The following is a 136,731-nucleotide window of genomic DNA, read 5'->3' as shown; positions in this document are numbered from 1 at the left end:
CACCAAGGGTTCACCGCTAGAAGGGGAGGAGGGTCGCTTTCTCAGGCGCTCGCGCATGCCGCAAACTTTTGCTGTTAACTGTACGTATATGTGTATGTATATTCAAATAAATTGCTGACTAGCCGCATTCGAACACAGTACATCTAACCCAGATGCCTGGTACTGCAACAATAACGCCACAGACACTTCTCCCGCACTACGGTGGGCTGCATAATTAGATCGTAGTTTCGGCGTGTAAAACTACACAAGTTAATTCGTTAGATTAACGCGTCATCATAAGTCAAAATGTAGGCCGATCTCGAGGATAGTGAAGTCTAAAACTGTGGGCCAATCCCGCAGATTGTGCAGTAAAAGAAGCGGAGCAGTCCGAGATTTCTCCTAGTCCCGTCGTACGAGAAATGGCAGGAATAGTCCGCCATACGCAGCGAGGCCCACTCCATTCTCACCCTCAACTCCCTCAGGAAGACTTTGCCCTTTATCTACGACAACTGCAGGTTGAATAGCCTTCCAACTTCGAAAAGTTATCATAACGATGTCTGAAAAAGTGACCTCCCATATATTTATGGTATGGTATGAAGAACTTTATTGGGTCCAAAAGGCCAACCATAGGTTGACGCGGGCTGCTCCCACGTTGGGACTGTCACGCCGAGCCCTTCAGCCACATCGCGGGCCTTCTGGACTGCCCGTAATTGGTCAGAGAGTGATTCGCTGTGTAGTATTTGCCGCCACCATTCTTCTTCCTTGTCACAGTCTGTGAAGAGCGAGGGGCACTGCCAAAGCATGTGGTCAAGAGTAATGATGCCATTGCACTTATTACAGTTGGTTTGAGTTTCCCTCTCCGGATAGATCCTGTTAATAAAATCTGGACTTGGGTATGTTCTTGTCTGTAGCAAACGTAATGTGACCGCTTGGGCTCTGCAAATCTTACCGTGTGGCAATGGGTATTCCCTTCTGCTTAAATTATAATGCTTCGCGATTTCGCTATATGTTAATAATCGATCCCTGTGTTCCCCGGGTGAAATGTAAGTTGCTCGGTCTTGAAGAGCACGGCTAGAAAGTCCTCGTGCTGCTTCATTTGCCACCTCATTGAGGTTTCTCCGAGCTCTGTCCACCACCCCCAGATGTGCAGGAAACCAGCGGATTTCTATCCTCTTACTGCTGACCTTCTCTAGTAATTTTGTTGCTATCCGTGTCACATATCCGTTGGTAAAGTTGCGTATGGCTGTTCTAGAGTCGCTGCAAATATGTGTCCACCGATTAGCGCAGATGGCTAAGGCGACTGCTACTTGTTCTGCTACTCTTGGGTCCTTGGTATAGACGGTGATGGCATCCCGTATGTTACCTTGAGTGTCTACAACAACGGAGGTATACGCATCCTCATTTTTAACCCGGGCAGCGTCAACGAGCACCGCCTGCTGCTTATGTTGATCTATGTCTTGAAGGAGTACCTTCGCCCTTGCCTTCCGTCTCTTGAGGTTATGTGTCGGGTGCATGTTCCTAGGGAATGGGGTCGTCTTTCTTGTTTCTCGTAGCCCCGCTTGCAATTGTGTTAATAATTCTCCTTCGTCGGTGTGGTTGTTAATTTCTACGCCAATTTCTTCAAGTAGCGCCCTCCCAGGTCGTGTCCCCATTAGTCTCTCCTGGTAGGCCACCTGTTGAGCCTCAGCTATCTCTTCTAGTGTGTTATGCAGCCCTAGGCGCAATAAGCTATCATTGGCCGTGCTGATGTGAAGTCCTAGTGCAGTCTTTATAAGTCGTCTCATTAAAGCGTTTAGCTTGCTCTTATCAGCCTGTGTCCATTGTAGCATGCCAGCCACGTACGAGAAGTGGCAAAAGGCGAATGCATGTACCAATCTTATAGCACTGTCTTCTCCTAACCCCTTATGCTTGTTGGTAACTCTACGCAGAAGCCTAATGACTTCTTCTGACTTGTTAGAGATGTGTTGTGTCATCCTGCAATTAGATCCATTCGCTTGCAGGAGAAGTCCTAGCACTCTAATAGTCTCCACCTGCCTGATTGGTTCTCCATTCTTGGCGTATATGTAAATGCGGAGTTCTACGTCTGGGATATATCCGTTCGGCTTGCGCCCACGCTTACTGCTCCGTAGTACCAATAGTTCTGATTTTTTAGCAGAGCAGGGGCCCTATAACGTAAAACTATTCCAATATGTTTCTATTCCAATCTCCTGACGTCAGATTTGCTTAACCACCGACGCATGCACCGGGCGGTCACCCGCGGGGTTGTCTGAACAGACCAATCACATGCTCTCTTCATTCATAGGAGGTCGCTTTTGTTTGCTTGAAAAACGAATAACATTGCCTACACTGAGCGGCTTGTCGTATCTAACTGGCTGACAATAGGCGAGGAGAATGCTCAATTGGAGAGGGATTGGATGGGGCAGAGCCAGTGCACTGAAAATCGATAACCGTATGAAGAGGGTGGTGCCGGCGTCTGCGATTGGTCCGCTTTCCTTACTTAACTTGCGGTGGCTGGTCGAAAATCGCGGCGGCATGCAACGGAAGCTTAAGAATGATGCTAAAACATATCCTCAGCGAAGAATAGTTGGCCGGATGAGATCGTAAAGGTGCCGGAAGTGCTCGAAAACGCTACGCGACCACGCATGAAGTTTTATTATACGCAAATAAACCCATGCTCTCCGGCAGGCGCGAGTAGCCAGCGCCTGAGCGACCGGCGGCAGCCATCTTTTATTCCTTTCGGAACGGGGCAGCCTGCAGTTATTCAGCAGAAAACTCAGTTTAGTTCGGCATATTAATGCGTCTTTAATGCGTACACGTCACTTTGACGCGGGGAAAGTTCTCGCGGTTTTGTGACGTTGCGTGACAGGCAGGTGGAGTGCGTGCAGCCCGCAAGCTTTTGACCAATAGCCGGGGGCTAATGGCGAAAAGGCGTCGAATCATAAATACCTGTTTTTCTTTTTTTTCGGTCAAATCATGCATAATCAGTGTGTACACACCATATCAGATGGGAAGGTATCGCGGTTTTCGTGACGTCGCGTGACAGGCAGGTGAAATGGAGGTGGTCCAAAAAAGTTTTTGACCAATCGCGGAGGGCTGATAGCAGAAATGGAATAGAAAAGTTTGGAATAGTTTTACGTTATAGCGCCCCAGTTCAGTCCCATACCCTCAAGTGTTGTTTCCACCACATAAATGCTTTCCTGTAGTTTGGTCTCTGTTTGTCCCATATAACCTTCGGCACTCCAGATTGTTACTTCATCTGCATATATAGCAAAGTGGATACCCTCAATCTGCGCGAGACCTCGAGCCACTTTTGACATAGCCAAATTAAATAACATGGGAGATAGGACAGACCCTTGTGGTCTCCCACGATTCCCAAGTTCCAGAGTTGTCGATTGTAGTTGGACTAACCTGAGACAAGCAAAACGGCCACCGAGAGTGGCTTTGACTATATTGTACAATCGTTTACCCAATCCCATCTCTGAGAGGATATCCAATAGGGCCCTGTGCTTGATGCGATCAAAGGCCTTTTCTACATCTAGGCCTAGAAGAGCTCTGGTATGTAGCAGGCTAGCAAGAATAAGGTGATGTTTGATTAAAAGCATTGCATATTGAGTCGAAAGTCCAGGACGGGAACCGATCAGGATATTCGGAAGAACATTTGTGTTTTCTACATACATAGTCAGTCTGTTGAGTTTGACATGCTCCATGGTTTTGCCCAGGCATGATGTTAACGATATGGGTCTTAGGTTATCTAGATTTAGTTGCTTGCCTGGTTTGGGAATGAGAATTGTGTTAGCAATTCTCCATTCCTTCGGATAATCACCATTTTTCCAGAGTTCGTTGAAACACTCTGTTAAATATTTTATAGAATCATCGTCCAATTTTTTCAACAGCCTATTGGAAATGCCATCTGGACCGGCAGCAGATCTACTGTTGCGGTCGTACAGCGCTGCGCGAACTTCGCTTTCTGTGAAGTCTTGACCCATAGGCTCACAGTGTTCCCCTGTATATTCAGACGGGTCTGTACTCTCATTGCTATCCTTAAGCGGTAAATATTTAGCTGCAAGCCGATCCAGAATGGCCTCCTCCGTTGTGTCCTGACTCTCACGAGTGGTATCGCTGTGGTACTCACTTTGCTCAAGTTGCGACCTCCTCGTGGGCGGATGATGATCTTGCTGTGCTCCTCGGGCAATTGGGACATCCTTGATGCCTTGACAATCCGATTTCTTATAATCCGATATATTTATAAATACGTTTTCAATTGTCTCGTGTTTCCTACATAAATGAAACAGTGATTGCTCCAACGTGCAAACGTTCCTTTTAATTCTTTTATGGCTACATATACAGTATTAGTACGCCGTTTGAAGAAGACGCTTCCTTCCAGCTGCATTACCGGCTGTTTCTTTTTAACATATTCAGTACTTCTTCCCATGCGCCAACATTCTCTTGGTTTCTACAAATATTGCGGGAAGAACCATATCACCGCAGAACTTTTACACTTGTAGTTGTAGTTATACACTACATTCTCACCCCCAACTCAATCAGGAAGACATTGTCTTCGATCTACCACAACTGGAGGTTCAATAGCCTTGTACCGTTGAAAACATATTATAACGATATCCGAAAAAGGGACCTCCCATCAATTTATAAAAATGTTTTGAATTGTTTCGTGTTTCCTAGGCAAATAAAACAGTGATTGCTTCAACGTGCAAACGTATCTTTTATTTCTTAATGGCTACATATAGCGTATTAGTATTCCGCTATAAGAAGACACTTTCTTACACTTCCACTAACAGCTATTTTTTTCTAACATATTCAGTACGTTTTCGCATGCGCCAGCATTGTGTTGGTTTCTACAAATAGTACGGGAAGAACCACATCACCGGAGAACATATACAGTTGCTTTCTCTTTCCGACGCGCCACAGAGGCATTCCAGGGAGAAAAGCGCCTGTAAAATAAAACACGAATTGTGCATTTCGGAGATATAACGAAAAATAAATTGGTGGATACACCTTTCCAAAAGAAATTCTCGTAATGCCAAAGCGAAACCCGTATTCTCTACAAAGCAATGGCAGCTTTGTTGCAGACTCGCAAATACAAGGCCACAAATGTTCGCAGTCCTCTGTAATTTACAGTGCCGCTCGAAAGGCGAACTGGTGACCGCGATAGAAACCACGTGAGGCCAGTGCGGCTGCGCAGCGTAAACAGCCCCCCGGAGTCTAGCAGGCGTCGTTCAGTGCATGTGTGGTGAAATGGCGTCGCTAGAGCCGCGGCGACGTCACGTGAGCGCCCATACGCTTGTTAAAAGGCGAGCGGATGAGCGAAAACTGCGTTTATTGACGTCGCCTTTGAAACGGGACCGCGAACAAGTTATGCCCTAGTCGATTTGATTTCACGAGGTTTTATTCTAAATCCATGTAAATTGAAATGTTAATTCCTCCTGGATACTTTAAAAACACACAACGTTTCCGACCACTCGTTGTCCCACTAACGGTTTCGCCATAAAACAGGGGTATTAGTTTTAATGAAGCTCCTTTTCTTTGCGAAAACTGCGACGACGAAGAGTGACTCAGATTGAGAATCGCCGCATTTACAAAACTCTGTCGACTGCTTTGTCAGCGGTGTACGGACGTCATCTGATGTCGCCTTTTTCGGGATGAGTAATAATATCTTCCCAACAGAGACCGTGAAAGTTGGGTCTCTAAATTTCATTGTTAAATGTCAATGTGACTCAGCATAGACGAGCGAGGAGCTGCGACGATTTGCCCTTCTGCAACCGTTTGTTGGATAGCAAATGTATTAGCGCCGGGATAACGTAAATCTGTTTTATTCCGAATACGCCATTAGACCTGCATGATAGGTCAAAATGTCAATGTGATAGGTCAAATTACCGAGCTCGGCCGCGCCTGACGTAGGCTTCCGTTTATTGAAACATAATTCTGTATACTCAGAAGGTACTTGTGCTGGTGTTTCATTCTTGCAAATATGTTATTGCGTCCGCGTAGCATTGAAGGTTGCAAGTCCGACGCAGAGTTTCATTTACATAGAAGCAATATTGTATTATGTCAGTGTTATGTTTTATTTCCTTTCTGCAAATATGTTGTTCTACACGCACAAGGCGTTCATGTTTTTGTAAGGTACAACAACATGGTCTTCACAGCGATGCAAGTTTTTTAAATAAATAAAAAACGAATTCATGTCGCTTGTTGCCATAATGCCATTATTAGCAACAAAATCCGCGCGAACTTGTTGGCCTAGTTCGTGCTTGCTGCAAGACGTCATGTCAACTAAGATGACTTACTTTAACACTTTTTTCGCAGCCAATTATGTCTCCGAGAGAATCTGTTAAGCCTTCGGAACATCTACAGACGACGTGTGCACCTGTGGACGAGCAAATGCGTACCACCGGCAGTCAGAAAAGGCTTATGGGCTTACAAAAGACACGGCAAGCGAACACGGTGGGCCAACATGAAGTGGCGTGTGATACCTCTCTTTAAAAGTTGGTAATTATCTTGCTCTTGCCCAGCAGCAGCAAGATATTTTATGTGTTCACCGAATTTGATATGTTAGCCGTATTTTCTCAATTTCATACCCTGGTGAAGCGGCAGGTAGTGGTTCCGCCTAACCTAAGTACACAATAAAGTGGGCTCCGTTTAACCCAAGTTCACAAACTTTGAGCCCAGGGGCGTCCAACGAATGTTGATACCATTGTTCCGTTTATTCAGTATTGCCGTTTAAGTCCACCTTTAAAAGCAAATAGTGGTGAGTACGTTTACAGCTGTCAGTGTTTGCACACACACAAGATGTTTGCTGTTGAGTTTACATTCATATGCAAGGAAAAGTGTGTTGGTGGTGCATTGAACTTTAGTTTCCTGATTACCTACGAGACAAGCGCAAAGAGGAAAGCTTAGATCGAGGCTAAGTACGAGATGCGCAACGAATATGCGCAAAAGTCGTGTTGTATTTCTTGCACTCTTGCTTTTGTATTGCTGCTACCCTTCTTTTTATGACCTCATTTAGGAAGTGTCAAATTGATGTTAATGAATATTGGTACATCAAAGAGATGATGTTATTTGCATTGACCGCCAGAAACGAAGTCCTCGAGTATGCTTGCAGTGTTCTTGCAAGTACTTTGTCAAAGGGGTCAACTTTAGAGAGAAATTTGCAGCACGAAATTTACAATACCACGAAGGATGTACAAGAATATGTTATTCGCCTCAAGACAGGTAAAATAATCCCAGTATTTAAAAAAGGTGACCATAAGTGCACGAATAATTATCGTCCTATCTGCATTTTGTCTTTCTTTAGTAAGGTCATCGAAAAACTTATACATAATCGCTTAACTAAATACTTATCCAAATTTAATCTTTTAACTCCTGATCAATTTGGTTTCGTGACAATTTTTCAAATGAATTAGCGCTTATTACATTTACTGAGAGGGTCAAATTAGCCATCGATCAAGGCCTCTTAGTTGGTGCTCTCTTTATTGATTTCACCAAGGCGTTTGGTACAATTAACCATCGTATTCTTTTAAGTAAACTTTAATCATATGGAATTTCTGGACCGCCTTTACAAGTAATTCGCAACTACCTAATTGACCCACAATATATAGTCGAATTTAATGGTGTCTTGTCCTCATCAAAAACTGTAAATACAGGTGTCCCTCAGGGATCAATACTTGGGCCACTTTTATTTCTCATATTCATTAATGACTTGCCAGAAATACTAACACATGCGCACTGCCTTCTTTACGCTGATGACACCACCATTTTCGCATCTGATAAAAATTTATTTGCATTGCAGGATAAACTTAACGCTGACCTAACGAATGTTCATTCATGGTGTGTAAAAAAGAAGCTAACCATCAACCCATCTAAGACAACATTTATGGTATTCCATCCTTCAAAATCTATGCACATTGACTCTATTGTAGTGTCTCTAAATAATAATGTATTTGCAAGATCCACGTCTACTAAATTTCTTGGTGTAGTACTAGATGAAAACCTAAAGTTCCAGTGCCATATTCAATCACTTATTCAAAAAATCTCATTTGGTATTCACATCATAATAAAAACTCGCTCTTTTTTGCAGCAAACCATTCTCATGTCTTTATATTACGCGTATATACACAGTCATCTCTCATACTGCCTGTCATCTTGGGGTAATACATATACCACACATCTTCATCAGTTAGAAGTTTTGCAAAAGCAGGCATTACGATTAATTGCATTCCAATCGCATACATCTCCCTCTGCTCCAATATTCCGTTCCCTAAATGTTTTACCTTTACGCATGTTATTCAATCATAAGCTGTCGCTACTTATGTTTCGTCTTATAAATACCGAGTTTAATATTCCAGGTTTTAATCGCTCTAGCCTCATCAATTATAACAACACAAGATTTTCAGCTCAACTCAATCTTCTTCTTTCAAAAGCAAGAACTAACTATGGAAAATTTACTGTCGCGTTTTCATGCATTTCTGTTTGGAATTCTATACCATCTGACATGAAGACATCTACATTATTATCATTCAAGCGTAGAACGAAGGAGCATTTCATGAACACTTTATCTGACGCGTAGCATAATTTAACAAACCTAGAATTAATTAGTATGTTGTTCACTTTAACATTACGCAATGTACTTTTCAATTACCGAGTTACTAAATTTTGCCTTAATTGATACTTCTCCTCGTTGTTAGCTTTACGTGCCATTTATCCTCGTTTGAATTGTTGCATGTTATTTTTAAGATTTCTTCAATTATTTTTCTTCTTTTTAACTCTGTGAATATACCTCTGATATTGTTAACAGATTTTTTTTCTATCTTATCATTTATTTCCGATGTAGAAACTGTATAATATATGACATTGACTCACTGTTTGCCACGACCTTACTATCCCCTTTTCATGTTTTGTTAGGAGGTCCCCCCGACAGTTGTTACTTCGGGACCTCCGAATGTGTACTTACACCCATCTTGTATTTGTTTTGTCAAAAATAAATATTGATTGATTGAAAAAAGAAATAGAGTATACAGAAGCGTATAAATGTGACGAATCTGATGTATTATTCTAGAGATATGAAAGGGAAACATAAGATTTATTCTGACTTGTTGACGTAAGCGTCGTGCGATATACGGTATATGAAATCAGCCTCTTCTTGAAATCGACATGATACGGAACCTGGAAGCATTGACCACCGTCATCTTTGTAGCACCATAGTTGCGAGGCGTCTCTATGTTGTGAGGCTGGGCGATCGTAGCCATGTGGCTATTGTTGACATCGAAGTGCTACAACCGCGTTCACAGTCAAACGTATTGATCATAAACTTTCACCACAATTTCAGGGATGCGCGGTTTGGTGGCCGTAAAACCTGCTCCCTGTAAAATGACCTCGGAGGTGCTGGTAAAGAATTGCCTATAGATAACTACTTTCTCTCCCACTTTTCATCTGCTGGCCAAAGAATAGCAAATAATTTTAATGATTTCTTTTCATGCAAGCCTCTTCATGCTTCATGAGGGCACATGTAAGCGGCAAACGAAGGCCTCAGGAGAGCACCTGAACTTGTAATAAAGCAGGTGGTGCAGGATGTCCAGGGTACCCAAGGGGTAGCGGGAGCATCAAAGGTGGAAGAAGGGCGGCCCGTCCCACGAAACACAGAACCTCTTAAGAACGTCTTGAAACGTCTACAAACGGCTATAGACGTACTGGTCTATGATAAGACTGAATATAGAATTTCTTCTAAACATAACCTCAGCACTTGGAATACGCTAGTATATATTCTATCTGCGGCAAAACCCACTACTGGTGTCACTAGAGCCTTTTTGGTAAACACATTCAGAACGTGTAACTCGAGAACTTTTCTAGGTCATTTTGTCTAAAAGTGCATAAAATGCCAAACGACGTGTTAAAAGTGCGGTTTCCGTCGGCCGTCGGCGTTAGCGAATAAAGGACGCCACAGACAAATCGAACTCGTTGGAAGAAACATAATAAGTTGGCTTTAATGTTAAATAATTTCACCCCAGAACTTCAACAATCAAGGGCGTGTTATTGTTTTCCATACGGGGCGCGCACATGACTCCTGGAAACCATTCTTCTATGCTCGCGCAAGCAGTTACTGCCAGCAGCAGGAGCGAAACACCGGTGTTGCGCAGCCGTGTCATAGAGCCACCGCGCTGCGATCATTTCGGCGGCACGCTCCAAATTGGAGGCACTCTCCAAGTTTGTCGGACATCTCATTCCGTGCTGGAAACACTGGGTGGCAGGAAGTTTGAAAAAATGGCCACTGCCGCCAGTAATGTCTCGGTGGTGGGTTCGTTATGCCAGTTGTGCGTCTTTCTAAGCCGTTCCGCACATTTATACTGGATATTAACTGGAGTCATTTAGCTGTGCTGATGCTGTTTGTCGTGTGTTTTGCATCAGTGCTTCGTGACATCGGCTGTATTGCGTGTTTTCGCCGACGACTTGCTACCACAATGGCGGGATCTGCGTTCGCCGCCTTCGTGTCTCGGTGCGTCTTTGTACGTCGCACGTTCCGATAACACTTTTTCCGGAAAGTGAAAGACATTGCACTTCGTTTTTCGTCAACAATGCGAATATTTTTAGGAGTTACCCGCGACAATTCTTGATGGATGGGCTCTACTGCCCTGCGAGTTTTCGTCATCCTTACTTTTATACGAGTGTTCTGCTTGTGTTCAGCCGTTCAGAACTACCGCGCTCCACGACTTCCGCAACACCAGTCAGAACTTTGCCCTGCTTGTTAGTCTTTGTGGTTAACGTAGCACGAACCAACCGAAGAGAGCGCATTCGAAGACGACGCGCTGGCTGTAATCTTGAACCAGACAGAACTCGCCCTATTTTGTGTCCTTTTGTTCTTGCATGGATTACAGAATTGCGTATGCGTGCGTGTCAGTGACAACACTCTAAGAATAGTTTACACCCTTTGGCTTGCCCCTTCTGCCACACAAGAATAATCGTCATCTGCCTTGATGCGTTTCCTTTCTTTATCGCTGCAAGCCCGGAACTTTCCAGTGACGAACGGCACGCGCGTTATCACAAGGGGCACTCCAAAGGGTGTAAACTGTTCTATACTGATAACGCGCGTGCCATTCGTTACTGGAAAGTTCTGGGCTCGCAGCGATAAAGAAAGGAAACGCATCAAGGCAGATGACGATTATTTTTGTGCGGCAGAAGGGGCAAGCCAAAGGGTGTAAACTGTTCTTAGAGTGTATGCAGTTTGTAGCGTTCCCACTTTATAGTAAAACAAAATTATAACTGCAATGTTTACTTCATCTATACAATTCCAAATGCAATCGTATGCTGATGTACAAATTTCACTTGTGTTTTGTTCTAAATAAGCAGCAAAACTTTTAGCCTAGTAGGTGCTTCATCTGGGAGTGCAATCACGACAGCTTGGCATTTATTATTGAATGACTGTGACTGGGTCACCTTATTTGTAATTGCAAATCTGTCTTTCAACTGACTTGATGCTCTTTTATTTTGTTCTTTTCACTCTATAGACGGCTGGACATCCGTCTTGTACCTTGTCGCTAGCTGGATGACGGGACCTCATCATGATCAGTGTAAGTCAATGTACTGTAGCCTCTCTGGTCCTCCCAGTGCTTCTTATATGGGTTAAAGCTAGGGAGCGCTTCGTGGTAAAATAGCTAGTTGGTGTCTCACCAACTAGCTAATTTTTTTTGCCATGGTCTCTCACAAGCTGCCACTATTATAACCAATTTCTCAGTGCCAGTGTACATACACAGTTCTACTAAAGTTTAGTTTCCCTAACGCTTACAAAATTTACCTGTAGGTAGTCACTGCTATGTAAGAACTCAAAAATTAGCTCTGTTGTGTCATATGAGTATTCTATACATGAGTAAAAATTTGCTACAACAGTGTACATTACACATTGCACCCCTAATGCACAAATGTATTCAAGCCAGTATTTGATTAGTTCTGTATTCTAATGTTTTGTGTGTGATTTATTTTCTTTACAGGAATTTACTGTACAGCATCAGCAAGCAGTCTAATTTAAGATTTATGTGTGCTGTAAAAAGTGTGCTTTGCCGCTAGAATTGATAAAACATGGGCCGTGGCTTCCATACAAGGACGATCTTCAATTTCGCTCTACCACGATCAGCACTTGGCCGGCGCTTGCAAAAGGAATCACATTAGGTAGCTTGTGCCAGACTGTTCTTTAACCTTATTGTGAGGAGATCACACAGTCATGTGTGGAGGCGCCTGCGTCTGAGATATATATTGCGCGGCAACATATGTGCCTGTAGAACAGGCATGATGCTGAGGGTTCCAGCAGTTTGCAGAGGTGCTTTTAAAATTTTGTCATAACTATAATTTTACCTGTGCTGTTTTTGTCACCTATTTCAATAACATCATAGGAGGTGTTATCAAAATATAACAATCTATTTGCCCTAGTCCATTAGCCTGCCACCTTTGCCTTTTCACTAGGTGGGCAATTATTCAGCATGGACCATTACTTGAATACACCTTTTTGTGTGCAGTGGTTTCTGAATTGCGAGTCAACATAGATGCTCAGAATTACCTGAAGCTATAGATGCACGGATGAATTTGCTACCTATACGAATCACTTAGCACTTTTTCGCGCAAACAACATGTTAACACTTTCAAGACAATGGGCAATGTTATCATTTGATCACATCATAAGATACTTTCAGTTTTGTATGAAGTGTTTGTGTGTGGTATGGCCCTAAGCCAATTAGGGTCACATGAAAATATATCAACAAAAGTGATTGATCCAGCTAGGAATGTTGCTTTGGAACACTACTTTATCACCAGTCCTCCTTTGCATGCTACCTGCTTACTCTGTACTGTGTCATGTTTAAGTTTGAAAGAAAGGCAACAGCTAGGCAGTGCAAAATTCCAAACTTGCTTTTAGTTCAACAATATAAAACGCTATGTAACTTTTTAATTTAGTACTTCATTTACCTGCAGAGTGGATTACTGTTTCAAACTGATTATATTTTGCAGGAAGCTTCTCAGACTTGTTTGACAGTCTGATAAGTGGCTTTTTAGCCACAAAACACCATATGTTAATTTAAAGGCTGTCTTTGACTCTGCTATGCAATTTAATAACTATATGCCAGGAAGTATACTAGTCATCATAAACATCATCACATAAATACCTTAAGATAACCGTAATTTAAGAGAGAGGAGTGGCTTAAATTTATTTTTAGTGAGCCAAACTTTTAATTTAGTACATATTGCTAATTGAAGTTCGAATTTCAACAGTTCCATTTCTTTCCTTGCCTTTTTTTCCTCTTCTGTGCAGGTATTGCTTGCCTATGTCTACAAGAACCGTCATGCATGGCCTGTAACAGCAAGCTTTTGTGGGCAGCAAGTGCTCTCCTACGAAGGCTGGCCTGCTCTGGCAGCGGCGGCAATCATCTTCAAGATTTAGCCATGATCACCTTTGCTGCTAATTGTCACTCTTGTTAATTACACTTTCTGCATCTTTTCTTATTTATTAGGTTATAAAGTATCACTATGTGACATGGTATGAAGTTGATCTCTTGCTGCATTTTCGCTTGCAATCATTTTTATGCATGAGGATCTCATCGTACAGTGTATAAAAAATAACAGCGTATTATGATTTATCTTTCAGTTCTGGTAACATGCAACGTGCAAGGAATTCACTAATGGATGGTATGCCGAAGAACTGACCATTATTTCTGCATGATGATGTGCAAGCTTGTGTGGTTACCTTACAAGGGGCACCCAAAAAGTGAGTTATAATTTACTTTTAAATGAAGCATCGACATCAGAAAAAATATATTTATATTGCTAGTTAGAGTGGTTCCCAAAGTGTTTTTCCAGCTGTGTAGTATCCTTTGTTTCTTAACAATTAATTGCAGCACAGCGTTGTTTCGTATACTGTTGTAAAGCTATTGTGCCCCCTGTAGCTGAAACCAGGATGTAATTTTTGCCTGAACTGCAGCATCACTGAAAAAATTTTTCCTTGCTATAAACTATTACAATTTGTTGGGCACTTAGTAGGACGAATTTTTTTCAATAATGACGTGTTTCAAGCAGAGATGTTCTTGTTTAGGTTAATGGGCGAACAATGGCATGGTACCGTATACAATACAGATCTTGTTTTATTTGCAAAACAATTCTGACAGGCGGGCGGCATTCAATTGATTGGTCTAATTAAGAAGCACTAATTCACCAATGAGGCTGTACTGCACTATTCCCATGGTTCACATCTGGAAAAACTACCTGTGCATAACTCTATCCGACAATACAACTTTTTTTTCTGATGTCCATGCCTCGTTTAAAATAAATTGTAACTGCGGGCAAACGTCGTGTTACTGTAACAGCTGCCGCAAAATTCTGAAGCAATGTCCAATAAAAGTCTTCAGTTGTTCTTGTCAAGCTGTCCATTAGCCAACTTTTAGCGTAACGTTAGCAGGGCTTACCGAAGTCTTCAGTTGTTCTTGTCAAGCTGTCCATTAGCCCACTTTAGTGTAACGTTAGCAGGGCTTACTGAAGTACTTCTAGACGTCCATGGCTGCAAAATGTATTGATCATGACAGCTACTAGACTACTGAATTAACTGTTCAAGACATCTTTTAGACATCAAATAGCTGATTGCGTGTTTCGTGGGGTGGATTGGGGCCGCGGTGGCCGAAGCGTGCCAGGGGGTGTTCGCATAAGAAATTGGCTGTCCACTATCGCGGACAGCCGAACTTATGCCGCCCTAGCACGCGCAGGGCTCCGCGAGCGCGAACCCACGGACCAGTACGGATTCTAGCTTTCGTGCCCTGGAGGCGCCACCAATAATGCGAAATAATGACACTTTGTTAAAATTAGTAAAAAACACGATTGAATAAATATAATTACGTCCATGCGTCAACTTGTGACGACAAGTTTAGCACTACCACGCCCCGCTACTTCTGCAACACCAGTCAAAACTCTGCCTCTGAAAGTACGTTGGACAGACGTTCTCGCGCCTGCGGCGATGGTGCTGAGGCAGTCATCGTCACCGGCGGCCTTTGACCCACTTGCGTTCAACCGCGGTTGCTAAGATGCTCTGCCTTCTAGATTTTCAATATACGCGGCCCGGACACTACTATAGTCGCAGGCTATGATCCGCCACGACTGACTTAGCACGAGCGCCGCAGGTTCCAGACGGTCTGTCCGTCACAGCGGGGCGCGAAATCGTGCGTCAATGCCCGCTGCTTCACCTAACCTACTGCGCCGGCAGCCAGCGTCCGAACGTAAAAACCTCCTCCGCAGTGCCTAGGCAGATTCATATGTTCAAGGAGCAAATGCCCCCAGATTTTCTCTCTCGTGCCCGCTCTTCCTCGCGCCTGCGCAGAAACGGCTGGCGTTCCCTCAAATGAACACCTCGTCTCCTATCACGGCATGCGCTGAGTGCCTCTAGTTCTCAAATCGTCGTCATGCCGCCGTGAACAAGCCAGAAAATGAAAAAATAACACACAGATGTGGAAAGACTTGTTGTGTACCATTATGCGTGTCATTGCGGTGGAAAAAAAGCAATGAATGATTTCATCTTTTTGCGAAAGAAGCAAACGACACGCAACGGAGAGCCACCTATATAAGCAACTGCGCATGGAAAACGTGACCGCTGATACAGCATCTCTTCGTAACGTTTAACTGGGTACTTGTTTCTCCCAGGCGCGCCGAACATTGCTTTCAGTATCTTGCTGTTGTTTCAAATCATGCTGTGTGGATCGTTTAGGCAGGCACTTTAATAAATTATAGTGATGTACGCTTCAGTTTCATTTCGTTTTGTCCGTTTAGAGATTTCTGACCCAACATTAGTGTTACTAATAATTTAAAAAGCAGGAATATTCTCGCTATTTTACTTTTGTCTGCAAGCATGGTATCAGAAATGATAACTACATCGGAAGCTTTGAAGTTTATCATGATATATGTCATACCGCGAGTTGACATACTGTTTTCATATTATGCTTTAGTTTAAAGTTTTAAGCTGAAGATGCTGTTTTATCATTTAACGCGTTGTGTTGGCAGTTTATTTGCTCGAAAGAAATTTAGAAGCAGCAGGAAACATCGCTCGTTCCTGGTTTGGAGCGTTTGACCTGCGCACAGCACCACTATCTTGCTTTCCAACAATGTGAACAGACCTAAATTCCATTATGGCAGGTTCAGTTCGTTTCTAAGTCATGCGTTTCCACTAATACAAGTGGTTTTGACCAAAACAAAAGCCTCACCAGGCTTTGGAAACCTGTAAGTTCTTTCGATTGGTTGTTCACTTCTCGCATTTAGCTAGGGTTTGAGAGTTTCTCCGGGTGGCGGGTGACCGCTGTGTTAACAAGCCCGGGCCCTACCTAGAACATTGCTTACTGCAAGCATGAACAGGCACCAGTCGCTGGACATAGTTGACCTTATCACACGTATCAGCTAACTATATAAAGAAAGGTGCGGCCCCGACCCATTTGTTCTCCCAAAACAACTCCCATTTGTTTTTATCCCAAAACACTGACCAGGTATTTTTACAGTTTTTATTCCCGTTATATCATTGCAGAATATCCTTATTTAGCTTCTGAAAGCAACAGAGACATTACTACCTATGTATTGTGATATGTTATGTGTTATATACAACACGATTCGCAGTACGGAGTTGCCTATGAAAGTCGCAAACAGTCGAGTATCGCAACTATACCAGTGGAGCAGCGCCACGAACAAGTGCTTGCACCTTTCAAGCAGGCCCGCTATGCGCAAAGACCTCCCTTTTTTTAACCTTCGCCTAGCTTCAAAAGCTCTTCGTCTCTGAAAAAATCCTATGTGGCTCGTGGGGGAGGCCGTACGTTGGCACGCACAGCGCAACATTTTCAGCGGATTCCTGTATGAAATCCTTGAGACCGATCAAAATAAGGTAATCGGCAGGAAGGGCCACTTCGGCTTCGACGATACACCACAATACGACGCCACTAACGAGAAACGCGTGAGCACAGCACCAAGCGAAAGAGCCACCACGAACCTAGATGCCGTAGCCATCTTTGTTTATTTGGACAGTGTTGCCTGCACAAGTAACGGACTCTGCTCTGGAGCGGGCAACAAAATTCGTGAGCTGCTGCTGACCGCGGTACTGTGACGCGCGTACTTGTTTTATCAGAGGTTGATGCGTGTAAGAGACACACACTTCTGCAGCCCTTGTGGGTGGACGACTCAGTGTTTCCTGGGAGAGAGAAGTGCAGCAAGAGAGGATAGAAGAGTAATTGAAGGGTTATAGGGGAAAGGTGGCTTCCCATGGCGTACTCGTAGTGGACGACAGCAGAAACCTCCTGGACAGCGGGGTGACCTCCAGGAAATCGAGAAATGTAGTGAACACATGGCTTTGGTGGTGGGTAGGGAAGACCAGGCCTGCGATGGGAGAGGCAGGGAGGCCCTACTGGCGGAGCGTAGCAGCGAGTTTTGATTGTTGCCTTGCGCGTGCTGGGCAGTGCTATCTATTTGTGCAAATATCTTCTTACAGCTCCGAGAGATCGTGGTCAGCCCGAAACTACTGGTGCGTAAAGAAAATAACGTGATTCCGCAGAGCTTCCAAAGCTGGCCGAGGAAATCTACTGCAGGACCGTTGTACGAAAAGCAGTATGTGGTTGCGAGGGACGGATCATCTAAAAGGCCCAGTGATGGGCTGCGACCAGTGCGGGTGACCGAAGGTGCGCCCAGCGGCCTTGTAGGATTTCGCAGCTGGCTATTTTTCTGACTGACATTTGATACCGACTATGCGGTCAGCCTTTCCCCTCTACAGCCATACAAACTCCCAGCGGACCTTGAATCTGTAGCAAGTAAAACGTGGTGGACTAAACAAAATATCGGATTAATATTTCAAATCAACCTCACAAGGAAGTTTTATACTCGAGCGAAGTATACGCAATGTAGCTTTTTATTTTACAATCACTAATAATTACATTGCGTAGCAAAATAGGGACTCCAACGCCAGCCGCTTTCATTTGCATTTGATAACACCCATGCGGTCGGACGCTGCCTTCACCGCCGCATAAAAACCGATGACCGATGCCAGCTCCTCTTTACGCGTAGCTATGAAAGTGATCTAAATTAATTCGGGAATTTTGCATGCAAGAAGCCCGATATGATTATCGGGCGAGCCGTAGTGCGGCACTCTTACTTAATTTTGACCCCTTAGATTTCTTTAGCGTGCATCTAAATCTAAGCAAGCGAGCGCTTTGTTTATTATAGCCACCAGCGAAATGCTGCTTCCGCTACTTGGAAGGAAAGCCGCGATGTCCTGCTCAGCAACGCAACACCATAGTCGCTAAGACACCAAGGTGGGTGTCGCTGTGAAACATACCTACCGAAGTGGTCTTCGCAGGAGGCAAAAAATGTTTGGCATTAAAGAATTGCTAAAGAACTTCAATGTGGTGGATATACATGATTTTCCTGCGCCTTCTCTCTATGCCTGAGTTGACCACCGCATTTATGCATAAACTGTTGGCACCATGACCGCGCTCTCCAGGTGCGGTATTCTTCTCTGCTGCAGAATCTGTAACGCGCTAAGTTTCCAATAATTACTATCTGTAATATTCCATTAGCTATGCTATCGCGGCAGCACATTCTTGGCGACATGGCAATTATTTTGCTCTTTACTACTTAATAAACTTCTCGCAACGCACTTCAGAATTCTTGCGAGGGTCACCGCGTGACACCGGCGGACATCAAAACGATTATAGCAATGACTTCATTAAAAGCGTCACTCTAACAAATTTGGTTGAAGCATTTCTATTTTCTCACCGCTGATAATGAGATTATCTCACTTCAATGAGATCTTGAAGCCTCATGCGATTATGCGACGAGGTGACTGGGCTCCATGCACAGCGAGCACGACTATAAGAATAAACTGATAAACACCTATGCAGCACATTTCTGTAAAGCTTACCTCAGAGTTTTGCGGCCACAGTTCACGTACACTGTCTCCCGAAAGGCGTTTGGGAACTATCACAGAGTTTTTAAATATCTGCTTTTATTTATCTAAGGTTTCCTTGGCTTCACTCTTCGCATTCACAAAGACCAAGTCGCACTAGCCGAGCCTAATTAGCGATATTATTTATATCTTGTCCGTAATAAAGGCGAAATCTAAAGGTATACTTAATAATTAATCAGAAAAGCGAATTAGCATTGCGGATCATGCACGTTATTATTTCAAGAAGTCACCGTCCAATTCGTAAATTTCCGACCCATGAAAGCACGGCATTCACTCGCTAAATTTCCTCGAGTTCCCAACCTTGGCATGTTCGAATTGTCTCGGTCACGTCAAAGAAGCTATCCTTCAAATCATATCCAAAGCATCATGTGAGCCTCCGTTCCACAATCATTAAAGAATAATTGAAGAAAATTAATGTGACATTGCACCGAGCCCACAAAGGTCGACATGGTAGACATCTGATCAGAGTGTTCTTATAGTTTATTTATGCTATGGATATTCGGGTGACATTGAAGGACGAGCACAGGTTCAACAGAACATTCCTAATGTGAAGAAAGCTTGGCAGGCGCTCCTCTATGTTCGAGTTTGGTGCTTCTCTACTCTCCGGACCTACCGACACCGTCGTCAGGCTGCGCGTTCCCACCGAAGCCTTAGTAACACCGCGGAGGTTGGATAACACGGCACATTCGAGGCTCTGACGCAGGCAGGGGCGAGGCCCCTTCGCTAGCTAATAACACAGCTATGCAATGCCAACAAATGCCTTCAAATGTTGTAATGAAGCCCTTGTCCCTCAGAGAAAAAGCGTCGGTCAGTGCGAGTGGCGATGACATATCGCCGATACCATCTCGCGCCTCGAGCGTCACCGCAGACACGTCACGTGACGCCTGCGGCAAAGCAATTTTGAACCAAAGCTTTCTCAGCGATTGTTCCTGCACTTTTGTAACCGTAGCTTCTCCTACTGCTCTACCGCACAGCTCACGGACAGGAGACAACGAAATTATATGTCCGATGTTGGTATCTAAGCTCGCTCTCAGAGCATGACAGCCCGAACCGTTAACCATTGGCCAACAGCTTTCATTTTATTTATCGTCTTTCTTCGGAGAGTGATCAAATGTGCAGCCACACCAGGCCAGCACGGGCTGAAAATAAAAAAGCCATCGGAACTCTCGCCTTTACATCGACTCCCCTAACCTAGAAAACTAGTCTGGTTCCAGGTCTCGGAGTTTTTACTCTTGAACCATTCTGATCAGAGATTCGCGGAAGTGATTCCGTAATTGCCTCGCGGTCAGGTCTGCATAACAAACTACCGTTCTCGCCAACCAAATACTGTTTAGGCCCGTCAGCATGCCATATCAGAGGGCACGCATAAGGTCCTGATTGATTCGTAAAAGTCTAAGACCGTAGCTGTCTTTGCGTAAGTCTATTGAAAAGACGATGTATTTCTTAGCGAGTTACCACCACTTCTCCATATTGGGTATGTTTGTATCCATTTTGGGGGGGGCCGATTCTGAAAGTAGCACAGTTTAGAAATGTGGGCCCGATTTGTGCGGCTGGGTATGTGTGTATGTGTCCCTCGGCCCATTGGACACCGTGATAGTGAGGATATATATATATATATATATATATATATATATATATATATATATATATATATATATATATAGAGAGAGAGAGAGAGAGAGAGAGAGAGAGAGAGAGATTGTTTACTGGTCGCATTCGAACCCAGTACCTCAAATCCAGATGCCTGGTACTGTAAACACATGGCCACAGACGCTTTCCCTGTACTACGGTGGGCCTCATAATCAGATCGTAGTTTCGGCGTGTGAAACTAGACAAATTGTTGTATCAGATTAACCCGTCATCATAAGTCAAAATATAGGCCCATGTCAAGAATAGTGAAGTCGAAAAGAGTGGACCGATCCCGAAGATAATGCAGTGAAACAAAATTGAGCAGTCCGACGTTCCTCCTCCACCCCTCGCACGAGGGGTGGTGCGAATGGACCTCCATACGGCGTGAGGGTACTCTATTCTCACCCCCAACTCACTCAGGAAGACATTGCCTTTGATCGACGACAACTGGAGATTGAATAGCCTTCCAACTTTGAAAAGTTATATTAAGGATGTCTGAAAAAGTGACGTCCCATTTGTTTATAAGAACGGTTTCAACTGTTTCGTGTTTCCTAGGTAAATAAAACAGTGATTGCTCCAATGTGCAAGAGTAAGTTTCAATTCTTTTATGGCTACATACACAGTATTATTATCCCGCTTGAAGATGACGCTTTCTTACACCTTCACTAACAGCTATTTCTTTTTAACATATTCAGTGCGTCTTCGCATGCGACAGCATTCTGTTGCTCTTTACAAATGGCACGAGAAGAACCATATCACCGGAGGACATATACAGTTTTTTTTCGACGCGCCACAGACCCATTCCAGGGAGTAAGCGCCTGTAAATTAAAACACGAATTGTGCATCTCGGTGACATAGCGGAAAAAAAATTGGTTGGTGCACCTTTCCAAAAGAATTGCTCGTAACGCCAAAGAGAAACGCGTATTCTACGAAGCAATGGCAGCTTCGTTGCACATTCGCAAATACAAGGCCATAGATGTGCGCAGTCCTTTGTAATTTACAGTGCCGCTCGAAAGGCGAAACGATCACCACGCAAGAAAGCACGTCAGGCCAGTGCTGCTGTGCAACGTAAACAGTACCCCTGAGTCTAGCAGGCGTCGGTGAGTGCGTGTGTAGTGAAAGGACGTCGCTAAAACACCGGTGACGTCACGCATACGCCCACACCTATGTTCCAAGTTGAGCGGGTGCGCGAGAACGGTGTTTATTGACATCCCCTTTGAAACGGGACCGCAAACAAATTATCCCCTAGCCGATTTGATTTAATCGGGTTTTATTGTAAATCCAAATTCCTTGAAATATTAATTTCTCCTTGATAATTTAAAAGCACGCCATGTTTTCGACCGCTCCTAGTCTCACTAACAACTTCGCCATAAAACAGGGGTATTAGTATTAATGAAGCTCTTTGTCTATACGAAAACACCGACGACGAGGAGTGACTCAAATTTGGAATCCCAGAGCTTACAAAACTATGCTGTCAGCGTTGCTGGCGGTGTACTGGCGTCATCTGATGTCACCTTTTCATGGATTAGTAATCATATCTTCCTAACAGAGACCGTTGAACTTGGGTCTCAAGATGTCAAGGTAAACCAGCAAAAACGAGCGAGGAGCTGCGACGACCTGCCGTTCTGCAACCGTTTGTTTCGGAGCGAATGCATTAGCGCTGAGATGACGTCCAACTATTCCAATCTGTTTTCATTCCAAATCAGCGTCTAGCCCTGCGTGAAAGGTGAAAATGGCTCGAGCTCAGCCATGCCCGACGTAGGGTTCCGTTTATTGAAAAATAACGCCGTTTAATAAGATTGTTCTTGTGGTGTTGTTTTATTCTTGTAAATATGTTTTTCTGTCCGCGTAGCATTGAAGATTGCAAGTCCAACGCACAGTTTCATTTATATAGAAGTAATATTTTGTTATGAGAGTGGTATGACTTGTTTCCTTGTTGTAAATCTGTTCTGCATGGACATTCTGTTTGTTTTTGTAACTTACTCGGTCCCCCCCCCCCCTGCAATATTGTCTTCACAGCGATGCAAGTATCCTGAAACAAATGAATAACATACGTTCATGTGGCTTGGTGCACTCGAACACTTTGTTTCTCGTTAATACCATTATTAGCAACAGAACCTGCGGGAACTTGTTGGCCTAGTTGGTATTTGCTCGAAGACGTAAGTTCCGCTAAAATGACTCACATTGCCACATTTTCGTGGCCAACTATGTCTTGGAGAAAATCCGTCAGGCCTTCGGAACATCTACAGACGACGTTTGCACCCGTGGACAAGAAACTGCGTACCATTGGCGCTCAGAAGAGGCTTATCGGCTTACAAAGGACATGGCAAGCAAACACGATGCACCTGCATGAAATGGAACGTCATACTTCCATTTAATAGTCGGTAATTATGTTGCTCCTGCCCAGCAGGAACAAGATATATTTCATATGTTCGCCGGATTCGATATGTTTGCCGGAGTTTCGCTGTTCCATACGCCGATGGAGTAGGTGGTAGTTCTGTTCAACCCAAGTACACAATAAGGTGGGCTCGTTTTAACCCATGTTCGCAAACATTGAGCCTAAAGGCGGCCAACGAAAGCTGAGACCATTCTCACGTTAATCCAGTATTTCCGTTCAAGCGAGTTTCGTTTATGAGGAGTCCACTGTATAAGAGCAAATAGCATTGAGTGCGTTTACAGCAATCAATGCTTGAACACAGAAAAGTTGTTTGGTAACGAGCGTAAGTCTGCGTCAATGAGGGTCATTGAATAGTGGCATCATCATCAGCCTGGTTACGCCCACTGCAGGGCAAAGGCCTCTCCTATACTTCTCCAACTACCCCGGTCATGTATTAATTGTGGCCATGTTGTTCCTGCAAACTTCTTAATCTAATCCGCCCACCTAACTTTCTGCCGCCCCCTGCTACGCTTCCCTTCCCTTGAAATCTAGTCCGCAACCCTTAATGACCAACGGTTGTCTTTCTTCCTCGTTACATGTCCTGCCAATACCCATTTCTTTTTCTTGATTTCAACTGAGATGTCATTATCTCGCGTTTGTTCCCTCACCCAATCTGCTCTTTTCTTATCCCTTAGCGTTACACCTATCATTCTTTTTCCATAGCTCGTTGCGTCGTCCTCAATTTAAGTAGAACCCTTTTCATAAGCCTCCAGGTTACTGCGCCGTACGTGAGTACTGGTAAGATACAGCTGTTATACACTTTTCTCTTGAGGGACAATGGCAACCTGCTCTTCATAATCTGAGAATGCCCGCCAAACGCACCCCAGCCCATTCTTATTATTCTGATTATTTCAGTCTCATGATCCGGATCCGCGGTCACTACCTCCCCTAAGTAGATGTATTCCCTCACCACTTCCAGTGCCTCGCTAACTATTGTAAACTGCTGTTCTCTTCCGAGGCGGTTAAACATTACTTTAATTTTATGCAGATTAACTTTTAGATCCACCTTTCTGCTTTGCCTCGCCAGGTCAGTGAGCTTGCAGTGCGATTGGTCCCCTGAGTTACTAAGCAAGGCAATATCATCAGCGAAACGCAAGTTACTAAGGTATTCTCCATTAACTTTTATCCCCAATTCTTGCCGATCCAGGTCTCTGAATGCCTCCTGTAAACACACTGTGAATTGCATTGGAGAGATCGTATCTCCCTGCCTGACGCCGTTCTTTATTGGGATTTTGTTGCTTTTTTTATGGAGGACTACGGTGGCTGTGGAGCCGCTATAGATATCTTTCAGTATTTTTACAAACTGCTCGTCTACCCCCTGATTGCGTAATGCTTCCATGACTGTTGAGGTTTCTACTGAATCAAACGCTTTCCCGTAATCAATGAAAGCTATATATAAGCGTTGATTATGTTCTGATTGATAGTGTGAATATGTTCTATTGTTGAGTAGCCTTTACGGAATCCTGCCTGGTCCTTTGGTTGACAGAAGTCCAAGGTGTTCCTGATTCTATTCGCGATTACCTTATTAAGCACTTTGTACGCAACGGACAGTAAGCTGATCAGTCTATAAATTTTCAAGTCTCTCGCGTCCCCTTTCTGATGAATTAGGATTATGTTAGCGTTCTTCCAAGATTCCGATACGCTCGAAGTCATGAGGCATTGCGCATAGTGGATGGCCAGATTTTCTAGAACAATCTGCCCACCGTCCTTCAATAAATATGCTGTTACCTGAACCTCCCCAGCTGCCTCCCTTCTTTGCATACCTCGCAAGGCTGAATAGTGGCACATACCAAGTAATTCAAGTTCGGAACAAGGAAGCTTTAATGCGAAAGCATTAAATAGCTGATGAGGTAGTCCAATAGACCGGGGACTACTGAGTAAGCGAAGTTGGCGGGAAAACGGTTAACGACATAAACACACAGAGACAGATGGACGTACGGACAAACCTACCGACCGACCGACAGGCAGGCAGGCAGGGCGAGACAAGGCAAGGCAAGTTGGCTTAGGTGGGTAGGTAGGTTAGGTGGGTAGGTAGGTTAGGTGGGTAGGTAGGTTAGGTGGGTAGGTAGGTTTGGTAGGTAGTGTTAGGTGGGTAGATTAGGTGAGTAGGTAGGTTAGGTGGGTCAGGTTGGGTGGGTTAGGTTGGGTAGTTTGGGTGGGTAGGTAGGTTAGGTGGGTTAGGTTGGGTAGGGGGGTTAGGTTAGGTGGGTGGGTAGGGAAATCGAGAACTGCAGTGAACACATGGCTTTGGCGGTGAGTAGGGAAGATCAGGCCCGCGAGGGGGGAGGCACCGAGGCCCTACTGGCGGAGCGTAGCAGCGAGTTTTGATTGTTGCCTTGCGTGCGCTGGGCAGCGCTATCTATTTGCGCAAAGATCTCCTTACAGCTCCGAGGGATCGTGGTCAGCCCGAAACTACTGGTGCGTAAAGAAAATAACGTGATTCCGCAGAGCTTCCCAAGCTGGCCGAGGAAATCGACTGCAGGACAGTTGTACGAAAAGCAGTATGTGGTTGCGAGGGACGGATCATATAAAAGGCCCAGTGATGGGCTGTGACCAGTGCGGGTGACCGGAGGTACGCCCAGCGGCCTTGTGGGATTTCGCAGTGGGCTATTTTTCTGTCTGACAATTGATATCGACTATGCCCTTAGCCTTTCCCCGCTATAGCCATATAAACTCCCAGCGGACCTTGAATCTGTAGCAAGTAAAACGTGGTGGACTAAACAAAATATCGGATTAATATTTCAAATCAACCTCACAAGGAAGTTTTATACTCGAGCGAAGTATAAGCAATGTAGCTTTTTATTTTACAATCACTAATAATTACATTGCGTAGCAAAAAGGGACTCCAACGCCAGCCGCTTTCATTTGCATTTGATAACACCCACGCGGTCGGACGCTGCCTTCACCGCCGCATAAAAACCGATGCCCGCTCCTCTTTACGCATAGCTATGAAAGTGATCTAAATTAATTCTGGAATTTTGCATGCAAGAAGCCCGATATGATTATCGGGCGAGCCGTAGTGCGGCCCTCTAACTTAATTTTGACCCCCTTAGATTTCTTTAGCGTGCCTCTAAATCTAAGCAAGCGAGTGCTTTGTTTATTATAGCCACCAGCGAAATGCTGCTTCCGCAACTTGGAAGGGAAGCCGTGATGTCCTGCTCAGCAACGCAACACCATAGTCGCTAAGACACCAAGGCGGGTGTCCCTGTGAAACATACCTACCGAAGTGGTCTTCGCAGGAGGCAAAGAATGTTTGGCATTAAAAAATTGCTAAAGAACTTCAATGTGGTGTATATACATGATTTTCCTGCGCCTTCTCTCTATGCCTGAGTTGACCACCGCATTTATGCATAAACTGTTGGCACCATGACCGCGCTCTCCAGGTGCGGTATTCTTCTCTGCTGCAGAATCTGTAACGCGCTAAGTTTCCAATAATTACTATCTGTAATATTCCATTAGCTATGCTATCGCGGCAGCACATTCTTGGCGACATGGCAATTATTTTGCTCTTTACTACTTAATAAACTTCTCGCAACGCACTTCAGAATTCTTGCGAGGGTCACCGCGTGACACCGGCGGACATCAAAACGATTATAGCAATGACTTCATTAAAAGCGTCACTCTAACAAATTTGGTTGAAGCATTTCTATTTTCTCACCGCTGATAATGAGATTATCTCACTTCAATGAGATCTTGAAGCCTCATGCGATTATGCGACGAGGTGACTGGGCTCCATGCACAGCGAGCACGACTATAAGAATAAACTGATAAACACCTATGCAGCACATTTCTGTAAAGCTTACCTCAGAGTTTTGCGGCCACAGTTCACGTACACTGTCTCCCGAAAGGCGTTTGGGAACTATCACAGAGTTTTTAAATATCTGCTTTTATTTATCTAAGGTTTCCTTGGCTTCACTCTTCGCATTCACAAAGACCAAGTCGCACTAGCCGAGCCTAATTAGCGATATTATTTATATCTTGTCCGTAATAAAGGCGAAATCTAAAGGTATACTTAATAATTAATCAGAAAAGCGAATTAGCATTGCGGATCATGCACGTTATTATTTCAAGAAGTCACCGTCCAATTCGTAAATTTCCGACCCATGAAAGCACGGCATTCACTCGCTAAATTTCCTCGAGTTCCCAACCTTGGCATGTTCGAATTGTCTCGGTCACGTCAAAGAAGCTATCCTTCAAATCATATCCAAAGCATCATGTGAGCCTCCGTTCCACAATCATTAAAGAATAATTGAAGAAAATTAATGTGACATTGCACCGAGCCCACAAAGGTCGACATGGTAGACATCTGATCAGAGTGTTCTTATAGTTTATTTATGCTATGGATATTCGGGTGACATTGAAGGACGAGCACAGGTTCAACAGAACATTCCTAATGTGAAGAAAGCTTGGCAGGCGCTCCTCTATGTTCGAGTTTGGTGCTTCTCTACTCTCCGGACCTACCGACACCGTCGTCAGGCTGCGCGTTCCCACCGAAGCCTTAGTAACACCGCGGAGGTTGGATAACACGGCACATTCGAGGCTCTGACGCAGGCAGGGGCGAGGCCCCTTCGCTAGCTAATAACACAGCTATGCAATGCCAACAAATGCCTTCAAATGTTGTAATGAAGCCCTTGTCCCTCAGAGAAAAAGCGTCGGTCAGTGCGAGTGGCGATGACATATCGCCGATACCATCTCGCGCCTCGAGCGTCACCGCAGACACGTCACGTGACGCCTGCGGCAAAGCAATTTTGAACCAAAGCTTTCTCAGCGATTGTTCCTGCACTTTTGTAACCGTAGCTTCTCCTACTGCTCTACCGCACAGCTCACGGACAGGAGACAACGAAATTATATGTCCGATGTTGGTATCTAAGCTCGCTCTCAGAGCATGACAGCCCGAACCGTTAACCATTGGCCAACAGCTTTCATTTTATTTATCGTCTTTCTTCGGAGAGTGATCAAATGTGCAGCCACACCAGGCCAGCACGGGCTGAAAATAAAAAAGCCATCGGAACTCTCGCCTTTACATCGACTCCCCTAACCTAGAAAACTAGTCTGGTTCCAGGTCTCGGAGTTTTTACTCTTGAACCATTCTGATCAGAGATTCGCGGAAGTGATTCCGTAATTGCCTCGCGGTCAGGTCTGCATAACAAACTACCGTTCTCGCCAACCAAATACTGTTTAGGCCCGTCAGCATGCCATATCAGAGGGCACGCATAAGGTCCTGATTGATTCGTAAAAGTCTAAGACCGTAGCTGTCTTTGCGTAAGTCTATTGAAAAGACGATGTATTTCTTAGCGAGTTACCACCACTTCTCCATATTGGGTATGTTTGTATCCATTTTGGGGGGGGCCGATTCTGAAAGTAGCACAGTTTAGAAATGTGGGCCCGATTTGTGCGGCTGGGTATGTGTGTATGTGTCCCTCGGCCCATTGGACACCGTGATAGTGAGGATATATATATATATATATATATATATATATATATATATATATATATATATATATATAGAGAGAGAGAGAGAGAGAGAGAGAGAGAGAGAGAGATTGTTTACTGGTCGCATTCGAACCCAGTACCTCAAATCCAGATGCCTGGTACTGTAAACACATGGCCACAGACGCTTTCCCTGTACTACGGTGGGCCTCATAATCAGATCGTAGTTTCGGCGTGTGAAACTAGACAAATTGTTGTATCAGATTAACCCGTCATCATAAGTCAAAATATAGGCCCATGTCAAGAATAGTGAAGTCGAAAAGAGTGGACCGATCCCGAAGATAATGCAGTGAAACAAAATTGAGCAGTCCGACGTTCCTCCTCCACCCCTCGCACGAGGGGTGGTGCGAATGGACCTCCATACGGCGTGAGGGTACTCTATTCTCACCCCCAACTCACTCAGGAAGACATTGCCTTTGATCGACGACAACTGGAGATTGAATAGCCTTCCAACTTTGAAAAGTTATATTAAGGATGTCTGAAAAAGTGACGTCCCATTTGTTTATAAGAACGGTTTCAACTGTTTCGTGTTTCCTAGGTAAATAAAACAGTGATTGCTCCAATGTGCAAGAGTAAGTTTCAATTCTTTTATGGCTACATACACAGTATTATTATCCCGCTTGAAGATGACGCTTTCTTACACCTTCACTAACAGCTATTTCTTTTTAACATATTCAGTGCGTCTTCGCATGCGACAGCATTCTGTTGCTCTTTACAAATGGCACGAGAAGAACCATATCACCGGAGGACATATACAGTTTTTTTTCGACGCGCCACAGACCCATTCCAGGGAGTAAGCGCCTGTAAATTAAAACACGAATTGTGCATCTCGGTGACATAGCGGAAAAAAAATTGGTTGGTGCACCTTTCCAAAAGAATTGCTCGTAACGCCAAAGAGAAACGCGTATTCTACGAAGCAATGGCAGCTTCGTTGCACATTCGCAAATACAAGGCCATAGATGTGCGCAGTCCTTTGTAATTTACAGTGCCGCTCGAAAGGCGAAACGATCACCACGCAAGAAAGCACGTCAGGCCAGTGCTGCTGTGCAACGTAAACAGTACCCCTGAGTCTAGCAGGCGTCGGTGAGTGCGTGTGTAGTGAAAGGACGTCGCTAAAACACCGGTGACGTCACGCATACGCCCACACCTATGTTCCAAGTTGAGCGGGTGCGCGAGAACGGTGTTTATTGACATCCCCTTTGAAACGGGACCGCAAACAAATTATCCCCTAGCCGATTTGATTTAATCGGGTTTTATTGTAAATCCAAATTCCTTGAAATATTAATTTCTCCTTGATAATTTAAAAGCACGCCATGTTTTCGACCGCTCCTAGTCTCACTAACAACTTCGCCATAAAACAGGGGTATTAGTATTAATGAAGCTCTTTGTCTATACGAAAACACCGACGACGAGGAGTGACTCAAATTTGGAATCCCAGAGCTTACAAAACTATGCTGTCAGCGTTGCTGGCGGTGTACTGGCGTCATCTGATGTCACCTTTTCATGGATTAGTAATCATATCTTCCTAACAGAGACCGTTGAACTTGGGTCTCAAGATGTCAAGGTAAACCAGCAAAAACGAGCGAGGAGCTGCGACGACCTGCCGTTCTGCAACCGTTTGTTTCGGAGCGAATGCATTAGCGCTGAGATGACGTCCAACTATTCCAATCTGTTTTCATTCCAAATCAGCGTCTAGCCCTGCGTGAAAGGTGAAAATGGCTCGAGCTCAGCCATGCCCGACGTAGGGTTCCGTTTATTGAAAAATAACGCCGTTTAATAAGATTGTTCTTGTGGTGTTGTTTTATTCTTGTAAATATGTTTTTCTGTCCGCGTAGCATTGAAGATTGCAAGTCCAACGCACAGTTTCATTTATATAGAAGTAATATTTTGTTATGAGAGTGGTATGACTTGTTTCCTTGTTGTAAATCTGTTCTGCATGGACATTCTGTTTGTTTTTGTAACTTACTCGGTCCCCCCCCCCCCTGCAATATTGTCTTCACAGCGATGCAAGTATCCTGAAACAAATGAATAACATACGTTCATGTGGCTTGGTGCACTCGAACACTTTGTTTCTCGTTAATACCATTATTAGCAACAGAACCTGCGGGAACTTGTTGGCCTAGTTGGTATTTGCTCGAAGACGTAAGTTCCGCTAAAATGACTCACATTGCCACATTTTCGTGGCCAACTATGTCTTGGAGAAAATCCGTCAGGCCTTCGGAACATCTACAGACGACGTTTGCACCCGTGGACAAGAAACTGCGTACCATTGGCGCTCAGAAGAGGCTTATCGGCTTACAAAGGACATGGCAAGCAAACACGATGCACCTGCATGAAATGGAACGTCATACTTCCATTTAATAGTCGGTAATTATGTTGCTCCTGCCCAGCAGGAACAAGATATATTTCATATGTTCGCCGGATTCGATATGTTTGCCGGAGTTTCGCTGTTCCATACGCCGATGGAGTAGGTGGTAGTTCTGTTCAACCCAAGTACACAATAAGGTGGGCTCGTTTTAACCCATGTTCGCAAACATTGAGCCTAAAGGCGGCCAACGAAAGCTGAGACCATTCTCACGTTAATCCAGTATTTCCGTTCAAGCGAGTTTCGTTTATGAGGAGTCCACTGTATAAGAGCAAATAGCATTGAGTGCGTTTACAGCAATCAATGCTTGAACACAGAAAAGTTGTTTGGTAACGAGCGTAAGTCTGCGTCAATGAGGGTCATTGAATAGTGGCATCATCATCAGCCTGGTTACGCCCACTGCAGGGCAAAGGCCTCTCCTATACTTCTCCAACTACCCCGGTCATGTATTAATTGTGGCCATGTTGTTCCTGCAAACTTCTTAATCTAATCCGCCCACCTAACTTTCTGCCGCCCCCTGCTACGCTTCCCTTCCCTTGAAATCTAGTCCGCAACCCTTAATGACCAACGGTTGTCTTTCTTCCTCGTTACATGTCCTGCCAATACCCATTTCTTTTTCTTGATTTCAACTGAGATGTCATTATCTCGCGTTTGTTCCCTCACCCAATCTGCTCTTTTCTTATCCCTTAGCGTTACACCTATCATTCTTTTTCCATAGCTCGTTGCGTCGTCCTCAATTTAAGTAGAACCCTTTTCATAAGCCTCCAGGTTACTGCGCCGTACGTGAGTACTGGTAAGATACAGCTGTTATACACTTTTCTCTTGAGGGACAATGGCAACCTGCTCTTCATAATCTGAGAATGCCCGCCAAACGCACCCCAGCCCATTCTTATTATTCTGATTATTTCAGTCTCATGATCCGGATCCGCGGTCACTACCTCCCCTAAGTAGATGTATTCCCTCACCACTTCCAGTGCCTCGCTAACTATTGTAAACTGCTGTTCTCTTCCGAGGCGGTTAAACATTACTTTAATTTTATGCAGATTAACTTTTAGATCCACCTTTCTGCTTTGCCTCGCCAGGTCAGTGAGCTTGCAGTGCGATTGGTCCCCTGAGTTACTAAGCAAGGCAATATCATCAGCGAAACGCAAGTTACTAAGGTATTCTCCATTAACTTTTATCCCCAATTCTTGCCGATCCAGGTCTCTGAATGCCTCCTGTAAACACACTGTGAATTGCATTGGAGAGATCGTATCTCCCTGCCTGACGCCGTTCTTTATTGGGATTTTGTTGCTTTTTTTATGGAGGACTACGGTGGCTGTGGAGCCGCTATAGATATCTTTCAGTATTTTTACAAACTGCTCGTCTACCCCCTGATTGCGTAATGCTTCCATGACTGTTGAGGTTTCTACTGAATCAAACGCTTTCCCGTAATCAATGAAAGCTATATATAAGCGTTGATTATGTTCTGATTGATAGTGTGAATATGTTCTATTGTTGAGTAGCCTTTACGGAATCCTGCCTGGTCCTTTGGTTGACAGAAGTCCAAGGTGTTCCTGATTCTATTCGCGATTACCTTATTAAGCACTTTGTACGCAACGGACAGTAAGCTGATCAGTCTATAAATTTTCAAGTCTCTCGCGTCCCCTTTCTGATGAATTAGGATTATGTTAGCGTTCTTCCAAGATTCCGATACGCTCGAAGTCATGAGGCATTGCGCATAGTGGATGGCCAGATTTTCTAGAACAATCTGCCCACCGTCCTTCAATAAATATGCTGTTACCTGAACCTCCCCAGCTGCCTCCCTTCTTTGCATACCTCGCAAGGCTGAATAGTGGCACATACCAAGTAATTCAAGTTCGGAACAAGGAAGCTTTAATGCGAAAGCATTAAATAGCTGATGAGGTAGTCCAATAGACCGGGGACTACTGAGTAAGCGAAGTTGGCGGGAAAACGGTTAACGACATAAACACACAGAGACAGATGGACGTACGGACAAACCTACCGACCGACCGACAGGCAGGCAGGCAGGGCGAGACAAGGCAAGGCAAGTTGGCTTAGGTGGGTAGGTAGGTTAGGTGGGTAGGTAGGTTAGGTGGGTAGGTAGGTTAGGTGGGTAGGTAGGTTTGGTAGGTAGTGTTAGGTGGGTAGATTAGGTGAGTAGGTAGGTTAGGTGGGTCAGGTTGGGTGGGTTAGGTTGGGTAGTTTGGGTGGGTAGGTAGGTTAGGTGGGTTAGGTTGGGTAGGGGGGTTAGGTTAGGTGGGTGGGTAGGGAAATCGAGAACTGCAGTGAACACATGGCTTTGGCGGTGAGTAGGGAAGATCAGGCCCGCGAGGGGGGAGGCACCGAGGCCCTACTGGCGGAGCGTAGCAGCGAGTTTTGATTGTTGCCTTGCGTGCGCTGGGCAGCGCTATCTATTTGCGCAAAGATCTCCTTACAGCTCCGAGGGATCGTGGTCAGCCCGAAACTACTGGTGCGTAAAGAAAATAACGTGATTCCGCAGAGCTTCCCAAGCTGGCCGAGGAAATCGACTGCAGGACAGTTGTACGAAAAGCAGTATGTGGTTGCGAGGGACGGATCATATAAAAGGCCCAGTGATGGGCTGTGACCAGTGCGGGTGACCGGAGGTACGCCCAGCGGCCTTGTGGGATTTCGCAGTGGGCTATTTTTCTGTCTGACAATTGATATCGACTATGCCCTTAGCCTTTCCCCGCTATAGCCATATAAACTCCCAGCGGACCTTGAATCTGTAGCAAGTAAAACGTGGTGGACTAAACAAAATATCGGATTAATATTTCAAATCAACCTCACAAGGAAGTTTTATACTCGAGCGAAGTATAAGCAATGTAGCTTTTTATTTTACAATCACTAATAATTACATTGCGTAGCAAAAAGGGACTCCAACGCCAGCCGCTTTCATTTGCATTTGATAACACCCACGCGGTCGGACGCTGCCTTCACCGCCGCATAAAAACCGATGCCCGCTCCTCTTTACGCATAGCTATGAAAGTGATCTAAATTAATTCTGGAATTTTGCATGCAAGAAGCCCGATATGATTATCGGGCGAGCCGTAGTGCGGCCCTCTAACTTAATTTTGACCCCCTTAGATTTCTTTAGCGTGCCTCTAAATCTAAGCAAGCGAGTGCTTTGTTTATTATAGCCACCAGCGAAATGCTGCTTCCGCAACTTGGAAGGGAAGCCGTGATGTCCTGCTCAGCAACGCAACACCATAGTCGCTAAGACACCAAGGCGGGTGTCCCTGTGAAACATACCTACCGAAGTGGTCTTCGCAGGAGGCAAAGAATGTTTGGCATTAAAAAATTGCTAAAGAACTTCAATGTGGTGTATATACATGATTTTCCTGCGCCTTCTCTCTATGCCTGAGTTGACCACCGCATTTATGCATAAACTGTTGGCACCATGACCGTGCTCTCCAGGTGCGGTATTCTTCTCTGCTGCAGAATCTGTAACGCGCTAAGTTTCCAATAATTACTATCTGTAATATTCCATTAGCTATGCTATCGCGGCAGCACATTCTTGGCGACATGGCAATTATTTTGCTCTTTACTACTTAATAAACTTCTCGCAACGCACTTCAGAATTCTTGCGAGGGTCACCGCGTGACACCGGCGGACATCAAAACGATTATAGCAATGACTTCATTAAAAGCGTCACTCTAACAAATTTCGTTGAAGCATTTCTATTTTCTCACCGCTGATAATGAGATTATCTCACTTCAATGAGATCTTGAAGCCTCATGCGATCATGCGACGAGGTGACTGGGCTCCATGCACAGCGAGCACGACTATAAGAATAAACTGATAAACACCTATGCAGCACATTTCTGTAAAGCTTACCTCAGAGTTTTGCGGCCACAGTTCACGTACACTGTCTCTCGAAAGGCGTTTGGGAATTATCACAGAGTTTTTAAATATCTGCTTATATTTATCTAAGGTTTCCTTGGCTTCACTCTTCGCATTCACAAAGACCAAGTCGCACTAGCCGAGCCTAATTAGCGATATTATTTATATCTTGTCCGTAATAAAGGCGAAATCTAAAGGTATACTTAATAATTAATCAGAAATGCGAATTAGCATTGCGGATCATGCACGTTATTATTTCAAGAAGTCACCGTCCAATTCGTAAATTTCAGACCCATGAAAGCACGGCATTCACTCGCTAAATTTCCTCGAGTTCCCAACCTTGGCATGTTCGAATTGTCTCGGTCACGTCAAAGAAGCTATCCTTCAAATCATATCCAAAGCATCATGTGAGCCTCCGTTCCACAATCATTAAAGAATAATTGAAGAAAATTAATGTGACATTGCATCGAGCACACAAAGGTCGACATGGTAGACATCTGATCAGAGTGTTCTTATAGTTTACTTATGCTATGGATATTCGGGTGACATTGAAGGATGAACACAGGTTCAACAGAACATTCCTAATGTGAAGAAAGCTTGGCAGGCGCTCCTCTATGTTCGAGTTTGGTGCTTCTCTACTCTCCGGACCTACCGACACCGTCGTCAGGCTGCGCGTTCCCACCGAAGCCTTAGTAACACCGCGGAGGTTGGATAACACGGCACATTCGAGGCTCTGACGCAGGCAGGGGCGAGGCCCCTTCGCTAGCTAATAACACAGCTATGCAATGCCAACAAATGCCTTCAAATGTTGTAATGAAGCCCTTGTCCCTCAGAGAAAAAGCGTCGGTCAGTGCGAGTGGCGATGACATATCGCCGATACCATCTCGCGCCTCGAGCGTCACCGCAGACACGTCACGTGACGCCTGCGGCAAAGCAATTTTGAACCAAAGCTTTCTCAGCGATTGTTCCTGCACTTTTGTAACCGTAGCTTCTCCTACTGCTCTACCGCACAGCTCACGGACAGGAGACAACGAAATTATATGACCGATGTTGGGATCTAAGCTCGCTCTCAGAGCATGACAGCCCGAACCGTTAACCATTGGCCAACAGCATTCATTTTATTTATCGTCTTTCTTTAGATAGTGATCAAATGTGCAGCCACACCAGGCCAGCACGGGCTGAAAATAAAAAAAGCCATCGAAACTATCGCCTTTACATCGACTCCCCTAACCTAGAAAGCTAGTCTGGTTCCAGGTCTCGGAGTTTTTACTCTTGAACCATTCTTCGGAAGTGATTCCGTAATTGTCTCGCGGTCAGGTCTGCATAACAAACTACCCTTCTCGCCAACCAAATACTGTTTAGGCCCGTCAGCATGCCATATCAAAGGGCACGCATTAGGTCCTTATTGATTCGTAAAAGTCTAAGACCGTAGCTGCCTTTGCGTAAGTCTATTTAAAAGACGATGTATTTCTTAGCGAGTTACCACCACTTCTCCATATTGGGTATGTTTGTATCCATTTTTTGGGGGCCGATTCTGAAAGTAGCACAGTTTAAAAATGTGGGCCCGATTTGTGCGGCTGGGTATGTGTGTATGTGTCCCTCGGCCCACTGGACACCGTGATAGTGAGGATGCTCTACCAATTGAGCTACCGCGGCGGCGTTTCCCCATCCACTTTCTTGGGTATTTATGTGTACTAGTAGAACCCTGGGAGTGTTAGCCAGCGCCACCACAAAATGCGAAGGTTGTGGGTTCGGCTCCCACCTGCGGCAAGTTGTTTTTTCATCCACTTTAATTTCCACTAATTTATCGTTTCTTTATTTCATTTATACAGCACAAGTAATTTCCCCTATGTTGTCCTTGGTGTCAGTGTTTGTTGGCTTGTTATAATATGACTAATAAATATCGGGCCCCTCGGTTAACCCCCTTTCTTCTCGTTTATTACATAACGAGGGTCTCGAATCCGGCAACATTGATGCCTTCAGGTAGCATATGTGGGTTTATTGACCAGTTGCCTTCACCCAAAAAGATCACGTTCTCGTGACGCCTGCGGAGAAAACGACGTTCCACGTTCGCCGCCAAGGTCTATGGGTGGTGGCGCTGGCTAACACTCCCAGGGTTCTACTAGTACACATGTGTACCCATGTGTACACATGTGTACCGAAGAAAGTGGATGGGGAAACGCCGCCGCGGTAGCTCAATTGGTAGAGCATCGCACGCGAAATGCGAAGCTTGTGGGTTCGGCTCCCACCTGCGGCAAGTTGTTTTTTCATCCACTTTAATTTCCACTAATTTATCGTTTCTTTATTTCATTTATACAGCACAAGTAATTTCCCCTATGTTGTCCTTGGTGTCAGTGTTTGTTGGCTTGTTATAATATGACTAATAAATATCGGGCCCCTCGGTTAACCCCCTTTCTTCTCGTTTGACGTAAGCAAGGCATTTGATAGTGTCTGTCATGGCTTATTGTTAGCATAGCTTTTGATGATGGGATTCCGTTGTTTGTTTCTGTGAATTCTCGATAACTGTTTCAGTATGTCTCATTTCAAAACTTTCACAGCAGCGTTTCGCCAGTCAAAACCGGTGTTCCACAAGGTTAAGTATTAGGTACTCACCTATCTCCATGGTGCAGCGTATAAGCGCGACTGAACGCGGACGTAGAAAGAAATAGATACACAGACACAGCGCTTGTGTCTGTGTATCTATTTCTTTCTACGTCCTCGTTCAGTCGCGCTTATACACTCTACCATGGATTCTAACCAACTAGCCCGCCAACGTGTTTTAACCTGGCCTATTTGACATTTGCATTAACGATTTATCTTATTCAGTCCCCATTCAAATACTTCAGTATGCACACGATACAGTGTTAGTTTCTCGTGCAAATCAATGTTTTGTAGCAGCTTCTCACTTACAAGAAACAGCCACAAAAGCAATGGACTGGCTTGCAATATTTTAATCGACATTAACGCATTAAAAACGCAACTCACCTGCTTTCGAAGCCCTTTAAGGAAAGTACATCTCATGAAGTAAATAATATTACATAAGTCGCATTGTAATCCATGTTCCTGCGATCCTACCAACTACACATCATCCGTAAAATACGTCGGCTTGCGCTTTGACAGCGACCTTTCATGGAATTCGCATATTTCTTATGTTTGTCACATGCATTGCTCAGGGCTGTGCTTACTTTTCAAAATTCATGAATTCATGCCATTGTCAATAAGGAAGACCACAGCGCGTGCATTGTGCTACAATGTAGTCCGATACGGAATTATACTGCCTAAGCTCCCCCTCCCCCCATTGCGCTCTTCGTTGGTAAAAAAAAAAAGAATTCTCTAATGCGCTCCCTTCTAAAGGTCATAGATTATGACTCAATTGTGTCTCGAACGCAACACCGATATTTTTAATGTATTCTCAATGCCACATTTTCCTCCTGTTTTTCTGCATACAATAGCCCTGAGACATTTTTGGGGCAATCGTTTTACAATGCCTTATGTAACACCCCGCTGCCTTACACCAAATTGGCGTTATAAAATACCCCGTTGTGCCACCAAATACCGTAAAAAAATGCGCGAATACTATGCTCTGGCGTTGTTTAATTATTTAGGCTGTAATTTACTGCAGTCCATGAAAAAAATAAAAGCTCAAGAAAGCAGCACTAAAACATGCAGGTGTGAGCGGCTATAACACATCAGGAAATAGACCTCACTTACCTCCTTCTGTATTACGCCTACAGAGTGGCTTTTGTTAAAAATGTGGTCACAAAGTTTGTTTCTGTAAAGGTTTCACTGGAGAATTTTCATTTCTTAACTCATTTCGTTGTTTGTAATCATGTACTCCTGCTAATGGTACCCTGCAAACAAATCGTGTGGCACGGGGATAATTGTGCGCGCCAAATGTGTTTCTCAAGACATATACATTTATATATATATATATATATATATATATATATATATATATATATATATATATATATATATATATATATATATGCGTATCGGTGTAATATACGATCTTAACCGCTTTTTGCATTGCCTTATTTAAGGGTTTTTTTCTTGTAACAGTAGGTGTGCTGCCTGTCACCTTCTGCCAGTCAAGCCCAATGTGATCTTGGTTGGTCTGATGAATGCTCTGTTTTCTAGTAATAATAAAAATAATTATTATTATTATTATTATTATTGTGAAAGAACAGCGCGCGAGGAGGAAAATGGGGAAGGAAAGGAGGAGGAGCGGCCTACGCATGCGCCGAGTTGCCGCCGCGGCATCTGCAGCTGCGTGGGCGATGCCATCTGCGCTTCCGGAAAGCGTAGAGCGGCGCAAGACGGGCTGTGCGGCGACGGCGTCTACAATATGGCGTCAGAGCAGCGCGCGTCGTCTGTATGGAAACAAAGCGCTGCATGAGCTGCGTGGCGGCTGCTGTGAATCGTGCCCACGCGTCACCCGCGCGCTGCCTTTCGGGATCTCCCGATTAGCGAGGCAGTCGCGTCACACTTCACTCCGTTTGCAATGTGCCGCATTAGATAGATTGTCCGCGCCACCTACGATACTCACAGCGTTCTCTTTCAAATATAAACTGTGTACCTATATAATCATAATACAAAACGCTGACACGCCGATTGAAAACACCTATAGAACTGCGCTCAAATTTCGTATTTGGGAGTATCGTAATCGTCGGTTATATTTTTTTCCTTCAGCTGTAGTGCGCATTTTCTTTTAATGCATAAGCTTTCTTTGGCGAATACCACAGGAAATTTCGTCTGTCACGCGAGAAGTGTAATGCCTTTAGGCTGCACAAGAATGCGTAATCTGCGAGGTTAACACATTTAATAATTATAATAGCGTAAATGTAGACTATTTGTAGCTTTATAAGCGATAAGGAACAATTGAAACAAATATTTTAAATGATCAGACAGAATACCCATAGGATACATAAGGCTCGATCGAAAGTGCCGGGACAATTTGAAATCTGAGGGTAGGTCAACTTGAAATTTGCAGTTGCGCTTACTTGCAATTTATGGTTGGGCCAACCTAAATTTGGGGGTCGGACAACTGAAATTAGGGAGTACGTTTACGCATGCTCAGGCACTCCGCCCATCGCGCTTATCGAAGGTGACGTCGAGTTTGTCAGGCTGAACGGGGGCAAGTGAACGATGTATTTCCGGCACAAAGTATCATCACATGTCGTCACCTTGTCATCTTTTTCATATCTCCCCCCTCTCCCCGCGCCACTTCTCCTTGTATATAAACGTGTTCATTAACCGTATTAAACAGTGGGTTAGCTTCTACGCACGTCCGCGTCTGGTACCTTATGCTCGTCAATGTAACACTAATCGCAATACAATTATGAATGTGTGTTTAGCCGTGGAAAAAAAATACAGCGTCAATTAAACTGGTAGAACACACAAGAAACAAATCGGACTTGCACGCGAAGATACTTTAGCAAAAACAGGGTGTTTCAGCTTTGAGAACTGTGGGAAACGCTGCTCATTCGAACAAAATTTTCAATATCCTTACAGAGTTCTTTATTAATGTTTGTCCGCCGCGAATCGTTTTCGGGGCATATGAAGTGTTTGTTCCGTATACATGTAGGACTTTTGTCTTTTGTGTATTATTTAGGATCATTTTTCGGATGAATAATTTAAGTCTTTGATTATGCGCGATTTCGGCAAAAATAAGCTGAAGCAGGACGCTGTACCCAGCATGCTCTAAGGATATCAGCCCGAGCGCAGTCAGTGGCAACGTAATAAATGTTAATGTTTATTGTACGGCTCTAGGCGAGCCATCATGCCCGTATGAGTGATGTGGCTTCAGTCGCCGCTTCCGTTCGCCTCAACGAAGTAGCTGTATAATTGAGGAGTTACAGTCCATGGTACTCAAAACAAATTTGTAGCTTCTACTTCTGATGAACATTTTTAGGCAGCAGTGCTTCATAGCTACTCGAGGCGATTGACAAACCGCACTCAGCGAACACCCGTACAGAGACGCGAACGTGTGCGCCCACGCTATCCCTATCACGACCCGAAAGCACACGTTTCTTACATGTCTTTCCCCATAATATTTCGTTCGTGCCGCTTTTTCTTGTTCCCAGGGTTGAACTAAGGCTCTCGGAGGCAATTTCAGTGCGACAGGAAATAAAAAAAATTGGCTGGAGGCTTAGCTTGGTTAAGCCTGGAAGATTGCGAAAGCAATACCCTTGGCTGCGCCTTGGTTCGGCTGATGGTGTGTACGTGGTTGCCCTTTGTTAAACTTATGGCTATACATCAACCGACATAGCGCAAGGCAGCGCGCCGACCACTGCGAGGAGCCGAGCTGTAGCCCCATTTATCCTCCTAGCGTGACGTCACACCAGCGAGCGCCCTCTCTCGGTAGCGCCGCAGCAGCGGCGCGCAAGGCTTGGCCTCCACCATCGATGCCGCGAGCTGGGGCCCCGTCTCTCGGTCTGGCGTGACGTCACACGGTCACGTGACGCGCAGCTGTGTAAGGAGGCGCCACGACCACCGATGGGCCGGAAGTGCGAACAGTATTGCTTTCGCAATAAAAGGAGCTAAAAGGTTGTCATCCCGCTCGCATTAATGCTTGACGTCGTCTGTTACCCTCCACCGGACAAGGGGGCGCCACAATGGGAGGCGAGAGCGTTACTTCAAATCAAGGTGGGCCTTCTCTGCTGTGGAAGCTGCGCCAAAGCGGCGGGCGTGTGCTACAAGTTGATATTTTGGTCGCTATCAGCCGGCATAGCAATAATTTAGGTCCTATAAGATACCACGTCACTGACTTACCGCACAGAGACCGCGTTTGTGTGCTGTAAACAGGGAGGGAGGAGCAAGGAAAGGGAAAAGCAGAAGGCAGGGAGGTTAACCAGTATAACGTCCAGTTGGCTACCCTACACCAGGGGAAAACAAAGATGACAGGGAGAGAGGGAAGGAAATTAGCGGTGAGTTCACTGACGCGTGTGGTCCAATAGTAATTGCATTAATAGTCACAGACGTTCACACAGGCCTGTCGTCCTCAAGGAGCACAAAAGTGCCTTCACCGCTTCACGGGCCGACGAGCGATGGGGCGGTGTTCCAGCAGCACCTGCACGGAGAGCGGCTGATTGTCCAGTTTTTGGAGAGCGTTAGCAAGTTCTTGTCTTTCTGGGGCATATCGTGGACAGTGGGCACAACAGGTGGTCGATATTTTCTTCGGTGCTGTAGACCTTGCATGCTGCACTGTCAGTCACCCCAATTAAGGTAGAGTATGCCTTTGTGAAGGCAACTCCTAAACAAAGGCGACAGAGAAGCATAGCTTCAAGTCGAGGAAGTCCAAATAGAGGTCGGAGTTGCATTGAGGGGTTTAATCGATGCAGTTTGCAAGTCTCAAGTTTCGCGAGTTCCACTCGGTCAGTGCGAGACTGCATGCCAGGTGTCGAAGCTGCTCTGTGGCTTTGAAAGTGGAATTGGAATGCTGTGCTCTTCTTGATGTGATGTGCGAGCATCACTAGAGGCGGAATCATTGCCACTGATTCCACAGTGGCTAGGTACCCATTGAAGGAGAACCTCGCGACCTTTTTGTTGGAAGTGATGGTGAAGTTGCACGATTTCGTATGTCAGCTGTTCATAAAATCCACATCAAAGAATTGTAATGACATCCGCGTGCACTGTAATGCCGGTTTCGAGTCGGAGAACACAGGCCATTTTATGCATTTCTTTTTATGCTTGCATGTGTCTCCCCAATGCTCCGCAATTATGCGGCTGTTTCAGGCACAGATTCAGCGCGCACTTCATTGCGAGCGGAGGTATATTAATTTAGTTAAGTGTGGCATGGCAAACGTAAACGTGCTGCGAAATAGATTTGAAGATTTGAGAGGGCATTCAAGGATTATATATGACTGTTCTAACCGTAAAACTTTTACCTTAACAAATGAGTAAGCGGCTGGGTCATTAATAGCTATCTATTCATTTCAATATAGAAAAATCTGTTTAAATGGAAAATTTCCTAAGAGGAGGAGGAGCTGGGCAAATGCAGATTACACAGATGTAAAAGTCAAATCCTTCTGGCGTGATGACCGAATGTGACCGCATCACATTGCCTCCAGACTCCGTCCCTTTTTCTCTTTTATTAACATATACGTAAAGTTATGCACCTACAGCTTTTCAGTCATACGGTGTAATCTTAGTAATGTCTCCGCATTACATCACTTTGAGTCTCCTCTCCTTTCGCCCTTCTCATATTGAGCTACCATACGGCGTAATGTCGTCCCCACATTTCATCACCGCTCCAGATGTTCCTTTACTTTCTCTTCTCTTCGCTCATTCCGTAGTTACGTGCCTACGCCGCATTGCTAGACATCGCATCATCACCTCCCATCTCGCTCTCCTTTCCCTCTCTCACGAACTGAACTTGCTTAAGCTGGCTGCACCGGTAGCTTTTCAGTTGATTGTTTTTGTTTGAAGTCACACTTGAGCTTGCTCGAACTGCATGTAATCTACAATGATTTTATCGGTGTCCGGCTCCAGCTGTTCCGTATCCATGAAGAAGAGCAAGATTGACATGCACTGCTACTTACTTGCCATGCTGTAAGACTGGCTACCCTGGCCATAGGGAGTATGAAAAATGCACATTGTCATTCTTTGGAGCTGCAAAGAACGACAATCTCGGAAATCAACGGGAAAAGAACTTGCACCGTAAGAACGTCGGCGGTCTGCAAGCACTTCGAGCCAAATATTGTTCTATGTGATTACGGGCACATAGCTAAGGGACAGGAGGTACCAATTCCACAAGTCAAACTAGCACTGGTCCCGGGCACTGTTACGACCTTGCTACCCAATTTACCATCCTACCTTTCAAAGAAAGCTGGCCCTAAAAGATATAGAAGCACGCTTTTTAAACCTCTACAGGCTCATAAAAAAAAACTAACCTTTCTCGTCGGGACTCCAACAAGTCGTCTTCGTCAGAGGAGGCCCTACTTGCTATACGCGAGTGCCAACTAAAACAAGGCAGAGGACATTGAAACTCTTGACCTCGAAGCCATGACACCGACGAATAAGACATAATCATTATCAATAGCTCGTTTCACTGGTGGAACCAATACTGCTGTAAGCATAGATGATCTTTTCACTTAGAGCTGCTGCGTTTTGTCGCAGACACACCTTTTTGGAAAGCTAATTTATCAGTTTCATTATATTAAATGTTTTGCTTTAGTGTCCTTAATCTGGTTCATTTTTTTACCACCTGAACTTGAAGCATGACCTGTATTTTTAGATGCTCTTGGCTTCAACTCATTTGCTGCCCTACTTGTGTCCCCTCTGAAATGGCATCTTGCACTGAAGTTTCTCCTGAACTGAAATCTTGAACTATGCCGTGCAAGCATACCCAAACACTGCACATTTTGATGCATCGCACAAACAACTCTTCAAGTCACAATTAATGTTTTTCTGTACATTGCAGCGTTCTGCTGCTTTAGTGCACAACCCGATGCACTTTCTCCAGATTTTAGGAGTCAAACAAAGTTCTCGGCACATTAAAGAAGTCGTTTTATTTATAAAGCCTCATTCAAACACTTCTATTTCAGCAAGCTGTCGACTCAGAAGGCAGTGATCACATGCAAGACGAAAGTGTTTCTCCATAGACACTAGGAGCACAGTTCCCAGCACTTCATTCAATTACAATTACAAAAAGGATGACACTTGCAGATCTGCAATATCCAATTGTGCTTCATTCCATTGCACAGGGTGCACTGGAAAACAAACATTTCATAAGAGAAAATCCACTATCTTGCATTGACTGACATAAAAAAGAACATGCTGAGTCACTGAGAGGCCATCACATGCTAGCACCATCTGGTGAAAAGGCAAATGTACCTTCACCAAGGTTACCATAACAACCAAACAGCTTGGCACATTCTGTTCCATGCCTCCTGGTGTTGCATCATGCTTACCCCTTCTAGGCCTTGGTCCTTCGTGTTTTTCAAGGGGCCTTATCTGTTTCCCTGCTCAGAATCAAAATTGAGTATCTGCACTTCATGGAAAACAAAAAAAAGACTGCATTTCGACATAATCCACAGACTTCTAACAAAAATGTGATTATGCGCTCAATGGCATTTAATATGCTTCAATTTTTCATAATCTCCAAGAGAATATCATGAAAAGTTCGAAGAGGTTTTAACTGGTAGCGAGCTAAGATGGGACTCAAAAGGAACTTCCTCTGCAAAATCCTCCTTACTTTGTGGCAAAAAAAAAAAAAGATTGTACTTTGGTATAAACCAAAAATTCTTACACAAACGGCCTCCTTACAATGTGTCAGATGTCACTACATCGTGCTTCCTATTTCCGGGTCTGACTTTATGATTTTCAATGATTCTATCTTGTTGCCAGCTCACACTGAAGTCAAAAGGGAGCTTAACCATAAAATCTCCCTTTCTTCTGTGACAAACAAAATAAGAGACAGCTTTGGCATAAACCCAGAATTCTTACATAAATATTCCATTGCAACACACATTGACAAGTGCTTTATCACACTTCCCTATTCTGGGTCTTAATTTTCATTATTTCTAAGTGACCTTATTTGGTCCCCTGTTCTCACTGGAGCAAAAAAAGTAAGTTTTTCCACCAAGCACCTTTTTATTCCACAGCAAATGAAAAGGTGGATGTTCTTTTTGCATAACCTGAAAATTCTTACAAAAATGTTACTACAGTATATACTAGACGTCACATAATCATCTTTCCATTTCCGTGCCTTAATTCTTAATGCTTTCAAAGTTATCCAATATGGTCACATGCTCACACTGGAATCAAAATAGAGTCGCTCCGCCAAGGCATTCCACAAGGCAGCAAATGAAAACAAGGGCGGTTGCGCATTGCCATAATCTAATAATTATTACACAAAAAGTTCTCATTACAGTACGCCACTGCAACCCACACAAACTTCCCGCATACGGAAGTTAATAACCGGAAGTTGGAGAATGCACACTGTACAGCAAAGCATCTAACATTGCCGCTTGACTTCTAGTGGCCTCGGAGTAGTAAACTTGGCTATGACATCATCGGTGACAGCCTTCCTGGCCGTTTGGTGGTCAGCGATGATCTTCTGCAGAATGCCGATCAATTCCTTCTTCAGGTAGCCCGTCAACAGCTCTCCACTGGTGTAATCCTAAAAAAAAAAAAAAAAACACACACACAAAGATTGCAACTTTAAAACCTGGCCAACACAGACAGCGCTATCAGTAAAAAGAGTTTCAACACAAAATTCTGAAAGCCAAACCTCCATCATGGTTCAATACCCTTTATGTGAAGATACCACTCGCAATATAATGACGCACAGTGAAACATTGTTAGGATAAAAAGACATCTGACAGAAAAATACTTTAGTAAATAAGATACCTACTTTCATAAGTGACTATCGCTCATAAGCAATAGATTCCTTTTATCAGGTGCACAACAAACTGGTCGGAAACTCTATTTGACATTTTTCCTATGGATATTAATGCATATTTTGGGCCACATGCAAAGAAAAATTCGCTTCTCTATAACCAAGTGTTGGACTCTGCATGTCTCTGCTTCATTAGAGCAGGGGAATATTGATGGATACAAAGCATGAATGATCAAACTTTATCATTACTTCATCACATCCAATAATTCATTATACTTTTGTTCGACGGTATCATTTCTTGCCTTAGGATTCACTCTAAAGTAAAGCATTTTTATGACTATTCTCCTTATTGTGAATAATTTTGCTATCATGCACTCATTATGGATTCTGAATTCCAAAAGGACATCATCTTGGGCAAGTTGGTGCTTAGATTTCCTGGGTACACTAGGCGCTTCCCCGTCTTCCTTTGTTCTGTCCCTTTTCAAGAAATGTATTTTGCGCCACAAAGTATACCTAGGATTCTGAATGTGCTGAATTCAAACATTGTGAGCAGAAGTTGCACAGTTTTTCACTTCTAGCCATCATCATTGTTTGCTATCTCATTTCTTTTTTTATTGCCATAGCAATTGATACGGACACTATAGATAAATTTTCGCCACTTTCGTGATGTTGCATATAAAGGGCAAGTGCGATATGATAGCACCTGGCGTGCCATGTGATGTGAATCCGAGGAGCCAAGCCGAGAAGGATAGTAGCTTGATGCACATCATGTTCCCAACAAATCCAATGCTAGAGGTAATATGATAAAGTGTGCTCTAGGAGAGGAGAGCATGTGTCTCCTTTTCTAGCCCATTCCTGACTGCACAGGATGTCTACATGACCGAGCGCGCATGCGACCTGCATGCTGTATCTTGGAGGTAATTTGCAGCAATTGCAAGGTGCAAAGTCTAATTGAGCTAGTACACAAAACTGGGGACCCAAAGAATTTGGCTACTGAACACATTGTCCCTTAAATAGCAGTGTCAGGAAGAGTAACCAACCAATAATTCGGACTCCTCGGCAACCGTCTAAAAGCCTCACTTATTGGGAGTATTAGATATCAGATTCACCAGAATAAAGCGACCTTATGCTCTACAAGTGACCAAAAAAGGTGTGGCATTCTGGAGCTATTACTTTCGGGGATATGTTGATCAGATTTCCCATGACTAGTTGAGCATAGGCATCTACGAGCAACGGCATTCTCGGCACAGCCCCAGGAACGCTCTTCACCCATTGATTTGTCTGGTGCTAGTCGCAAAATGTCACAACGTGATCATCCAAGTATACTGCCGTAGTTTGTTAACACATTGCTATGTGCACATATGCTTGCCAGCGGCCTGGTCAGTTCATATCTTGATCATTGTCATGGTGTAGATGGAAGCACAATCAATGCATTGATCGGATCGCCGTCCCTTGGCAACATAACAAAAATCGACTGCACTGAGAGTGAAGACATTCAAGGTAACGTTGGTGCCATTTAAAACAAAACTGCTTGAAGAGGTTGCCCAGGATCGTGTCGCTACTTAAAGGGATAGTGAATAAAAAATTTGTCGCCGAGATTTCTGTCTCCATTGATAGCTGTCGCACCGAGAGCGACCAAAACAACACTCTTTCTGAGGAGAAGTGAGCGAAAAGTAATTATTTTAGTGAATATTTCTCAAATCACAGCACCTACCGGCCTCCTCCGAAAGCTCTGGCAAAACCGGATATCACGTCACGCTTACCCACCTCGAGGCCCATTGCGAGCGATCGTCCACACTGAGCGCGCGAAGGGGCGAGTTGACGTTTGCAGCAACGCGCTTTCTTTGTTCGACCGTCCTATTCGTACCGCTTCCTCGTGTGAGCTGTTCGAAAACCTCGTCTTTGATCACGTGGATTTGTGGTTTGATGTGTGGAGCAGCCGTGTCAACGCCGCAAAATGCCGAGGGTCTGCTGTGCGCATGTGAAAACGGCAGGCAGCGGTAGTCTTTTTCTCGCGTACTTGTTCACGCTGTAGTTTTGCGCACAGGTGCCGTTTGACCGTAATTTGTCGTTTGTACGACGTTCTGAGCCAGATGTTTGGCCAATTCTGCCAGAATGAATCGAAATCCGCATCGTCTGAAGCGACGGCTGACGAAAAAAAATTCGCCGATATGAGACTGGTGGCGCCATCTCGTGTGCACCAAGGGAAGGAGTGCTCGGCTGCGATGAAACAACGGGACGCTGAAACCGCTGCGCATGTACTCGTTCACTTCGTGAATAACACGACGTTCCCTGCTTACAGAGGCGCATTTTAGTCACTGCACATGCCTGGCTCCAATCCTCACCCGTTGCTTCATCGCATTTATTCTCAAAACAGCTACTTGCGCGCAACAAGCACCTGCCGCGCGAGAGTCGGCTCACGCCGCCGGCCACACCTGCTCCGATGGCATAGGTACAGGGAGGTCTACACGCGTCAATATCTTCAACGATTTCTACGTTTTTTTTTCAACAGTGTGTACTCACGGCACCTGTATTGTGCATTGATGGCTTTCATGTTTTACGCGCTAGCAGCTACCCATCCAAGCGGGCGGAGCAAGCCGCTTTGCGCAGAACGCAGAGTAAATTCCTTACGTCGCCTGACATTACATAGCCTGAGGCATAAGCGTCCTCGCTCTGTTGAAACCAAACATGGCAAAGCGTTTGCGTGAGTGAGTCACGCTGGGCGCACCGCCTCGGATGCAACACTGTCAATGAGGCGTGCACCTCTCGTCTCGCTAACTCATTCGTGACAGGTGCGAGCTTGCGATCCGAGCCGCAGGAACCGCGTTTAAATCTGGTTTCCCCCTATGATGCCGCCCCTGATCTCTCGAGGCGAACGCGTGTACATGGAATGCACAGTGTAAACACCACTTTGCTGGTCCAGACTCTCTCGGCACCACGGAGGGGGACAGCTGCGGCGGGTCGTCGCGAATTTCGCTTGACGACGCGGACTGATCGTAGGCATACGCCTTTATCGTTCGTGGTCGTTCAGTAGGCCGCTCATCCAAGTCGGAGTCATAAGTTCCGCTCATGCTATCGCTCTCACTAGAACTTTGCATTTTGCACTGCGCAGCGCGAGGAAAACAAAACTGCGCAGCCGGCCAGCTCGCTCCGCGGCTGCTGAGGGTAGGTGTGACGTCAGATCCGCCGGCTTGTTGTCGGGAGCGCTTTGCGAGTTAAGCAGTGGCCGCTCATAGAGAGTCAAAAATAAAGCCATCCGCTCAAAAGTAACCCGAGTAATGACTATATACTATAGCAATCGTGTCTTAGGAATGCAATTGTGGGGTTTTCTCTATATTCTCCGATTTTTATTCTGTATCCCTTTAACACATAAATCAACAAGCAGTAGGCACAAGAAACTTGCACAACAAACAGCAAATGCAGCCTTCACAACTTAGCAGCTTTGCTTGACTTGCCCTGAGGTTCTGGCATGGGCGGTGAAATGCTGATTGACTAGATTTTGCTAGCCTCGACTTTGGAGAGGTGGCAGCAACATTCCAACCACCTTGCCAGCAACATATCAAAACCGAAGCATCGTTGTGTCTATTAACTTTCACAATGTGCTGACTTGAAAGCACGACAAAATAACAGATGTAGACACGCAGGTTTACAGGACAAAGTGAGACTACAAACTCTCTATTTTTCCATACGCTGTCATGCTTATAGTTCTAAAAACAAGCATGGAACAAGAGCGACAAAACACCAACCATGGCTGGCTGACATTGCCTTTTTTTTTCTAACACCATATCATTCATTTTCGCACTCGCACTTTTCTGCACTTGGGCAACATTCAGCATCCCATACTTGCCAACCCACAAACTAAAAATTCCTAAAAATCACCTGTGGGCGTACAGGGGGAGGTGGAGTGACTAGTGTGTATTATTTAAAAGTTTGCCTTGAGCACACTCCTGTAGCGAGATAGTACGCACTTCGCTACGATGATTTACCGTTAGATGGAACACACAAGCAGCAGCGAACTTGGAACAGCCGAGAGTGACAAGAACATATAATTCCTAAATCACAGCGACCTTACTGTTGTTGATTTTGCCTACTTCAGGAACTTGCCTGAATGGACTTCCTCGAGGCAACTACCTAAATGGTGTCCTTTCACCATGAGAAGACATCCACAGGTATGGTCAGAGACCAGCAAGCAATATTCCGTTTGGGACTTGTTCGTAGCATTAAATACCTGTTTGCATTCAACATTACTGTGAGCAATTGAAAGGACCCCCAAGCAATCCCGTGGAACTTCGGCAATCCATCTACACCTTGAATATTTCCTACTTGGGTGCAGTGCATCTTGGTTTGTTCTATATGTTCAACAAAAGGCTGTGAGCTAGCAAGTTGACAAGTAATTGTACAAGCCATAAACTCTACGGCTTTTCGTAAACTTTACGAAAAATCCGGGAGAGTTGGCAGCTATGGCATTACAATGGGCTCTTCAAAAGAATGCATCACATACCTTGCGAATCTGCTCCAGCTTCTCGTCATCATCGAGGAAGAAGCGGAGATACTGGTACGATATGTCAACATCGCAGTTTCCCCCTTTCTCCTTGTGTTCCTCAATGGTCGCACCACCTCCAGAAAAGGCATACTTGTTGATCTGCATCGAGCGGTGAAAAGAAAGGAAAATGTATGCATTCATCCTGACACACTTTTAAAATGCTAACGATACAAAGCACATGAACTATTTCCAGCAAGGTCTTCACATCTTTTTAAAAGCACAAACGCAATGAAGACTTAGTTTAAAGCATAAAACCTCTGTACTTTGCCCTGCATTCTAGCATCAGCACTGTCGTGGTACAAGTCATTGCTTAGCACCAGCGGTGAACGAGTATTCGAAATTTCGAGTATAAATCAAGTAGTCTGCACAATTAGATTCCTGTTAAACCGACAATTTGCTATTCAAAGTTGTTGAATACTAGTTTCGTTTGAAAACTATAAGAGAAGACACTTCTTGGAAGAAAGAAGTCGCAGTAAGAAATAATGATCCAAGTGGAAACTCTTCTGAATGACTCTAGTTAAGCAGAGCCATAGTAATTGTTCAGACAACTCAGTTCCTGAACAAACACCTGGAGGAGATAGATCACTTCTGGCAATAGTTACCAGTTGTTGAGTAAGCATCTTCCGCCTTAAGAAGCCTAGGAATTTACTGTCACGATTTACCCAAAGCAATTTATTATGTTGTCAATCTCATCACGTTTCAATTCCTTTTTCTGGCAATAGTTACGTCATTGAGTAAGCATCTTTTGCCTTAATAAGCCTAGGAATTCACTGTCACGATTTATTATTTGGTCAATCTCATCATGTTTCAATTCCTTCAAAAGAATGTGTGGTGCTGTAGTATTGCCCTAAGCACCTTCAACAAGCACTACTAATTCAACTCCAGTTAATTTGATATTTCACTTAACTCGATCTTGACCAAAGGTCCAAACAGTGCTCACACATTTCTATTGGCCCAAACTTTTGTTATTCCGATCTTGAAATTGGCCTTCGCCAGATAATTTGAAGTTGACCATTCAGCACGCTGCACCCTTATGGTGACACCAACATCAGCCCCTATAGTGGCAGCATCCGTCTCGGCAAAGCTTAGCGAACAATGAATGAATTGAAAACATGTCGGCGCCTGTCATAAGCACCTATTTTAGGCTTGCCCTAGGAAGATGTTAATGCAATAACAGTAGCTAACAATGTATGATTACTGTATTTACCTTATTCTAATGCAAATTTCTTTTTTTTTTAGGAAATTGAGCTGGAAATTGCCTTTGTCATGTAACTGAATATGAAACCAAAACCTACCTTCGAGATGTTTGTATGCTTTACCACATAACAAAGGTGTATTGCACAGCTATGGTATAAAACATTTACAACTCCTACCTATTTTTTAATTTTTTTGCCAAAAATATCGAGTGCGTGTTAGATTTACATTTTAGGAGCTTTGATGTAATTTTTTAGTTTTCTACTTCACACTTCGAAGAAAGTGGACGCGCATTTGACTTGGGTTCTATTAGAATTGGGCAAATACTGCCAAATGAATCGCCTGTGTTGGCATTTTTTCTGCACCTTGCTTAATTCGAAATGCCGGATAATGTGATCAATTCTGCCGGTACTGTCAGAGTCGAATTAACGGAAGTCGACTGCACGTGCATTTTGTTATGTCTTGTCTATTCTTTCTTCATCACTCTCTGTCACTGTCGTGGTCCACCAGATACAGTAGACTTCTGTTCATTCGACTCTAGCTAATTCCATCCCAACCGAAGGACCCGGCCAGTGACCATGCATTTCTATTGGCCGAAATTTCCATTATCTCGATCCTAAAATTGGCTTTCGCCAAATAATTTGAACTTATTTAACCCCCTATGTTGACCCCGAGCCGTCTTTTTCCTTTGTGATGCAGTCTGGTAATATGAAATTTGTGTGCACGGAGGGAGGGCTCTGAGATGCAAAATAACGTAACGTGGCAGTGAGTGTTTAAGAGGCTGTTGCCCTGGGCTAGCAGTCCAGAATGACGCCGTGCCAATTTTATGAGCATCTTAACTCGGAGGACCCAAAAAGCCAAAATATCATAGCTTTTTTGTTCACTACAGCTTCCCTGCTCAACGTCCCGAGTTCGATTCCCGGCCCCTGTGGCCGAATTCAAATTGGGGCAGGACACAATAACATCTATAAATAACTTCCATAACTGAACCTTTTCTTTTTTTTCCTGGAACAAAATTTAGTTGGAGCTTAGCCCTTGTCTAGTGAATTCATTCTCTGCCTTCATTGTTCCCACTGCTTTTAATCCCAACATTCATGTACCAATTCCCCGGTGCGTGTTAAAACAATTGTCTGGTTAAAATTAATTTAATTAAGTATTTCATTGCGAAATTAAGCCTAATCAATAAATCACATCAAGAATCTGACAAAACTTCAGGTGGTCAGGAAGAATAATGATGATACCAGACAGATACCAATCAAAGTAAAGATTATTAAAAAATTACATTTTGGGCCTCACAATTGTGATATTAACCATACTGCTGTTTTGTTTTTTTGTTACGGTGTACTATATCTGTCACTATGTATGGTCATGTATCTCTACTTACTGCTTCAATTTTCCGCCTCCTCTATTCTGCAACACTTACATATTAATTAAGGTTGTATATCACTCTGAAATTATTTTTATATTTTTTCTGTTGCAGGTAGGCAGGTTTTAGTCAGGTGTTATACACACTTTTTGCCTGGCCTACACTGGTATCATGAATAAGGGCTCAATAAACAATTAAACTAAGCACATGGGAGTCTTGTATCATGCAGACCAGAATGTTGTACTTTAATCGAATCCCAATAATTCAAACTCGAAAGGGCCCAAAATCTTGTTAAGCTAAACAGAGTTTAAATTACAGGAAGCTCATTGAATGGAGGACTTACATGCTGCTGAAAGCAATTTGTCAGCATGGTATGTGCAAATTAACAGTTGCAAACACTTAAATGTTCAAATTACAGGGAGTTTTCGCACATTGAAATACCACGCATAACTTTGACAGGACCAAAGCATCAGTTCAAAGCAAGCTAGTTCGAATTAACAAGATCCCACTGTATTTAACCACCTTCACCTTGTCAATGTCTGTTCAGTTTCACCATGGTCAATCAAGCACTTAATCAAGTATCACCTTGTTCTTGATCTGAGCAGGGGTGTCAGTGAGGAATATGGACGAGTTGGGGTCACTGGCGCTCATCTTGCTCTGTGCCCCCTGCAGTGCCGGGAAGAACACCGAGTGCAGCAGGGCAGGCTTGGGATAGCCCAGCTTGGGCGCCACGTCCCGCGTCATCCGGAAATAAGGATCCTGAAGCAGTCGTGCACAGGAGCATAAAACATGAAACGGAAGTGTAAAAACAAAAACAGGAACTGTTATCTACTAACTTTGCTTAACTTATTACATCTCTTTTGAGCCTCATAAAATGTTGCCGTGTGCAACCTCTGTTTTGTTGCTCTCTGCACCCACCACACAAACTCCATAGCGCACGGTGACACATGGCACAGACAAAAAGGTGCCACAGTAACATGGCCTCCGAGATATGTTACACACACACACTTTGTCAGACTGAATGTTGACACAATCAAAATCGTCTCTACTAGTACTAGCTAGCATGGTGTGCAAATCACTATGCAGTGAAACACACGTTTCTCTTTTAAAATTTTATTGCAATAGCAGTTATATGGACGCACCAGGCAAATTTTGCCATCAGTGTCATCACGAAGGTCTGCATAAAGTCCAAGTGCGATAATATCGTATTGCACCTTGCGCCCCATACACTGTGGGTGTGAAAAAAAGCATGCAAGTGTGAGCCGAGAAGGATGGTGGCTTGAGTGAATAAGCACGTTCAAAGGGAGGGGCTAGTTTTGAGTGCGCGGTAACACCAGGGGGTCAGGTGAGTGCGCATATCCTCTAACCCAGTCATGGCTGCGCATGGCTGTCCACACTGCTGAGCGCTTCCGCGGCCCATCTTGCAGGTAATGTGGGGCGGGTGCAAAGTTTGGGTGAGCCGAGATGGCCGATCGCTTCATGCGTGCTGTCTTCTCGCGGGCCTAGCGTTGGAGGTCATGCAATCTCAAGTTTAGAAGACGTGTTAAAGCTAGAAGCAAGGCGAGAAAGCGGCAGCTCACCGAGGCCGGTGTTGCTCATCATGCCAGCATTGTGACAATGAGTGCTTGCAGTCGTCAAGTGATATCGCTTCATGTTTGCCTGTACTTAAGTCACACCATGCTTGTTCATTTAATTAGTAAGTGAATGCTTACTGCAATTAATATGGACGATAAAACGACGACTACTTCGTGTAGTTCTCCAATACACTGCTATTGCTATCAATGCTTCACCTATTGACCGAAACAGACTTTCCGTCAGGAATAATTTTGTACTTCACTCCCTTTATTTTTGCTCACATTTCTCAGCAAAACTGTTTTATGATTCAGATCACTTCATATAACATTTGGCAGTGGCCCTTGCCTTGTTTCTCAAGAATGCAAATTGGCCATTGTCTGCATCCCTTTTATGAACCCCAGCAATTAATAAAACAAATTTCAAAGGACCATGCTCTGTCATGCTGCAGATGCCAGAAGTGACCAGGCAATGTCGTACCCACCTAGAGCCAAGACAAAGACAACTTCGCTTGTTTTTTTTTTACAAACCAGGCAACAATAGCAAGCGTAGTAAGCGATCTAAACTACAAAATGTTTTCTTGCTGCAAAATTTGAGCGAGAACAGGCCAGCACTATGCACAAAATATTTTTTAGCTTTAGTTTTAAGGGAAAACACAGGTCTATGTATATACTTCTAATTATATAGTTTCTTACAATTATCTTAGGTAGCTTGCAATGGTGCTGTGGTACGTGTAGAAATGGCAGAAAGTAAGGCCTTTGGATTGGCAACTTTCTTGAAAACAGGTCACCTTTAAGAGGTGTCTAGCAAATTTTGCCTATAAGTGCTGAAATTTGGGCGAGTTTGTGAGACTGCATACTTGACTTGAATTTTGAAATTTGAGCCAAATTTTCATTATTTCGATCATAATATTAACTTTTGCTGGATAATTCAAACATGACCAGTCAGCATGCACAAATTTAAACCCTATGTTGACCCCCATAGCGACCCCTCTAGTTTGAGCATCTGTCTGGGCCAAGCTTAGAGGGCAGTGGATGTGTGGGTCACACATCGCCTCTCGTCGAAAACGCCTATTTTCGGTCTGCCCTAGGAAAATTTTCATGTAATGGGGACAGAGGAAAGGAAGACCAGACAGGACGAGCGCTAACTTTAAATTAAAGTTTATTCTCAGGAAACCGCCTATTCATCTGTTGACACTGATCAGAACCACCGCACATCATTGCACAAGTGTGCTCCATGATCGGAGCGCACGCTATGGTTGCAGTCGCTCCACTGTTAATATACAATTTTGATTTCTCTCAGAATGTTGCTAAGCATGGTTTCCTGTACTCGTGAAAAAAAAAAAGAAACAATACTCACATTAGTCGTGCGAGCGTATATAAGTTGCACTGTCGTACAAAACACCCTGATCAAAATTTTGGGAAAAAATTGTGGCATATAGTCTGGAAGATACAGTATATCCGCTAAAACAGCATGAAAAGTGCTCTTTTCTGCTGTATTATAAGGTCTGAACACATTTTATCCAAACATAAGCTCCCAAATTATGTTGTACAGTTTATACCAAACACGAACTCTACCAGCAGGCTGTTAAAGTTTACAGGAATGTGGTTTCTTGGACTTGGTCGCGACTATCAAGAAAGATACCGAGACCACAAGATTCAAAGTGTAATCTCCCCACGAAGTGAGGCCAGATCCAACAGCTGGGAATTTCAAGCGCGTGCACGAGACCTCTGACCATACCACGCGCCACGGGCAGTTGTTCTCCCAGCAGCCGGCGAGAGGCGCTCCATAAGTTCAACAAAAGATGACAGTCAAGATTCACTGTATCGGTTTTAGTCGTACGCTTAGGTTTTCTTCGCTTACTCGTAGTATGTGTGAGTAAACATCAATGACAGATGTATTGCGATTTACCCAAAAGCTTTTGTGAAAATTATGTTCAAATAATGTTTTATTTGTGCAGCCATGACAAGGTCTCTAGGCCAAGCCACAATCGTGACAAGCCAAACTGCCCATATATCCTGTAATTCCTATTGCATGGCAAAGCATCAACTGGGAAATTTGCACAGATGGCAGTGCCAGATTTCTCTCTTGATAATATTGTAAGAAACTCTTGTCCTGTACATGCTAGCTTCAGTAAAACAAAAACAAATGCAAATATAATACAGTGCACTAAATCTAAATGTTTATTATCAGAATCAAGTATCGCTGACCCACTGAACCTCTAAAGAGGGTGAAAAAACCACCGCCCCTTCCAGTCCATGAAGATGGCCGAACAGCGAAGCTGTGTTAGTTACACCAAGTGTTACATGATGAAAGCCAAACTTCGCAAGCAGTCTATAGCGTAAATCTTTTGTTTCACTATTCTTTCACCTCATTTTTGCTTGTGCGTGCTTCGCATGGGGAGCATATTTTAGGAGCACTGCCATTTAAGCTCAGCATCTCTGACACACAGCTTAGAGTCAGCCATATGACGACGAGCTCATTCATGAGCCATTGCCAACGCTTGCAGTAGGCAGCTTCTTTCTTGGGAGCACGCACTACTCATGGTCTTTACATAGTTGTAGCTTGGACGGAATGTGTGGAACTACTAATACGAAGCTCCGTATAATGGCCACAAGGCCCATCACTGGAGATGCGGGCGCTGCAAACGTCGTGACGATTGGTTGGATTGGTTTGGATGATTGACATGGCTGCCGGCACTTCTTGTAGGCACAAGAAGTGCTGTCAGCCACGTGCTCCTAGTATCATGTTGCAGTCGCTGGGCGCTGTTCATTGGCTGAAAACTGCCAGCATAACATTTGTTTCGTTCGCGGCAGGATGGAATGAATCGTCAATAAATTCAATGCCAATCTGGCTCGATCGCCGAAAATGCACCGTGTGACAACCGCATAAGATTTGCATATAAGATAGCATTCTCACAGGGGGAAAGGGGTCACTCCAACCGCTTTCCCCCTGTTCAGCTATTGCTTTCCTCTCCCACTAGGTCGTGTGGCCCCTTTTTAGCGAAGTCCAACAACGGCGGCACACGGTCCGCATAAACAGCTTCACTGTAAAAAAAGAAAAAGCTGTAGGAGGACAGCTTGAAAACACCTCCACTATAACACAACCTACGATCGCAAGCTTGGGCAGAAAATACCTACACAAAAATTGAATAAGGATGTGGCATGTAACTGCACAGAAAAACCATATACACACGCACCTAACGAATGCTTCACCTCAAAAGTATATTGTGCATGCTCATAAACTGAAATACAACAATAGCAACAGCTGCAAGATAAGCTTCAAAAATTTGGCAGAAAGCTTTAGCGCTTGATTCACACCAATCCACAGCACGTCAATAAAAAAAATACACCATGCATTAAAAAGTAGCATTGCAAGTATGAAAGAAAAAAAAAATGACACAAACAAATCAGAAGTACTAAATAATATAATACTATCAACACCAAATATAAGAAAATTTATTCAATAAGCAGGGCAAATTATGGTTGGGCGATTGCAGGCTATACAAGAGCGGCAGTACTGGAACCTTTCATTCCATTAACTTTTAATAAGCAGGGCAAATTATGGTTGGGCGATTGCAGGCTATACGAGAGCGGCAGTATAGGAACCTTTCATTCCATTAACTTTTTTCCGACACGTGGCGAAAATTGAAGTTGAGACTGTAATCTTTACCTGGTCGATTCCACAAGGAATGAGGCAAGGAACACGGCTCTTCTCTCCAAAGATGAATGGAAAAGACGAACTCAGTGCTGGCGCAGCCTGGACAGCCGGGAAACTAATCTTGCCGATGGAGTCGCTGTCACCGAAACCGAAGATGCCTTTGACCTGGTTGAAGGTGACACCTCGCCGTATCCTCACAATGTTCTTGTAGAACTCAGGGCACCTCCTATATTACAGAGGAACAGAGAAGAGAATGTGGAGCATAACTAATAGAAAATGCAACTTTTTTTTATGTGTACCATCACATGAATCACAGTCAACGATTCCCACTAATGTGAGTATAGCAACTATAGCAAACAAGCAATTTTTAATTGGTGTATCAAATAAATAGTGACACCACAAACACAAGCAAATGGCATCATCTAAAAAAAGCTAGTTTTAAGTCCTCACATTTATGTATGGCAATGCTCAAGGTGTACAATAGGTTATGTGCATAGAGAGTGTATCACAGTGTCCACATTACTGAAGAGAAAGGCCCTGCAGGACAACAGATCAAGCATTGCCACACTTCTCTCATAAGAATTCCATTAAAACCATGCTCAAATGCCATCACAATCCATTCACTTGTGAGACCACCAAATGTAAATGTATGCTAGGAAAGGTCTTATGCAAAATAATAAAATCTGTTATAATAACATCTGTTAGAATAATAATAATAAATCTGTTAGAATAAGAAATCTGCCAAACAAGACCAAAATCAACAACAGTCAACATTGTCAATTCAACTTCGGTTGTTCACTTCCGCAGCTAACAATCAGCCAGCTGTGACGGCCAAGGCCAAAGTCAGAGTGACCGGGATTTGCCAGCCGCTCATTTGCCAGCCGGTGTGTGCCGGCAGAATCTACGGAAAATAGCAACAGTACGTACAGAGAGCCAAAAGCTACGTTTCGTGGATCGCTCATACAGTGACAACTGAGTGGTTGACGGGCGAAATGGTTATCTTTGGGCCTTTCACTATAATGATCTTTCAGAATAAGAAACAATTTACCGAAGTCCCCTGAAGTTTGTTATAGTGGTATTTCATTCTATTTGCATTTTGTTCATACATATCAGTTTTGCCCTAAGTAGGCTTTGAGTAAACAAATCTCAAATTATTGCAATCATTGCAATCAATATAAGAACCATCAGTAACCTCTAGAAATCAGGCATCTTACGACAAAATTGTAAATGTGAATGCATCAAGCAGCACAAGTAGCAGCATAGGAGACAGACAGAGTGCTAAAACATCGCAATGTCCTACTCTCATGCGACGTCACGATGCATACACATCCCGAGAAATAGAGCTGAAAATGGATCGCAGGAAAGCTATTGTAGCAAATAATTTAGAACTTGCCATTATTCCTTTGAGAGGATCAAGGTCTAGGACTTCCATTTCACATTGCACAAGAATGAAAAGTCAGAAATATGCCAGTAATCTTCTAGAAGGAGTAAGGTGCACTTAAACTTGAATGCTTTCCAAATAAGTAATGATTACAGAGTCTATGCAAAAAGAACCACTTATTTCATGCCACAAAGACTGGAAGGTGGAGCATGTGACACATTCGCCTTATGGCGTAAATGTTCACACGTTATCGGAGGGCATCTGGACGTCTCCACTTATAATTTTAAAAATTCAGCAGCAGGTATCAGACCATACACAGCAAAACTCCCACTTCAGCTTGAATCCTCAGTCAACTCACCCCACAAACTGAAAGTCTGTGAAGATGAATGTCTTCGCAGGGTCAAAGCCACAGGCAATGATGTCTCGCATGTTTTCGTGGGCCATCTTCTCTGTCTCCTCCACCGTCATGTCTTTCCACAAGAACTTCTCATCATCAGTGAGCTGGATTACCAGAGGCACATCGAAAGTGTCCTGAAGCCACCTGCGGAACGTTTTACCATTTGTTCAATGTGACAGACCCATGGCGACATATTTCACTAATGTTAAACATTGTCACTAGGCAAGACAAGAGTCGAAAGAAGCAGACGATGCACACATCTGCTCCTGAGGTACTCGGGAATTGCTGCGACCGCAATCTCGAAGGCCATGTGCCGCTTAGCACTATTGCCTGCTTTGAGTCAAATGCCAGCACACAGAGGGCGCCATCCTTCCACAAGAAGCATCGACAGAGCCACGTGAAGTAGAGCTCTAAAATTAAACTAAATTCCGGAGTTTCACGTGCCAGAACCATGATATGATGATGGAGCACGCCATAGTGGGAGACTCCAGATAATTTTGACGACCTGGAGTTCTTCAACATGCACCCAATGTACAGTACACAGGCACTTTTGCAATTCATGTCCATCAAAACGTGGCCGTTGGGGCCAAGACTTCATTCTGTGATCTCGAGCTTAGCACAATGCCGAAGCCACTATACCACCACAGTGGCTAGAATCAGTGCTCTTCTGTTTGAATGTCTAATAAGAAGTATCTATCTGCAATATTTTTCTGTTGCAATGCAATATAATTAACCTTTCTTGTGATCAGCATGTGACTAAGTTTAGTAATTAACCAAACATGCTGCGACAACAAGCTTGGCACCATATCTTCACAGAGGTCGCATCAACACTGTCTCACCATTTACATCATTCTCTCACTGACGAAGCGCTGCTCTCAGTAAAAGTGAAGCTATGAAAACCTTCGTTCATAGCCGATCACTTCTCCTCGACACTTACCTGCCAACCGATGAACTTTAATATCAGTAAAAAAAAAAGCTCATGGATATGACAAAGTGAGCGTATGAGGGCGGAGGTAAGGGAGAGGCACATATTTTTGATTCTTTGCCTTGAGCGCACACTTTTTGCAGTATACATGCACACTTTATTTAGGACTATATACATTTAGATACAGCACACAAAAAGCAGCAAGCTAGGTGCAGCAGCCACTTACAAGCAATACAGTGTTTCAGTTGAGTTACCTTTTCAGCAACCTTGCTTTGCAGTTTAGCCTGCTTCAGGAAATTGTCTCAACAAATTTGCTCAAAGCAAGTAGCCCTCTGTTTAGTGCCTTGTCACGAAAGCTAAGTGTTGCCTTTAAGAGTGGAGACCATAGTGCAATCCTTGTTGTTGACTCCTAGCAAAATAGACTTAAATTTATGAAAGGGAAAGATAATGTCTACTTAACACTTTACTGATGAGTGTTGTTCACAGGCACCATAACAGAAAAAGAAAATTTTTTTGCAGAGATTTGGCACTGAGTTTGAAGTTTCCAGCTAAATGTCTTCAGCTAACACTTAATGAGAGGCCAGCAAGCGTTATTTCTAGGTTTAGAGCAGGAACACAGGATGAGAAATAAGAAATTTGGCATTCGGCTCCTTTTATTTTGAAAGCATGGTCAAGGGAGACAGACTAATGGAAGTTCTCCTGCTGCAGTAGTGTTACACAAGTGATGTAGAAATGTGCAACTGTGGTTCACATATGGCAAGAGCTGTCTGTACAAATTTCAAATGAAGCTGTAAGTGGCTTGGAGTGGCCCACTTCTAGTTTATTGCCTGGGTTGTCCCTCTACTGTTGACGTTTCCATGAAATGTTCTTCTTCTTTTCGTTCATTATATGTATTTTCAACGTGTTTTGCATATCAAGAAAATTATAAATTTTGGAGAGTATATATATATATATATATATATATATATATATATATATATATATATATATATATATGTGTGTGTGTGTGTGTGTGTGTGTGTGTGTGTGTGTGTGTGTGTGCTGTCGTTAAAAGGTCAATGTAGCCATGAAGATACAACAAAGACACATACGAGTTCCTCAGAAAGAAATCTTAGCAGTTGAAGAAAACATTTTCATTTAAGAGTCAACTCCGACACCACTAAATGTCCTACAGGAGAAATTACATTACAGAACCAGACTATCAGGAGGCTAGCACTTGGTAGTGCGACAGTGAATCTATCAATCTAAGTGGAAAATCAAAGCATAGAGCCGCAGTTAGCTAAACCAATTATAAAGAATATCACAGGTCTCCTTTGTCGTGCAGTACTACATCCCAAGGCGCATAAGTGATGTTCCTGACATAACAATCGATGGCTTGTTTATGTGCCAATATTAAAATGCTCCCACATGCTGCCCAGAACAGCACATAGCCGCGCACATAGCAAAAACATCCAGACCCGTGCACTAAGGAAAGTGGCCAACGATGACAACAATGACCAGTGTGAACAATGACCTGCTTCAACCGCCGGCCTTGTCACACTGCAGACAAACAAAGAAGTGACAAAGAAGTTTCCATGATGACAATGCCCAGTGACACAATGCTACATTCTCCTGTGCACGAGCCTACCGGACTACGCATTGGAAACAAGGTCTGCCTATGTGGCAGGCTGCGTTAGTTCCATCCTTTTTGCCCCGAGTTATTTTTTAATAAGCAGTCCTACTATTTTTATGGATTTTGCGCCCGACTCTGACAAAACAACATGTGGCAAGTGCTAGACACAACAATGCGCCAGGTAAGAGTGTCCTTCTGAGCAGTTAATGTGCACGTTTCAAGAGCCGAAATTCCCGCTACAGAAAAAAAAAGAAAGAAAAACTGGGAACACTGACAAGCCCTTTCGCAGTATGATCACTGTGTCTCTCATTAACATTAGTGAGGTAACAAGACCGGCCAATTAGAGTGTGCCTGAGAATTTCGTGTCACAGGCACGGCCTGAATACAGAAACCAAATTACAAAAAACATAGACAGAGTAAATTCTGTCACATATATCAAACCATTGAATTATATGAATGTTGGAAACGTGAAGCACATAGAACATATCGAACTTAATTCATAGAGTTTATTGCCCAAAAGCAAGACCCAAGCTATGCCTGATGTCTTCACTAAGGGCTCCAGCTTAGGTAATTGAGACCACCTAAGGTTCCCAACGTTATTGTCTGGATCAGTCACTAAGCGTGATGCAAGATAGAACAAGAATGAAAAACAATTACATTGAATGTCAGCAAAACTGAAGCACTGGCCAAAACCTACTGAAAGCTATGCCAATGGTTTCTGGCAGTTTGTCTAGAATTATCTAGATTGCAGATGAGCATACTTGGTGAAGATGAAAGGGATCAGGTGACCAATGTGCAGGGCATCGGAAGACGGGCCCCTCCCCGTATAGAGGTAGAATGGCTTCTTTTGTTCATAAGCGTTTAGAATCTCGTTCAATTCCCTGAAAAAAAAAACACAAGAACAAATTTTAAGCTCTGCCAATTGCCTACAAGCTCACACAGTGCTCATCCCTGAGAGCATAAGCAGCACAATAGAAGAACGGCAGATGACAACACATGACACACACACACTCCTCTCAAATGTAACAGAACAGTAGACGACAAATAATATGCAAAAGAAGTGCCTGCCCTGTACAAGGCTGGTGCTTATATGTTATTTTTTTTTCTTCTGTTGCACCTGGAGCTCCAGGCATAAAAACACCTTGCAATACACCATGCAACAGAAGTCTGCGGTGGACCAGCTGGTTGGTGTTCACTTTTTATGGAAAAAGAAGTGCAGCAGAACAGATGACAGCACGCAGGTCATGCTTCTTCCAAATGCAACAGAAGAACAGCAGACAACAACAAAATTGAGCATAAACCATCGACAATGGTTTTCAATGTAAGCGAATGGCTCAAACGAACAGACAAATGACAACGACCCCCCCCCTCCCCGCAACTAGGTTACCCAACAGCGTGCGCCCTTTCCCATGGTGCCTTAGCATAGCAAGTTCGATTATCAACCATAAATCAACAATGTAACTTTTCAAAAATGCCAAACAAACTGTTATTTATGTAGAACTGACCAGCGAGCCTGCTTCAATTACCACCAACGTTACCTGCAATGATTGTACAGCCGCCCTGATTTTAAATAATATAGCGCGAGCGTCGACTGAACTGCTGGTGAGCGCCTTATAACGGCGATAAGCGTGCAACAAGGCGAGAGTTCGCGCACGAGCCTTGTTGCCTTGTTGCACTCGCCTTGTTGCACGCCCTTGTTGCACGCTTATCGCCGTTATAAGGCGCTCACCAGCAGTTCAGTCGACGCTCGCGCTATATTATTAAAAATCAGGGCGGCTGTACTTTAAACAAACACATTATCAAGACAGCCCAACTTGATATTTCAGTGTAGAAGGTTATTTGTACATTCGTTATGACAAAGTTTGATTCCCCTCATTCACTGGTTAAAATTAAATTATGGGGTTTTAAGTGCCAAAACCATGATTTGGTTATGAGGCATGCCGTAGTGTGGCACTCTGGAATAATTTGGACCAAGGGTGCTTTATCATGGACTTAAATTTCAGTATACAAATGTTTCTGCATTTTGCCCCTACCAGCTATCTATGGCACACCCTTCTTCCATGCTGTTGCAATAGATGAAACATGTCAGTATTCAGCCTACATCCAAATGGTTTGCAGCATCACATTTCATTCATTCACTGGTCATCACAAAGGATGCTGTAATTTAGGGCAGGCTTTTATTTTGTGATATTGTGGCAGAGGCAATAGAATGCCCTCGGTATTGAACACATAACAGCACCATCATGTTAAGCAGCTTTGCAATTCTTTACCCAGTCTTTCACCGTCAGATGCCAAAAGTGCCAGCAGAGAAATTTGATCAAATTATTGCCACTGAGGTGCATTTGCCTTTCTCTGCAACTACAACTGCTATTCAGAGAAAAATAAAAGGGCAGTGAAAATCAACCATCTCGATTGCTGCTGCAAACTTTAAGCACATTAAATGCGACCACGTGACCATTTTCCTGAAGCAAAGAAGGTTGCAGCACAGCCCTCATGCATGAACATTAGCGGACTGTAACAAATTTATTAACCGCGGTTTTCGGGTCCCAGTTAGGCAAACAATTTTGAGGCAGTGCTTGCTCTTTCAAAATAAATATTGATTCATTGCAGACCCTCTCATATAATGAACAAATCCAGCACGACAGCCCGTTCGACGGCGTAAGGGCCAGTTTCGGATGCTCTGTTGCTGTTTTGCAGCTCAGAGGTAGCGATGTGAAATGGCTAACAATCAACAGTCATTAATATGTGTCACTCAAATGTTTCCGCGACGATGTGGGAGTGCAAAGTGAATCATCGTAAATAGCCACATTATAAAATACGAACATCGAAATTAATTACAAACAGGGGTGTAAAATTATCGCAATGATCGTGAGTGCACCAGCGTAACGGATGTTGTAAACACTCACCTGTGCGAAAAGAAAACACCTCTCCGAAGGAAGTGGTGCGCTTTCTTCCCCGTAAGGCTCTCAATCCTGTCCACGAGGTCTTGCGTCACCTTCGACGAGCCAAACTTCACTGAAACAGAACGTGTAGGCAAGAAATGCAAACACACGAGGCACACGCAAGCGCAGTACGTATTATGTCCAGATCATAACGCGCAGAGAAATGTCAAATGCTTAGGCTGAAACACCAGTCTATAACGATGAATGCTGAATGACCATGCATACGCTAGCAAAAGCGGAACGGCTCCGACTGCTTCGACAGCTAGCTCACCGATCAGCTTGTCATAATCGATGCCGGTCGCCGACGCACTGACCACATTCCACGGATTCACCACGTCTTCGTAAGTTCTCGTGTCCGCTTGATCGCCGCAGTCATTCAAAGAAAGCCGGGCCACGTCTTCAACACAAGCCGACATCGCTGCCGGTAGCATGTATGAATGCTATTTTAGTCGCGAGTTTTACTTGGGTCGCCGGTCTAACGCTCTCGCCTCGAAAAATCTCTCACAAGTACATTCACGCAAGCCGATACACAAGTTTCAGCCTCCGCGATTGCCCAGTGTTCCACGTTATTCAGACCACTTTCGCCACATTTCATTGACACGCATTCGTACAATGGTTTGTCCACGGTTTGTCTATTTGTCTATGCAGGGCTGGTCTATGTCAATTTGCAGCGAAATGTGGAGAGACGATGCGGCATGCGAAAACACATATGCATTGAAGTAAAAACTCCGCTCGCGCCACTATGCGGATAAATTTTGAAGCTCTTGCTTTCGGTTTGACGAATTCGCGCACAATCTCGGGCATTTATTGTTATTGATAAAAAAACGTGACAAATGATTTGAACCACTAGGAGCATGATTATTGACGCAAGGATGCCTGAAATAAAACAACAAGACGACAAGGTCAACATGGAAGAAAAATAAAAGTGAAGGGGCCATTCGAAAATAAACCGCACTAGATGTCTCTACCATCCCTCGAGCCGTCTGATCGCGCTGGTGGATAGTGGGTAGTTCGGGTAGAGGAAAATTCGTCGTGTTTTACTCCTGGGCGGTCCTTTGCGGCTCGGATTAATCGTGCTGCAGCGCGCGCCAGCCACCGCCAAACATGGTGAGTTTGCCTTACGTTCGTCGTGCTTTATACCTACGCACGGATCGAGTCGTCCGCGCGTGCACGGTGGGGGCCAACGCTGCACCACCGCTCGGGAGAAACCGCTACTCGCACTCACTGCAGCACTTCGACGGCGAGCTGCGCTGCGGAGTTTGTCGCCGTAGTGGGGTCCCCCTTCTTCCTACCTCCTTCAATGCCTCGGGGGCATTACACACGTCCTTGTGACACGATCCGCGCTTGTTCGTCGTAATGCGCGTCCTTCGAGGCGCTTTTTTAAACGTCCCCCTAGGCCTAAGGATATTGGAATTTCCGGGACTGCGGCAGGCAGCCTCCCGTCTTTTTGCGCCTCCCCCAAAAGTGAGGCTTTTGCATGATGAACCCGCTGTATAGGAGCCTTGCAGCCATAGCGGTGCGATACTCCTCTTTCGGAACTTGTATTGCTTTGTATTTCGTGTCTTCCGTCGATTTAGTTTTAATTTTCTTTCGTTTTCGCTTCATCTTCGGTGACAAGGGTGGCGCTGAAAATGAAGAGAAACATCCCGCAGTGAACGCTGTGTTACTGCGGTCGGGTCGTTTTCACTGGTGAAAAGCGTGCACGGTGAACGTCCGTCCGTGTAAAAACAGAGGGCATTCTTTCGAGTTTTTCCTTTAAAAAAAAAAAAAAATTGAGCCGTCCGTGACGTTATCGGGGGACACTAGTTGGACGCGACCAAAATGTTCGCAGAAGGAAAGAAAACAAGAACACGGGCGCTTATTCGTTTACTTTCCTTTTTTTTTTTTTTCGCCTAAACCGCGGCGTGCAATTAGCGCGCAACACTTGTACGTATGAATGCACTGGCACGGTAGCGGCGTTTTCGAAGCATCCGTCGCACTCATGGCAGTTTGAGGAAGTGCGTTTGAATGAATCTGGCGCGTTCAGACGGAAAAACGAGGAAAATCATTTTTTGTTTTCTTTCGTAACTTATTGAATACAGTCCGCTCGCAGCAACTGCAGCGGACACAAAAAAAAAGGAAAGCGCGCAGTTCGCCACCCTCGCTCAATTATGACCAGGCCGCACGGCATTCGCGTGAATTCTAATGCTTGTGCAACTGGTAACCTACTCCGTTCGTTGAGAAGTGAACCCGACGCAGAGATATTTGTGCGCCGATTTAAACTTGAAAGCCTCGGAGGCGCGCGCGCCTTTAACTACGGTTGTCGATATTCGAATCGACGCGGTACACTTTTTGTTCAGCTCGCGCACTACGAAGCGTGACCATTTCGGCCTGACCTCCGCTACGCGCCAGTGATCGTTGAACGTGGTGACGTTGTGCGTGTAGTACTACTTACCTCTGCGCAGCCGCGCCGGCAGGCGTCGCTTCCACATTCCGAAACTGCTTCGAGGTGGGGGGTGGGGGTGGGGGGGTCAGCCGTAATTCAACAAGGGACTGTGTGTTGCGCACCCTGAAGAGCCGCCACAGCAACATGTAGCAACAATGAGGACTGGTTTCGGGACTGCTTGGTCTTGCATTCTAACTAGGTTTTTTGTGTTAATGCTAAACACTGCAATAGACAGAAACGCGAACACTCTTTGTTGCTTTTGGGTTTGCTGCAGTATTCGGCACTAACAGACCCTTACATCGATAGCAACTATGAGTTGACAGAATCTTTCCTAATGCTCTAATTTTCTGTCTGCATTTTAAATGAGGAATGTTTTAAAGAAGAATGTGTTAGCGGATGAGTTTAATTTAATTAATTTTGCACATCGACGACGTCATACCCACCCACTCAATACTGTCCCAGTAGTCCCATCTTTCTGTACAGCCTCCAAAAGCATGTACACAGCGACAATCGCAAGGACGGACTCATGTTAGTTGAGCTCTTATTCTACCTAGAGGTATGTTAGTGCAAAATACTGGAACAAATGTAAACACTCTGCCTTTCTGTTTTATGTTTTGTTGGTATATTTGCACTATCAAACTGCTAATTAAATAGCAATGACAAGATCACAAGAACTTTCTTAATCCGTTTTTTTTTTCTACATTTCGAGCCCACAGTGCACGTTTAAGCAGACAAGATTAAAGCAGTTTTTTTGTTTTTGTATAGACACTGTACTTAAAAGGCACTCAGTCCAGTCCGTAATAGGGAAGTTCATTGTGTTTGTCTTGTTCCTGTATATTTTTTACTAATATGCCCTTGGTTTGATAGAAACAGAATGTTGCCAGAAACTCAATTTTTCGGTTTTTGTTAGCATTCTGAACATGGAGTGCCAGTAAAGTTTCGTTCGTTCTCTGTCCTCGCTTCACCGTTGGAACTTGAAGCTTCTCGGACGATGATCGGCAGTTGTTGATCAAACGCAGGCAGGAAGCGATGAGATCAACATGTACAATAAATATTTATACGTAAACTTTTCTATATACATGGCAGGTAAAACAAATACATTACAAATTTGAACAATTGAGAAACAAAGTCTCACTCTTCGACTGTCTCAATGACTGTTAGAGCCCAGACTCGTTTTAACGTACATAGCACGGAGGCTCACTGATCTATCAGCAATCCTGATCTCAGCCAAGTCTAACGTACATGGTACGGAGCCTCACTGATCTATCAGTAATCCTGATTTCAGCCAAGTCTGAGGGACAGCATGTCGTCCCGATATTTCTAGCCCAATTACACAAAGAAAAAAAAAAGGCGGTAGGGCCGTTGGCCCGTCCCACAGGTTCAGTTGCCAATCAGAGTCAACCGTTTGTTAAGCCACAACCCACAGGGATGGGCTTACTCTTCAAAATAAACATATTGGAAAACAAAGCTCTTTTCCTTCTTCCCTAAAACTCCGATGCCCTCTCATTTCTTCGTAGTTAGTGACGGGCTCAGCAAAACACGCCAGGCCCGAACAAGTTATCGCTAGGCCGCCTCAAATCCCAAGGGCGTCTCTGGGCCGCAACTGGCTCGGAAGCAGGAGCATCGATACCACGTAGTGCGGCCGTACTCAAAGTTTGTCCGCGTGGGAGACTGATGGCCCTTCTTGTCCTTCAAACTTATTGTCGACAAGACAAAGTTCTCCGAGTGCGTGTTTCCAAGACGCCATCTTCCGAATGCACTCTTTACGTGTGCACCGCATTCCTACAGCGTGCACTGTAAGCTGGCCTTCGACACCACACAAGCAGTCGCACCCAACAACAAGGCTGGCGATTTCGTTCCGGACGCGTAGAAGATTAGGTCCATGCTCACTGCATGCGGCACGGGGTCAAAGTTGCTAAGCCCTTCTTAACCTCAGCGGCGCCTCCAATTAGTCAGGCACTCGGGAGCCACACCCACAATGCCTTGTACAGCGGTCCCTTTCAAGGCTGGTCTGTGTGGACTCGTGTGACCGTCGGCGGACTGCCAACACCGTGCGCACAATACCGACTTCCCGGAATCGGCACTCGCCCTCCTGGCACCTGCCGCGACGCGTCACCCAACACCGCGCGGTGCCTGTGACCCCACATAACACAGCAACTGTCGTCCGGCTGACATGGGGGGGAAGTGAACCCCCTCTCTATACACAAAGCACGTGGCCGATTCGTGACACTTAAGAACACGAACAATCAGAGCGACCTTACAGTGCCCATTTAAGCAGATGAGTTTCAGGTCGTTGATTCTTTATTGTAAGGAATCGTTACTAAAAAAGCATCCGAATACCTTTTATAAGAAAGTTGGAGAACGCTGTAACACCAGAAAGTACGAGGCGAAAGGTGTCAATGTGCATCAGTGGGCACAGTTCCGTCAGTTGCTTTGAGTTCAGCATTGTTGTTTCGTTTACTCTATTTATTGCACCGCTATTACAGATGATCTGTTACGACATTGTGGGCATTCTTGGGGCATCTCTTTGCTCTTAAGTGTGTCTGAATGACTTTCTGAGCATGCAATTGCAGTTAGGAAAGTAGATCAGTGTTAACGATTTGTTTACACAAACATGGACAGTGTTGTGTGGCCAAAGCTAATTTCTAAAAACTCGCACAGAGAAACACGTGCAAGGAGCACTGGACAAGTTTGTGCCATCCTTCATATCATGCAACTATTTTAAGCCATGGTCCAATTAGCATAGTGTCATACTGTACATAGTCAAAGCTTGCACATGAACTTTCCTGCGTAATTCTTTCACTGCACCAACAAGCTATTAGGCACCTGCAACAAGAACACTTCATTACGTCTCGATGACTCATTTCTGGTTAAAATTTCATCTCTAGAGTGAGAAATTAATATTTTGTGCATCTTAATGAGAAAAGATAAATAAGAGAAATGCAAGTGCAGCCTTGGGCAACATAGCAAAGGTATTTCTCATGAATTGTCAATAAATCAAACTGTTGGGGGTTGCTTCTGGTTATTTGAGAATCGATAGACATGTGACAAGCTGCTTGAACTTGCTGCAGCATCATAGGTTTTAGGAGCATCCACTCAAGCCTGGTTATTTGCCTGTTAGTAAAGGAAATGCAGGTTTCATTCTAATAGAACCAAGGATTCAGCTTGGAAAAGCTTCGAAAGCTATTTCTGCACTACAGTGGGCCACATGCAACAGAACGCTTTGTAACTCAAGCTAATTTGGAGCCTTTATATTATACTAACCCAGGGGAAAAACAATATAGCCTTAAAAATAAATAGTTCTTTGGAAAGCTGGTTGACACTTGAAGAGATTGCAACACAAATAAAACAAATGTAAAGGACATCAGACCAGACACCACGGGTGCTCGTGCACTCTGGGCATTTGTTTAATTTGCGCTACAGTGGCTTCACCAATAACACCTTGAAATGCACAGCACCATACTGACATACCGACTCTTGGATTCTTGGGCGCAGTTCAATAAAGTAAAATTTTTCTTCGGTAATTCAAATTTTTTCAACTAAGAAGTGGTGGTAACAATACTTTCTCAGTTCTGCTGTTTAGAGTTGCCTTTTAGTACCCCTTGAATGCAAATTTCCGAATGAACTGAGTGTCGACATTGTGCTAATTGGGATTCCTGAAGGCTCCGATTTAAATGCTGGATTCCTTGTGTAGAGCCTATACTAGTGTTTTTGATCTGCTGGAGAGAATTTTCAGTTGTTTATAGTTCAGCAAATAAATTACTAATTAAGTAATCAGTACTAATTAATATTTTCTCAATTATTATTTAGCTGTTTTCTTCATACCAATATGCTCTATATGGCCAGACATAAATGGGAACATGTTAGTTTTTCTTTGTAGAATGGTGCTCAGGCTTTGTGAGGTGAATAGACATAGCTCTAAGGGGCCCTCGAACACTTTTCAAACAACTATTTTTCAATCATGGATTGCGCAGATGGATGGCTGTAGAGGCCCTATACATACCCCGCATACCCCTATCCGTGCAAGGAGAATTGCACGGGTAGGGGTATGCAGTCTGAAGCTATTAAAGGCCAAGAAATTTCAAAATACAAGAAAAAATGCACGGCCACAACTCGAATTTTGCGGTGTCTTCTGAGCCCATTTCTCTCACCCATAGACGTAACACCTCATTGCCAATGTTAAGAGCCCTATGCACCTACACAGCAGAAGTGATTTGGGTTAGTCCAGTGTGCTGATGACGCTGGTCGAGCAACTTTGGGACTGCGCAACGTCTTCAGTTCAGCTTTAGTTCAGCGCAGCACCACAAACAGCAAAATGAATGAGGCATCAACAATGCGCCGAGGTTAGAAACCTGTACTACGAGAAAATGCAAAACGAGGCTACAAGGCTGCTCACAAGCGTACAAAAGCGAGAAGCTTTTGTCCTCGGGGGCCAGTGGTATGCCACCATATCAGATGCGGAAGAACGGCCAGCAACCCTACCTAGTTTTGTGGTTGTAGGGATTTGTTTACTGCCCTATATATTTGCGTCAATATAAAGACGACAGCAAACAAAAATATAACATCAATTCTTAATTTGTAACATTTTTGCTGCAATACGGTGGTTATCCCCAACTTGGTTCTTAACCGATCACGGAGCAGCGTGTTATGTCAGTGAGGGTTCTGGTAGCACCACTGGGTGATGAGACGGTTGGCAATGATGTAGTGATTCGTTTGTGTTTAATATGTTAAATATTTTGATATCACTGCTTTGACCTAGGCTAGAAGCATCTCCACCATAACGTCTACGTAACGTGCAACAGAGAGATGGTAGATTGAAAAGTGTTCAAGGGCCCCTTTAAGCACTGAGCAGTTTCATGCCTGCAATTTTGGTCTTGCACTAACAATAATAATTAGAAAGTAATTTACTGAAATCAGTCGATCAACTTATTTAATTACTGCACAAATTTTAATTCCTGCCACTGCTGCAATTTTCAACAAAAAAGGAATCCTTTTTTTTCCACCAATTCCCTGTTTCTAGCATTTATAAAAAGTAATGACCTGTACGCTTTCTCATAGGTCTATGCTCTGCCAATTTTGATGCAGATAAATGTTGCTTATAAACATATACAGGAAGAATAATGACAAAAACGAACTGTGAGAAATACAAGTTGCAACATTTGGCTACACATTGTTATTCTTTCAACCCATCACTCATATCCACTGTGGTGCATTGGCCAAGAATCGAAAGGATAAAGCCAAATTATAATTCAAACTTCATTTGAAAAGTTCTAGCGCAGCCAAAAAATAACCATTCTGTGAAACGTTAAATTGCATGTTACAGATGTGACAGGGAAGTGAATGGGGGAACAGGAATTGAAAAGTATAAAAAGGAAATGTAAAGGAGATTTCATGGGGCAATCACTTAGTTAGTTTTGATCACATCGTTCTAGACTGGCTGTTCTGCTCAGTTTTCGCAGATCCCCAAACATTCTTGTCCACGTATACCACTTCGTCCATTTATACCTAAAGAAATATATGCAGGTTCAGTGCACATATTGTAATCCCTGAAACGAAGCTTTAGTGGTTAGTTAAATGCTTCACAACTAACAGATATTCGTAAAATTCTGTTTGCGTCATCATATGCAGTGTGTAATCTCGTGCAATGTTTGTTTTGTACCGCATGGGTAACGACTTCCCTCTCTTGTGATTTTTGTTTATTCAGAATACCCCTGGAGGCCCTTGTGGGAGGGTATTACATAGGGGGGACATACACTAAAGGAATGGTTTATAAATAAAACAAGATAGCCAGATGATTATAGGATATAAGCGCTACAGCAAAACGAAGCTGCAGGGTAATATATGGAGATATAATTATGATAAGATAGTACAGGCAAAAGCACTATAGCAACATAAATAAATACACATGCAAGTATGACCAAAATATTCATGCATATCATGGGCTCAGTACTAAATGACAAGGCTGTGTAATAGTCCTTATATTTAGTAAAGTCATGTTCAGTTGCAATGTTTGATGATACATTATTCCATTCACTTGTGGTTTGAGGTGTGGATGAGCGGGCGAAAGACATGCAACAAGTGATTCGTCTGACCTGACATGAATAATCACGGCGCAGAAAGACACTGGAAGGTAGTTTAAATAACTTGGACGATGCTTATGCCTTTAAGAGTAGAATGTGATAGCATTCAAAGATCCCTGACTGCTGCTCACCCTTCCTGGCAACTGCAGCTTATGTAACTGTAATGTTTACTGAGAAACGCTGGTAGCGAAAGCTGTGCACAAAGGCGTGCTTTCTGGTACAAACGTGGCCTCGTCTGTGTGCCGATTCTGGAGGAAGTGCACAGCTGTGCCCAAAAGGTTGCATCATTTTCAGGTTCCTGTTATTACTTTGCACTTTTAATATTTAAGTCTGAGAAGATTAAACATAAAAGACACGCTCTGTTGGAGTTTTGTTTCATGACACTCGTTTGTGGGCTGTTTTCAATATTCCAAGGAATAACCTTGTCAAGAATGTAAGACAAGGTATGAGCAATTTTAGTGACAGAATGTTGTGGCGGTAGAACCCACTTATCCCACATGTCATACAGCAAGGCGTGGCATATACACATACTTAAATATGTACGGAAATTTTTACTCACCAACAACTCCGCTGATACAGATACCAGATTTTCTGCAACGCGGGGCCCTTAATGCTCTCGCGTTAAAAGTTGTCGAGCAGAGATGTAAGATTGTGTAATTTGTGAAAGAAATCACTCACTTGGGTGAGTGACTTCACGGTGCTTCGGTGAAGGTACAACTCGGAACATTGTTTTTAAACATTTTGATGACGCTCAAGCTTCGCCTTTAAGAGTGAAATGCGATAGCATTCAAAGATCCATGACTGCTTATCATGCTTCCTGGCAACTGCACCTTGTATAATCGTAATGTCTACAGGAAAACGCTGGCAGCAAACACTATACATGAAGGCAAGCGTTCTAGTAGAAACATGGCCTCTTGCATGGGCCGCAGTGCACTGAAGGTAGCGCCATTCGGAGGTGTTGCAAGAAACTGGGCATGCCACTCTGATTCGTAAAAATGCTGGAAAAAGGGCTTGTTTGAGTTTCGGCATAACAGAGTTAAGTTTTCTCATAGATTCATATTACAATCTGACGCTATCATGTCTGTAGGTCGTGTGTAAGTTGTACTTTCCAATTTTTCTGGTGCATTTTACTTCGAAAGATCCACTTAGTTCAGTAACTTCTGTGCAATACACGAAGGGCCTGCTTGGTTGGATATGCATGGTTTGGAATGATTTTTCGTACGAAGGCCGTCAACGCGGGACGCTGATGCTGGATTCTTTGTGACGCAGGTCCTTTAACGCTATCGAGTTAAAATGCTACACTAGAGTAGCACAAGGAATTTGTAAAGATGAGGCAGCATGATTTTGAAGTAATTCGATGTCATTTGATTAGGTATGTGCGGTTGGGTCTCGAAGTACAGAAGCATATTCTGTTTTGGGGCGAGTAAGTGTAATGTATGCGAGTTTAAGCAAGGGCATAGGTGCCTGTCTTATGGTCTGCTCAAGCATACTGGGTGAGTGGTTAGTTGACAAAATAATATGAATGTAATGGTTCCATGTTAAGTCGCACTTGAAATGAATTCTAACATATTTCTAAGTGGTGGTATATTCAGCAGGATTACTATCTATATACTATAAGGTAGGTATTAAAGGGACACTAAAGTTCAAAATGATTTCTTCTGCATCAGTAAATGACCGTTCTACAACACCAAAAACACCACTCTTACAATGATAAGACATTTGGCAAGCCAGAAAAAGCGCAAGAACAAAATACGGGTGGCGATGCCTACTTAAGTTCCCGCACCTGGGGGCTGTGACTTCTTGGATATTAATGGCATCTTCTAGGGCCTACTAAATATATATAGCGGTACAGATTGACTGCATTGTGTTCTAGAGGAACCAAATATTAAACATGGAAAGTTTCGGGAACCTTTATTCAGCCAACGCGGCCCAAATGCGAAAACATACTTCGGAATACATGACGTCACACTGATGTACCGGTGCTGGGGTTTCGGCGCGAAATTCAAATACTGATACTTGGACCTTCATTTTCTGATCTAATAATCAAACTATTTTTTTGAAATGACTGTCTGCAGGGTTCTCAAACAATGCTTCATTAGTCTAAACTGATTTATTGTTTTGCTTTAGTGTCCCTTTAAGGAGGACTGATCAGGAAATTACATTACTTTGGTTTTAGAGAGGTTAAGCAGGGTTAGCTAGGACGAGCACCATGAATGTTGTCTTGTCACCTCTTGCGTCACATACCCACAGGATTGGCCAAGAATCTGCATACATTTACTGAGTGGCACATACGAAATGACCAAGTCAAGAAAATGAAGTAAATCAAAAGTTCATTAAAATAATGCACTATTCAATTACAGGGACAATAAAGGCAAACATTAAGTCAGCGTGGACTGTTAAATTGTCATTCCCGAAACCTCGCAACACTTGTTTCATGTCAGGAGAATGCACGTTAACAGAAAATCATGTCTTAAGGGTCCGATACCTCTAGTGCAATTTAATTGCGTGCCCCTGATGGGAGAGTTATAACATTGCATATGTCATCACTGCCCTTTACTGTAATCGGTGAGCAAAACGTCACCTGACAGCCGGCGTTAGTCTCTTGTGCAAAACATGAAAGCCCGGCCAGAAACCAAGCCAAGACAAAGCTTCCACTGTGAAAAAGGAAGGGAAAGGGTGCATCGTATCATAAACATAATCTTCGACACTCGTCGCAATGGGCCTCATTCTCTGCTACTTGCAGTCTGTGCAAGTTTCATGAACCAGCAAAACCTGCACATCCCTAGCTGATAATGAAACTACTGAAACTTGAAAGTGCGGGCGGCGCAGAGTTGAGCAAAAACGAAACCTTTCGACCACCCACATCGTTGTCGAGGGCAACGTCAAAAAGTAATTTCTAATAATCGGATAGTTGACAAGTAGGATTTCTTCAGTCTTGTAATGCTATGCAATAATTTTTATTTTGAGTGGTTGAATACTAGTGACAGAATCATAATGAGTTTCTACTTCATCGGGCTTGTACTTAAATGTTCTGGTGAAGTCTCAAATTGTGTCCGGCATTTACCTCAATTTCTCGATTACTAAAGCTTTGTTCACAATAATATCTCAGACGTTCTCGAGCATTAATCTGTCACTTAAGACTGACTTAATATTTTTCTTTAGTGTCTCTTTAACAGGTTTATGTGCTTTGGCGATCTGTGTGAGCAAACATTATCAGCATTGCTAATTCAGAACACGAACCACTAGGGCAAAAGCAAAGGCACAAGAAGTGTTGACTTGAATCCAGAAAAGCCACTTCAGTACCATGAAGTGCTATAGAGGTGTGATGAAGTGCTATAGAGGTGTGGCTGATACACCCCTTCCCCTTTTTCTTTATCTCGTGGTCTTCTGCAACCTCTTTTGTCAATAGATCATTGTGCTTACATGAGAATGTTGATTTTCAAACAGATGTACACATCTCATGCGGCTTACAGTTTCTTGTATGCATTGCGAAATGCTTGTGCGTAGACCCCTTTGTAGAATTCAAGTGTTATTTCAGCCTCGTGTTGAGACACCTGCCAGCTTGGCCAGCATATATATATGCCCACATAAAGGCACAGAATACGCTACTGAAGTTGAGCAAGAAACAAATTTATTTGCATGGTTAACACTACAGCTGGGCAGATTGCTTGCATCTGTAGTACTGCTGCTCAATGTCTCACTACGCCTGCGTACAGCCGAACAAATGCCACTGAGCTTGTTCTTCGCCTTAGTGCAAAGCTCTTTTTCAGCCTATGCGACAAGCCATGGATGTACGGCATGGCGGCCAACTTGTTAGTTTTGGTCCCCCCAGTTATGCATGTTCCGTCGTCTACTTTCTGCTTCTTTAAACCTCTGAGCAATATTTTTCCCAACACTGATATGACAGCCTGGCTACTTGCCCTGACAAGCTGTCACCTACTTTGTGGATGCACGACTTCAGCAGAGCGTTCATTATGCTAGACGGAGCAGTACCATTCTTGACCAACTTCGAGTGGTTGGAACGGAAGTCCAGGATTGCCTTTTTAGATCTGGGCTGGTACTTCCAGCACACATAATCTTGATTCTCTCACCATTTCGCATGTGAACGTCAACCCCATTCCTTGCTCCTTGAAAAGCTTCAAAAGTAGTTTACTCTCGGCTGAGAGCACTCGCTTCCTTGAACGAGAATCGAGTAATCGTCTGCATACCGGAGTACCTTTTGCACGATACCCCACTTGTTCTACTGGTAACCATTGCTTACTGGCCTGTCTACTGTCTACTGGTCACCATTGTGCAACAAATATTGCCCACTTTTCTTGCCACAAAAATTGGGTGTGCATTAGATTTGTACTTAGAGCTTTAATATCGTTTCTCTGTTAGTTTTGTACTTTAGACATAAAGGAGGCGGGCAGGCATTCGACTTGGGGCCATGTTAAAATCGGTCAAATACTGCCAAAATGAATCGGAAGTTTGTTGTGCCTTTTATATATATATATGTATATACATATATATATATATATATATATATTCAGCGCACCGGATAATTGTATTAATTTCGTCAGTCCCGTCAAGGTCGATTTAATGGACGTCAACTGTATTCTTATTTTGATACGTTCGCTTAACCGTCTCGGCGTCACTGCCAACCGGTACGTTTCGGCTTTTCTGTCCCACCGTGTTCCTTTCGACATTCCATTTGTATGTTGGCAATGTGCAGACCACACCAAGAGATCACTTGCCATTATCCGTGCAATTTTTTTTATTTCTGCGCAACCGAAAATAAACTCTTGTGTTCATTTTATAATATCCAAGAAAAAAAACAATGCTGGAGGTGTGTCACCTGCAAAAAAAACCTGACACTGAAGGGGTTAAGTCTATTGAACTTCTCTTTATCTCAGATATCTGCTGAATTACTGACTGACCCAGCAGCGGCAGCTGCACCAATACCGGGATGGTAGTTTGATTGAATGGCATCTCATTTTAGCGCTTTCAGTTCTGAACAATCCTAAACAATAGCTGCAACCAAAGCCTGGAGAATTGCTGCTCAGTGTCGCCAAGTCGCAACAGCCCCGGTTTTCTCAGAATATGTATTATGCAGGAAAGAAAAGGAAATAATGGCCAGTCTTCACTTGAGACAAGAATGTGGACGAGAGTTTTGAGGGGTCTCTGGAACACTGCAGGGCAGCCAACTAACAGGGAGGCAAAGAAAGCATAAGGAAATTGATATGGAAACCCTGGATGGCGGTGTGCAGACACCGAAGCCAGAAGTTGAAGCTCCAAAAGGAAGAATAACAGGAATTATCAGGTCCAGGCCAAGTCTGCGAAAAGTGAATTTTTTCATAGCAGTGATGCTGTTGCCAGCATTGTTTTGGGATATAAAACTCCATCAATCATTCGCTCAATCAATCAATCAATCAGTCAGTCAGTATTGTTGGGATAAACTTCTCTGGCATGCTAGGATATTGACACGTGTACTTATCTTTATCGGGCAACCACGTTTAGCTGCCTAACAAATGTAATTGCACAGCGTGGGACGCGCCTGCATGTATCCGAAGTTTCTGGAAAGTTATCGATGCTTCTATCCGCTGTCTGTTGTCGCCGAACCTTATGTTATCTGATTTCATCACCTGACGCGAATGGTGTAGAACTTTGTGGAAGGCACGCGGGTCCGAACGATTAGTCTGGAACATTCGACGACTGCTGTATAAAAGCGGACGCGCTTGACCCGCTGATCAGATTTTCGACGATCGCCGACCGTGTTCGCCGCTATCGTTGTGTTATAAGTGTATCCTGTTTTTGTGGGCACAGGTTCGCCCAATAAAAGTTAGTTTTGTCTTTCACAGTATTACTACTGTGTTCTTCAACGTCACCACCACGTGACAATATTGGAGCAACAGTTTTTTCTTTGAATTCGCTCCTGTGACCTTGCGTTTCAGCTTTGAATTCAAGATGCGTCGGGTAACCTTGTGACCTTTCAGGGTCAGGTAACCATTGTCCTCATCAATTGCCCTTGGTGCATTCAGCCGTAAAATTACCCCCCGCAGTGTGCTAACTAGCCACAAATAAATACATTCTTTCCTTGATGCCGCCATGCACTTTCATTGTCTGCGAAGAGTCTGCTTTGCTATAATGTAGGGAACAAATGGAGTATTGCCCTCTTTGATTCAGTCAACGAACCAAATAGTTACCATACATAAGTATGAGCATTTTTAAAGTAGCTTTTAAAATATTTCGTATCGCCAACTGTACGCAGCGAGGCATAAAGCTAATATGTCACAACCTTAATCCCAGTGGCCATAGCAGACATGTCAAGCATGAGCAGTTTTCTAGTGGAGCATGATGCGCTCGGGGAGTTGGATTTTTCATAGCGTGCGATTTAACAACAGAAGCTTGCCAAACTTGGAATATACTAAGATGTGAATATTGTATTACATTAGTAATGGTGACAATGGCTGCTCACCATTCTAAAGTGATTTAAGAAGTATTCAATATTACATTCGCTTCTGGCACTCCTCAATCTGGTCTCTCCAAAATTACTATTTGCACATGCTTACATAGAGTGCATGTAGTGGTTGCATAAGGTGAACCTTGTTTTTGTGGGGTAGAATAGCATGTTGCAGCTATGTGCTTATTTAAGTACAGATACCACAAAACAATTTAATGGAAACATTCTGTTGTTGCTATAGCTTGAGCTTTTAAATAGTACAGAAGAGTTAAAAGGCAAATTGTTTAGAACTTGTGGAATTGGTAAACAAAGCTGTATTGGGCAAGCCCAAAGGATTGGCCTTCCTTCAAACAGAAGGAATGAGTTAATGGCCCGAATTGGTCATTCCTAGGCAGATTTTGGTGCCTGCCACTTGTCTAAATCTTGGCCAGCAAACGTTTGAATGCTTTACACATGAAAAACAGTCACTGAAATGCCTTGAATCCTGTTGTAAAGCTTTGCACTCTCAGATATTTGTCATGTTAAGCTTTGTTTCTAAAGAACAAGCGGCAAAATATTTCATACCTGAGGAAAACAAACTGCAGCATTTTGGCAAAGCAAAATTCCTGCCAACATTATTTTTGGCCCCCTTGTTTTCTTTAGCTACGACATTTTAATTACTTGAACAATGAACTTGACGTTAAAATGAAATACCAAGTTACGTCATATTACTGTTAAGCTTCTGTAGCCAATGTGAAAACCTTCAAGAAAGAAAGCAAAAGAACATGCTACGAAGAACTCTAGAGCAAATATGACATATGGGTGGCCACGCTTCAGACTGAATTGTGTATAAAAATATATCTGGCCTCAAATAGCGATCTATTCGAGTAAAGGCCAATCCTTTTGGCTTGCCCAATCGGGTGGAGTTATCGCTACACTCTGATCTTTCACATCTTGTAGAAGGTGAATTCATGTGAATTCTTAAGAGTTTGTGCTATCGACAAACAGAGCACCCGATTGGGCAAACCAAAAGGATTGGCCTTTCTTCGAATAGGTCGCTATTTGAGGCCTGGTATTTTTTATACACAATTCAGACTGAAGCGTGGCAACCCACATGTCATATTTGCTCTAGAGTTCTTCATGGCATGTTCTTTTACTTTATTTTTTTCTGCCAGCCTGGCTGTGGATGCGTTTTCACCATTTGTGCCAACACGTACAGCATGTATTGTTTGCAAGGCAAATGTATTGTTTTTTATGTGTCATGACATTAACAACGATCTATGGGGCATCTTTGAACGAATTATTAGTGTGTAACTGTGTCACTGTGTAGTGTGCCAGGCACAGCTGTTTGTCAGAAAGAGCTGATTTGTTATCCACCACTGCTGTTTGCTATAATGGCAAAAAAAAAGGAAATTAGTTTTAACTTTTGTCCATACCTCTGAACAAGCAGCAGTGACAGATGGTACAAGGTTATGTTGTGCATATTATTTGAAGTAATAGACTTCCGTTGCATGAGCACGCTAGCTATGGTTACATTGAAAAACCTATGCTCGTAAGCCACAGCAGTGCACAGCTGGAAGAAAAACCTAACCTGATATGTGTCTTGTAACTGCTGTGAGGTTGTGTGGCTACTAGGGTACAGAAATGGCATAACCAAACGCACTTAATTTACTCATGCATTACAAAGCTTACATGCCTAACTTATAACTCTCGTGGAGGTCCTACTGCCTAATCTTGCCATCATGCTCACTTCCTATTCATAGTAGGCCCAGCATGGGGCGAGTGAAGATTGGCATTTCTGTCTTGCTCACGGAGTCTCTTCAAGCTATTTCTTCACCCTACGCGTTGAATGCAGGGGTGCCATAGCCGAGCAACCGTGCAATTCTGTGACAAAATGCACATTTGTAAACTTTGTTACTCCTAATGAGCAGAGGTTTGGATTGACAAGCACTCTGCCAAGCTGTGCCTCACTGAACACTAAGCGAGAGGCTAAATTTAGCTCTGATAGCGTCGTGCATGGTATGACAACAGCACCATCTGTGCACACAACATCCATCATCAAGTGGTAGCATTCCTCTACACGACGATGCTAAAGTAAGGTATGTGTGTAGTAGGGTTGCAAAGATACAAGCAATATTAGTATTACATGCTTTCATTACATATATGTAACATTACATGCAGTTTTAGTAAGCAGCCCCCATATTCTGACCGTTCATACCAAAAATTATTATGAAAGGGTGTCTCTTTTGTGTCATTTTAGAAGGTTAAGCTTCTCAGCCTGATTTAGGAATGTGCAATCACTGTGTTTGGAAATTGACTCAGCCAGCTAGAAATGGTTAATTATAGGTCATAAATCTGTTGCTATTTAAAGCTTTGCTCCTTTCTTCTCTTTCCAGGGAAACGAAAGCTCTCTCCCGATGGAGATGTGCTCCAACTGTAAGTTGCCTCATCAAATCTACACTTACTCAATATTTCCTTAGTTCAAACCAGCGATCATGTTGCTGGCATGTCAAAAGGTAGTTCAGTGAACCTCTCTTGCAGTAATAGCACTATCATAAAAACCTGAATTAGTGTCTGTCAGCTCATTGTGCCGTAGCGTAATATTTAGACAATTTTGAAACATACAAGAATTTCAGGGAGAATGAACAAATGCTCACAAACTTGACGATTAGGTGCAGAGAAACAACTCATCCCTTTCTGGTCTAATGATTCTAGTAGGAATCATACTTTTCAGGTAATATAAGACTTTGAGAAAAACAAACGTAATTTCAGAAATGTGTCAGCAATGCTTAATACATAATTTGTGAAATTTTACCTGCTGATAAATGTCTCAGAAATTTCACAAATGTCCATCATGCTGAGCATGATGGACATTTTTGGAGCCTGCTGCCTGATGCATGCTACCTGCCTTGGGTGGCATGAAAATGGTCTTCTGTGGCCATATTTAGCATCATTATGATTGTGAATTTAAGAAGTCAAGGCAAAGTGCATGCTGATTACGACATATACTTACTAGCTAGGCAGTAAGAAAGCCTTTTATTGCCAAAAATTTGTCAGATTTCTTTTCTCCCAACTTTTGTTCAGGTGCATGCAATATAACGTTTTCACTTCATTATAACAAATTAAGACCAGAGGACAAAAAAAGGGATAATTAGTCCAGAGCATTTTGCCACAGGGCTTCTTATTGCCCATTTGTAGTTTTGGTATGTCAGACCTACTGTTCTAATAATAGTGAACAAGAAATCGGTATCTATATTATAGATACAACAGCAGTGATATACATAAAAGGACCGGCTGAAGGAGGTCTCACAGTTACACACCACAGGCAGGACTTGCTATAATACATTTAAGGAAAGCATTGTAGCGAACTTATAATGAAGGCCAAAGTCAACGTTACTAGCAACAAAAACAGCATGGAAAATTTGTGGTTAGCATGAAAATCATTGTGATACACACGTATGTAATGTAACGCAACAGTTTAAATTTTGAATAAAAACTAAGGTAAGGCAAATATTTCTATATGAATTGAATATTACACACTATTTGTATTCGTAATCAGATAAGAACTATTCTGTATTTTCCAATTTTTGTACCTGACCAGATATTTCACCAATGCTGTTAGTCTTTTTAGTGTCCTTCATCTGCTAAACAATGTATTGGAAAATATCAGAAATGAAATAGCTTTCGAAGGAAAGCAGGAACAAGATGGATAATGCAACTTTTGTTTCTGGTTTCGCGGCTGAAGCCTGCATGACAACCTGTGAGTGTTGCTCGTAATTTGTCACTTAATGTCTTAGGCAGTCCAGTCATGTAGCATTTTTGTCTCTCACCAGAAGTGTTTCTTGCTACTGACCCTTTTACATGTGTTTATGGCTCACAAGTCCTTCAGCGGCCTTCTTTTTCTTGCAACTTTCTGTTTTTGTTGTTACAGTTATACAGTGTTCGGTAATGCTTTATTCCACACATCAACCATTAATTGTTGGAAAGCTTGCTTTCAACCGCACTCTAAAGATGCTAAGAAGTTATTCCTGCAGTTTTCAATGATGGCTAGTAATTGTGTTTAAAAGGACACTAAAGTCAAAAATGATTTGATCTGTGCTGGTAAATTAAACCTTCCACAAAGTAAACCTTCCGCAATACCAAAATCACAACAGTAGAAACGTGCAACAAGTTTGGAACTCGTGACGCTACACTGACCTACCGGCCCTGGGCTTTCAGTATGAAATTGACATCGAGCTTTGATCGCAATTCTTTTTCTATAATCAACCTATTACCACGAAATCAGTGAAAGCAGAGTTCAAGAATACTTTGTCAATCTAAACTGATTCAGTTTTTCAATGTCTTCCTTTAAGACAGATGCCTTGTCGCTGTTAGTACGCTTGTTCTTTTTTTAATTGTGAGTACAGGTATAGTACGTAATTACAACTACACCTGCTGTATGCAGCAGCGGTGGACTACTCGACATTTGAGACTTACTATTTGTATTCAGACATTTTTTTTGTATTCACCTACCTCTAATAACACTTCTTGCTTTCGCCCGAATGCGTGGACAGGCATCGTTGGTATTCTGGTGTAAGTGTATTCCATAATGAAATTTATAAAATCAGTGCTCATTTTAAACATAATTTGTCTATGTTTTAGGCAGTAGAATGTTATTACAGTTAGATAATTGTCCTACTGAGGGCCTTGACATAGAAGTTCTTTTAACAAAATATTGGCTACAGCAACATTCCTAGTTTCGCTACTGTTGGCCACCTCAAGCCCCCATCTTCCTGCGAACTTACACAGTGCACAGTAGCAGGCATTGCAGTAGGACCTTGTTCACACGTTTTGGAAAAGCCTCGAAAAAAACATGCTAACCGGGAAAATGTAGAATTCGAAGTAGATAAAAATTCATGAGCCATTTCACCCTAAATGTGGATGACCAGCGAAGCTGTTTAGCATATGACACAGGTGACACACAATTTTTAACATAGGTACGAACTCTTTTACCGTGACCTTTGTATACGCCCCCGAGAAGCCAGAGGAAACTACGACACACGTGACGTTTCAACGGAACTGCCACTACGGGAGAGCGCAAGAAAGGAAAAAAGATACGCAAGCGCTTGGAATGCCGACAAAGAGAGGGCGGTGCAAACGCAGACATGGCCGACAAGGGTCGAAGTGTACTATCTGTTCTTATCAGTTTAATAATCTAGTACGAATACTAGTGTTTCGATCCAAGATATTAAACTTATTTTTGCAAGTTGGTGGAGTGCTTGCTTCATCTCCGCCACGCGTCAGTCCGTTATTGCACTGTCTTCGGGATCGGCCCACGGTTTTTGGCCTATGGACATCGATCCGCAGGAAACTAGCCATATACAGCATCACTGTACAAAATTATGCATGGCACAGCTATCGCAAACACCAGAGACCAGTGAAGCGAGGAGAAGGCCAGTAAAGTAGTACCAACCCGCACTCAAGACACACGAGCACCGGCAACGCATCCCCACGGCATCTGCCAAAGGCGTCTACTATGGCATCTGTGATTCGCATGGCCGGCGCTGTAGTAAATGTGCCACGGTTGTCTCCAATCTGTACGGAGCAGCGGGTGAGGGGGACACTGAGGCACCCTAGCAGTCGCCGGAGAAGAACCTCTCCTCCCTCGCCTGACCACCCTGCCTTGCGCACCACAGGAGAGGGCACCCATCTGGGCCGCGTTCCTCGCTCACATGCACACCGCTCCTTCTCCCCCGCTATGCTCCACCCACCCTTGCTGCGTTGCTGTGCTGTGCTGCGCAATGCTATTTTTATGCTCTACTTTCACTCTCCCTCATCTCTCTCTCTCCTCCCCAGGTAAGCAAAGCTGCGCACATCAAGAGAAGCCGAGCGAGCTTCTAAAAGCTCCACTGTAAAATTGACAACTTTTGTTCATATCGACATAATGCAAAATGTGGCGCAGATCTTTGTGGCACAAAACGCTGACGCGCGTCGAGCTAGTGGTGCACCGTTGACCCGAGACGTATTTTGATGTTTTTCTATTGCATGGGGCTTTAAGTATAAACCCCACGCAAGCGATCTTGCACGCAACAGCAACAAACGACGCGATGGAGATGGCTGTCGCGTTCGCTCGTCGAATACAAGCCGTACCCCATGCGAGCGAAGACTTCGAGCCATGTCTCCCCAGTGTTGCCGGTATGAGGGCAGCCATATAGGTGCCGAAACTAGCGTGACGCGTGCTTTTTATAACTTAAGTTGATGTGTTTTACTGTAAAAAGCAGCATAAAATATTTCTGAAAGCCTTGCAGTAGGTTCCTATCCTTGAACATATAAAAATTCAATCGTTTGCTCGTCCCGTGCAACAATCGGAAGTACTTGAGTTATGTACATCCAGTTCCGGCTTCGCGCTATTGGCTAGTCGCTCATAGCACTTCCGGGCGACGAGTGATGAATTCTAGATTTGCAGAACCGAGCAATCTGTTCACGCGACGGCCCAATCTGTTGCATGTTGCTGCGCGCACAAAATCGCGCTCATGGGGTTTAACCTTTAAGAGGGCGACGGGAAACCGAAAAGAAATCGAGCTGGTGGGTGAAGCCGGATGCCACCGAAGCAAAATGTGATGCCCACATTGCAATGCGTCGCCTGTAGCAGGGTACGGCGGCGTGTTAGGATTATCGCCTACTAAAAGCATGCAGTTCGCTACCAATGGCACTATACACCATGCGCTGTAAAACAGGTGAAGATGCTTATCACATTAAGTTTGGCGGCGATAGCTGTGAATGCGGTGTGCAAGACCCAAGCGGAGAGGTACTGGTACCGGAATAAGAAACTGCGTGCCATCGTTTTTACTTGAGACCGGAAGCTATATACTGTTTTATATCATGCGCGCCTTGTTGCAATAGGATCCAGTGGCCTGAGAACGTATACGATCGCAGTCCGCAGCAGGGAATGGCAGTGCATTTCGGTTATCACCTATTAAAAGTGCGCACTATGCTTCCGACGGCACCACGCGCTGTGAAACAGATAGGCGAAGATGCCAGTTACCACAATAGGATCGGCAGTGATAGCTTCAAACGACTCGTGCGATGACCTGGGAGAAGATTTTCTGGTACCGAAGTGAGAAACAGAGTGCAGCTGGCGTTTTCGCGTGAGATGGGCGGGCGTGTATTGCAGTGAAGCTGCCGCGGCGGGCAGCTATATACTGTTCTTGATCACATGTGCCTCGCGCATTTTCTTGTTTACATGTGATCTAGTGGCGGGAAAACGTATCATACTATAGCAGTTTGGCGACGTACTGGAATTTGGTGTAGAAATATGAACGGGTCAAGAATGAGCGTAACTCTCTTGGGCCATTTGTTGTCTACTCAATTGCGAACGTTGGTGCAGGGAAAACTTACGTAACGGGAACATATCAACGATGTTCTACCGTACTGTGTACTTTCTAAGCATTTTCTTTTTTTTCTCCTGGGGTGTGCCTGTTCTGTTGTGGTGTGCCTGTGCCAGTTCCAATGTGCTTATAATTGGTTACTAGGTTCAGTATAATTCATTATTGTTCTTATTAGTTTGTTATCTGCAGTCATTCACAAATGAATTTTTGCTTTGCTTGTCAGTGCAATTCGGACCTCAGCACCACAGAAAAATATTGACACTGATATAGTCGGTGACCGATAATTCAAAAACACTTTAATTTTTTCAAACAGCTCTACGGCACTGCCACTGGCCCCATAGATTTAATGTATAACGACAACCAAAACTTTGTACACATTCCGGCAGAATTCAGCCTTCGAATGTGTGGCTGTGTGTTAATTTAATTTGGCCACCAAGTCAAGCAAAAACAGCAATGTTTTCGTTTGGATATGTCGCCGGCGCCTCCTCGAAACCAAAACTAGAGGACCCTAGTCTATGTAGCAGTCAATGACCATGCCCAAACTGTTGTTATCCGTTGTTCATGGCCGGCTGATCCCATTGATAATGCGAGCTAAGCGGTGCACAGACCACTGACGAAGTGTGAAAAGTGTTAAAAGGAATAGCATAAAAGGCATAGCTCTAAAATCAAAGCCGCAGACTGCCTAGGCCAAAGGCAACCGTATGTGCATGTTGAAAAACGTTGGGCTTTATTCTTGGACAAATACTTTCGAAGATACTCTCACTTTCGGAACACTTCGGTCAAGCCACTGGCACCCCTCATGCCAACGGGCAGTGGCATTTCTGCACTGCAATAGGATAGTGTGCTTGGCAATGGGCCAATTCCGTTGCTCGTAGATGCTGATGCCTCTTGTACTAGTCGCGCAAAATTGACATACCCGATAGTGACGATTCGGGAAAGCGGCACATATTTTTGGGGGCATCTTGTGGAATAAGGTCACTTATTTCCTTACAAATTCAGTATTTTGTACTCCCAATTATTCGGACTGTTTGGTGGTCATCGTTGAGTCTAAATTATTGATAGACGGCTGCATTTCTCTTCTTGGCAGAGAAGGGTGCTAGAGCCTCGAAGTACATATGGGCACACCTTCTGCCTTGTTCAACACTTTGACTTTCTCCATTCACCACACATAAATCGTGTACCAAAGGGCCACTGGTAGCATGACGGCCCTCAAAAGAGGTGCTGCAACGCTTTGTGAATGCAATAACGCAACGTTCGCGAGCCTAATATGATTCCATTGTGTGCAGCAGCGGGCCTACAATCTCGCATGAAAGGTCACTCGCTTGCTTTCTCTCCTGCTATGTTTGAGGCACACCTTCTTTTTACATCTCGCTCACGAGATCATACACCAAGCCTCCAGACATCATCCATTCGGGAAGTTCATGATCATGAGTTACTTGCACACCCTTGCAATTTCTATTAAGATGGAAAATAGCGGTTCCTTAAGTATTATTCCCCACCTGTCACAGCTCCTTTGTCCTTCCTGAGCACCTTTGTCGGATACCTGTGCTGAAGGGTTACTAGTAGTAGCTTAACCTGACCTAAATGAACCACCTCAAACAGAGGAAAAGTAGGACATGAGCAATAAACAGAATTGCTATCAGCGCCATGTCACGACTCGGAGTTGATGCGTTAGCTCCTCCCGAGTAGTGGCATAGGGGGTGGAGTCTGGTGCCTGGCTTTTGCTAGTTGCCGTCGTGAACGCGACAAAGGGCTGATGAAATCAAGCAAAGGGTGGTAACTTAATGCGATTTCTCAGCAACAAAACAAGCTAGCATTATTAAGCAGTGGATGTGAATATGTTAGACAGAAAAAGTATGAAAGTGACAATTTCAAAGAAGTGTAGCAATGTTGAACTACTATGCGCAATAGCAATGTGAACAATTAACATGAGTTCAAACTAATTTCTAAACAGTAATCAGGAAAGCAAATATTTAGAGTCCACAGTTCACAGAACCAAAAGTGGCGTACAGTAAACCAGATGCGCCGGCAGTCCGTCCCAACCGATGCGGCCCGTAAGAAGTCAGCGCCTCGACGTCGACGGCTGGCTTCCACAGCGGCTGGTGGTGTTCGGTGTCGGGGCGTGATATCGGCAGCTTATTTGCCCGGGAGTTGCTCGGCGTTTATCATCCCCGAAGCAGGCTGGTGAAGTGTCGGATCAGCGCATTTTTTTAAACCTTTCGAGGCGTCGGCATTCACCTCTTGCCGTCTAGACATGGATCACACACGCGCACACTGGATCTCGCTGTAGTTCAGACTCCACTGGCGGCGGTCACCTTCACCTGCAATCAATTTGATCACACACAAAACAATAGCTGCGGACGAAGACTGCTTCACGTAGGCCGGGCGTGTTTCCACCGTAATTCAGATTCTGCTACCGGTCACCTTCACTGGCAAGTAATTTAATAGCACACAAAACAACAGCTGCGGACGCACCCAGCGTCACTTAGTCCAGGTGTGTAGCCACCATAGTTTCGACCCTACCAGCAGTCACCTTCTCCGGCAAACACTTTAATCGTACACAAAACAGCAGTCATTAATGTACATAGCTCACATGCTCTGGATGTACCCAAGCTCATGTTCCCTACAGTTTGCGAAGCGCTGCAGCATGTAGGTTTGCAGCCCAATCTTAAAGAAGCGATGCTTAATAGGCGTGCATATCTAGGATGCGGGGGTGGAGAATTGAAGAAATAATGCGACCTTTGCGATGCGCAATCCCAGCTTAGAAGAAATGGTTGTGTTGAAGAATAGTTACAGAAAATATCGCATTATTTGTCTCCAATATTATTAGATCCTTCTAAAATATGTCTGCAGGAATTTATTCATTGAAAGGTCTTGCACTTCTGTGTGTTCTTAAAATTGTAGAAACGATGTTGCAGGCCCCCTTTAGCCTGTTAATCCATTGGCTACCAAATATTATGTGCGCAGCAGGGTGCTCCGTACCGATCATCTTTGCTGCGTATGATTCGCCGCACAAACCTCCCCAGCTGCATTTTAAAAATATCAACAAAAATAAAGAAATCTAACCTGTGCTATAGTGTACTATAGTAAAAGCATCTATCGACATTTTAAAGAAGTATGGCCTACATAGCCAGCCATACCATCCAACTTTTTAAGCCAACCATGCCTACCACTTGGTGAATTGCTGGCTATGGAAATATGGTCCCCATTGTAGTGCCTGGCAGTTCACTCGCTTTGGTAGCCAAAGGACTAACTGCCGATGATGAGTTTACTTGTCATGACAAACGTTGTACAGTGAAACCTCGTTAAACTGTAGTTGGCCGGAGCTCAGAAAAAGTATGTAGTAAATGACAGTACTTCTTACCCGTAGTAGCATGAGATCACCCACTTGCTTGTCAAAAATGGAACTCTGAGAGAGTGTGAATAAAGGGGGAAAGAACATGTAGTATTTATTCACTTCACACAACAAAAGTTTTATTTTCGTTGGATGCCGCGACGACTGCATCCTCAAACTTACTGAAGCTGTGAGCCAGCTTTTCAGCCAGCTCCATCTTCTCAACAAACACTTGCATACCAGATTCCTCGTTGGTGTTGCATGTTCTCCGTGCAAGTGGGCGGTAGCGCTGCAGTACTCGCAGGGCGCCTTTTTCATTGCAGGGTGCTGTTCTCGTTGCGACAATTGCATTCATGAGGCTGACATAATGCTCAACTTGAACTGAATCGCCTGTGCTGTCTCTTTCCATGTCGTCCTCATCACTGTCGCTAGTCGACACTTCGGCAACAGTAGAGGCAACGATGGCGAAAAGTCGAACCTCATAGCAGACATCTCTTTGCAGTTGCAGCAGCACTGCTGAGCAACTTCTTCGCATTACAAGTGTCACGCACTGTAGTCAACAGTAGATCCCTGTCGCATGCAAGCGTCGACTTCTTCATTTGATAGATAGCACGAACGATGTCTAATTTTTCTTTTATGATGAGCACCCGGCGCCTTTTTTATCCGAGCTTCTGTATGATGCGAGTCCTTTGCACGACGCCATGACCCAGGGGTGAATCTTCGCATGGCTGTCATTGGCTGTTTTTGAGCAGACGCTTTTTCGACGCTAGCACCAAGGTCCCCTTCAGTTACGACCCTAGCATGAGGGCGATACTTTGGCAAAATGGCAGCGCACACGATTGTTTGCTTTGTCTTGGCAACGGAAACAGCAGATGCGTGGCACCTCCTGACTCTAGCGCTCTTTGTGTTTTCTTTTTTATTATGATGACCCTCTCCGCTCCCTCTCCACCCTTCCCCATGCGCCGTGCGCCTTTACTTTTGCTTTCTTTTTGCCTGTCCATGGCGTTAACGTGGACAGGCAACGGCAACGTTTATGCGTTAGCACGCACGCAGTCTTGTCCATACTTTGAGTATGCCAGCATATGCTAGAACATACATAAATTCCACTTGCAACGCAACAGTTCTTTGGCCTCGTTTTATTGACTTCCGTTTCCGAAAACAAATATTTTCGCAAAACTTGGTATGATACATGCTCGGAAAATAAACAAAGGTGGAAAATGCATGGCATGTACATGATTACTAAACAATACAAAAGTTCAGACAGTGAAATAAAAAATATATAAAACTCGAGAAAATGCAAAGGCTGTTTCATGTACACACAAAAGATTTTTATATAATGTCCTAAAGACCAAAGTATAGAAGAGCTTCTGATATGCGCACAGAGAGCTTCTGATACATCATATTGCACAAAACGGCATGACTTGTACGGCATAGTCATGACAACTAAAGAAAGGGAAAATTCACTGGTAATGGCAAAAACAGTGACTTGCAAAATATGTAAAAATATAATAAAATGCTAAGATTGCTTTATTCAGCCATATCCAAAAAAACAAGAGCTTATTTATAAACCTGCACAAAGGTATCTGAAATGCATAGCATGGTCATTATTACTGAACAAAATGAAAGACATGGCAGAACAAAAATAACATTGTACTAAAAACTGAAACACACATTATCACATTATTTTACACTTGGCCACAACTTTAGTAACGGTGGCAAGGGGAACAGAAGGTAGTCAGCTTTTGCAGCAGCACATAGAAAACATTCGCAGAAAGGGCTATGCCTCAAAGACCATGTAAAATAAGACAACATGACTTTTCTTTCACCCCGAATGCAATACTTAACAGTAAAATTGCATCACTTAAGGCACTAAGTCGTACCTACTCAGCGCTCCTTTGTGTAATAAACACGAACTGTAAAAATCTGCATTTAGGACACTTGCAATGCTCACGCTTTCCAGAAGAAGGAAAAAAAAGTGTATCATGCCTACACATGAAGGTTGTTCGCACAGTTTTCCCATCGGCGATTACTGAGGTAATACACAAGCACGAACAGTCATTTTTCAGCTGTTGGTATGTTTGTAGAACGTGACACACAGAAAAAGCACTGAGGGTGAATGCAAAGCTAAGCAAGTTACTGAAGTTGCATAATGAGACGGCACAAAAAAACACAAGTCATAGACCAGGTGACAATGAGGAGGAACATCTATTTGTCAGCTTTCTCTACCTTTAAGAGAGAAGTGTAGCACAATCAAGGCGCAACTACGTCCGGAGGCTCATCGAGCGCACACATGGACAGGGCTGTGTTCGTGTACATGCGCCTTCTGATGTCCTTTGGTGTGTGCGCTCACCTGTTGTGGTTAGGTACCCGGAACAACCTTGCAGGGCTTGTTTTTGAGGTATTCGTGCACCACTGCATGATGCACAAGCAGTGCAAATCGTGAAACGGGTGAAACATCGCGGAGCACAAGCACACAGCTATCGAGGACCAGAAAACTGACGAAACTGCCCACGCGGTCAACACGCAGCAGCACAAGCTTCCCGATAACAGCAGATAAGGAAACATGAAACGTCATGCAGCGGGCTAAGCTTGCGCCAGGCTGCCAGGCGCGCACAGACAGTAGGTGAGGCAGCTGCGAGAGAGAGCAAGGGTAGAGGAGTTGAGAGGAAGGGCGAAAGGGCGCGGCTTCCTGGATCGGCGAGCGTGGGCCCGCACCAGTCTAGGAGGTCGTACAAGGGAAGCAGATTTGCTTTCTCGCCCTCCTCATGGATGGCGCCAATTACCTTTGCCACTGGAGCGGCCAAGTTTCCCAGGTCAGGCCACAACGCTCTCTGGCACAATGCCGAAATGATGTTGATGTGGCTTCGTGCGCAAACGCACAGGACGCTTCATGGCCATTGTTCCGATCTCTGAGGCTTGTGCTGGAGCCAGGCTGCCCGATAGTGACGATGCATCACCGTGTTCGCGCCACGAAAAGTGGAAACAGTACAAGTTAACCAATACATATGCAATAAGCTGGTACGGTTTATGCGGATACAAAACACATTATCTTCAATGGCCGCCGAGTCAGGGATTAAACTTTGCCACATTTAAAACGAAACTACTGTTTAAGCGGGTACGGTTTAACGAGACGTTACTGTACTACCTCATAGTTTTGGCACGTAAATAAATATTACACAATGCCTTTTGGTACTTTTTTTTTGCCAAGAGCAATAAAAGTGCTGTAGGCATTCCTGGTATATTTTTTAAGAGAGACAATGACACAATAATTGCATGTTTCAAAAAAGCTACACTTTTTGTCACTTTTTCTACTTTTTTTTTGGCAGTTAAGGTGTTAAGCATAAGTTTCTATGACTCTGAGGTGAATAGCATTTTGTATCAAAATGCATTTGTAAAGCTGCACTGCTCAAAAGCAGTGATCGTTTTTCGGGAGGCGCTCATTTTCACCAGTGCAAGATTATATGCATTGAACATGTTAACAGGGGTGCGATCATGCAATTGGCTTAAGCCGTGCTGAGTCGTCAGCCGCCGAGCGGGCCTGATGACTCGGCACGGCCTATGCCAATCACATGAGGTGAAACTGAACACAAACTGAATGCGTGTTTTGAACAACGATCTCTGATCGTGCCCCCAGACACAAAAGTGCAGCACTGAATAAATTTAGGCTGATAAAGTATTCTTCTAAGCTCCCACTGTCATTCATTTAGCAGAAAAAAGATTATTGTTATTAGAACAAAAATGGCAGATCTTTTTTTTTATGGATTGCACACGAAAACAATAGTACTGCTACGTCAGTGCATGGTCACAGAATTGAAAGCTTACTATCTCGTATTTGAGCTGTTTTGATGCAGGAAAAGTTGACAAAACCTCTTGGGTAGAATCCTTTCTTCCTATACAATGCAATGTAATCCCTCTGTAGTAACCTTTGCAACGCTGAATATTATACCTCAAAATTCAAGCACGCAAATCCCAATGCAAAGCCCGTAGCGATTTTTTATATGCTGAAGCAAGATTTCAGTTCTTAACGGACTGGTTGCTAATTCTTTATTATAGTAATTAATATTTTATTCCAATAGCATTTTATTGCTTCTTTTGTACTCTGTGGCCAGAAATAAATGTGAGCAAACTGATTTATGTGAATTGTCCTCAGAGCCAAAGGTTTCATTTTTGTTGACAGGCAATGATTTTAGAGCTTCATTGGGGTTAACTAAAACCAAGTAGACAGATGTTGAAGTACATAATGTCGCGGCAAGCTAGTGCAAAAACTTGTATAAGCTCAGTTGTTGGTAAAGTTGACGTTTTGCATACCATTGCATGAATAATCTTTAACTGAAATATTGTCATCTGACTTCCCTTTTTAGCTAAACTTGACATAAACATTCTCGGGTGGCTGAGCATTTGCCGTAGCATTTAAGCTAGTAACACAGGTCTGTCATGAAGTTGAGTTCCCGTGGAGTTCTTTCCATCACTGTGTCTTTCTCTTTTTTTTTAGTCGATGCCGACGAAATCAAAAGGCTCGGCAAGAGGTTCAAGAAGCTAGACCTTGACAATTCTGGTTCCCTGAGCATCGACGAATTCATGTCCCTCCCAGAGCTCCAGCAAAACCCCCTAGTACAGCGTGTAATAGACATATTTGACACAGATGGAAATGGGGAAGTGGATTTCAAAGGTGACTTTTCACTACATTTCTTTGAAGGGCTTGACACCCATTGTTCTAAAAATTGTCTGCAAGCTTGAGTGGAATTGTCAGGCTGAAGTGCCACTTTAATTCCAGCTTACATTAATTTCTACTTAGAAGTTTGTCCTACTTAAGCTAACTAGAATTCCACTCGGGCTCTTAAGTTCACTAGAGTTACATATACATTAAGTGGAACATCATATTTAAGAAATTTTTTCTGTATTGAAATGCGAAGCTAATGTCCAAGATGCTTACAACTTTTGGCGTGACATTGCTCCAGGCTGTTTTTATTTCCTGCAACGTAACTATTAAACATTAGGTGTGTGCATTTTTATGTAATCCTTTTCTTTTTCTTGGTATTTAAACCTAAGCTGCTTTCCTACAGCCTGTGTAGCCTCATTTTATATATTTAGGTTTTTGTGCAAACTTGCATGACTTGAAATAGTATTGCAGGATCTGGCACAGAATGACATCACATTTTGTTATGATTTTCAGATATATATATAGATGTACCGAAATGTTTATGGTTTTCACGAATTCTTGGTCTTGACTTATTAAAATAGAATGATTTTTCTTTTTTATTCTTTCACCATCAAAAACTTGCTCCATGTACTGTCATTGTATGCACTGTCATTATGCAGTGTCATGCATTGTCATGTAGTGTCATTGTATGCAGGAATTTCTGGTAAACAGTCTTTCATTTAAAACACGAGTGCAGATTCGTTATGGAATCAACTTGTGTTTTATGCGTAATAAATCTGCCAACATGGAATACATAACAAAATAAGGCTGCATGGTTGTCAGTAGTCTTCCCACAATTCAAGTTGTCACTCCATGTAGTAAGCCTTGACGTATGTGACATCTAAGTGCATAGAGTTGGCAAAATATAATGTAATTTTGTCACCATAGCTGGAACTCGGTTAAATTTTCTCAACTGTGTGCACTGTGAACACTGTTGAAAATTAACTTATCAACGTGCCTGAACTTCCACACTTGCACTCATTATTTCTGGTATGTAGGGTCCTTGTTTTCAACGCTGTAAACACCCTCAATGTGCCACGTGGTTTACGTGACTGGGTTTCATTTCGTGCATATGCTATTGGGCGAGCCAACTGTGACATTAGAACGCAGTGCGAATGCTTTTGCATCTGTGGTCGCAGTTCTCTGTTGCTGTGTTGGCTCATTTCTTCCTATCTGTTGCAGAATTTATTCAAGGAGTGTCGCAATTTAGCGTCAAAGGCGACAAGGAGTCAAAGCTCAGATGTAAGTGCTGAATGAAACATTGAACAGTATGCATCACTTTGCATGGTGTGGCTTGAAGTGCTTTGATAATCGTGTTGGACAAAAGTGTTGACTACCACTGAAAACAGACGGGTTGCAAAAATACTTGTAATGGTTGGACTGGAGCTTTGTGCCATCTGTTAAACGCACATTCGCTCATCATTCATTGTGAACCAACACCCCCCCCGCTAGGAAAAATTATTGCTGCAATACTGAATGTGCCACGGAAGCAGCATTCATTCTGTGATGTCATTCCTGGAATGGAAATGGTACCATCTTTTGCAGCTTTGTAAACTGAATGATTTCATTAAAACTACTGCATTTTTCTGTCATAGCCTTACATCTTTCGGGGGAGGGTGGTAAGAATGTTTTGATGTTACTGCCATCTGCCCATGTTACTGCCATCTTTTGTGTAACTTGAGCAACCTAACATCCTCTGTGTTTAAAATAATTGAGCTGAAATTTTAACAATTTTTTTTCTGCACTAGTTAAGTTGCCTTACATTGCATCCACTTACAAATAACCTAATTGAATTTTTTTTTTTCAATTGGAGTTCACTTGTTTGGGAATGACCTCACCTAAAAAAGTGCTAAACAGTTCTGTATGAATTCAGTGGCTTCGTGTCAGTCGCTTGGTGGTTCCCAGTCAGTTATTACAAAACATATTCTTCTTTGTTCTTTTATATTTCTTCTTACGCTTAAGAATAGCCCCGCCAGAAAATTGTGAAGTGTTCTATTGTTTTAGTCCAGTGGTCATTTTTCTGAGATCCTAAGATGCTCATGGGACTCTCAAGGATTAATTGGCAGGTGCAGTTAATCGACTCGCTGCTGAAGCTTCTCCTGCAAGTATTCGACGAGCACGGGGAATGTTAAATCCTCTTGACAGAATGATCTTTTTCAACACTCGTGAAAACAGTGAAATGGCCTCTTGAAGCCAGTACTGAGTGCACTGAGTACAGTCACCATCAGCCATAATTTGAACAGTGAAGGCATACTGAAGGCTTGGCTTCCAAAGAAATGCAAGGTTTAAAGGGCCCCTCACCAGGCCCCCTAGCAAATTTTGGTTATATGCTGGAAGCATTTATGCATCCTCTAGGGAGCGTTCTGCCGCAAAGGTTTTTTAAATTGACTCATTAATAGCCAAGATAGAAATACTTCAGTGTAGCGAACCCGTGATTTCAGCAGGCTGGCTCTACTGCCAAGCAGGACGCTCTCTCCACTCGCGCCCCGTCTAGCCTTCGCAAGTGAAATTCCTTCCCTGCGTTCTCCCATACCAGGCCTCGAGGATCGCGTGACGCATACGTCACAGGCCCTGCCTTCATTTTTTTTCTCCTCGCTTTTTTTTTTTCGCGCTCTACGGATTTCCGTGTCACGCGCGAGCTGTTGTCTCATTCGCGCATCGCACGATTTTGCGTGCTGTGCGCAAGGAAACAGGACTAGAGGTATAATTCAGTGCTACATGAATACTGAGGCAGAACAAGCGGATCGCAGCGCATGATCACGTGCTGGAACACGGTAGAAAATGGCATAGTTTCGTTACCTGCGCACATGACCGCACGGCCGTGGGAACGAGCAGACGAAGCGGAAGTACATCTTTCTTGCTTCAGTGTGAAGTAAAACAAAAAAAACACGCAGACATTTCGTTTGTGTTTTATTATTCCTCTAAACTTCGGTTTGTCGATTCAAGCAACAGATTTCCCAGATAACAGATGTTGTCTTGAATAATTCTCAAAGTAGTGTGTTGCCACGAGCGGCATCACACTGCGGACACGATTACGTAGGCGCAGGAGCTCGATTACGTCACCGTCCCTCTCCGGGCGGATTCGCCGCAAGTGAAGAGGAAAAGGGCATTCATACTGAAATTTCAGGCTTTTCCGCGGCGCATAGCGGTGTGATCCTTTGTAAACACGATCGTTGGCGCGCATTGTATGCTCTGCGCCTGTCAGCTCAAAATGGCCAGACGTGGTGAGGGGCCCTTTAAGGAGCAGACATTGAATATGTTGCAAAGAAGAATTAAAAGAAAGGTATACCTCTTGATCTGTAAATGCAATGTAAATGTAAATACATGGTAATAGAGAAATCACTCTGCATTCACTGCACCAAATTTGATGAGGTTTTTTGCACTTAGAAGAAAAAGTTAAAATTTAAATACTGTTGGACACACTTTTTATTTAGGTCTTTAATTTCTTTGCCTTTGTTAAAGCTTTGTCTCTCGAAAAAACAGTGGTTGAATAATGACCATTTCTTCATTGAACGTTTATTTGAATGGAGAAATCAGAGTTGGCTCTGAGCTAAAGCTTCCTCTTAAATCACCAGCTATGCTAATGGAACTTCTTTTGGCTATGAGAGCTATACTTGACCAGAGAGAGCAGGTGGCATCACTGCTGCACTTTCAAACACAGAGTTGATGTTATGTGTAACTATTTCATTTACATAGTAAGGAATGTCGGAAGATAGACGCTATTCACTATTTCTGATGTTGTATTTTAGTCTGTTTTTGAGTTTTGGTGCGCATGGGATTTTCGCATGTTTAACATATCTCTCGCAAGGCAAATGGCATCTCCGCCTTCGGCGACCTGTTTGTCATGTGCTGACCCGCCACCGAGCTCTCCGCAGAGACGTGCAAAAAGTTCTGCAAGGAGGTGGCTACGGAAACATGGGATTGAATTTATTCTTTAACTGAAATAGCTACCGAGGCAAGCAGTTTGAAGGGGTGGCTGCCAATTTACATGGTAGTGACAATTGTTGCAGGTTACATGTAGTAAATTCACTTTCAACATAAGCATCTACATAGAACGTACATACCGAAGTTACTCGCATGGTGATCGCACCCTTGAATTTTGTTGTCAAAACTTAATTTTTTTTTATTTCTAGAGTAATGACCGCACCCCAAACTCGCCACAGCGATATGTCAGGTGCCAAGTCTAGCGAATAGTGACTGTGCTTACCATCTGTCGAATGCTACGCTAACGACTCTTCAAGACAAACCAAGCAGTCTGCACACACCAAACATTCTTAAGCAGATGCCCCATTTCATTCCTTTCATTACTTTCCACACTTCCATGACAAAATAAAGCTACAACCAAACTTGCCTTTATTATGTGTAGGCCTTATAACGGTTGTGGTCAACAAGAACATCAAAAAAGGCATTTTTCGATTCTTCTCGTGCGCACTCATGGGCACGCAACAAATCGCGAGCGGCAACGACAACAGCCTCGTTTACACTGATACGCTAGAAGTGTACCCTATTCATACACCAACGCTTGTAACACAGCTAAGATATTCGCCCACCTTTAGCGGAAACGTGCCGTATTAAGATAGTAGTGAAGACAAATGCTGCAGTTTCCGCAGCATGCCCGCCATGTGTTTCTATGTCACTGGCAGCTAAGCATGCCCATCTGTTTGTCCCCTGAAAGTGGACATGGCTACGTTATTGCTGCAAACTTGCTGATATTAACAATATTATTCATTACTGATACGGAAGAAACTGTTTCAATGTATGTGATGTACTCAAGAAAAAAAAGAAATTGCATTCGGCGCATTCGGGTTGCTCCGTCTGACGCCATTTTTGTTTTGGTGTCCTGCACTACATACAGCGGCAGCCGCCTATTTGTTGACCTGTTGCCATCCCGCAGCAAAAGCGGGATGAAAAAAGAATTTCTTTTTGTGGGAAATTTAACCCGCGTTTTAATCGCACCCCTGAATTTGCGTCAGTTTTTTTTTTTGACAAAAAGTGCAATCGCTGTGTGAGTAAATACGGTATTGAAAAAAAATCGTGCAATACTTTTTTGGACAATTGGCCTTGCCCCCCCCCGTCCACGAGCACAGTCTGAGTCCAAGGCGTTGTTGCGCTGACGTTTTGCACTGGTCGTCATTTTCCAGTTGCCTTCCGGATTTACGACATGGATAACGACGGCTTCATCTCCAATGGTGAGCTGTTCCAGGTGCTCAAGATGATGGTCGGCAACAACCTCAAGGAGGCCCAGCTGCAGCAGATCGTCGACAAGACCATCCTGTTTGCCGACCGCGACGAGGACGGCAAGATCTCCTTCGACGAGTTCTGTTCGGTGTGTGCTTGTGTGCCGTTCGATCTGCCCGATATGCATTGTAACCCGTAGCGAGAGAAGCTGGCAGGTGTATGCCAGCATTGTGCACTGCATATTTTCCGACAACAGATTAAAATGCTTTATAAGGGCACATTTCTAAGGTGCGTTCCTAGCAGGTGGTGCAGTAATAGCATCCATTTAAGCTGCAATGTATTTTGGAGACATTTTAGCAAAAAAGTGCAGAGGCCTCTCTCATTCCAAAATGTGCGGGGCAGGCTGCGACGAAGTTTCCACTGGGCGAGTGTTGCTAGAACACTTCTGCCTGAAATATGATGCTGTGATATTTTCTGTTTATGCGTGTGCCCCATTGCTTTTACCTTTTGTAACATTTGCAAATTTTGTATTGTGTGCCAGATCGTGTCTGTAAACTATGCTGAGATTTGAACTTTTCTGGGACTAGGGTAGATGCACATCTGTTTGAACTTCTGTCTTGAAAGTAGTTGCGCTTCGCCAAAAGTGCAGCACAAATTGTAACCTGCTAGTTTTTGCTGAAGCCATGTCCAGAACTGCTAATGAATCAAGAAATCTGGCATGATGCGTTAACATGAGCAAATCATTTGTCCATTCATGCATCACGTGAATGTGTTTGCTTGGTGTTTTGATCATAATGCTCAATTTGTATGCATCTTAATTATGTGTGCTGTTGTACTTTTGCTCCGAGTGATAAAACTTGAGGTATGTCCGAAATCCCTATTGTAAGATGCTTATGTCTGGCGTTTTTTATGTAGTACTTATCAGAGTTCATACACCTTCTTTAAAAAACACTTGAATTTGGAAAGAGGGATTCAAGGGCCCTTGAAACTCTTGGAAAATAAGTGTGCCCCTTGAATTCCTTAAAAACTGGAGTTGGGGAAGGTTTTTCAACGTTTAAAGTAAGCCACCAACCAATAATTAGGACTTGGTGTGGGCCGCCTAAAAAGCTGAATAACTGGGAGTCCAAACTGCTGGATTCGCTTGGAAATAAGTGACTTTGTTCCACAAGCGGTCAATAAAGTGTGCAGTATTCTCGAATCGTCACTTTCAGGAATATCTTCGACTTGGCTTGACTAGCACTACATGATGCATCGACACCTGCAATCAACGCTTTCTTGGCAGAATGCCAGGCGTTCAACCTTTCACATGACCAGTGCAAGACTCATCGACGTGTATGAGCGATGGCATTTTTGGCACACTGCTGAGTATGCTATTTTGTCACAGTGCCTAAACGCTACCGGCCATCGACACTGGTGCTAGTCCGGTGACATCCGGTGCTAGTCAAGCAAAATACCATGAAAATTAAAGTACATTTTGTAAAATGATTGTCCAATATGTCCCAAGTATGTCAACCCGTTGCTGCATGCACATATGCTTGCCTTTTACCTAGACAATCTACGGCCACGATATTATGGCAATCCATTGTACGCACCCATTATCAACAGGTTCGGGCGGCCGTGAACAGTGGATGATAAGAGTGAGGTCTGTAGAATCGAGTGAAAGGCATTGCTACCAAATCTTGACCATTGTTATACTACAGATATGTGAAGTTAGTGAATGCATGCACCGAATCTTCATCGGCAACTACTAGGTCGGCTGTTTCACTAGATTTAGTTTTGAGGAGACGCTGGCGGCATGGCCAACAACCGTGGCAGAGATGTCAAAAAGAAAATATCGCCATTTCTGCTCGACTTGGTAGCCAAATTAGCACACGGTCGTACAGTCTAAGTCCGAATTGTCGCATGGCATGCGACAAGGTGTCTGAAATTTGGACCATCCTTATAAATCTCTGCGGCCGAATTATTGGTCAGCAACTGTAACTCCGCATAGAGGCTGTGCCATGGACACTGTCTATCAGGGTACAATCCAAGATATCTTTTTTTAGCATGTCGCGAAATGATTGCAATGTTTCGTCTCCACAGCCACGGATCAGCTTGTTCAGATCACCATTGCCCTGGTGGAGCTAGTCGAAGCCAGATCAAGCCATCAGTAGCTGTGCCGCCATTTCGTTGTTTTGCTAGTTGGTTCCCACCGCAGCCATCATGGCTCCCCTTTTGAGCCCCAGGCTCTCTAAATGCCTGGCGCAAAGTAAGTTTTGGCCGTTTGGCTTTAACACAATGCAATCTTGGCATAAATCGGACGCTACTAACCATCGTGCCAGAAGGTGCTCGACGTCATTACAATGCATGTCAACTGAACAGCTGCTCAGCTCCAAGAAATTGAGCTGAGAAGGATATATCACTATTTTTCATTGTATGTGTACGAATAAGGTTTGTTTCCCACTCCTTGAATTTGGCCTTTGGCATAATTGTAATTCAACCTTGTCATATGTTCTGCACAAACCCCAACTTGTTTCGGCCTCAGAATTGTGTAAAAGTCCACTGTCAGCTGTCCATATGTGCAATTAAACCAGAAAAATGGCTTTTATTCAGTGTTCATGAGCGTACAAACAAAGCGTACACCTGAAGTTAATTTAATGTGCACCTGACGCCTGCTTGCTAGTGATAGTGAAGCCCCTATCTTGGATAAATCATCTGTTCAGCCCTTGTGTGGAGCTGTGTGGCGAGATTGAGAGTGAATTAGTGTACTCGCTACAAGCTTGACTGGCTAGAGTTTCATAAAAAGAAATAGTGGTGTCATCAATACACCGCACCTGGCACCAAATGGGGGGCACTAAGTCGTGGTGTAGTCACCACCTACACCATGGAACGTAAGCACAAAATGTGCGTACAAGGACACATGTGACTTTCAGTCTGTTCATAGTTATCTGCCACTTTTATTGACAATCTGCGCCAGAAAACTTACTGAAGCTTGTCCAAAGTTTTGAAAGCTTGACCTTTAATTTGGTATTTGACAGTGCATGACAGCTGAGCTTGTCACAATCTGTCAAGTTCACCATGTGGTGTCCCTGTCAGTACCACAATGCAGTAATAGTCCTGGACACTTTTCAGCTGCACCAGAATTCAAGGAAATATCTAAGGCAATGTCATGAATGACACCATTGGCGGAATCTTGCTGAGAATTTTAGGGGGAACTTAAGGATCTGCTCATGGCACTACTATTGTAGAATCTTAATTTGAATTTTCCTTCCCTTTTGGTCTCGAGGTTGGCAAGTTTTTTTTTTCATGGTGCAAACAGAACACTCTTCTTGCCCCAGTTACACTTCATCCCGTTAAGGACTACTACTACTGGCACACTTGAGACAGTTGTGGGTCTCCTAAGCACAAGGTCGTGGGATCGAATCACAGCCACGGCTGTTTTCGCATTTCGTTGGGGGCAAAATATGAAAACAGCCGTAGATTTAGGTGCACGTTGAAGAACCCCTAGTGGTCCAAATTATTCCGGAGTCCCCCACTACGGTGTGCCTCATAACGAAATAGTGGTTTTGGCATGTAAAACCACGTAATTTAATTTCAATTTTATATGCTTCTGACAGTGTTGGCACCTTAAAACTTGTCTTGAAATTTGTCTAGTGCCGGCTGTGTCACAAGCTTATGCGCACACTCGCTAGATGAGGATGGCCAGCATCCTTGTCTGCACTAAAGCTGATGGTAGCGCTGCCATGTTTCTGTGACATTGCACCCTGCAGCTGTTGCTACAGTAGCTTATGTATACATAATAAGCTAGTCTATAGAAAGAGGCAGGAGGCAATAGGAACACCGGATCTTAGTTATCTCCCTCTCTTTCGAACTCTGTCTACATATGGCACATCACATTTCTAAACATTGGTTGGTTAAAACATCTAAAACATTGATCACCACCGTAGTGCAGTTTGGTGAAAAATTGGAAAGCCTACAGGTGGTATAATTCGTAATTTAGCCTGGCACATAAAGTGACTATGTATTCATGCTTGGCTGGTTCGAAGGTCCATCCATTAAAGACGCCAGTCATTTAAGAGTGAATGTCTGCCATTATATTGTTTTCTTCCTCGGTGTGCACATTCATACCGAAGGTGCCAAGTCTAGAAAGCGGCATGCAGAAGACAATGCAGTGCTCATGGCGCTAGAAGACAATGCAATGCTCATGGCGCTAATGGAGTGCTTTGTCGAAATCGAAGGTTCATCTGCATACTGCACAAAGAATCTTATTTGCTGTCTAGCACGGTCGCCACAAAAAAGTTAGCATATGATCCATCCTCTAGTTGACGTTGATCAGGGACAATGTCTTCCTGAACGAGTTGAAAGTGAGAGTGGGGCAGAGTCACTATGCACAGCACTCTACCTTGTCGCCTGTCACTTGATGAAGGGGCGTTTGATTGCTTAAAATTGACACTGCACTGTCTCCAAGATCGGACCACATTTTTTTGGCTGCGCTATCTTTGGGATCGGTCCATATTTTTCGAATGCGTTATCTCCATTATCGGCCTATAGATGAAGGTAGAAACATGCATACTCAATTGTAGATAATGACAATTTTTTTTTCTTTTTCAAATTAGAGTTCACCACGTTCAGAGCACATGCGAAGTGACCCTGTTGGCTATGATGTTTGATGAGTTGTCGGTGCTTTCCTGCCCAATAGAATGTTGTGAAATCTTCCAGTGACTTTTTGAAAGAAAGTTGGGAAGTGTCCCTGACACAAGCCTACTTTTATTGCAGAATATTCTCGCCTACATTCCTTTTTTACCTCGAGATTCGTTGGCGGGTTTGTCAGGGTACAAAAATACCATGCTTCCTACCATAGTTGTGTCTCATCCCACCAAGATTTACTACTACCGCTACGCTTTATGGCAGTGGTGGCCTAGTAAAATCTGTCGGGCAACACCACAAACTAGACTTTTATACAGAATGAGCTTATGAATGGCATTCATAGTCTCCGTTCCTGCAACAAGGCATCAGAAGTCTGGCGGCTTATGCAGGCTGATCTGACGCTGTGCCCGCAACGGCAAGCTATCCCATGCATATCGGCTTGTGCGATGCTTGCACATGGTGAAAACAAACGACATTGCGTAGATAGCTGCAATGCAGCTCCCATCGAATTGAAAATGAACTGCAGCTTGTCCTGAAATAGTTCGGTTTGTCCAAGTGAATCAAGTGGGAACGCACGCAAGCATTATTGAAGTGCACCGCTTTCTGTCACGCAAAGTGCCTGATTCATCTTGCTTCACAGAATTATCTACACTGCACAATTTGTCATTAAAGCGTCGGGCCAAGGCACTCAAAGAGCTTGAGTGTTCAGGTCACTGTGCGAACGAACATTATCAAATGCAGCTAACGGCTTGCATACGGCATTCTGACGTCGCTTCTTCCTTTCTCTTTTTTATGTGCAGGTTGTCGGCAACACAGATATCCACAAGAAGATGGTGGTGGACGTTTGATGGCCTGTCGCGAAGGCGTGCCCGTATCTCGACGACTTGATTTTATCGCGGCCCGTTTTCCCCTTCCGGAACACTTCAAACGTGTGCTCCCTTGTTTCCTGCCGTTATCTCTGCTCCAGTCGAAGAGGAAAGCCGATGATGATGATAAGCAGCGGCAGGTCCGCGACCTGCAGCCGTGTGTGACACGGAATGCAGACGCGAAGCGTCCCGGAGTTTCTGGCGCACGCACGCCGCTGGGCGGAAACTTGGCGCTGCTTTCGCCGCGTTGCGACGAGCCTGGTAGTCGGCCTGCGCTGATGTCATTGCGTGGCGTCCGCGTCGGCGAACGGCGATTGCGCTGCAGTTTCGCCCACTTATCTCTAAGATTGGGGCAAAAGATATGAGAGGGCGTTGCCCCAGCCCAACCGCCTGCCATGACGTCATGTGCAAGCCACCCGAGATGGAGACGCGGAAGGATTTTACCCTTAAAATGCTGTGTCTTGTGATGTCATCGTTCTAGCTCTGCAGCTCGCTTCACCTGTGACAAATCAAAACGCTGGGGCCTGGCTCACGGTAGTACGCTTACGTTAAAGTCGAGTTCGGTTTAGCTAAGAGCTCTGTACCAATAGGCCTGTACAATAGAAATCGCTTTCTACTGTGGTGTGCCGTAGGTTTTTTTCTAAAACAGCAATGTCGCTTGCCAGTTAGCATTGTGCCTGTGGTCTGGTGCATGAGCCAGAACTCGCCAGTTGTGCATGCTGTGAAACCTCTAAAAATAAGTTAACTGGCATAGGTGTTGAACCCGAATTCGTGGGTCTGCAAGCTGCCATGGCAGCTGCGGCGTGAGATGTGAAATCTATATGCCAGAGATGTGCCTCACCGTTGCAGTTTTTCTGTCTTGTTCTTTGTGGGTGCATATGTCTGCTAGTTCGTGACTGGCCATGGATAATGGCCATACCTTAATGTATCGCGTTTCACAGATGATGGTGGCAGGGTTTGCAAATTCGTGAACTGCAACGTAGTGAGCAGGAGGCGCAGTCTGCGCTGGTGGTAAGCTGCGGAATGTGTCGGCCACGGCACGTTGACAGCGTCACTGAAATTGATACCAGGGCATCGCAGAGAGGCACACCGTGCATCACCTCGTCGTGCAAGAATTCGCATGATCGGCCGATAGCAGCGCCAAAATCCAGCCGCGTGCGTCAACTCCGCGCGTCTCATCTGGTTGGATGCACACTTAGATATATGCATATATATTCTGAATATCGCGTCGATAAGGGATTCAGGTATAAACGGCTCTTACTGGCCAACTGCTGGCTTGTTAGTGCTCAGATTTCACATACGTGGGGCTTTTCAAGGTAAAATTTAAATAGCAGCACGTTTTTATGTGGTACATGCTTAATCTTGTATGAATGACAAGCATGCAGTATGCTTACAGCAGTGCCAGGTGGTGAAAATTTTCTCTGTAAGAGACGGCAGCGCCAACTCTCCCGAAAGAGTGAAACGCCCTGCACTTAGTGGATTCTCTGTCAAATGCTTTTGCCTTAATTGCAAAAGACCTTCAACCCTCAACCCTCAACCTTCGGTAGGCAGCGTGCACTTCGAACCAACCTCCTTGAAATAGGAAAGTACTTTCAAACTTGCTGTCAAATTAAACTGACTGGAGTGCCAGCTGTATGCAAAATTAGAGCACTAGTAAGCTGTTGCCTTAGCTCGAGTAGCAATTCATACTCGATTCCCTTATCAACGCGACGTTCAGTTGTATTCGACAACATTCAACATTCAGCCTTGGCTCCCTTTCCTCTCTCGTAGAGGCACAACCTTGTTCCAAGTTTTTTCACGCATCAAGCTGGCATCAGGTCTTGGCACATCCTCATGTAGCTCGTGGGTTTATATATTTGAGAGCCAATTTATTTTTCAATATTAGCATGGTTAACAGCAGGATGTTCGTACAGAAAAGGTACAGCGCAGAAGAAAAAGGCTGTATAAGCATGACATTTACAGACATGAAAAAAAACTTCGGGCGGAACAGTCAAGCGAAGATTAAACTGGCAACGAACTTGTTTGTCTGCTCTTCACTTTCATCTTTTGTTCGTGTCATCTGCGTTTTTATTTTTGCTTCTATATTACATCATTTATGGTTACAGTATATACACTTTGGTATCGCATACAAACTGCGTTTTTGAAGCTCATATACCAACATTTCATTCAAAAAGCTGCGTCGCTGCAGGTACCACAGCAGACTGGGGCTGTACCATGCGACCTGACGCCTTCTTGATGTGTCACAATATAGTTCATGTGGTGGGCGATTAACTTGTGCTCTTTCTTTTTTTTTTTTTCATCTGGCAATGTCACTTCGAGCAGGTGGGCATCAAGCCCAGCTAGCCAGCCAGCCATCTTTTTTTTTTCTCACCGGAAGCACTCCCTCGTGTCTTGGGCTGAGTTCACCAGCCAAGCGCGTGTGTTCACACTTGTTCGATTGTTTATAGCGCGTTGCGTTGATGCTAGAGGGAGCGGCGTAACGTGGAACTCTAGTCGCCATGTGGCACTCACTCCTGCGCTGTAATTTTACTTCCATTTTTCTATCCCGGCCCCCCCTTTCCCTGTAAGCCTTCTGTGTGAAACCTCGTCTGGAGAGTTGCCTCTTCAACATTGTCAGAATAATGTGCGGTTTTCTTTTTCTTCACGTGCCATGGGCGCCGCTAGAGCTTTTATTTTAGGAACAGCAGCCAATGTCTGATCGCTGCTACTTTCCGTATGCGAGTGACTACGCTAATTCATAACCATTGACCATCCACAGCCTGGTTGGTCGTGCTGTCTCAACTATCAAAGGGGCTTGGCCCATGCACCAGGTTAATGCCTTTGCTGAGGCATTAAGTGGTCCTTATATGAATCTGTAGCCTTTATTGTGTTTAAACTTTAGCAGAGTGCAAAGCTTTTTCACTGTGCACCCCCCAGTGAAGTTACATTTCTGGTTTGTTGGACAGTCGCAACAAACTTCATGGTAATCCCGCTTTTTGAGGGAACTCTAGAAGGACACTGTGTGTGCACACGTACGAGTAAGGTTGAAAACCTCACTGCAGTGAAGCGAGGGGCATTTAGCAGATGCAGTTGTCTAGGCACCAAAGATGTGTCCATTTAGTGGTCCATTTCATCTGTCCTACACCTTGTGAACTAGTTTACACCCGTTCAATGCCAGCTCTCGATTGTGCATAACCAGCCCGACACCTTCAGCATGGATTCCTGTACTACTTCCTTCTGCTAAGTGCTCAACCCCAAAGGGTGAAAATTATATTCAAAAGGGTGCTGCAAGCACTGTGAACCCATTTTTCACGAAGCCTGCACCATCTGTGGGGGGTGGTGACATGCAGCTGCAACCACACCGCATTGGCAAAAGGCGTAACCTAGTGCATGGTGTAGGCAAATTAGATGGGCCTTTTACTCTTCTGCCATTTACTGACTGGTACCTTAGACCCCAGAAAAGACCTTACAGTCGGCACACTCGGCCTACTTTATAAGACTTTAAACGAAATTGTTTTGCTAAACTCGGCAACCCTTCTGGTGCCTGAAAAGAGGTGTGCGTGTAATCAAGTTATGGTTTGACCACCCGAACGCCTTCCCACATTCTAAAGAAAAAAAAAAACAGTTGCTCCTTTTAGGGTGTAATTTTGACCCACGAAAACTATCGCCCTTGTGAGTCTTTCCTTTTGAGCTGCCACGACGCTGTGTGGCCTGTGTTCATAACAATGAAACTTGGTCTTGAGACTAATGGGTGCAAACTAGACTCCCAAGGGTGCCACAGGGAAGGAGCACTTACCTTGATGTCTCGGCAGCCACAACATTCAGCATTGTGAACACAGGGTTGCAGGTTCAACCACCTGTCATATGTGAACCTGATTAAAGTGAAGTGCAACTGCATACTTAAGTTATAGTGTATGTTAAAATATCGCAGGTGAGGTAAACCGTTCTCATGAGCCTTCCTGTAAACCAGAACTCGCAGCACTTCTAAGGGGCAGCCATCATTTGTCAGGGACTGCCGGAACTGGTGCATGAAACAAAGGAACACCTGCGATAGTGCCCAGCCTACTGGTTTCGCATGCTTGCTGCCGGTGTTGACTTTCCATGGCTTTGTCGTCAGCTACATTCTTGTCTAATTGGCAGCCCAGTGCGAGTGCAGATAGCTGGCGACTGGGGTCATTATTAAGCGTTCTTGCATTTTATAGATGTGTGAAAATAAGATTCAGGTCTGTGTAGCATCGACGCTATTTTGTGTGCGTAGCTTTGGGTGCCTGTTACAAAACTCTGGGTGATTTAAATATACCCAGAGCCACTCCATAACAGCATCCCTGATTTGTTTCTATGGGATGTTAAACCCAATAATTTTATCGTAGCTATATGTTTAGGGCAACCGACCCTATCATTCTATACTGAAAACGGAGGGCGACATCAGTGTAGTAAAAAAAAAAAAGTTACAGAACACGTACCAAAAATCGTAGTTGAGGCCGCAAACTTCCTTTAGTTGCAGGCACACGGCTACCGCTTTGGGGGTAAAAGTGTCCATGTCTCAATAAATATGCTGCTTGCAAGAAAACCACTGCTGCTTCATCTCGCCTTCATTGCAGTGAGGTTTTCACATTGTAGAAATCCAAATGAGCTTTGTGGTGGGTCATGGAACACCACAGAAATGTCTCCGAAGGCTTGACGAAGCTTGTTCATGGACGAGAGCTTGTGCTGGCGATCTCATGTTTGCTAATGAAGCTTTGTATTGTCTCTTCCTATGAGTGCGAGTGCATGCTTATATTATTAGCTATTAGCGGGAGGGCACCTCTGGGGCTGTTCTGAGGCATGTTTTGTACATGTCACTTCATAGCTTCACTCAGAACTAAGAACAGGATAGTGTGCAGGGTTTGTCCTGCATTTGATGCCTTTCTGCACATGTCACATGCCTTTTTTGTTGTTTTTTTCATTCAGGCGTTGCTGGATAAGTTTAGGTTGTTGCATCACTGTCAATTCTGCATTCTTTGACCAAAAAAAGAGTGCTTGCTTAATAATGGAGGATATTATGGTTAGGCTTCCTTCAAGCTTAGCTCACTTGTTCCAGTTGCTTGGTGGACCCAGTGTTCTGGTATAAAGCATGAGGTCGCGTGTCTGATTCCCAGCGTCTCGTAACACGTGTGTTATTTTGGGATGTTCAACCTCACAATTTAAGTTTGAAGTCTTCTAAATTACTGCGTTAGTGAGGTCATCGTGACTTTGCAGGTTTCGTGGTATTGCACAGTTAGCTTCTGTTTACGTAGCATGGCTCACAAAACTTGCCAGATTGAGTTTTATTTGAAGCGCGCGATCTTTCCTTATTTGTAAACAGTTAAGCAGCCCCAGGCAGACATTGCCAGAATTTTTATGACGTCGTGAGTACCTGGTGCGAGAAACTTCACAGTGGTGTCGCCAGCAGTCTTCTGTCATTGCATCCTCTGTGGCACATCAAGCCTCCTGTGACAGTAAGACTGGCCTATATGTAATTTGTAGGCACTTAAATGTATGTAATGAATGTTCGTGAATGTGAATTACCTAATAGTAATTCTTAGTGGTAGCACGTCAGTATTATTTATTGCGTTTTGCATATACGATTCTCAAGCAGTCGGTGATTTCTCTAATGCTGAAGATAACTTCCGCCTTACTAGGCTTTGTGCAGCCTATTCCTGGCTTACTGTGTATAAAGGAAATTTTGCTGCCGTTGACACATAAGATACGGCGGCGCCCATGGTATGTGCAGGGTCATCTGCAAAGCTCCCGTGACGTCATAGCCCCGGAATGACTCGGTTTCCTTGGCCCATGCGGTTTCATGCAAAGAAAACCAGGCGACTATCTGGTGCTCAAAGTGCTTTGCCGCTGCTGAAGCCAATCCATTATAAGACAGGAAAAACAAAAGCACTACCGCTGCCCGATTCATTCAAGACATGCTGATCCATTTGCTGTGATGCTACACAACGGTGCGCATGTGCCAGTTGAGTGGCCACGTTGGAAACTTCCATCGACATTGGCACCAGATATTTCCCCTAGCAGCTTTGGTACGAAGTTCTGCAGTTCAGGGCCATCGCTTCACGCTCTTCCTCTAGTTTTTCTTTTCTTTCTTTTGTCGATCCTTCTCATCGACACACACACCGTTCTTTACCCCTCTTTTCTCCTCAATGCTCCGTCTCTTGCCAGCCACATTTTTTTTTTTTGTCTCAAGATTCTGTGTTGTACATGTCAGCCATCCATAAAGGGCACATTCACACTTGCAATTAGTTACCGAGCAGTGTCTGCATTATTTGCTCTGTACGCATTGCTGCGGCAAGGTGCGTTACACCTTGCCGCAGCAATGGCAGTTGCACCGCTGGAATAAAAAAATTAGTTTTCGTTTTCTTCTAGTGTACACACTGCTATTGCGAAATAAATGTGCCCGTATTTGCCAAAGGGCAGTCACATAATTGTATACCACCCAGCGTATCTGAGTGCTTTTACACGACCCTGTGTTTTGATTGCGATTAGCTGTCTCGCGTGCTCTTGCTGCGCGGTATAGTGACGCACCATGGTGGAGCATGCACTTGGATTTCTTTGCTTCCTCGTGAGTTCACTTGTTCCACATGGCACAGATGATGTCGTTGCCTCCCGGTCTTGCGTCTGAACCGTCATGCCAATGCCTTGATGCACAGAGGCAACGAGGTCCTTCAAAAGCGGTATTCAGCGACGTTCCAGTTTATTTTTCTTTCTTCGATTTCATATTTTTCTTCGCCTGAGTTTCGTGCGACAGAAAATAGATCTGGCAGGGACAGAACGCTCATCCAAATGCAGCCCGACATGGTCCTTTATTCTGTTTTCTTCCCATGCCCTTTCGTCATTGGCTTGAATGTCGACGCCCTGCCGTTGTCATCGAGACTGTGCACTCGGTGCGACAGATAATGCAAAACTAAATGGATCGTCACAAACTGCGACCCTTCGTGTTCTTCTCATATTTTTTTTTTTGTCTGCGTAGTATTGGAAAGATGCGCCTTTTCTTTAGCTTCTACTCTCCCGCTGGTGATGGAGTGATTACACTGTCTCTTCTGTGGACACCGCTGAGTAACACCTCTGCAAGTGTGAATGCACCCTAAAAGGAGTGTCCCGTGTGTCCCTGCTTTAAAGGGAGCGCAGCGCAGCCGCCTTTCACGATCCCACTTTACCACTCCCGTAGAGCACGCAAAAGTGTGGCTCTGACTAGATGTATTTGTTTTCGTTTAGTGCTTTTTTTTTCTTTTATCACTACAGCGCGGTTTGACGCGACGTATATACGAGGCGTTTTGATGTGTGCGTGCGTGCATGTGTGTGAGCGTGTATTTTTGTCCCGCATGAAAAAAAAAAGCTATGACCTTATAAAGGAGTATGAAAAAGAAAATAAAACAGAAAAGGTACGAATTTATTGCAGCGCATTGTTTAGCTCGTAATTGTACCATACGTCTGTAAATACTCTTTGCCCTCAACTAAAAACTTGCACTCTCCCAAACACCTTGTGTGCTGTGTGTTTCTTTCATTTCAAACAGGAAGTTCGACACCTTCAAAGAACCCTTAAAAGCAAGCTTTATCTAGGAACCATCTTCAACGCCACCTATTCAAATTCATGTAAAACGTAGAAATGCTTTTATTAAACAACCGTAGGGCCAATATGAATTAATTTTTTTACATTGAAGGGAGAAAGTGAAATTGCAATAATGATAAAAAGGGGGAGTATTAGGGCCTGGAATGTATCAGAAAGATTGCCTAAGATTGGTATGCTTAAAGAAAAGTGTTTACAAATCCGTAACCAAAAAAAAAGTGGTGACATTTCACTTCATGAACGCGGGTGACGCGCAAGCGTATGGGTGCTGTAGCGCACATGGCGCTATCAGCTCTTGTTGCACCTAGACACCTACTCTGTTCGCATCGTAGATCGTATTAAAGACTGCTCGTGCAGTCGTGCCATACGCAGGAGCCGCCGGAATAGAACGCTCTGTTGTAAACATTCGCTTACTATCTAAATGACCTAGAATGTCAGTGCACACAGGCAAACGTGAACACTTCGCACTCGATGACCGTGGACACTTGCCGTCAAAGTGCTGGCTTGAGGAAACTCGGCAGCAGCAGCAAGCTAAGTGACCTTCGTGCTTTCTGTCGCGCACACACAGCGCACGCAAAGCCACGAGCTGTGGGCTTCTTCATACTTTTCCCGGCACGCGATTCTCTTCACCTCCGGGCGCGCTTCCTCGTTCTCTTGGTTTGTGGTTTAACACAGACACCACCGATTCGACGAGCTGGCCAGTTACACTTGTGCGTCCTCAACAAGTCTAGGAGGCTACCAAAGGCGGGAAGCGAAATATTGGCGAATGGTATCGAAAGAGTGCCTACGCACCTTTACTGCTGAAAAGATTCCTTGGAACTTCTACCTGCCATTCCTTTTCTCTTTGTCTGCACTGTCGTCTCTTTGTTACACCACACACCAGACTGGAACCGCACCATAGCATAAACACGTCGCTGTGGCCGGCGCCTGCGTCAGTGATAGGGTTTAGCTCGTCACTATTGCGACAGGCGCTTTTGGTCAAGTGGCGTGGACCGTTCGGGCATCTTGTGACATCACATGGACGTGGAATTATCTAGTGCTTGCTGTTTGTGCAAGTTTGACGAACCACAAAAGCTAGCGCAGCACTAAGCAATGACGAAACTACTGAAACTCAAAAGCGCGGGTGGCACAGAGTCGAGCAAAAGCGAAACCTTTCGACCACCCGCGTCATTGTCAAGGGAGCTCTTTTTCCTAAAAATGAAATATAGAACTGGACAAGTAGAATGTTCTTTCGTCTTATATTTCATTAAAATGATGTCTTATAATGAGTGGTTGAATACTAGTGACAGAATTTAAATGAGGAGTGCCTTCGTCATAGGCCAAGTACTTAATTGTTCCAGGGGAGTCTCTAATCGTGTCCTGCATTTACTTCAGTTTCTAGATTATTAAGGCTCTGTTCCGATAATATTCACGCGTTAGAGATTCTCGAACACTAATCTATCATTTGTTTTACTTAATATTTGCCTTTAGTGTCCCTTTAAGCTGAATTTCAAAGCAGATTACTGTGCTACTGAAACTGTCTAGTGCATGCAAATTTTGGTAATACAGGCACTAAATTTTTAACCAGTGCTAGAAATCGCAAAAACATGCATTCTGGAACGGTAAGTCCAATATTTTGAAATATAGCCCAAGACATTGTTTTTAAAAATACATTTTTCTTTAGTGAATAAAGGGAAAGTTGGACATCCACCCATTCGTAGCAATTACTAAAAAAAACCATTAGTTTGCGTTTCCCGTATCCCCCAAAGGAACCCGTATGGGTTTCCTTTGTAGCAATTGCTACGAACGGGTGGATGTCCGACTTTCCCTTGCGGGTTTCCACAGAACTATTACGTCGAACACTTGCCTTTGCTTCGCGTTGTCGACAAATTCGACTTCGCCCTGCCATCTGCTAGCCGCCTGGTTAGCTCAGATAGTAGAGCGGCTGCCCCGGAAAGGCGGTGCTCCCGGGTTCGAGTCCCGGACCAGGACAAATTTTTCAACTCTGAGGCTTTTCTTTCGTGGAACCCGTATATGAGGCTTTTCATTCGTGGAACCCATGTGGTTCGTAGCAACTGCTACGAACGGGTGGATGACAGACTTTCCCTTTATTCATTACTCCACCTTGCAGGTTTCCGCAGAACTATTACGTCAAAGATTTTCCTTTAATGTATCGACAGTGGATGAAGTGCCTGCAAATGCACTTTTCCAACAGACCGTACCGAGAAGGCAGAGTGATCAACTACTGTGGTTTATTATTGTGATACTAATCTATACGGACACCAGGCACATTCATACCGTCATCGTGATGTTCCGCATAAAGTCCAAGGTTATAACATTGTTGGCGCCCCATATGCTGCATGTGCGAGGGTGAGCCGATGATGGCGCCTTAATCTCGCGCGTGCAAAGGAAGAAAGCGTGCCATTTTCCGTTGTGCGCAAGGCACCAGGGAGGGGGGCGTTCTACTTCGGCGGCTGCTGCATGTGACGAGTGCTGATACCTTGGTGTGCATTGTGTTTTCACTGCTTAGTTGGTGATGAAGCAAGAGGGAGCACGAAAATTAATTCGCCCCCTGCTGCTGTCGCACTTCGTCACTCCAGCGTTTTGACAGCGAGTGCATGTGGTAATCGAGGGAGATGTGTTCATGTTTGCTTGTGCACGCGACACCATGCTTTTTGATTTAGTTGGTGAATGTCTAAGTTTATTCGACCAATAAAACTCCTATACTTACTTTGTATCCTCTGCTAATTTGCTATCGCAATCTATCCTCGCATTTCGGGTGCAACTACTTTTTTTTAAAGCTATTTTTACATAAATGACCAGGGCGGTTCTAAAGTACCTATTATAATGAAGTCTCAGTTTCGCCCGAAAGGTGAAGCATCGGTTGCGACAGGAAATTAGTAGGCAGCTATACAATGTAAGGATAGCAGTTTTTTTGGGGGGGCCACATAAACTTGAAAACATCGACATTCTAAATTAAAAAGCAGGGTGCCACGCGCACAAGCAAGCATGAACACATCTGCTCGATTAATGGGGAAGCTCACTGTCAAAGCACTGCAGTGAGGAAACGCGGCAGCAGGAGTGAGCGAATTCATCTTCTTGCTGCCGCTCTCATCAACGCGAAAACAAAGCGCAGCGCGCACTCTTTGTCCGTCGCAGATGAATTTCTAGAGCAGCCCAGCCTGGTGCGCGCGGATACATGGTGCGGAACTTAACCCCCCCTACCTTTCCCCGAAGCCTTACACTTGACGGAAGGCAGTGCGCTTCCTTTCTGCCTTCATCCTCTGCGTGCACCCGATTGAACTGTGATCACCGGCGCACCCTCACACAAACCGCAGCAATGATTTCATCGCCTTTGGTCTTTTTACGGAACCACTAGGTGACGCAGACAGCGGAAATTCGTCTGGAGTGTCCCTATAATTGCTATTGCAATAAAACTGTTGCAGTCTTTGTTCTAAATCCACCGCTAACCCTTCGTGATTGGTCAAAATGGCGCCCTGAGCCATTTATAGGGCATAAAAAGACATTGGATTAGTTTTGCTTTATACAGGCCCTGGGGACTGCGCAGGCCTCCCAAATACCTAGTTCATTTGCAGCGCCCTCAGCCTACTTTTTGTTTTTTTGCGCCTCACCTAGGGAGAACTGCACCATTCGGCCTGCTTGAAGAAATTCTAATCTTGAAGCAAATTTTTACCAGAGCGAAGAAAACGAGAAAGGACAAAACATTGTTCTTGTCCTTTTTTTTTCCTTTGCGCTGGTGAAAATTTGCTTCAAGATAATGAACCAACTAACTTGCACCAGAGTCCTGGCTGCTAAGCTGGAGTTTGTGGGATCGAATCCCAGCCATGGCGACAGCATTTCTACGGGGAGAAATGCGTGAACGCCCATGTACTAGGTGAACATTAAGGAACCCCTGGTGGTCTGAATTTCCCGAGTCCCGCACTATGGCGTGCCTCATAACCAGATCGTGGTTTTGGCACGAAAGAACACTTTTTTGCTCAAGTTTTGCTAAGTTGTATTCTAATACACTATAAATACAGCTGCCCTGGCAGTTCCGACAGCAGCAAGCACAGCTGGGAGTGGCCGCGCGTGCTGCCCACTCGCCGGAAGCACCGAAAAGTCTAGCGTCATAAGCACAAAAATTGAGAAACTGTGCAGGAGGCGCCGCCACGTGGTGTGCACAATGTGAATGGCTGCACTCTTTTCGGGGAACGAATCCACTCACTATCACCACGCCCACTGCCGGACCACTCATTCCAAAGTTCTAGTGCAGTTTCAGTCAATTTTGTGCCTTTGGCACAGTTTGGTGCAGGAACTTGCATTTGTATCAAAATAGCGTAATTGGTGCAAGAGTCCCACCCCTGCATACATAATGCTGACGCGAGAATCTATGATGTATTTGTCGGAAATGCTCCGACTGCCTGTTTAGTTTAAATGACTCCACATGCACTTCTTTTAAATTGAGCATGCCTTTTTCTAGAAAGAAATTGAAGAGGTTCATATAAACAGATAGCCATATTAGGATATCAGAAGCAAATAAGCTTTTCATTGTGTTTCTTGGCTAATTACAAACATCGGCTTCAATGCAATGCTTGGGCAGCGCTGCAATACTTGGAAGAAGACATGCCATAAGGTTGACAAGCATTTAAACAATGCTGCCATTTAATAGCCTCGGGAAACAAAATATTTGGAGGTGTATGACAATAACGACAAACACGACTCAAACTCTTTCAGGCTGAAAAAGCGCAACAAAATTCGCAATACGCAGCGGACTGTTGATCCTCAATTATGTTCGAGGCACCCAAACTTGGCGACAACAACAGAACAATATGTCCACTACGCAATCTGTGCTTGCAACGATGTAGAGTGCGCTTATCATTTGCCAATGACAGAGCGACATAAAGCTCCAGAAATAAGTACCGAGTAACATTCAACGTAATATGCCCTGTAGTACACTGTGAAACACTAAATATACATAGAAGAGATCTTTCAAGTGATTTGATGCCCTACAAAGCGGACAGCAAACACATCTCACTTGTGAAATCGCCAGCATTATTGCTGCATGCAACGGACAAGAATGTCCTTGCACTCCAATAGAGGTGCACATAAAATCTGTCCATTACTCTTGTGAAGCTTTTCATAGAGACATGCAGGCAAAAGTGACTTGGTCAGTGCGAAGTCCACAGATATACGGGTGATGGTCAAACAAGGTACATGATTAAAGTGTCTTCAGCTTCTTGCGCATCTGTATCGGACTGCAGGTGACATCCTGGCATGTCTTGCTTACCAGGTAAATAAGCTGCAGTTTGTCAGGGGTTCGCTACGGGCTTGTTCAACTTGGTGTGCTTCAAGTATGGTCATCCGCCTTCGACTTCGGCAGCAGTGAACGAGGTAGCCTGGTAAACCGTGCCTCTGAGGTAACAAGCTCGTCAGATCGCTACAGACTTACGATTTCAGGTCACCGAGTGTCAAGAACACTCGCCGAAAACATGTTTGGCGTCAACAGATCATGTCATCAGAAGATGTCTGATGTGCGTTCGCTGTGTATTCTGCTAGTAAACCAGTCTGTTGACGCTAGCATTAGAGCACGACTAAATCGACTCCCTCCACTCCCTGAAACCGTGAGCTTCGACCTCAGAAGTACAGGTACCCACGGTCGATCTTGGCGTCCCGAACGCGCCTCAGCAGCTCGTTTCTGCAATTGTCCAGCGGCTGATTCAGGGCCTGCAAACAGTTCAACCTCAGCGTCGGTTCGAGCGCCCGCACCACCGTCGAGTCCACCTCGGGCGCGTCGGTGTAGAGGACAAACAGCGTTCCGGGCATGTCGCCCACCTCGCATTCGGTCAGCATGGCGGCGCACATTCCCGACACCGTGTTCGGTGTCTCCAGGTCCGGTATGGCGTCCTCCGTGCCGTTCCTGGCCGAGCCGAACGTGCGAAGCTGCCTCAGAAGCGGGAACTCAGGCCTGCCCTTGGACTTGTAATCGCTCGCCGGCAGCGCCGCGAACGACACAGAGGTGACGCGCGGAGACTTGGAGAGCTCGACGAAGTGGCGGGCGATTGGCGCGCAGCTCTCCAACGGCACTTCTTTGTCGCACAAGCAGTACAACACGCCACCGCCGTGATCCGAATAGTGGAGCAGTTTACCGAGGACGTCGGGACGGCGGCTGTAGTCGAGCCCCCACACACCCGATGGGTCGTTGGAGTCCTGCTGCTTTGTCCGGTTCAACCGGATGGTACCCAGAACTTGGTGGGAGTCCGGTACCAAGTAGCACTGCACAAAAATACTGGGTGCCACTCCAGTAGCCACGCAGACGAGGTCGTAGGCGGGAAGCGACGGGACGTCGTGGTACTTCTGGTCGAGGTCGAAGTAGACGCTGGGCGACTCGGCGTTCTCGTCCTCATTGTCGTCAACGGCTCGCGAGTGAATCGGCAGGACTTCACCGAAAAAGGTCGCCATGTTGACTCGGCGGCTTTTCTTGAGTGATGTCCCTGGCGATGCCGTGGGTACCGTACCATAGAGTGTGGATGCCGTCGCTGTCGCCTGAGACGCGGTTTTCAAGGGTTTAAATTAACTTTTCATTTTTTGTGTTGTTTCTTCTTTGTGTGCGACTGTTATTCTTTTTTTTACAACATAAATAGAGTATGCTTGCTATTTTACGGAATGACCGTCTTAATAAACAAACGATTTCAACACAGCAAAATCGACGCGTAAAAAATGGGCGATGCAGCAGCGCCTTAGCGAAAGCACCAGAGACGTTCCTGTGTCCGAAAAGTTCTTGTTGCCATAGAACGGTCTTACAAGAGTGCGGAGATGTCAGCTGACGAAGACGACTACATGTCGGCAAACTTCCTCGCTGAAAGGTATCGTCGGAGCCGGTACCTGTGTTTGAAATGCAAGCCTGTGGTGCCGACTTTTCAGTGAATGTTATTCCGGAAAAATGCAGCGTAACTAAATACACGTTCATTGTGCGCCCTGGCAGCTTGTTTTGAAGAGCATCGCTGCAGGAATCTGTTCAAAATCGTATAAATGGTGCGGCAAGGGTCTTATGTACGCGTTCTTAATTGGTCTCATTCATTAATCGTAGCACACTTCGCGTGCGCTTCCCGAACGAGCGACATCACGCTCTTTCTGTAAAAGAAATTCATAAATTCAATATACTCAACTTTTGTTACCTTACTAGCGCCAAGCAGTTACTTGTTTTGGCCATACGAGTCATGCAATTTGTTTCTTCGGCTCCGTGTCATCTCAACATCATACAAACAAGCGCACTGAAATGGTATGTGTAAGAGAGGTAAGTTCTGAGTGACTTAGTTCGCGTGTGTGCGTGTTTTAGGGGAACATACGTTTTATCGGGTCATAAGAGAAGAAGCTCCCCTTGCCTCACTCCCCCCCCCCCCCCACCCCACCAAAAAACAAAAACACAAATTTGCAGGAACCGTCGAGGATAATTGTCAATTAAGCGAATAGCTCAAATGAACGTGAAAGTGAGTGATAGGTTCCCCCCTCCCATGCTCCTTCCGAACCTCTCCGCAACCCAGTTTTTTTTTTGAGCAATTGGCTGGAGTGGAAGCTCCTGCAGCGTCTTACCTACCAAGGCGAAGCCAGCTGATGCCCCTACTGCACCTCTGAAATAGAGCCTTGTCATGTCCCTTCCGCATACAGATCAAACGTATTGACTCCGTTAATGTAAATGATGGGCTAAATAGACAATTAAAGTTGGTTGTTCCTGGCCAAATTATTATTTTCTGCCACTCATTGATGACATTAACTCCAATAAAAATTTGTCAGGTCACTCAGGCTTCACCCTCAAACCTGTAGCACTGAGATACACATCGACCATTATCTGTATGGCAAAATAAGCCATGCTAAACTCGTGTGGAGCGTGAGGCAAGCACTTCTTTTCCTTCACCATAAGCTAATGTTTTATCGTGCCTCTCCTAAGATGGCAACGGTGTGGCTTCACTTCGGGGACATTTCCACTCCAGAAAATTTTTTACGCCTCCTTGTCTGCAACTCTGTCGCGTGATAGCTCACACGCGACATTATCCCTCACCCTTCCTTGCAACTTGGTTACGGGAGTGCACGAGCCCTTTGCGTCGGCGCCTTTGATCGCAAATCAGACCACCGACCATCAACCACCACCAACCACAAAGACATGCGAAACAGGCAAAGAAAGCTATTAGATTTTTAAAAATAAACAATGCGCACCGATGCTCGCATCTGTCCGTCATTTTCTTGTTATTGCTGATCTTGTGGAAAAAAACTGATTTGGCATTGCTTAGCTCAAGCTCAGGTTGTGAAGAGGAAGCTCTACCTCCAGGCTAACTACGATTTTTCTTTTGAATGCATTTACAACACAGAAATTATTTCATTAGGCAGCCACTGAACTGATCTGACTGAAATATTTTGCATTTAAGAGAGAAAACTGATTTCTGCTGACTGTAGGAAGCAGAATTCTGATTTGGACCATCGTAGTATTATACAACGATTTTCAGAAATTGGTAAGCTTTAAGGAAAACTGAGGCACAATGTTTGCAAAGCTACAACTCACTACTAAAAACAGACAGAGCATCTGTAGGGGACAAATGTGGTGAGTGTACAGCTTACGTGAATTTGTTACAGTGTTTAAGAATATTTTGCGAAGGTCCTGTTCAGAAATTAGTGGCATAATTCAGAACAGCATACAAAGCCCTAACTTTGTCCGCATTAGGTCTATCTGTAGGTACAGTTCACAGAATTATGATGTCATTGTTTTATTTTTTAATTACGAAGTTGTAAGCTTGGCAATTTCCATTTTTCTTATTTCCAAATTTGAATTTTTCTAAAAAATTTCGAAACCTTTATAAAAGATTTGCTCCCTACAGAGGGTAAAGTTTAACTTTTTCTTTTAAGTGCAACAAACCTAATCGAATTCAGTGGCGTGGAAGCTGAGCGAAACATTTTCTCGTTTTCCACATACTTAAACGAGTGCTTCTGAGGTAGAGTTTCCCCATAAGCCAATTGTATTAGCATTCAGTGTCGCCACGAATCAGTACTGCCTCTCCGTTCAAGAAGTAGTGTTTCTTATTATTGCTCTGCAATTCCGTTCTGTCTATTTACTTTCAAGCGATGACTTGCGGCCCGGACTGGTCCACAGCCGTTCCACCAAGCGGCGCTTCGAGGCCGAGAAGAAGCACTACGAAGCGAATAAGATGAGCCGCACAAAGTCCACAAAGCAGCTCATGGAAGACACTCGTACTGAAGCGCTCAACAAACCCTTGGGCGAAGAAAACAAGGGTTTCAACCTTCTCAAGATGATGGGCTTCAAGCCAGGCATGGGGCTTGGCAAGGCCGCATCTGCAGGTACGTGCCACCCACCAACCATAGAGTGCTACGAACATTACTAGAGAAACTGTGGCACTAGTAGGGCTATCTCTCTTTACCTACACTTCATGCAGGCTCATGTGGACGAGTGTAGTAGAGCGGGCAGAGGCTGTGGCGTTTTGTGCTGCACTTGGCTGGCTGGATTGTAGCCAATCAGAGCAGACCCTGCTTCGAGTAAATGAAAAGCACCTGACTTCACACTTCATCTGTCATTGCATTCATTGGCTACCTATCTGCCCTATTCTGGGCTCTGCAAACACTATTAGCCAATGTACTAGTTTTCGTTCAGCGACAAACCTAGACAAACTCTCCAGCTAAATGCGGGAAGTTTGCAGTGCACAAAAACAACTCTATGTTCTTAGAAGATAAGGTCACTTTCTTAGTGGTACATAGTCGTGCCAGCACCTCATTTACGTGCCCACAGCAAACACTAACTGTCGTCTTCATACTGCTTGGCCTATGTAACATGTGCCAAAATTTAAAAATATGAAGTGCCATGTAGCTTGGCAGAGTCAAGGTAATGTTGCTTGTCATTGCTTGGAGCAAGTCGGACTATTTGCCGAGTGACTAGTCATGTGGCACATATTTGTATTTTGTGGGCTCCCTTTCAGGCTTCGCAGTGGTGGTCCAACTGCGCTAGTATTTGCACCATTTTGCTACAATTTTCGACTTGCCTGTTCCTGGCTGCGTCCACTCAAGTGCCATTTGCACCAACTGTGCAAAAGTGCCGTATTTTCGTGTTTTCACGGCAATGCAATGTTTTCGGTAGGGTTATGCAACTCGAGTCGACGACCGACTTTTCGGACATGCCCGATAATTCGGACGCCTTCGTGGCACCGCTGCGTTACCCCACATAGTCAGTGTATAAAAGCGTCTGAAATTTCGGGCACAAGAACCCTTTGCCGTCCGATTTTCGGGCTTTTTGCCATGACTGCAGGTCTGAAATGGCGTTGAAACGGCGTCATCCTCGCCAATGGCTTCGAAGCTTGGAAAGCATGACGTGCTTCATAAGGCCGGTTCCCAAAAGTCAGCTTCACCTCAATATAAGTGTTACGTGGTGAAGGATACTCAAAGTATTGCGGTGAAGTGTAGTAAGAGTGGGAAGAGGCAATTGTCACGGGGCACAGTATGTATTCCTTAATTATACATGCGGGCTCCTGTCACAGTACAAGCAGTGATACGCCTAATAATTGTACTGGCAGAGCTTCAGAACTATTTAGGATGTGCCTATGACGTTACCGATGAAGAGTCTATATCTGAATCTAGTTGCTCTACTGCTTCGGAACAGTTAAATTCTAAGGTGAAAGCTAAGCAAGCTAGGAAGAATGAGAGAAAAAGTCTGCAACATGCCCAGGAAACAGAGGAACAACGAGAAGAATGATTGCGAAAATGACAAGAAGCTGAAGCAGCTAAGCGAGCCACTTTAGAAGCTGAGTCTAGTCGTGCTAGACTAAATGAAACTATGAGACGACGACGTGCCCAGTAAACAGAAGAAGAATGGGCCGAACGTCTTGAAAAGCGGAGGAGGAAAATGCGTGTGTTTTTACTGAAGAACCTGTGCAAATAAGTGACTACATCGAACGAGTGGCTCACCAAGTCCAACATCAAGTTACACCACAGGCACAACTACAAGCATAGCCATGCAGATATTGCTTTCGCAATTCAACCAGGTTTAACCAGAGCTAAACCACAGCCAATTTTTTTCGAACCAGCTAGATTATTAGGACCTAACCGTAGAAGTGCCACCTACTTATAGAGCCAATGTGTAAGAGCAGCTGAAATTTCTCCTACAGTCATATGAACATTTCTGTTTATTTGTAGCACAAATCATTCTTTCTTTAACTATAGAGCAGCAGTGAACCATGTGAAACAAATTCTGGAAATTTTTATGAAGCAGTCTGCATTTTAATTGTAAAGCACTCTTTGGTGCTTTTAATCAAATTTTAGTATTTTCTGGTTCTGACTGCAGTGTTATTGAACTTCTTAGTTTGGCAGGTCTTAATTTCTCATAGCAGCAGAAGTACTGTGAGACAGTGCAGTGGGTCACTTCAGATCAATTCTTTTACTATCTAGGGTTCTTTAACATCACACAAAGCACAGTACATGAGCGTTTTTCTGCTTCACCTCCGATGGAGTGCGATCGCTATAAACGGGGGGCCGAACCTGTGACCCCATGCACAGCAGTAAAGTATCGTAGCTGCAGAGTTGCCGTGGTGCAGTGAAATATCTTTGAATTGTGAGAACGAACATTGCAGGTCTCATCTGGAGTGCACAGAAAAATACCTTATGGCTTGCAAGGCATGCAACAAAAGTACAGAAGCCTTTCTTTTTTTGTCTCTGTACACCGGCACCATTCATCTTCACACTTTATTTGCAGACATTTCAGTCTAAATGCCTGGTGGTATAATGCCTTTGGACAAATGTAAGACGCTTTTTATTTATTGTCTTTAGTGCTTTTTGATCCTGAGACATCAACTTTGTGTTGTATAATTGAAGACATGGTGCTAAGTGGGGCTGTGTTACACAATATCGCCTACATCACAATTCTATCACACACTATCACATTTACTACCGTGGACATGTGCGGTAGACGCCTTACAATTATTTCAGCACCTGTCTGACTCGGAAGTCCAGTCTCTTTAGTACCGTATTTACTCTATTCTAAGCACCCCCTTTTTTTCACGATCGTGATGCCGAAAGTGAGGGGGGTTGCTTAGATTCGAAATATCTAGAATGACCCCCGCTCCCTCTTTTCGCTGGGACATCACGACGAGATGGGTGCGAGAAATAACATTTAATTTTGCAAACATTCAAAAGAAAAATTGGTGCAGACAGTAAACCTACCGCTTGTGTAGGATGCTCAGTCACTATCACTGCCACTCGAGTTCGTCGCGCCGCTTGAACCGCTGCTCTCAGTATCCCACAGCAGGTCATCTTCCGTTCCGTCGAAGTTTGTGATCGAGCACTTTTTAAATGATTTGACCACAATGTCCACTTGGACCCTTTTCCACGCGTCCGAAATCCACTTTGCGATGGTTGATGGGGACGCTTTTTGCAGCTTTCCCGTCGGCGTCTTCTTCCGGTCAGAGTTTCACACCCACTCTTCGTACTCCTGTCGGAGATTGGCTTTGAAGCGCTTGCTGACTGAACCGTCGAGGAGTTGCAGCACTGGCGTCATGCCACCCGGAATCACAACCACGTCGCTATTGATGTTCTGAAGCTTTGTCTTTACCTCTGGGGTTAGATGGCCGCTAAACGCGTCCAACAGAAGCATCAACCGCGTGCCTGCAGGTCTGCCGAGCAGTGATTCCAGAGTGAGCAAGCGCGTTTGGCGGCCTTGGCTATGTGCTCTTCCTAACAAATAGGGGGGAGGGGGGGGTGCTTAGATTCGCATGCAAACTTTTTCCTAACTTTTTGGCGAAAATACGGTAATTTCTTTTATAGTTGTCAGATATTTTTTTCCCATCGGCTGCATTTGAGTCTTTGCTGCCATTATCTGCAGGCAGCTCGATCAAGGAGCCGATCCCCATTGTGGTTCGGGCAAACCGCGGTGGTCTGGGCCAGGAAACTGAAGCCCGCGAACGAATCGAAGCCAGGTTGAAGACTACATCTGAGGCAGAGTGCAACCGGATGGCAGAGGAGTTCAGGACTGCCAAGCGTAGCAAGGCCCTCTTGCAGCAGGTCGAAGGTGACTTGCGAAAAAGTCAGCGAGCGTGCTACAACCTGGACAATGCAAAGGTACAGCAGCTCCATCTGGTAACAGTCGAGCTTAGTTTTAGTGAAGTTGCGTCCATCATAAAAATGCTTTCCTTATATATCTGGTATTCTTAATAAGTGGTGTATGTTATGTCAAGCATCTTAAAACTCAGTCATTGACTGTATTTTACATTCTTGCTACCGGAGTACATATCTTCAGCCATGTGGAAACAAACATTTGCTTCGCTACAACTGATACTGTGTTGGATCCTGCATTTACCAGTTTTGTTATAGCAGGAGAATACTGAATGAAGTAAAGCATGGGCAACAAAGTTTTAGGTTTATTTAGTTATATTTGACAATTTCTTATATCTGTGTCCACTATAAATTTGATTGTATTATTTTTGTTATTGAAGCATTGTGTAGGGAACTCCTGTGTATTTATGCCATCGCTTCAGTAATGTTCATTGCCTAAAGCCTTTACAGCATGGAGCCCTGTGCAATGGAATAGGCTAGGTAACGATGGCAAGCAGACATGCAACACTAGTATTCTTCAACAGCAGTTCTAATTTTCAAAGCATTGATTATCTTGTTGATAAAAAGAAGGCAGGTAGCTCCACTCATCACTGAAGTAACGTAGTCTACTTTATAAAAAGGTCAACAGGTAATTAACATTTGTGTGACCTTGGTAAGAGCTTCTCAGGAGCGTAATTTGTAGTGATAATTTAGCGAAGCAGGTACATATTGGAGCAACCCCCCCAGTTGTGAAGAAAGGTTATAAGGGGCAAAGGTTAGTATGGTGGATGATGAGTTAGAAAAGAGAGGATGTAATTAGGCAAAATGAAGCATAGGCCTGGGAGAGAATTCCATAATCAGTGTGAATTATGCGGGGGCTAAACAGAAAAGTGCATTTACAATTTCTGCCTGATAGCATCCTTAATCTACTAAAATAATTCTAAAGATAGTTCTTACTGGAACTTAAAATAGTTGAAGGATGCCTAAGCTTCGCCTTTAAGAGTGGAACGCAATAGCATTCAAAGATCCCCAACTGCTTCTCATGCTTCCCGGCAACTGCAGCTTATGTAACCATAATGTTTACTGGGAAACACTGGTGGCGAACGCTATTCATGAAGGCGAGCTTTCTGGTAGAAATGCAGACTGTTGATTGGGCCCCGATGTGGTGGAAGCGAGTGCCATCTGGAGGTGTTGCAAGGAAACGGGTGTGCTGCTCCATGGCCTCCAACATTTGCACATGCTGGCGCACGCAAATCTCGGATGCCATGGCTGGTCTATGCATGGTAGAAATGCTGGAAAAGGGGTTGTCTTTGGGTTTCCACGTAACAGAATTATGTTTTTTCGTATATCCAAATTACAATCCGATGCTGTCACGTCTGTAGGTTGTGTGTAAGTCGTACTTTATAATTTTCCGGACGTATTTTACCTTGAGAAATTCAATTAGTTTAGTAACATCCTTGTGCTACACAGAGGGCCTGCATGGTTGGGTATGCGTGGCTTGGAATGATCTTTTGCCAAAACAGTCGATGCTGGACGTGGGACCCCGACGCCAGGTTTTCTGCGACTCGGGGCCCCTAATGCTGTCGCTTTAAAACGTGTCATGTAATTTTGCAACATTGAGGTGACCCATACATACTGTAGCTAGAAAAAGAATTCAGGTGGCTAAAACCATTCTAAGTAGTATGTTGCTTTAAAGGGAAGCTCTGTTTACCTATCTTGTGATTTGGCAGTTGCCGAGTAGAAGCTGCTGCTCAATAGAAGAAAGAAAATGACATGTTGATGTGACACCCTTGCCAACTTCTCTTGTGCAAGCCAGTACTTGGATATGTCTATTGCATGATTCAAGTCGCATTGCAACAATTTATTGATTAAAGCGAGAGTGTGCACTTTTCTGGTTGACAGTAAAAGTACAAGTCTAACGTTTGAGAAAGAAGCCACCGTCTGTCGTGCTGTCCATTATTCGAAGTCGGATGTCCTGAACCCCAATTCTGCAGTTACAGTGGGACAAAAATAGCTGCGACTGGGAGGCTGTGTTTAGAGAAGCTTTGTAGCATTCAAAGGTTTAGACGTTCAGACGCTGTGGTCTGTAGTGCCACTTTGGTGCATTTCTGCAAGGTCCAGCATGACGTGCCTTGTGTTTCAACATGTTTTAGTGACAAATAGAACCACCATCATGGCCAAGGACAGTTACGGGATGTATTGATCGCCAAAATCCTGTGGGCGTCCCTTATTTGTCACGCGCTGGCAACTTGGAAAATTATGTTGCGCTCACTGATGCTTTGTTCTGACCCACATTTTGCAGAAAGATTCACACTGTGCAGTAACACACATAGAATCTTTTCTTGCATTTATTTCAAATGTTTGACAAATTATGCTCTTTTTTTCTTGCAATATGTAAGCGAAAACAAAGTTCGTGAAATTAAATTTTTTGTGCTTTCACCCTTCAATATACACAGTAACCTCAGCTGCCACACAACTAAGCCAAGGAGTTAGAATTATCGTGCGACGTGCTGTGAATTGTCCAAAATTTTGCTCATCCTCATGCATTAAGTCTATGGAGTCGGTGGCTGTGCCATGGCGCTGTCTGAATAATCAAGTATGTCCGAATTATCAGTCAACAGCTGTAACAATATTCTGAACATAACAGAGTACCGTATTTACCCGCGTATAACCCGCCCCTGCGTATAACCCGCACCCCTAACTTTGAACTCGGCGGAAAAAAAAAAAAAAGAACTCGCGTATAACCCGCACGTTTACCTGAAAAAAAGAAAATGAGCGCTAGAAAGATGCAACTCACACTCAGTGATCATTTCGTTTTCAGAACATTTATTCAAACGACCGCCACCACGTCACTGCTTATCCGATTCTTAATCGTCGCCGCTCTCACTACTGCCATCCGAGGCTTCATCGCCACTCTCAAAGACGTAGTCGTCCTCGGAACCATCCAGACTATTACTGATCGCACATTTTTTAAAGCTTTTGCGCACCAAATCGGCCGGTATCGCTTTCCACGCATCCACGATCCACTGGCACAGCAATGGAATATCAGGCCTTCGCACGCGTCCCGTCGGTGTGAGGGCGTACATGCCGTCGGCCATCCACTGGGCATACAGCCGCTTCACGTGTGCCTTGAACGGCTTGTTCAGGCACACGTCGAGTGGCTGTAGCATGGACGTCATGCCGCCAGGTATTATGACGAGGTCGGTGCTGGTCTCGGCAAGGCGAGCCTTCACCGCATCAGTGCAGTGGCCTCTGAAGGAATCTAGTACGAGCATCGACCGGCGTGCCAGCAAGGCACCTGGTCTTCGCTCCCAGATTACTCGAAGCCAGTCACCGACTAGGCCACTGTTCATCCACGAATTTTCTTCCGCACGCACGATTCCTGGGGGCAGTGGAATGCTAGGTAGCGTCTTGCGTTTGAAAATCACATACAGGCGCAGTTTCGTGCCGTCAGCCAAAGCGCATAGCATGACTGTGCAGCGCAGCTTGGCATTTCCGCCGGTCAGCACGCCGACTGATTTGGAGCCCTTTTTTTCCATGGTCGTGTCCATCGACATCTCAAAGTACACAGGTGTTTGATCAGCATTTCCCACCTGAGACAGCAAATAGCTGTGCTCCTTCCGAAGTGCGATCACATATCGTTGAAAGTTCAACAACTTTTCCTCGTAGGCTTCAGGAAGCCGCTGGCACATGGTTGTTCGCCGCCGCATAGAAAATCCATGTCTTCGCATGAAGCGCTGAAGCCATCCACGGCTTGCACGAAACTCACGTGGAATGTTCAATTCCCGGGCCAACTTCAGGGCTTCCATTTGCGCCATCTCAGTCGAAACAGCGTGGCCACGACTTCTCTGCTCCTCAATGAACTTCGCAAGCTGCGTCTCGAGGTGGGGGTACGCGCCAGTCTTCGGACCCCGAAACGCTCGCCTGTTCCGGTTCGTTGCTTCGAGACTCTCTTTTTTTCTTCCTCCAGTCGCGAATGCACGACTCGTCGACGTCATGCTGTCTTGCAGCAGCTCTGTTGCCGATTTCTTCGGCAGCGGCTATAATCTTTAGCTTCTCTTTCGCTGTGAAACACTGCCGTCGAGTCGCACTCATGATGCCAAAACAAAGCAGGCAAACAGTGCAAACTGGGGTAAGTACACTAAACAGCGCCTAACGCGAGGCTCAACAATGCTGGCCTTTCGTTGGCCCTTCATCGGCTTGACAAGCGTCGATGACGATGGGGATGGCGGACTACACGGGGAGGCCGCCGCACATTGCGGTGAAGCCGACCCCCCCCCCCCCTCCCAAGGAAAAAATTCGCAGATAACCCGCACCCCCACTTTTTAAACGCGTTTTTTCACATTTTGGTGCGGGTTATACGCGAATAAATACGGTATATAATTTTTAGATAAATTTTTTATAATATTTCATAATTTGTTATCTATAGAACACCATGTATTTTGGACCTCGATATAAGGAAATGTGTTTATACACTATTTGTCTTGCCTTGTCCTCCTATCTGTTCATGCCATTGAATTCAGTTCAGATTACCAGCATGGCCCATGCCTGTGACAAGTAGAGTCTGTGAAATGACTTTTCAGGCTGATAATTTCACACACGCGCATACATAAAATCTCACGTTGCGCTCGTGCAAATACGGCACCTATTTCTTCCCTGCAGGACATCACAGAGCCTGAACAGCCGTGGTTCTGGCCACGCAGCACACATCCGAGCAGCGCAGATGGCGATGTCAGAAACGTGGTGTGCTTGGACGAAGACATAGCCGACGGCGGCATTGTTTCATCGGACGATGCGCTCGTGCCGCACAAAAGGAGCGGTGATGAGAGTGAAGATGAAGATGAAGAAGAGGCAGAAGAGGAGGAGGAAGATGTGGACGTGAGTGGCGTCGAAACCATTTTTGGGGGGAAGGGGGCACATAAGCTGTGGGATCAGCAGGCCATGCTCAACGCCTGTTACTCCTGCTCCCTCATAACCTTGAAGGGCCTCTGAACTACTTTTAATAATCCAAGGGTCGCATGCTACACTCCGGGCTTTTCCTATCCCTTCACACGTGATGCCCGACAAGGCCTTGCATGTGACGTCACCAGAGTAAAAGCTGTGTCGATTGTTCCACGCGTGAAGAACATAAGGTCTAGTCTGTCGCGCACCTGCTCGCCCTCTCGCTTGCCTGTCGTGCACAGTCGACCATTTTCACCTCGTTAGCGTGTTTTGCATTGCACGTGCGGGCGACTACAGCGCGTAGCTGAAAAGCACAGCGATCTGATAAGCGGAAGCGGATGGTGTTTTCAAGCAAGAAAAGGGTGCCAATGTGAGGTTCAATGCCGACGTAGTGTCCATGTGTCTTCAGAGGAAGTACACAATGAGGAGGAAGGAGCACTATTGGGGAGGCCAGTGAAGGCGGAAAAGAAGCCACTTGCTCTTTGCCAAGTAATCTTGGAAAAGCCGCACGGCTGATAATTGCCCAAATTTTTCATTCGCAGCCTTTCGATGGAACCTATGGAGACGATGTGTGCGACTAGTCGTCAATGGATACGACATAAATCCTAGCACATTGCCTCCAAGATTTTTTTTCAGCTCGCCGTAAGCAGCCGCCACCTAATCCTGCAGGTTGGGCCTAGCAGCCACGCGCACTGGCATTCCACGCTGTGGGTCCTGCGTCACTTCTGGGGAGTGCTAATGACAGTGTTTTTTTAGTTGCAGTAATTATGCTAGCATTTCGTCATTCATTCACTCTTATTTCAAGCATAGAATTTCGTACAAAGGCTGCTTTATGTCTGCAGCTCAGAATAATTTGGCCGTCTGGGGCTCTTTTAACATGCACCCAAAGCTCGGTACCCGAGCGTTCTTGCATTCCACCCCCATCGGGACATGGCTGCAGAGGCCGGGTATCAATCCTGCGAACTGTTGCGCTCCAGGAGGACACCTTGGCAGCTAAACCTCTGTAGTTAGTGCATTGACATCACCCACAGACATATGACACAGTGAAACTGCATAGGACAAATGCATACGGGTCAGATGAGCTATTGAGATTTGACTTTGTAAGGATAAAATACATGTATGGAGGCACCGCGCAGACAACCACATCACAATGCTAGAGCTTTTATGGAAAGAACCCAACACGTTTGTCAGCGTGAAACAATACTGCAAAAGCAATATCGCTTCGTATTTTCAGTCGTTACTGCTCTTACCACTTCTCTCCTCCTTTGAGGCACATTGGGGCTTTAGGGGGCAAAGCAGCAAACATTGCTGTGAAGCTGCCCTGCTAGGCAAAAGCGGCATTGTAGCTTGCGTTCCTACTCCTTAAAAATTTTGCATTTCTGTTACAGGCAGTGCGGCCATTTTCATCATAATCAAGCTATTTCTGTATCACTGCATCTCAAGTCCCCTTCTCGGTGATCTCCAGCCTTCTTACTTGCGTCAGCCAAACCCATCTCCAAGGCTGCAAGTGTAATCTGATCACACCGTCCAATTCCACACTGCCTTTGACTGTTTTCCTTCCCTTGGCACGTATATCCTAGTGTGCCAGTAGACTGCTGGTTATCTGTTCTGTGCATTATGTAACCCGTTAGGGCTCACTTTAATCTCCATTAGAATAACCCACGTTTCATCTCTTAACTGACATTTCTGTCTTCTCATCTCTTAACATCACACTTATGTTCCTTTCTACAGCTGGTTACGAATTCTTTATCTTTGTCTGAAGTTTCCTTGATAGTGCCCTAGTTGTGGCCTCACAACTGAATATTTTGTTCATAATCACTTTGTGAAGATTGCTGTCCGTCCTGTATCCCAAAGTAATAGTAGTTACAAGCATTGAATGTCTCTAATTATGCGGCTGTCATGCATTCTTGGTGACTTGTTACCCTTGCTGTATCTTTCACTAGAGGGTAATTCTTAACTTTATAATAATGTGTTGTAAACCTTGCCCTTTTCTTTGTCATTGCAGCCGTCGGAGAGGCTGAAAGCTTTGACTGAGTATCTTCGCCAACGTCACCACTACTGCATATGGTGTGTGATTCGGTTCGATGGTAAGTGTTTAGCTTTTTCTTTACTAATCTAGAAGCTTCTGGATGCTTTCCATCATTAACAAAAAGTGGAAGTAGACATGGTTTTTAGAATGAAACAGAAAACCTAATCATTATCCAAGCAATATCAAATGCTGCAGTCATTCTGGCTGTTGGGCAAGTTCGCTGATCAGTATTGCTTGTTCCTGTTGCGATTCTGCTGCCATTTCTTCCCTGCCTTTTTTTTTTTTACCACTTCTGAAAACATCTCTTCCTTATCTTCACAGCCGACCAGTTAATGCTCTCATCAGCTGGGAACCCCAGTGCTTCTGCAAGGTGCACATTTCCTACAGTTGTGCCATAACAGCGTCGCCTGTTGGTGACATATGTAACTGCCCTGGCTCGAATATTTGTTTGTGTTTTGTTATTGATGTTTTTCTTTGGTGCACTATTGTGAAGACTGCACCTTGCTACAGTATATTTTTCAGGTTATTATTCTTTGCTTTCTCTATTTCCTTGGAGAAATCTATAGCTCTGCTGTCTAATAAATGACTCTTTGGCATTTCACTGCGATTAAGCTAAAATATTTAAGTCTGGAACGCAATTTAGATGTTCCAGTTGGGTACATTTTGTTACATTCGTATGTGTGGCAAAATGCACTAGTGTTTTTGATGATTTTCCTGGACGTTGAAGCTTATCTTTGGTGCATTTGACGTGTCGCTCTGGTGCCCAGTTTTCCTTCCTCCAATATAACTGGCATTTAGTGGTTTCAAGATGCAACCTTACAGCTGTAGCTGTCATGGGTTCACTCCATGGTGTTTCTCAATATATTACATAGAGAGAAATGGCACCACCGTCTACTGGAGTTCCCTAACAGGCGCTCTGTCGTCATGGGAATGACAGAACAGTGCCCACTCTTTTTATTCAACTGTACTGCATTTTTCGATTATGTTTATTCACCTGCAGTGCCTAATCAAATGAAGGAAATCAAGAACAGAGGACAAACTGCCACAAAGTGAATGCGAATCCTGTTGTTTGATGTCTAACTTGGTGGCCTGTCAATACTTTTTATGCTTTATACAGTGAAAACTTGTTCATTCAGAACTCGTTCATTCAAAATTTTGGATAATTCGAAGTAGCCGCCGCAGTCTGTCCAACGATATATTGAAAGCAATATGTAACACATCATGCTAACTCGCACTAAAATCCGCACCGTCCCTGATAATTCGAACTCCACATCATCGTGGATGGGGAGAGTGCTAGTAAGCAGGGGCATGTTGGCAAGGCTGGTGTCGCTGCGTGGACCTTTTGTTTAGGCCTGACTGCAGAAAGACGCGTTTGCGCCTGGCCAGGCACGGCCAACGCCTCTGTTGCAGGTCGGTTCTCTCCCTCTCTCACAACCTTCAAGATAAACATGCGGGCATGGTGCTGCATTTCTTTCTCTTTTTTCTTTCTTTTTTCATGTTGCATATTGGAGGCTATGTGCTTTCTCTACGAGGTGTTCTGCCGAGAAGCGGCACCAGGTAACGTCTAAAACATGGCGGCCGCAACGTTTATCGGCGCTCGCAGTACCAAAAAGCATAGCCTTTGAGATTTGTGGTGTTATTCAAAGGAGAGCATCGCTGGGATACGTGTTTGGACACCACTTGCAGGTATAGTGGGACTCAGCAGCATGTAGCTGATGCAGCTATGAATGTACGACGAAGACCAACATCGCAGCATGTTGTGGTGCGTTTCGCGAGTGCACTTTAGAGCGCAGTTCTTGTTCTTGCGGCTTGTTCTTCTCCTCTCCTACCTCCCTTTCTCCCGCTTTCCTCTCCCTGTTGGTGCTGAGCCGTGTTGCCTCAAGGGCTGCAGAAGATAGCACTAAGCTTTCCTTTCTCAACACGAACCACCTCTCTCGGCAGTTCAAAGGCATCTTATAGCTCAACACTTTCAACATGTCACTTGCGCCCAGTCACGCTTGCACTGAGCCAGCCGAAACGCCGTCCCTTCTATACTCCGACATGTGCACCGTCTGCTGCTCTCTTCGGAGCATGTGCAGAACGATCCCCAACCAACACGCCACTTTGAACGGCTGTCTGTGACCATCGGTGAAGCGGCGTGGACACCTTTCTTCTCCACACCATGCATTGCGGGTTGGCCCGTCAACGTAACGAATCTGCGGATGGTGCAAAAGCCATCTTGACGTTGAGCACATCACCGCATTGGCCACATCTGGTTACGTTGGCTGCACCAGTGCATTGAATAGTTGTGCGTAGTTGTGCAGTGCATACAGTTGTTCCCACCAACGTGACGTAGCATCCGCGTGCTCACGCTACGTCGGACTGTATGTGCGCCTTAACCGAGCAATTTCTTCTTTCTTTCATTAGTTCGAATTTTGTAGAATTTGAATTTTCATAGCATCCCCGCAGAATTCAAATGAATGAGCTTTCACGGTA

At 44.3% G+C, this 136,731-nt stretch overlaps 4 protein-coding genes, 1 long non-coding RNA gene and 1 pseudogene across 9 annotated transcripts in view; 3 read left to right on the top strand and 3 right to left on the bottom strand.

Annotated features, from left to right (window-relative positions):
* Nucleotides 1–4,691: 4,691 nt before the first annotated feature.
* LOC142564703 (uncharacterized) lies at nucleotides 4,692–19,059 on the bottom strand. Its single transcript, XR_012824658.1, has 3 exons — nucleotides 18,899–19,059; nucleotides 14,430–14,521; nucleotides 4,692–4,928 (listed from the first exon to the last, which is right to left on the bottom strand). It is a non-coding gene; the product is annotated as an uncharacterized LOC142564703 (long non-coding RNA).
* A 25,162-nt stretch (nucleotides 19,060–44,221) lies between these two features.
* TrpRS (Tryptophanyl-tRNA synthetase) lies at nucleotides 44,222–66,322 on the bottom strand. The gene is made up of 8 exons (XM_075675579.1): nucleotides 65,936–66,322; nucleotides 65,629–65,737; nucleotides 63,484–63,603; nucleotides 60,147–60,329; nucleotides 58,420–58,633; nucleotides 53,761–53,934; nucleotides 50,574–50,714; nucleotides 44,222–45,853 (listed from the first exon to the last, which is right to left on the bottom strand). The coding sequence occupies exons 1-8, from the start codon at nucleotides 66,093–66,095 to the stop codon at nucleotides 45,689–45,691; spliced, it is 1,266 nt and encodes a 421-aa protein (XP_075531694.1). The 5' UTR covers nucleotides 66,096–66,322; the 3' UTR covers nucleotides 44,222–45,688.
* LOC142564552 (calcineurin subunit B type 2) lies at nucleotides 62,741–114,140 on the top strand. Of its 4 annotated transcripts, none has more exons than XM_075675582.1 (7): nucleotides 66,618–66,771; nucleotides 82,987–83,026; nucleotides 84,222–84,350; nucleotides 95,784–95,960; nucleotides 97,173–97,232; nucleotides 101,132–101,316; nucleotides 106,595–114,140. In XM_075675582.1, the coding sequence occupies exons 3-7, from the start codon at nucleotides 84,296–84,298 to the stop codon at nucleotides 106,640–106,642; spliced, it is 525 nt and encodes a 174-aa protein (XP_075531697.1). In that variant the 5' UTR covers nucleotides 66,618–66,771; nucleotides 82,987–83,026; nucleotides 84,222–84,295; the 3' UTR covers nucleotides 106,643–114,140. The 4 variants fall into 4 exon arrangements, with proteins under 4 accessions (XP_075531695.1, XP_075531697.1, XP_075531696.1 ...); XM_075675581.1 differs by having other exon boundaries at nucleotides 84,213–84,350; XM_075675580.1 differs by lacking the exons at nucleotides 66,618–66,771; nucleotides 84,222–84,350 and adding an exon at nucleotides 62,741–62,903.
* Nucleotides 85,735–85,911, top strand: LOC142565097 (U2 spliceosomal RNA; annotated as a pseudogene).
* A 4,698-nt stretch (nucleotides 114,141–118,838) lies between the features above and the next one.
* Nucleotides 118,839–120,707, bottom strand: LOC142564020 (proteasome assembly chaperone 1-like). Its single transcript, XM_075674826.1, has one exon. The coding sequence runs from the start codon at nucleotides 120,666–120,668 to the stop codon at nucleotides 119,844–119,846; it is 825 nt and encodes a 274-aa protein (XP_075530941.1). The 5' UTR covers nucleotides 120,669–120,707; the 3' UTR covers nucleotides 118,839–119,843.
* Nucleotides 120,708–120,905: 198 nt separating this feature from the next.
* Nucleotides 120,906–136,731, top strand: part of LOC142564019 (G patch domain-containing protein 11) — an 18,862-nt gene continuing 3,036 nt past the window's right edge. Inside the window, exons 1-6 of one of the 2 annotated variants that reach the window (XM_075674824.1) lie at nucleotides 120,955–121,072; nucleotides 123,319–123,554; nucleotides 127,078–127,313; nucleotides 131,949–132,164; nucleotides 134,233–134,314; nucleotides 134,578–134,707. In XM_075674824.1, coding sequence (XP_075530939.1) covers nucleotides 121,023–121,072; nucleotides 123,319–123,554; nucleotides 127,078–127,313; nucleotides 131,949–132,164; nucleotides 134,233–134,314; nucleotides 134,578–134,654 — 897 coding nt within the window. In that variant the 5' untranslated portion in view covers nucleotides 120,955–121,022 and the 3' untranslated portion in view covers nucleotides 134,655–134,707. Of the gene's footprint in view, nucleotides 121,073–123,318; nucleotides 123,555–127,077; nucleotides 127,314–131,948; nucleotides 132,165–134,232; nucleotides 134,315–134,577; nucleotides 134,708–136,731 lie in introns of those variants that run through there. The other variant, XM_075674823.1, reaches the window with a different exon arrangement.

This window comes from Dermacentor variabilis, chromosome 11, assembly GCF_050947875.1.
Source record: "Dermacentor variabilis isolate Ectoservices chromosome 11, ASM5094787v1, whole genome shotgun sequence".
NCBI classification, from domain to species: Eukaryota; Metazoa; Arthropoda; class Arachnida; order Ixodida; family Ixodidae; genus Dermacentor; species Dermacentor variabilis.
This window is presented reverse-complemented; position numbering and strand designations above follow the sequence as displayed.

What these genes read in the sequence shown, in the direction of transcription:
- LOC142564552 (XM_075675580.1), top strand. Translation starts at nt 62,871, where the DNA reads ATGTGGCAAGTGCTAGACACAACAATGCGCCAG. An exon ending in TAGACACAACAATGCGCCAG is followed by an intron (nt 62,904 to 82,986) that starts GTAAGAGTGTCC and finishes TTCTCTTTCCAG; the next exon opens with GGAAACGAAAGCTCTCTCCC. An exon ending in CCTTCGACGAGTTCTGTTCG is followed by an intron (nt 101,317 to 106,594) that starts GTGTGTGCTTGT and finishes TTTTATGTGCAG; the next exon opens with GTTGTCGGCAACACAGATAT.
- TrpRS (XM_075675579.1), bottom strand. Translation starts at nt 66,095, where the DNA reads ATGCTACCGGCAGCGATGTCGGCTTGTGTTGAAGACGTGGCCCGGCTT. An exon ending in TTCCTTGTGGAATCGACCAG is followed by an intron (nt 53,935 to 58,419) that starts GTAAAGATTACA and finishes CGACTGCTTCAG; the next exon opens with GATCCTTATTTCCGGATGAC. An exon ending in CTGCTCAGATCAAGAACAAG is followed by an intron (nt 50,715 to 53,760) that starts GTGATACTTGAT and finishes CGCTCGATGCAG; the next exon opens with ATCAACAAGTATGCCTTTTC.
- LOC142564020 (XM_075674826.1), bottom strand. Translation starts at nt 120,668, where the DNA reads ATGGCGACCTTTTTCGGTGAAGTCCTGCCGATTCACTCGCGAGCCGTT.